We start from the raw sequence: 144179 nt of genomic DNA on the forward strand, positions 1-144179 counted from the left end.
GGCCATATATACTTATTTTAATTGACTTACGCTATGGTCACACTGGGTAAATATTTGACAGAAATCAGAAAAGAAGTCGCCACAGCCAAACCAGAAAACATATTTAGTTCATATTGGATATATAACAACATGGTAGGGTTATTTTCCAAAAATCGTATCCAGATATTTGGAAAATGGTTCTGGAAAAATGTTTGACACTCATTTTGGTCAAATATTTGCCTAGTGTGACCATAGCCTTAGTCTTCCGAGTTTGATCAAAAAGTTCATTGTGTCAATTATTTCTGTACCCACCACAATAGAATGATGACGGGGGTATAATAAGTTTGTCGTTCCGTTTGCAACACATCGAAATATCGATTTCCGACTATATAAAGTATATATATTCTTGATCAGGGAGAAATTCTAAGACGATATAAGCATGTCCGTCTGTCTGTCTGTTGTAATCACGCTACAGCCTTTAATAATGGCGCTATCGTCCTGAAATTTGCCACAGATTCGCCTTTTGTTTGCAGGCAGGTCAAGGTCGAAGATGGACTATATCAGTCCAAGCTTTGATATAGTCCCCATATAAACCGACCTCCCGATTTGGCGTCTTGAGCTTATAAAAATTGTAGTTTTTACCCAATTTGCCTGAAATTGGAAATCTAGAGGTATTCTAGGAAAATAAAGAGATGTGCCGAAAATGGTGATTATTGGACCATTTTTCGATATAGTCCCCATATAGACCGATCTCCCGATTTTACTTCTTGGGCTTCTATAATCCGCAGTTTTTATCCAATTTGCCTGAAATTGGAAATCTAGAGGTATTTTAGGACCATAAAGGGGTGTGCCGAATATATTGAGTATCTGTACAGTTTTTGATATAGCTCCCTTATAAACCGGCCCTCCGATTTTGGGTCTAGATTCTAGAACTACAATTAAATGTGCTGAATACTGTGTTTATCCTTACATGTTTTGGTATAGCCCCCTTTACACCGAACTCCCGATTTAACTCCTAGGATTTCTAGAAATTGTAGTTTTTATCCGATTTGCCACAAATTGAAAATATACTGGCATTTTAGACCGATAACAAAGTGTATATGATTTAGTTTTATCGGTCCATTTGGTAAGGCCTCCATATAGAACGATTTCACTTATTGAGGGTATAGAAGGCGCACTGATCATGAAAATTGCTTGAAACTGAATGCAAAATTTCCAGATTTCTCGTAGTCTTTTAAATAATTGAGATGCAAATCCACAGATTTTAGATTTCAAATCAAGGCGTTATTGCATCATTTTCTTGCACACTTACAAGAGATGTTAATGATTCCTCTAAAACTCAAATAAAAAATGGTTCTTATAAATTCAGAATCTAGTCTTCATAGGTAAAATGTTGACATTTTTCTGTGGGAAGCGTACTGCTTGAACTGATCTGCTTGGTAAAATATCTGTCATCAAACCCCCTGAAATTTTCAAAGGAAACCCTAATATTTGGTTCATGGTGGTAGGCATTTAAGATTCGGCCCGGCCGAACTTACTGCTGTATAACTTGTTTTATTTAAACATTTTTATACCCTCCACCATAGGATAGGGGGTATATTAACTTTGTCATTCCGTTTGTAACACATCGAAATATTACTGTAAGACCCCATAAAGTATATATATTCTGGGTCGTGGTGAAATTCTGAGTCGATCTGAGCATGTCCGTCCGTCCGTCTTTTGAAATCACGCTAACTTTCGAACGAAACAAGCTATCGACTTGAAACTTGACACAAGTAGTTGTTATTGATGTAGGTCGGATGGTATTGCAAATGGGTCATATCGGCCCACTTTTACGTATAGCCCCCATATAAACGGACCCCCAAATTAGGCTTTCGATTGCTCTAAGAGACGCATATTTCATCCGATCCGGCTGAAATTTGGTACATGGTGTTAGTATATCGTCTTTAACAACCATGCAAAAATTGGTCCACATCGGTCTATAATTATATATAGCCCCCATATAAATCGATCCCCCGATTTGGCTTGCGGAGCCTCTAAGAGAAGCAAATTTCATCCGATTCGGCTGAAATTTGGTACATGGTGTTAGTATATGGTCTATAACAACTATGCAAAAATTGGTCCACATCGGTCCATAATTATATATAGCCCCCATATAAACCGATCCCCGATTTGGCTTGCGGAACCTCTAAGCGTACATGGTGTTAGTATATGGTCTCTAACAACTATGCACAAATTGGTCCGATCACCATATTTGACCTCCGGAGCCTCTTGGAAGACCAAAATTCATCTGATTCAGTTGATATTTGGTACGTGGTGTTAATATATGGCCTCAAACACCCATCCAAAAATTGGTCGAAACCGGTCCATAATTATATATAGCCCCCATATAAACCGATCCTCCGATTTGACCTCCGGAGCCCCTTGGAAAAGCAAAATTCATCCGATTCGGTTGAAATTTGGTACGTGATGTTAGTATATGGTATCCAACAACCATGCAGGTATTGGATCATATCAGTCCATAATTATATATAACCCCCATATAAACCGATCCCCAGATTTGACCTCCGGTGCCTTTTGGAGAAGCAAAATTCATCCGATCTGATTGAAATTTGGTACGTGGTTTTACTATATGATATTTAACAACCATTCCAAAAGTGGTCCATATCAGTCCATAATCATATATAGCCCCATATAAACCGATCCCGAGATTTGGTTTTGGAACCTCTTGGAGGAGCAAATTTCATAAGTGGGTTTCTTATATACACGCAGAGAAGAAACATGATTGCCACAATCATATTCGAAGAGCAAAATAATATGATAGCAGCAATTTTTGCGGCGACCATGTAACATTTTAACCTGCAACCATGTTGGCTCAGTGAACATGTTTCTAAGAAAAATACAATTGTCCTCATCTAAAATGTTTCCAAAATTTCCATTAAAAGACAATGGTCACGATCTAAAATGTTATGTTATTCGTCAAAAATGTTTTTCTTCTAGTTAAAAGAACATGGTCACAACGTAAAATGTTTTGATTTTTATGAAAAAACTTTTTTCGTCGTCGAAAAAAGGACGCCACTTGAGAAAAGAAAACACAAAATCAACTTTATTTATTTGTTTTTATTTATTTATAAATTAATTCATTGTTTATTTGTATTTATAATGTCGTGCAAGCAAACTTCACATATTTTTACACACTCTAGTTTGGTTCAATTTCAACAATAAGTAATCATTCCATATTTACTTCGTGACCATCAAATGTACAAACGCAGACATCATGTAACTGCAAATAAAAATAAATTATACCATATATCAAAATGCAGAACAAAAACCAGGTATATTTTTTTCAATTACACTTTCCTTGTTTGTATTCACATAAAACCACGTGCCATTTCTGAATAAATAAATTAACACAAAACACAATAATTCCGTATTCTCCGTCCATTCCAAGAAACAATCAACACACGACTGACGCGCAAAATGAAAATCGTGTGTACCTGCTCAATGTTTTTATAAAATTCTTGTCGCTGCAAAAAAATTAAAAAATTAAATGGTCACGAAAACAATGTACATGGTCTTTATGGCCATGTAATGGTTGTAGACATGTCTATACGTAAACTATAAAAATATTTTTTTCTCTGCAAAAAAGTAAAAAAATTGAATGGTCAGATACGTGATTTTCCTGACCATATAATGGTCTCAAATTCTATCATTTAAATAATAGAACATGTTTGCGGCATTTGAGAACCATTTAAATGCTTATTGCCAACACATATTTTTCTCCGCTCGAAAATTATTTTTACAAAGACAAAATACATGGTTTTCGCGACAATTACATACTCTAAATAAGCATTAAATGGATGCGGCAACCATGTCCAAACATGTTTTTTCTGTGCGTGTACAACAAAACTACACCGAAAAAAAAGTTTACTATTTTTTATGAAAAATGAACTAACCCATAGTAAGAATGACCATGATTTGGCGCCAAAGATTTTTTTCATCTAGATAAGTTCATGATTTTCTTATAAATTAGTTCATGTATTGCATCGTATTTTAGTTCATTATTACTATGCTGTGGAAAGAATATACTTAAAATCATTCAAAATATTCCTGCTATCCGGAAAAATGAACACTTTTTTGGGAAACCTGTATTAAGAAATTGGTTTGAAATAAACTGTTTGTCAGTATAATTTTCAAAAAAGTAGAGAAATTGAGGAATCAAAGGTACAACAAGCCTGTATACAACTAAGAAAATTTTCGTACAAAATAAGTCAATTTTCTATAACCACCAGTATTTTATTTCAAAAAATTAATATTATATTACACAAAACTATGACTTATGATATACAATAAAGGAAATATTTTTATTCGTACGTTGGATGCAGGTACTTGTCGGTAGTTAGTAATTGCTTCTTCATAAGAGTAATATTCTATGTTATTAGGACTAAACTAATTAATTTAAATTTCCATGTTTTCTATCCATATGAAAGATATATGCGGCACAAGTAGCTATATTCATTGAATTTCATCGATTTTGGCTAACATTTGTTGGGCGGATTTTTCTTATAAACATCTAAAATTTCAAAGTTATACAAAATATAAGAAACATATTATCAAATTCTATAGTTCATATTGATTTTTAACTTACGGGTTTCAAGAGTATTTCCTAGAGCCAATAAGGATATCAGCTTAGTTAGAATTAAACAGTAAGAATATTCCAAAAAATTACCATTACAAGGCCTGTCTACACTGAAAAAACAGTGAACCCACCAGGAAGAAAACTTTTGATTAATTTTAGAAAATTTTGAATATTTTTAGAAATTTTTAACTAAACAGTATTACAAGCGCTGGCATAGCGCCGATATCACAAAAATAAGTAAATATTTTTCGACAAATTCAAGAAAATTTATTAGACATATATAATTTTTTTCACTTTTTAAAGAAAATTTGGTAGTTTGAAGGAAAAAATTGGAGTTCAAAATTGCAAGAATGTCTTTAGTGACATACGAAGTTCATCATGGACGCTTTTGTAGTAAAATTTACAAATTCGAAGAAATAATGAACTATTTTATGGCAAATACGAATTTAGTAAATCTCTATCCTTAACTTGTGTATAATTTTTTCCTGTATTTTAGTTCATTAAACTAACGTACGCAAAAAATTATTAGAGTAAATTAAACTTTCACCAAATATAATAAGTTCATGAACTAAAATATAGTTAAATTGGCTTTAGTGAAATAGTGAGTTCACTTTTTTTTGAGTGTACCTGCAAGTGAAAATAATTATTTTTAATAAATTGAAATTTGGGTTTTATTAAAAACGGACAAAATACCGTTTATAGAAAAACTTACCACATTGAAAAATCCATCCAGTAGGTACATTATTGGAATCATATCCATGGACTAAATGGACGTTTTTGACATTATTCTCAGAATATATTTGAAATAAAAAATATTATAAAATTATACATAATTTCCACTTGTCAGTATAGCATTTAGTATTGAAGGTGGATATTAAGTTCGAGTTTAGCGGCTAAAATTGCAATTTTCATGATAAGTTTTCTCTAATAATCCATTATAAAAAAATAATCTTTATAAAAAACTTGGTTTGGGCTATTCTCCATCAAGTTATATATACTTTTATATTTTTTTTGGTGATTTATTTTTAATTTAAGCGGCTAAACTCGAACTTAGTACTCACCTGTAGGAATTGCTGTAACATAAAAACAAGTAAGAAAGTCTAAAGTCGGGCGGGGCCGACTATATTATACCCTGCACCACTTTGTAGATCTAAATTTTCGATACCATATCACATCCGTCAAATGTGTTGGGGGCTATATATAAAGGTTTGTCCCAAATACATACATTTAAATATCACTCGATTTGGACAGAATTTGATAGACTTTTACAAATTCTATAGAATCAAAATTTAAGTTGGCTAATGCATTAGGGTGGAACACAATGTTAGTAAAATAATATGGAAAACGTTTAAATCTGAAGCAATTTTAAGGAAACTTCGAAAAAGTTTATTTATGATTTATCGCTCGATATATATGTATTAGAAGTTTAGGAAAATTAGAGTCATTTTTACAACTTTTCGACTAAGCAGTGGCGATTTTACAAGGAAAATGTTGGTATTTTGACCATTTTTGTCGAAATCAGAAAAACATATATATGGGAGCTATATCTAAATCTGAACCGATTTCAACCAAATTTGGCACGCATAGCAACAATGCTAATTCTACTCCCTGTGCAAAATTTCAACTAAATCGGAGTTAAAAATTGGCCTCTGTGGTCATATGAGTGTAAATCGGGCGAAAGCTATATATGGGAGCTATATCTAAATCTGAACTGATTTCAACCAAATTTGGCACGCATAGCAACAATGCTAATTCCCCTTCCTGTGCAAAATTTCAACTAAATCGGAATTAAAAATTGGCCTCTGTGGTCATATAAGTGTAAAGCGGGCGAAAGCTATATAGCTAGGAGCTATATCTAAATCTGAACCGATTTCAACCAAATTTGGCACGCATAGCAACAATGCTAATTCTACTCCCTGTGCAAAATTTCAACTAAATCGGAGTTAAAAATTGACCTCTGTGGTCATATGAGTGTAAATCGGGCGAAAGCTATATATGGGAGCTATATCTAAATCTGAACCGATTTCAACCAAACTTGACACGCATAGCAACAATGCTAATTCTACTCCCTGTGCAAAATTTCAACTAAATCGGAGCAAAAAATTGGCCACTGTGGTCCTATGAGTGTAAATCGGGCGAAAGCTATATATGGGAGCTATATCTAAATCTGAACCGATTTCAACCAAATTTGGCTCGCATAGCTACAATGCTAATTCTACTCCCTGTGCAAAATTTCAACCAAATTGGGGTAAAACTCTGGCTTCTGGGACCGTATTAGTCCATATCGGGCGAAAGATATATATGGGAGCTATATCTAAATCTGAACCGATTTCGATAAAATTTGGCACACTTGACTATAGTACTAATTGTTCTTCTTGTACAAAATTTTAAGCAAATTAGGGTAAAACTCTGGCTTCTGAGGCCATATAAGTCCATATCGGGCGAAATATATATATGGGAGCTATATCTAAATCTGAACCGATTTCTTCCAAAATCAATAGGGATCTATTCTGAGCCAAAACACATACTTGTGCCAAATTTGAAGTCGATTGGACTAAAACTGCGACCTAGACTTTGATTACAAAAATGTGTTCACGGACAGACGGACAGACGGACAGACGGACATCGCTATATCGACTCAGGAGCCCACCCTGAGCATTTTTGCCAAAGACACCATGTGTCTATCTCGTCTCCTTCTGGGTGTTGCAAACATATGCACTAACTTATAATACCCTGTTCCACAGTGTGGAGCAGGGTATAAATATAGATTCAAAAAAATAGTTGCATCTCCAATCTGTGATCCAGATGTAGAATAATTATGGATCATCCAATTACCACTCAAGTTGTATATTTTTTATGTAAATCAATTAAAATCCGCACTAATTTTAAACTATTGAAAAAAATAGTTTAAAAATCCGCACTAATTTTTAACTATAAACAGAAATATACAGTTCCTTAATCTGTTACTTGTTTTTATCAATAAAAAGCGTTTTTGATTTCTCTAACATCACATCATTCACTTCTCAGTTTCTAAAATGTTTCGAAATAAATGTATTGTCATTAATAAACACCATACCGCACGTACAATTTTGCAAAATTAAAACCACGTGTGCACTTCATAAATGCATCAACAGAACTGAATGCGGCAATAAAACTCAAATACACAAATAGTCATAAAGGATGCATACCCATAGATAATAGAAATACATAGATGTCCCATGGGTGTCAAACTAAGTTTGACAGTTCCGAAGATTAAGAATAAACGAAGAAAATCAAGAGAATTGAGAGATTTTTGGTACTCTTTTTAACACAACAGGGTGTTCTATAATAAAAAACTCCTCATAAAAAAATTAATTGTGAATGGACAACGACATAGATAATAGAAATACATAGATGTCCCACTCTTCTCTTTAAAAAAAATGTGTCAGTTCCAAAAATTAATTTTCTGACATTTCGTTTTGTTTTTTTCGTTAAGAGAGATTCTTTTGTATTCGTTGTCCATTCACAATTAATTTTTTTATGAGGAGTTTTTTATTATAGAACACCCTGTTGTGTTAAAAAGAGTACCAAAAATCTCTCAATTCTCTTGATTTTCTTCGTTTATTCTTAATCTTCGGAACTGTCAAACTTAGTTTGACACCCATGGGACATCTATGTATTTCTATTATCTATGGACAACGAATACAAAAGAATCTCTCTTAACGAAAAAAACAAAACGAAATGTCAGAAAATTAATTTTTGGAACTGACACATTTTTTTTAAAGAGAAGATTGGGACATCTATGTATTTCTATTATCTATGCATACCTGCCGCAAAGAAAAACAACTCCACACACACACACGATCCCTTTCTGATCTCGCTATTGCAAGAAAACAACTCCCACCACAAAAGATACCAACAACACACAAGGAACATTACATTGTCTCTAAAATCAAAACAACCAACAACAGCATAAATGACGCAATAACAAACGCCAACAATCAAACGAGATATACACAAAATGTCTCTAAAAACTCCAAGGCCGTAGCCAGGATTTTAATTCGGGGGGGTTCAACTTTAAAAAAAATATTCATATAATCTCATGTGTAGAAAATTTTATTTATGCATAGGTATGTATACAATATTTTTATACCCACCACCATAGAATGGTGACGGGGGTATAATAAGTTTGTCATTCCGTTTGTAACACATCGAAATATCGATTTCCGACTATATAATGTATATATTCTTGATCAGGGAGAAATTCTAAGACGATATAACGATGTCCGTCTGTCTGTCTGTCTGTTGTAGTCACGCTACAGTCTTCAATAATGAAGCAATCGTACTGAAATTTTGCACAAACTCGTCTTTTGTCTGCAGGCAGGTCAAGTTCGAAGATGGGCTTATCGGTCCAGGTTTTGATATAGTCCCCACATAAACCGACCTCCCGATTTGGGGTCTTGGGCTTATAGAAATCGTAGTTGTTATCCAATTTGCCTTAAATTTGAAACCTAGACGTATTTTATGACCATAAAGAAGTGTGCCAAAAATGTTGATTATCGGTCCATGTTTTGGTATAGCCCCCACATAGACCGATCTCCCGATTTTATTTCTTGGGCTTATAGAAACCGCAGTTTTTATTCAATTTACCTGAAATTGGAAATCTAGAGGTATTGTAGGACCACAAATACGTGTGCCAAAAATTGTGAGTATCGGTCCATGTTTTGGTATGGTCCCCATATAAAACGACCTCCCGATTTGGGGTCTTGGGCTTATAGAAACCTTAGTTTTTATCCTATTTGCCTGAAATTGGAAATCTAGAGGTATTTTCGGGTCATAAAGAGGTGTGCCGAAAACGGTGAGTATCGGTCCATATTTTAGTATAGCCCCCATAAGAACGATCTCCCGATTTAACTCCTTAGGTTTCTAGAAACCGTAGTTTTTATCTGATTTGCCTGAAATTGTAAATATTCTGGTATTTTAGGCTCACAAAAACGTGTATCGGATTAAGTTTTTATCGATCCATTTGGTAATGCCTCCATATTGACCGACTTCACTTCTTGAGGGTGTAGAAGGCGAACTGATCATGAAAATTGCTTGAAACTCAATGTAAAATTTCCAGATTTTACTTCTACAGATTTAAGATTTCAAATCAAGACTTTATTTTATAATTTTCTTGCACACTTACAAGAGATGTTAATGATTCCTCTAAAACTCAAACAAAAATGGTTCTTATAAATCCAGAATCTGATATAGTCCTCATAGGTGAAATCTTTAAATTTATCTTCGGGAATATCCTCAAGTCCTCAAGCCCTCCTGAAATTTCAAAGGAAAGGAAAGTTTTAGAGGAATCATTAACAAGAGATGTTAATGATTCCTCTAAAACTCAAACAAAAATGGTTCTTATAAATCCAGAATCTGATATAGTCCTCATAGGTGAAATCTTTAAATTTATCTTCGGGAATATCCTCAAGTCCTCAAGCCCTCCTGAAATTTCAAAGGAAACCCTAATATTTGGTTCATGGTGGTGGGTATTTAAGATTCGGCCCGGCCGAACTTAGTGCTGTATATACTTGTTATAATATTAAATTGAGCCGACGGACTTTTTGGGCAGCAAATAAATCAATGACTTCTTCAGTCGGCACATTTATTCGACTCTCGCTAGTCGAATTTCTAAGATACGTCTTTAATCTCTTCATTGTTGAAAACGAACGTTCGGATGAGCACGTAGTAACTGCAGGGATGGAAAATGCAGTACTATAGTACTTTTTTCAAACCTTTCTCAGCCCGGTCAGTATCGTAGTACCCCCGGGAATGATTTAGTACCTTTTGTGTAGACATTTTTGAGTCGATATCAGATTTATGGTACAATAGCTTTGACAAAATATTTTAATATTTTGAGAAAGTCTTTATCAACCTTATTTGCTAATAGTCTTTTACAAATATGGCAAAACAGACATGTTCATGTGGGCAGAAAATCTCGATTTTGTAAAAGACATAGTCAAAAACAGGATTTTATTGAACTTCAAGAAAGTTTTAGTCGAAAAAAGAATTCGATTCTATATTATCGAGTTTTTATTTCGGTAGAAATAGTTGTCAACATTTTATTTCTATATAGAATTTTTGCAAAATTTTATTTTTATAGAAAATTTTGTCAAAATTTTATTTCAATTGAAAATTTTGTAAAAATTTTATTTCTATAGGAAATTTTTGCAAAATTTTATTTCTATAGCAAATTTTGTCAAAATTTTATTTTCTTTAAAATGCAGTCTCTTGACAATAATCTTCCAGTGAAATTTTTGTTGAAATTTAGTAAAAAGTACCTTTCCGCTCAAAAAATACATTTTTTGTACTTTCTTAAAAATTGTATTTTCCATCCCTGAGTAACTAGCAAAGTGACCAAAATTTTTAAAAGAATATGCACGTTTGGAAAAATCTCTTTATTGCTTCCATCGCTGAATTAGGCAGGTTCTTTTCGCAGGTTTTGCGCCATTTCATTTACACATGTGTGTTTGGCTGTTTCGTTGTTGTTGCTATGGCCAAACAAAGCGAGTCATGTTCACAAAAAGAACAACAAACACACATAAAAAGCAGAAATGCATTTTCCAAAAATGAAATTTGTGGTGCGAGAACAAAAACAAGTTTTTTTTTTTCGACCGTCGTTTGACGGGCTTTTCAACTAATATTCTATGATTTGTGCAAGTTTTATAGGTAAGCGTTTTTCAAAATAAAACCTCCAGTTTTTCTTCAACATCTTCGATAAGATTTTTCTATGGGGGGGGTTTGATCCCCCTCATCCCCCCCCCCTGAGTACGGCCTTGAAAAACTCCCTCACATGATGCAACGATTTCATTTCTCTCTTCTCACTTAATTTTCCAGTAGCACGTTTATTGATTAGTTGGAATTCTATCTATAAGTTAAGGTAAAATATATACCAAATCTATGAGGAATCTATAAAAAATTATATACACCCGTCAAGGATTATATTAACTACTTTTTATTCTACTTTATCTAAAATTTTCAATGTGAGGAAAAACACTCCAACGTATAATAAAAAGGGAAATAATCTGTAGGTAGCCATCATACGAATCGGTAATGTCGTTAAGTTAATTTTTACTACAAAAATTTTTTTCCATACAAAATTTTTTCTTAGTAAATTGCCCACATTTCGTAGTAAGATTTTTATATTGCCCATGTATTTTTATAATAGAATCAACTATGCATTAACTACTGCGTTGGAAATTTATTTAAGGAAAAATCCTTCCCATTTCGTAGATAGTGAACTAAAAAACATTTACTGAATTTTTATAAGTTTTCCTTTAGCTAAGTTAATTTTCGTTGTGGTTACGAAAAATGAACTATATTACAGTAAATTTGTTGAACTATGTGGAAGTTAAAATGGTCCTTAAAGTTACAAGACGATTTTTTTCTGTGTATGCAATTATTTGGCTCTTGGTGTAATATTCAGAAGCACTGCCAGTCAGGTGAAAATTCCCCTATATAGTTAGCATTATCATACATTATGAACAAAGAAATATTGATTGGGGGTAAATGGTATAAAACCAAAAGCAGATAGACTAATACAGTGTGTTGTGTTTTATTTGGCATCTGGTTCTTCCTTCTAAAACTGCAAATTTAATACAAAATTAAATAATCAGATCCAAGTTATAGTCAAATGAATAATGTAATCGAACTCTCTGATTTGTAATTTGGCATTTTATTGGTTTACGCTTAAAATCTCCAACCCTAATTCGTAATAGATAATTTTTGTGGGGGAATGGATGGCTTGGTATTGCAAAATTTATTTAATTTTGTGGAGCCTAAAGGTATGCTATGAAATGTATCAAAATTCCTATTAAACAGACAAACGCCAATGTACATTTAAGGGTTAAATTATTTTTGATTTTGTTGCTGTCACAAAAAAAAAACAGAAATCAATAAAAGAAATTAAACACAAGTCTCTGATAAACTCATTTCGAAACCTAAACAAAACAACAAATACTATAAATTTGTTAATTTTTTAAATCCACAAAACAAAGGTCTACCCCCCAGACCACGAAATTTGCGAAATTTAACTTTAATTAAGGTCATGAAAATGAGTTGATATTAGTTAAAATCTGCCAAATGTGACAAGATTTTTTTATTTTAATTATTTTTGCTTACTTTAATGGCGTGAACTAAAAGTGAGAAAAAAAATTTTATACAAATGAAGTATACAATTTTTCTAAATATGAAAATAGTTCATATTTTTTTCTAAAATTGTTGAAGTTTTTTTCTAAATTGAGTTCATAAATTTCTCTAACGAGTAAATTTTGCATAAATTGTGATTCAACTTCATATGGCTCTAAAGACATTAAAACAGTTTTTTTATTTTTAATCAATTTTCTTCCATTCGACAAAAATTATTAACTTATTTGTATCATGTTGCAATTAGTAAATATTTTAGTTAAAATTTTCTAAAATAAAACTATATTCGGTTATAAAAAGTAGGTACCTAACTCGGGCAGCACTCAGTAATTAGAGAAAAGTTCACCACTGTAGTATCACAATGGACTAAATAATCTAAGTGAGCCTGAAATATCAGGCTGCCACTGCACCTAACCTAACCTAGGCTAAGACTTATTATGAGGATTTTTTATCTTTGGTTTTGAAATTATTTGTGTTTCTTTTCTTGTAAAATATCCGCACTTTTTTCACATTTTGACCAGAATATGACCTTTTTAGGTACTTTTTTCAAAGAAAAACAAGTAAGGAAAGTCTAAAGTCGAGCGGGGCCGACTATATTATACCCTGCACCACTTAGTAGATCTAAATTTTCGATACCATATCACATTCGTCAAACGTGTTGGGGGCTAATCGATCTGGACAGAATTTGATAGACTTCTACAAAATCTATAGACTCAAAATTTGTGTCGGCTAATGCACTAGGGTGGAACACAATGTTAGTTCAAAAATAAATATGGGAAACATTTAAATCTGAAGCAATTTTAAGGAAACTTCGCAAAAGGTTATTTATGATTTATCGCTCGATATATATGTATTAGAAGTGTAGGAAAATTAGAGTCATTTTTACAACTTTTCGACTAAGCAGTGGCGATTTAACAAGCAAAATGATGGTATTTTGACCATTTTTGTCGAAATCAGAAAAACATATATATGGGAGCTATATCTAAATCTGAACCGATGTCAACCAAATTTGGCACGCATAGCTACAATGCTAATTCTACACCCTATGCAAAATTTCAACTAAATCGGAGTTAAAAATTTGCCTCTGTGGTCATATGAGTGTAAATCGGGCGAAAGCTATATATGGGAGATATATCTAAATCTGAACCGATTTCAACCAAATTTGGCACGCATAGCTACAATGCTAATTCTACTCCCTGTGCAAAATTTCAACTAAATCGGAGTTTAAAATTGGCCTCTGTGGTCATTTGAGTGTAAATCGGGCGAAAGCTATATATGGGAGCTATATCTAAATCTGAACCGATTTCAACCAAATTTGGCACGCATAGCTATAATGCTAATTATACTCCCTGTGCAAAATTTCAACTAAATCGGAGCAAAAAATTGGCCTCTGTGGTCATTTGAGTGTAAATCGGGCGAAAGCTATATATGGGAGCTATATCTAAATCTGAACCGATTTCCACCAAATTTGGCACGCATAGTTACTATGCTAATTCTACTCCCTATGCAAAGTTACAACTAAATCGGAGCAAAAAGTTGGCTTCTGTGGGCAAATGAGTGTAAATCGGGCGAAAGCTATATATGGGAGCTATATCTAAATCTGAACCGATTTGGCTGATATTTTGTTTTTCGAGACTCATAAAATATTCGGATGTTTTTCGAGACTCATAAAATATTCGGATGTACGGAATTTGAGGAAGATCGGTTGATATACACGCCAATTATGACCAGATCGGTGAAAAATATATATGGCAGCTATATCTAAATCTGAACCGATTTTTTCCAAAATCAATAGGGATCGTCTTTGAGCCGAAACAGGACCCTATAGCAAATTTTAGGACAATCGAACTAAAACTGCGAGCTGTACTTTGCACACAAAAATACATCAACAGACAGACAGACGGACAGACAGACAGACCGACAGACGGACATCGCTAAATCGACTCAGAATTTAATTCTAAGACGATCGGTATACTAAACGATGGGTCTCAGACTTTTCCTTCTTGGTGTTACATACAAATGCACAAACTTATTATACCCTGTACCACAGTAGTGGTGAAGGGTATAAAAAGCAGTTTGAAAATTTGTCGAATTTGGTTTGGAAAATTATGGCACGCATAGAGTCAAATTGCGGTCATTTTCAGCACTACGTACCGACAGTGGGAGTGCTGCTATTGCCCTGAAAAGCAGATATGTATTTTTCTGTTGATAGTGATTTGAATAAATGATTGTATACCAAAGAATAGTCCACAGAAATTATGTTTGTATTTGTTTATTTTTATACCCTCCACCATAAGATGGGGGGTATAATAACTTTGTCATTCCGTTTGTAACACATCGAAATATTGCTCTATGTTAAGACCCCATAAAGTATATATATTCTGGGTCGTGGTGAAATTCTGAGTCGATTTAAACATTTCCGTCCGTCCGTCCGTCTGTTGAAATCACGCTAACATCCGAACGAAACAAGCTATTGACGCTCAGATTTGGCTTGTGGAGCCTCTTGGAGGAGCAAAATTCATCCAATCCGGTTGAAATTTGGTACATGGTGTTAGTATGTGGTCTCTAAAACCATGCAAAAATTGGTCCACATCGGTCCATAATTATATATAGCCCCCATATAAACCGATCCGAAGATTTGGCTTGCGGAGCCTCTAAGAGAAGCAAATTTCATCCGTTCTGGCTGAAATTTAGTACATGGTGTATGTATACGGTCTCTAACAACCATGCAAAAATTGGTCCACAACGGTCCATAATTATATGTAGCCACCATTTAAACCGATCCCCAGATTTGACCTCCGGAGCCTCGTGGACGAGCAAAATTGATCCGATTCGGTTGAAATTTGGTACGTGGTGTTAGTATATGGTCTCTAACAACCATGCAAAAATTGGTCCACATCGGTCCATAATTATATATAGCCCCCATATAAACCGATCCCCAGATTTGACCTCCGGAACCTCTTGGAGGATCAAAATTCATCCGATTCGGTTGAAATTTGGTACATTGCGTTAGTATATGGCCGCTAACAACCATGCTAAAATTGGTCCATATCGGTCTATAGTTATATATAGCCTATCCCCAATCACACAAAAATTGATCCATATCGCCAAAAATAATCTACCAAAATTTTATTTCTATAAAAATTTTTGTCAAAGTTTTATTTCTATAGAAAATTTTGTCAAAATTGTATTTCTATTGAATATTTTGTCAAAATTGTATTTCTATAAAACATTTTGTCAAAAATTTATTGCTATTCAAAATTTTGTCAAAATTTTATTTCTATAGAAAATTTCGTCAAAATTTTATTTCTATGTAAAATTTTGTCAAACTGAATTATATACGTATTTAATCGGCCTTTTTTTATACCCACCACCATAGAATGGTGATGGGGTATAATAAGTTTGTCATTCCGTGTGTAACACATCGAAATATCGATTTCCGACTATATAAAGTATATATATATTCTTGATCAGGGAGAAATTCTAAGACGATATAAGCATGTCCGTCTGTCCGCCTGTCTGTCTGTTGAAATCACGCTACAGCCTTCAATAATGGCGCTATCGTCCTGAAATTTGGCACAGATTCGTTTTTTGTTTGCAGGCAAGTCAAGTTCGAAGATGGACTATATCGGTCCAAGTTTTGATATAGTCCCCATATACACCGATTTCCCGATTTGGGGTCTTGGGCTTATAAAACCCGTAGTTTTTATCCAATTTGCCTGAAATTGAAAATCTTGAGGACCATAAAAAGTGTGCCGAAAATGGTGCCCATCGGTCTATGTATTGGTATAGCCTCCATATAGACCGATCTGCCGATTTTGCTTCATGGGCGTCTAGAAACTGTATTTTCTTTCCGATTTGCCTGAAATTGAAAATCTAGAGGTATTTTGGGACCATAAAGAGGTGTGCCGAAAATGGTCAGTATCGGTCCATGTTTTGGTATAGCCCCCATATAGACCGATCTCCCGATTTTGCTTCATGGGCGTCTAGAAACAGTATTTTCTATCCGATTTGCCTGCAATTGAAAATCTGTAGGTATTTTAGGACCATAAAGAGGTGTGTCGAAAATGGTCCGTATTGGTCCATGTTTTGGTATAGGCTCTATATAGACTGATCACCTGATTTTACTTCTTGGGCTTCTAGAATTCGTAGTTTTCACCCAATTCGTCTGAAAGTGGAATTCTAGAGGTATATGAGGAACATTAAGAGGTGGTGAGTATTGGTCCATGTTTTGGTATAGCCTAACTCCCGAATTTAGGACTTGTGGAATCAGGCTGACCACAAATAGGTCAGCCGAATATGGTGTGTGTCGACCCATGTTTTATTATAGCCTCCACATAGACCTATGTCCAGATTTAACTCTTTGGGCTTCTAGAAACCGTAGTTTTTATCCGATTTGCATAAAAATGTAAATACACCCAGAAAAAAGTGCCTTTGAAACTAAAGGAAAAAATTTTCATCAATATAGTTTATCCATTTTATTTCCATTAAGGTAAATTTTTGTGAAAAATAATAAAATTTACTCGTTTCAGTAAAAAAATCCTAAACTGTAAGCAGTTAGGAATAGTTCATTAACTAGAATAAGGCATGGAATTTTACTCATACTATTTTCTTCGCTGGGTATAAGAATTTACTACTGAAAAAGAAAATTTTATTCACCGATAACAAAGCATTCGTAAAAATAAACAAAAACCGAACTAAAACCAAGTTTCCTCAAAATTAGTAAAATTTCTTATAAAGTGATAATTACGACTTCCTTTATAATAGAAAGTTTTTCATACATACGAACAACACTTGGCATAGAAAAATATTTTAGTTCATTCGTACTAAGAAGTATGCAATCCTTTCAAAACTTAAGGAAACACACTTGTTAGAATATAGGAAATTTTCCTAAATTTCTATTGTCTACCTGTAATCGATACCTGTCATCGTAATCGATGTGTTTGCGCGTGGGTGTAATCGATATATTTGCGCGTCGATTGTTTTTTTAGTTGGAATCGCGTTGTTTTGGTATACGGAGAGATTGTTAAAAAATAATATGGTAAAATAATATAATAAATAACAAATAAAATATATAAAATATTTGTTATTTTAAATTAGTGAGAAAAATTTTCTTTTTTTAAATAAATCTATCAATGTTCGTGATAGTGTATAAAGAAAGAAAACACCAGAAGAATAACAACCCTTTCATTTGTCTTCATTTTGGAATCTTCCATTATCAGGTAATATTCAGTGACGCTAACCTTTTGCAACAAAAATGTTTTATGATTTTTTATATTTGTAGGTATTGAAATTGTAAAAGGAGGACAAAATCGTTAGGCAGCAACTTATTAAAAGTGAAAAGTACAAGAAGAAGAAAAAGTGCGTTTTACAGTTGATAATATCACACGGAAATTGGAAATAGTGGATTAATAAACTAATATTTCAAAGAGATTCGATGCTGTTGATTCTTAATAAATATATTCAATATATTAATAAAACGTGTCTTTTATTGAAGATAAAATTGCTTATAGAAATAAATAAAATTGTATTTAAAAACGAAGGTAAGCCGTTCTAATTATGAAGTAAAAGTTTTACCACAAATGTGTAAGATTTGTCCAAATGAATGAAAAAATTTCAATAAAATCATTCCATATATGAATTCAAATTAGTTAAATTTTTTCATTCTGTAGTATAGTGGTATATAAATATAGGAAAATGTTAACTAATATATGGAATGCATTATTCCTAATTTCTACGAAAATCACATCGTTCAAACAAATAAAAATGTCTTTGGCGCTATACGAAGTTCAACTTTCTTCACAATGAGTTCATTTTAACTTAAAGAAGGGGTCACTTTTTTCTGGGTGTATACTGGGATTTTAGACCCTCAAAAATCTGTATTGCATTTATTTTTACCGATCCATTTGGCAAGGCATCGATATAGACCGATTTAACTTCTTGAGGGTACACCCAAAAAAATATATATTTTCCTCCGGAATGAAATTTTAGACAAACGAAATTCCCCTTTCGTATAAAGTATTTTCGTTTAGTCTCTAAAATTTGTGTCAAAAGAAAACTTTGCTTGTCTAAACTTTCGTTCCTCAGAAAAGAAAACACTTCTTTCAGGGTATAGCAGGCAATGCGCCTGCTCATGAAAATTGCTTGAAACTGAAATTAAAATTTCCAGATTTGACTCATCGTATTCATTTAAATAATGACGGAAAAAATCTACAGATTTAAGATTTCAAATCATGGCGTAATTTCATCATATACACGATATGCTTATGATTTCTGTAAAACTCAAACAAAATTGGTTCTCATAAATCCAGAATCTGATCTGGTTTTCATAGGTAGAATCTTTAAATTTGTCTTTGGGAAGCGTACTGAATGAACTGATTTGCTTGGGAGAATATTTGTAATCAAACCCCCTGAAATCTTACCCGCTTCGACGAAGAGTTTTCAAAGTAAACTATTATATTTGATTCATGGTGGTGGGTATTTAAGATTCGGCCCGGACGAACTTACTGCTGTATATACTTGTTTTGTTTAATATATACCCCGTATGGACTAACTTACATTTGGAAGACGGTGTTAAGAAGTTTTAAGATACCTTGTCATCGGCAAGTGTTACCACAACGCAAGTAATTCGATTGTGGATGACAGTCTTTAGTGGAAGTTTCTATGCAATCCATGGTAGAGGGTACATAAGATTCGGCCTGGCCGAACTTACGGCCGTATATACTTGTTGTTGTTTTTTTTTTCTTTCTTTGTTAAGATCATTTCACTTTCGCCCTGTTTGCTCCTTTGAATTGTTTCCTACCCGTTGAAATGATTGCATTTTTTAGGTTGATGCCAGAATTTATAAAATGTTCTCAGTACAGAAAAAATTAATGCAAAGCATTTTTTAGAAAAAAAAAAAACAAGTAAGGAAAGTCTAAAGTCGGGCGGGGCGCCTATATTATACCCTGCACCACTTTGTAGATCTAAATTTTCAATACCATATCACATCCGTCAAATGTGTTGGGGGCTATATATATTAAGCTTTGTCCCAAATACATACATTTAAATATCACTTGACCTGGACAGAATTTGATAGACTTTTACAAAATCTATAGACTCAAAATTTAAGTTGGCTAATGCACTAGGGTGGAACACAATTTTAGTAAAAAAAATATGGGAAACATTTAAATCTGAAGCAATTTTAAGGAAACTTCGCAAAAGTTTATTTATGATTTATCGCTCGATATATATATGTATTAGAAGTTTAGAAAAATTAGAGTCATTTTTACAACTTTTCGACTACACCCAGAAAAAAGTGACCCCTTCTTTAAGTTAAAATGAACTTACTGTGAAGAAAGTTGAACTTCGTATAGCGCCAAAGACATTTTTATTTGTTTGAACGATGTGATTTTCGTAGAAATTAGGTATAATGCATTCCATATATTAGTTAACATTTTCCTATATTTATTTACCACTATGCTACAGAATGAAAAAATTTGACTGATTTGAATTCATATATGGAATGAGTTTATTGAAATTTTTTCATTCATTTGGACAAATCTTACATATTTGTGCACACAGAAAAGAGATCGGTTAACAATCGGTTGTAATAATGAACATTCTAATTATGGAACGAAATATCAACTGTATCAACAAATATTCTGTATTTACAACATGGGTTCTATTCCTAAGACCATCTGGGAGCGGTATCAAAAAAATGTTATTTATGATAATAGACAAATGATTGGGTTAACCAAATGCTTCAACTATGAATAATTTTATTGGAAATTGGTTGATACAACCTACCAAGAAAACATTTTGCAACTTTCATTCAGTACTCATCATAACCATACGGTTGCACAAACCGAATGTTATTGGAAATATTTTTGGTTGTCATTTTCATATTTGTCAACGACAAATTATTCATATTTGTTGTCGAGGAAAAAACAAAAACCTCTTCCTATAAAAGTCAAAAACGAGGCAATGATCAAGATTTGAATGTAAAAGGGGCATAATTTTGGTAACATCTTAAAGGTAAATTTTTATGATCAAATTGCTGTAATTTTCACTGATAATATATTTAATATTTACTCTCCAGACTGGACATTTAATTGCACAAAAGCCTTTACCATGAAAGTTGCAGTTTGAAATCTGATGCGCTGAACATGGTCAGTATGGGTTTTCTTTTTATTGATATCAAAAAGTGTTTTAAAGCGATAATTTAATTAATCTATGTAGGTCCTTGGTCATGAGTAAAATTTATTTCTGTGTGTTGACGACTGTAATACAGTAATGTATTACACCTACAATGGTTTTTGGATACCCAATTCCGCGAGTCAGGTAAAAAATACTGATGGATTCTAAGTTACCAGCGGTTATATCCGCGTTGCCCGTTCATTCGACAATCCTGTAGTAGGCTACATGAGCTTCATCTAAAACCTTCGCGGATACTTAACTGTTTAAAGGAATCGTTTATTTTCATTTATATTAATATATAGATATATAATATTTTCATTTATACTCTATCAATATCTAAATAAAATAAATATTTCTAAATAAAATATAATATTTTTCGGAAAAACATTAATTTGCAATTCGGTTGTGGGTGCTATTTAGGTTGGGTAATGCAACCGAATGAAGAAGGTAGTAACGACCAATTCCATAGGTTAACACAATCAATACCATATTGAGTATTAGTTGCATCTCCCATAATTCGATTGAGTCGACCGAATTTGTCAGATGGCACAACTGCCAACAGATATTTGCTACAACCTCCAAAATGAGGTTGGCAATAAATTCGGTTATCACAACCAATCTGTATTCTCTGTGTGGTAAAACTTTTACTTTATAATTAGAACTGCTTACCTTCGTTTTTAAATACAATTTTATTTATTTATATAAGCAATTTTATCTTCAATAAAAGACATGTTTTATTAATATATTGAATATATTTATTAAGAATCAACAGCATCGACTGGCCTTGAAATATTAGTTTATTATTCCACTATTTCCAATTTCCATGTAATGCCATCAACTGCAAAACGCATTTTTTCTTCTTCTTGTACCTTTCACTTTTAATAAGTTGCTGCGTAACGATTTTGTCCTCCTTTTACAATTTCAATACCTATAAATATAAAAAATCATAAACCATTTTTGTTACAAAAGGTCAGCGTCACTGAATATTACCTGTTAATTGAAGATTCCAAAATGAAGACAAATGAAAGGGTTGTTATTCTGCTGGTGTTTTCTTTCTTTATACACCATCACGAACATTGATAGATTTATTTTCAAAAAAACGAACATTTTTCTCACTAATTTAAAATAATAAATCTTTTATATATTTTATTTGTTACTTATTATATTATTTTACCATATTATTTTTTAACAATCTCTCCGTATACCACAACAACGCGATTCCAACTAAAAAACAACCCACGCGCAAACATATCGATTACACCCACGCGCAAACACATCGATTACGATGACAGGTATCGATTACAGGTAGACAATAGAAATATAGGAAAATTTCCTATATTCTAACAAGTGTGTTTCCTTAAGTTTTGAAAGGATTGCATACTTCTTAGTATGAATGAACTAAAATATTTTTCTATGCCAAGTGTTGTTCGTATGTATGAAAAACTTTCTATTATAAAGGAAGTCGCAATTATCATTTTATAAGAAATTTTACTAATTTTGAGGAAACTTGGTTTTAGTTCGGTTTTTGTTTATTTTTACGAATGCTTTGTTATCGGTGAATAAAATTTTCTTGTTCAGTAGTAAATTCTTATACCCAGCGAAGAAAACAGCATTAGTAAAATTCCATGCCTTATTCTAGTTAATGAACTATTCCTAACTGCTTACAGTTTAGGATTTTTTTTACTGAAACGAGTAAATTTTATTATTTCTCACAAAAATTTACCTTAATGGAAATAAAATGGATAAACTATATTGATGAAGAATTTTTCCTTTAGTTTCGAGGGCACTTTTTTCTGGGTGTAAGCAGTGGCGATTTAACAAGGACAATGTTGGTATTTTGACCATTTTTGTCGAAATCAGAAAAACATATATATATGAGATATATCTAAATCTGAACCGATTTCAATGAAATTTGGCACACATGACTATATTACTAATTGTACTCCTAGTGCAAAATTTCAACCAAATTGGACCAAAACTCTGGCTTCTGGGGCTATATAAGTCCATATCGGGCGAAAAATATATATGGAAGCTATATCTAAATCTGAACCGATTTCAATCAAATTTGGCACACATGGCTATACTACCAATTGTACTCCTTGTGCAAAATTTCAAGCTAATCGGGATAAAACTCTGGCTTCTGGGTCCATATAAGTTCATATCGGGCGAAAAATATATATGGAAGCTATATCTAAATCTGAACCGATTTCAATCAAATTTGGCACGCATGACTATACTACCAATTGTGTTCCTTGTGCAAAATTTCAAGCTAATCGGGATAAAACTCTGGCTTTTGGGTCCATATAAGTCCATATCGGGCGAAAGATATATATGGGAGTTATATCTAAATCTGAATCGATTTCAACCAAATTTGACACGCATAGCTACAATGCTAAATCTACTCCCTGTGCAAAATTGCAAATTGCTCCCTGGCTTTTAGGACCATATTAGTCCATATCGGGCGAAAGATATATATGGGAGCTATATCTAAATCTGAATCGATTTCAATAAAATTTTGCACACTTGACTATACTACTAATTGTACTCCTAGTGCAAAATTTCAACCAAATTCGGCCAAAAATCTGGCTTCTGGGACCATATAAGTCCATATCGGGCGAAAGATATATATGGGAGCTATATCTAAATCTGAACCGATTTCAATCAAATTTTGCACACTTGACTATACGACTAAGTGTTATGTTTGTACAAAATTTCAAGCAAATCGGTATAAAACTCTGGCTGCTGGGTCCATATTAGTGCATATCGGGCGAAAGATATATATGGGAGCTATATCTAAATCTGAACCGATTTCTTCCAAAATCAATAGGGTTCTATTCTGACCCAAATTAGGAACATATGCCAAATTTGAAGGCGATTGGACTTAAATTGCGACCTAGACTTTGATCACAAAAATGTGTTCACAGACAGACGGACATGGTTATATCGACTCAGGGACCCACCCTGAGCATTATTGCCAAAGACACCATGTGTCTATCTCGTCTCCTTCTGGGTGTTACAAACATATGCACTAACTTATAATACCCTGTTCCACAGTGTGGCGCAGGGTATAAACACCATAAGAAAATGTCTTTCACTTTAAAGTATTTTGTGGTTGTATTTTAAACTGACATTTATTTGTATGTGAATAACTTTGTTAAAATATAGCAAAAAAATAAAAAAATATCTTAATGGATGTTAAATTTTCTAGGGCTTATATTTAAATCTAGTTAGCTTCATAAAAATTATATTTGTTTTAAATAAGCCACATCTTTGGCTCAGAATACCAAATATACCAAAATCCTTGAGAAGTTCAAAATCTTTGGATCCTAGTAAACTTTTTAAGTGCATATATGGAGTTTACGAATTGTGAATCGAATTGGGAAATTTCCTCTTCAGAGAACTAGATGTTCGGAAATTAAGCAATGCAAGCACAATAACTCTTTGCTCTTTTTCACTCTAATGAACCACCATCATAGTGTTTGGCAACGCTAAACGCAAAAGCTATTGAACTCAATATCCAAACATAAAAGCCAACCTCGCATTGGTTAGTTTGAGAAAAGACAAGGCAAACAGTTTAAGAGAAACTCCAAAGAATCTCGTAGAAACACAAGCATTCTAGATGGGGCATTAAACCTCAAAGAGTCTAACACACAGACCCAAATACAAATGAACCGTATACTCGTTTAAACAAATACACACTCTTACCTGAAATATCATCATTTGGAGCCAAGTGGACGATGAGTATAATAATGGTTGTTATCCACAATTGAAGCTCAGTAACGATTTGAACACGTGTGAGTGTGATCGTCTGCGCTTATTGCAAAGTGGGGTGTTAAACCAATGTAGTGAGTGTAACGATAGAGAATGAAACGGAAACCACAGAAATTGTTGTGAAATTGAATTTTAAAATATAAATTTAAATAACTAATACGATTTTTGAAGAATATATTTTTTTAAATAAAAAGTTTTATTAGAGCAACTAATGAAAGTGTCAATTTCCAAGTGTTAGTGGACTTACAGTTTTTTACACAACCAAGTTCATTAAAAAATAATGAAAAATAATAAAAATAAAATTTCATTCAAAAATAATGCAAAAGAATAACAATAAAAAATACGCAAAAATAAATAAACATCATTCTTAAATTTTATTGAAGAGTTTATCTATAAGCTCATATACAAAGCCTAGAATAGATTATATTCTATAGTTGGTGATTTCTATATAACGAATTTAAAAAAATTCGTAAACTTAGAGAGAAAATTTTAACACAATATTTTCTATAGAAATAAAATGTTGACAAAATTTTTTATAGAAATAATATGTTGACAAAATTTTCTTTAGAAATAAAATTTTGACAAAATTTTCTGTAGAAATAAAATGTTGACAAAATTTTCTATAGAAATAAAATGTTGACAAAATTTTTTATAGAAATAAAATGTTGACAAAACTTTCTATAGAAATATAATTTTGACAACATTTTCTATAGAAATAAAATTTTGACAAAATTTTTTATGGAAAAAAAAATTGACAAAATTTTCTATAGAAAAGAAATGTTGACAAAATTTTCTATAGAAATAAAATGTTGTCAAAATTTTCAATAGAAATGACATTTTGATCAAATTTTCTTTGGAAATAAAATTTTGACAAAATTTTCTATAGAAATAAAATTTTGACAAAATTTTCTATAGAAATAAAATGTTGAGAAAATCTTCTATAGAAATAAAATGTTGACAAAAGTTTCTATAGAAATAAAATTTTGACAAAATTTTCCATAGAAATAAAATGTTGACAAAATTTTCAATAGAAATGACATTTTGATCAAATTTTCTTTGGAAATAAAATGTTGACAAAATTTTCTATAGAAATAAAATTTTGACAAAATTTTCTATAGAAATAAAATGTTGACAAAATTTTTTATAGAAATAAAATTTTGACAAAATTTTCTATAGAAATAAAATGTTGACAAAATTTTCTATAGAAATAAAATTTTGTCAAAATTTTCTATAGAAATAACATTTTGAACAAATTTTCTATAGAAATAAAATTATGACAAAATTTTCTATAGAAATAAAATTTTGACCAAATTTTCTATAGAAATAAAATTATGACAAAATGTTCTATAGAAATAAAATTTTGACAAAATTTTCTATAGAAATAAAATTTTGACAAAATTTTCTATAGAAATAAAATGTTGACAAAATTTTCTATGGAAATAAAATTTGGACAAAATAAAATAAAATTTTGACAAAATTTTCTATAGAAATAAAATTTTTACCAAATTTTCTATAGAAATAAAATTTTGACAAAATTTTCTATAGAAATAAAATTATGACAAAATTTTCTATAGAAATAAATTTTTGACAAATTTTTCTATAGAAATAAAATTTTGACAAAATTTTCTATAGAAATAAAATTTTGACAAAATTTTCTGTAGAAATAAAATTATGACAAAATTTTCTATAGAAAAAAATGTTGAAAAAATGTTGTGTAGAAATACAATTTTGACAAAATTTTCTATAGAAATAAAATGTTGACAAAATTTTCTATAAAAATAAAAGGTTGACAAAATTGTCTATAGAAATAAAATTTTGAAAAAGTTTTCTATAGAAATGAAATTTTGATAAAATTTTCGTTGGAAATAAAATTTTGACAAAATTTTCTATAAAAATAAAATTTTGCAAAAATTTCCTATAGAAATAAAATTTTGAAAAAATTTTCTATAGAAAGAAAATTTTGACAAAATTTTCTATAGAAGGAACATTTTGACAAAATTTTCTACAGAAATAAAATTTTGACAAGATTTTCTATAGAAATAAAATTTTGACAAATTTTTCTATAGAAATGAAATTTTGTCAAAATTTTCTATAGAAAAAACATTTTGACAAAATTTTCTATAGAAATACAATTTTGACAAAATTTTCTGAAGAAAGAAAATTTTCACAAAATTTTCTATAGAAATGAAATTTTGATCAAATTTTCTTTGGAAATAAAATTTTGACAAAATATTCTATAGAAATAAAATTGTGACAAAATTTTCTATAGAAATAAAATGTTGACAAAATTTTCTATAGAAATAAAATTTTGCACAAATTTTCTATAAAAATAAAATTTTGACAAAATTTTCTATAGAAATAAAATTTTGACAAAATTTTGTATAGATATAAACTTTTTACAAAATTTTCTATAGAAATAAAATTTTGATAAAATTTTCTATAGAAATAAAATTTTGACAAAATTTTCTATTGAAATAAAATTTTGACACATCTACAATTCAAGTGATATATATGAAAACAAACAATAGTCGCTAATAGGAGGCGTCATAATATATAATATTACAAATGCTGAAATAATAATGAAACATTTCTTACAAAAGAAATTTGTTTCATACTAACCACAAAAACTTTTACCAAAAATTCCAAATTAAAATATTTTTTTAAATTTGGTAGATTTTTGGTAACATTTGCTTAAAATTTTGATAGATTATTTTGAAATTATTTTAAATCGGCTATAGAAATTTTCGTTCACTTTTTTTGGAGGGTAATGGGATCTTATTTTTGTTTGTTTTATAAATAAATCAATTTGTTTTTAGTTACTTGGCATAGTGGGTATCTCTTTTAGTTCAATATTCTCAAAACACAACTTGACAAGTATAGTATAAAAAGTATGTTCTAATAACTATGATCGTAAAGTCTCTACGTATGTCAAGAAACAATCACAAATACACATACGCACAAATACAAATGGAACCTACTCTCGTATGCTCACTCATATCAGAAATATCGTTGAGAGCTAATGGGTTACGAGTATAATAATGGTTGGTATCCTCAAATGGAGCTCAGTTACGATTTAGACACGTGAATCTGCAAAATTTTAAATCGCTACCATCATTCATTTATGGAATATAGTGATTGACATTCTCATTAGCATACATACATATGATTATTTTCTGCATATACAAATTTTATAATCGAGATAATGTATAAATTTTAATAAGTTTTACATCTCATAGAGCAGACCATGAATTTTTAATATTCCACGTTTGATGTGAAAATTTAAAAAACGGCATCTAAAAGAACTTCACACTCTATTTGCAGGTAAATCGCATAAATATACAATCGGGATATTATTGATATAAAAGTACATATAGTTTCATGGTTTTAAAAACCAAATGTTAGAAAAATCGGATTGCAACACTGAAAAAACAGTGAACCCACCAGGAAGAAAAATGTTGGTGAATTTTAGAAAATTTAGATTATTTTTAGAAAATTTTAACTACACAAAAGTACAAATGCCGATATTACAAAAATACTAAGAAAATATTTTTCGACAAATTCAAGAAAATGTATCAGACGTAATTAATTTTTTTTCCACCTGTTAAAGAAAATTTTGTAGTTTGAATTTTCTTTAGTGCCATACACACAAAAAACATTCACGAAAATGTTTCCAATTAAACATTTCAATTAAAAATTAATTGGATCAATTAATTTTGTGATTGAATCAGAAAAAAAAATTTTGTGTGTACGAATGGGCGCATTTGTAGTAAAATTTTTAAAGAAATAATGAACAATTTGGTGAGAAGTACGAATTTAGTAAATCTTTATGCTTCATTTGTTATATACATTTTTCCCGTTTTTAAGTTCATTTAAATAACTTACGTAAAAAATTATTAGAGTAAAGGAAACTTTCTCCAAACATAATAATTCCACGAACTAATAAAATAAAGTTATATTGTCTGTAGTGAAATAGAGGGTTCGCTTTGTTTTGAGTGTGAATGAAAAAAAGTTACATAAAATCATTCCATATATGAATTCATTCAAAAATGTAACTAATATACAGAATGCATTAATCCTTATTTCTACCAAAATCACATCGTTCATACAACTAAATATGTCTTTGGCGCTATACGAAGATCAACTTTCTTCAAAATTAGTTTATTTTAATTTAATGATGGGATCACTTTTTTCTAATGGTAGAGCGACATGCCGAATAATGGCTTAATGGTTTATATCTGCCGACATGAGACTACGGATGCAACAGTTGGTAGATTTCTTCCAAAATTGGAAGATTTTTTTTACCGTTTGGTAGATTGATTTCCTCACCACCTAAAAGGTACTTCACAAACTTTCTATACACTAAAAAAAATATTGACCTAATATGGCAGATTATGCAATTTAAATTTTAGGACTCAAAAATTTACGCAATGCTAAGGACAAAATTCTTTAAAACAATGACATTTTAATTAAAAGAAAGTTTATAATCCTTGCTTCAAAAATTTTTTTCATTAAATTTAGCACACAAATCTTTAAATTTTGCGTCTCTCTGCTAAAGTTGTAAATCTTTGAAGTAAGGCAAATTTTCCTTAAAATAAAGAAAAACATTTTAAGAAATCGTCTTTAACTCAACTGGCATATTGAATTTTTAAATTTAAGATAAAAATGCTTCAAATATAGGCTAAGACTTATTTTAAGGATTTGCATCTTTGGTTTAAAGTTTTTTAGAATTAAGAAAACTGTTTTTACTTTGAAGTACCTGGCATAATTTGAATTTTGAAATTGGAATGTGTTTGTACATAAATACCTTAACAGGTTGGCTGATAAGTCCCCGGTCTAACAAAGAAAAACACATTTTTATTTGTCAAAATTCGTTTTTATTATTCAACATAGCTCCCTTCAAGAGCGATACAACGATTATAACGACCTTCCAATTTTTTGATACCATTTTGGTAGTACTCCTTTGGTTTTGCCTCAAAATAGGCCTCAGTTTCGGCGATCACCTCTTCATTGCAGCCAAATTTTTTCCCTGCGAGCATCCTTTTGAGGTCTGAGAACAAGAAAAAGTCGCTGGGGGCCAGATCTGGAGAATACTTCGAAGCCCAATTCATGAATTTTTGCCATCGTTCTCAATAACTTGTGGCACGGTGCGTTGTCTTGGTGGAACAACACCTTTTTCTTCTTCATATGGGGTCGGTTTGCCGCGATTTCGACCTTCAAACGCTCCAATAACGCCATATAATAGTAACTATTGATGGTTTTTCCCTTCTCAAGATAATCGATAAAAATTATTACATGCGCATCCCAAAAAACAGAGGCCATTACTTCGTTAGCGGACTTTTGAGTCTTTCCACGCTTCGGAGACGGTTCACCGGTCGCTGTCCACTCAGCCGACTGTCGATTGGACTCAGGAGTGTAGTGATGGAGCCATGTTTCATCCATTGTCACATATCGACGGAAAAACTCGGGTGTATTACGAGTTAACAGCTGCAAACACCGCTCAGAATCATCAACACGCTGTTGTTTTCGCGCGACACCCATTTTGCACAGAGCTTCCGCATATCCAAATATTGATGAATGATGTGACCAACACGTTCCTTTGATATCTTTAAGACCTCTGCTATCTCGATTAACTTCATTTTACGGTCTTTCAAAATCATTTTGTGGATTTTTTTGATGCTTTCGTCGGTAACCTTCTCTTTCGGGCGTCCACTGCGTTCACCGTCCTCCGTGCTCATTTCACCACGCTTGAATTTTGCATACCAATCAATTATTGTTGATTTCCCTGGGGCAGAGTCCGGAAACTTATTATCAAGCCAAGTTTTTGCTTCCACCGTATTTTTTCCCTTCAGAAACCAGTATTTTATCAAAACATGAAATTCCTTTTTTCATTTTTTCACAATAACAAAAGTTGCTTCACAAAAGATGCTCTATCACAAACTAATTGACTTACAGACGTCAAATTTTGACACGAATCATTTGAAGGTTGGTACTATATAAAAATAATATGCATTTAATACTAGCGACGCCATCTATGTGTCAGAACGGGGACTTATCAGCCAACCTGTTAATATTAATAAAGAAAAGAAAATAAAAACTCGATGAAGGAGATCACTGTCCAATTTTAATTTATTTGATCCTAGATTTAAAGCCAGGGAGGTTACGGACCTCTTTATTTTAAAGAAGCCGCATCTTTGGCTCGGAATCAATACCAAAATCTTTAAGGGAAGGTCAAAATCTTTGGATCCAAGTAAACTTTTTTTTTGAGTGTAGAGATAAAATTTTGTCTAGGAATAAAATTTTGACAAAATTTTCTATAAAAATAAAATTTTGACAAAATTTTCTATAGGAATAAAATTTTGAGAAAATTTTCTATAGAAATAAAGTTTTTAGGAAATTTTCTATAGGAATAAAGTTTTGAGAAAATTTTCTATAGGAATAAAATTTTGACAAAATTTTCTTTACAAATAAAATTTGGAGAACATTTTCTATAGGAATAAAGTTTTGAGAAAAATTTCTATAGGAATAAAATTTTGAGAAAATGTTCTATAGAAATAAAGTTTGGCAAAATTTTTTATAGGAATTAAGTTTGGCAAAATTCTTTATAGTAATAAAATTTTGACAAAATTTTTCTATAGGAATACAATTTTGAGAAATTTTTTTACAGGAATAACATTTTGAGAAAATTTTCTATAGAGAAATACAATTTTGAGAAAATGTTCTATTATAGAAATAAAATTTTGGGAAAATTTTCTATAGAAATAAAATTTTGACAAAAATTTCTATAGGAATACAATTTTGAGAAAATTTTTTACAGGAATAACATTTTGAGAAAATTTGGAATAAAATTTTGAGACATTTTTCTATATGAGCACAAATTTGAAAAAATTTTCTATAGAAATAAAATTTCGACAAAATTATCTTTACACAAGAGAAGGAATATAATCACCTCAAACATATATGTTATTTTTGGGTGATGACCATGTAACATGGTTGTCGCAACCATGTTATTTTCTCGAAAATTATATATCTGATTTCGGCAAGCAGGTTATGTTTTACGAGAAAACAACATTTTTGTGACAAACATGTTACATGGTCACCATACAAAAATAACATTTTGCTCTTAAAACATGTTTGAGGTGATCATATTCCTTCTGCGTGTAGAAATAAAATTTTGACCAAATTTTCTATAGGAATAAAATTTCACAGGAATAAAATTTTGACAAAAAATTTTATAGGCATAAAATTTTGACAAAATTTAATATAGGAATAAAATTTTGAGAAAAAATTTCTTTAGGAATAAAATTTTGTATAGAAATAAAATTTTTACAAAATTTAGTCAATGTTTAGTCAATGTATGTTTTTAAGTTGAAATAAAAAACAACAACAATGCTTAAAGAACAAAACCAACAATAACAAAACAAAAAGAATGGAAAAAGAAGAGGAAGCACGCTCAAAATAAACCCAGCCAACTGAATTCAAATGGATGATTTGACAGTGCCATAGGAAAAGAGATATGTTTGTTTTGAATTTATTTCGGCATAAGCCGGCTATCAATGTAAAGCCTTTTTTCGGAGGGTTCAAGTGTGGTTTATTGTTGGGTTTAATGAACTGCCTGAATTTATTCTGATAATTGGTTGATGAGGAATGTGGTAATTCCGAAACGTGCGTCCATCCAACCATCTTGCAGTCTATAGGGCTTTGCCCAAATAAATTTGACAAACATTATTTTCCTCTGTTGGTTAAGCTACACTTGTAATTTAGTCAATGTATGGTTTTAAGCTGCAATAAAAAACAACAACAAAATTTTCTATTGAAATAAAATTTTGGAAAAATTTTTTTAAGAACAAACAAACAAATTTTCGATATGACTACAATCTTGACAAAAAATTGTGTAGGAATAAAGTTTTGACAAAATTATCTATAGAAGTAAAATGTTGACAAAATTTTCTATAGAAAGAGAATTTTGACAAAATTTTCTATAGAAATACAATTTTGAGAAAATTTTCAATAGAAATAAATTTTTGAAAAAATTTCCGATAGGAATAAAATTTTGAGAAAATTTTCTATAAGAACAAAAATTTTGAGAAAATTTTCTTTAGGAATAAGATTTTGGCAACATTTTCTAGAGGAACAAAATTTTGAAAAAATATTCTATAGAAATCAATTTTTGAAAAAAAATTCGATAGAAATGAAATTATATAAAATTTTCTGTAGAAAAAATATTTTGACAAAATTTTCTATATGGATAAAACTTTGAGAAAATTTTTTATAGGAATAATATTTTGAGAAAATTTTCTATATGAATACAATTTTGACAAAATTTTCTATATCAATACAATTTTGACAAAATTTTCTATAGAAATAAAACTTTGACAAATTTTCTATAGGAATAAAATTTTGTAGAACATTTTCTACAGGAATAAAATTTTGACAACCTGAATCCATTTAACTTAACCTAAAGTTGATTATGTGGGGATTGTCTTTGTTACCTGTTGCTATCTATCACAACGTGATCAATTTGATATTTAGTCATTTAATGAAAGGACAGCTACATGGCCTTGAGCTTATAATTAAATCGACGATCGATGAAAAGTATTTGCCTCAGAACACGGACGTTTTATGAATATTACTAACAAAAAATTAATTTGCATTATAGCACATTCTATACGAAATGTTTTAAGACGATCACTTTAAGAACGATTCACTTAGTTTGTCATCAGTAAAACATAGTTTTTTTCCCCTATTCAGCAGCCACTAAAGAACAAAGAAATGTTTAATTGTAGTTTTGTTTTAGAAAAAAAAAAGCAATCAATAACTATTCTAGGTGCTGAATGTATTGGCTTAAGTGCAACATTAAAAATTCTAAATTACCGGAACACATTGCTGTGACTATTTTTGGTTTGTTATTTCACCGAACCGATGGTGATGAGGCAAATGTCAAGAAAACAATTGGCAAGTTTGCAATAAATAATATTTTCGGAACGTTTAGGGTAGACTACTGCGCAGGCGCAACCATCATTAATGACTCATTCACCACTTGAAACATAGGCACGGTGTGTGGGGGGTGTGAGGGGAGATGTTATGTTGGCCCATTGTTGTGAACATTTTTACAGTTTCTTTTTCATTTAGCAAAAGCGTTTTTTGTCCATACTATTGAAAGTGTTCGCTTCTGATAGAGGGGATATGTTTTTTTTTTGCTAGGTAAATAAATTTTCTTATACTTGACACTAGTTACCTGTTTTATGTTTTTTTATTTTTTCTTTTGTTTTATAGCTCTTTTTATTTTCAATTTATATTTATTTGTTTAGCTCGGTTTCTCTGCTTGGAACTTAACCTGTTCTTTTGCCCAGATTTGAGTTGTTGTGGTTTATTTTATAAGGTTTTATTTATTGTTGATGAAAAAAAACTTTGGTAATTTAACGGTTTCGATGGGTACTTTTTTAATTTATATGAATGACTTACTGGCCAACCGGCATGCTGAATATGACCCGCGATTTTGTAATCCAAACACGTTTCTTTTCTCATGAATGAATCTACTCGCTAAGCCACCTTTAACGTCCGCATTGACATTTGGATTCGAAATTAAAGTTTGATCAAACCATCTCCCATGGAAAAAGGTTATATATTTTATTTTGGAAGTTTGATTTGTCATTGTTGTAAATTTACATGTTTACCATGGTTTTGGCTACACGCAAAAAAAAACTAAATCGGGTGTCATAACATTGTTTTTATACCTGCCACCATAGGATGGGGCACAATTAGTTGTTATTGATATAGGTCGGATGGTATTGCAAATGGGCTATATCGGACTACGTTAACGTATAGCCCCCATGTGAACCGACACCCAAATTTGGCTTGCGGACATGGTTGCCACTAGAGTCAAAAATAATCTACCAAATTTTGAAGAAAATTTTAACAAACAACTAGCAAACCAAATAGTCTTGTTTTACAAAATTTTATTTCTATAGTAAATTTTGTCAAAATTTTCTTCCTATAGAAAATTTTGTCAAATTTTTTCCTATAGAAAAATTTTCTCAAAAATTTCTTCCTATAGAAAATTTTTGGTAAAATTTTTTTCTTATTGTATTTCTATAGAAAATTTTGTCAAAAATTATTTGACCAAATTTTTAAGAGAATTTTACCAAACCAAAAAGTCTTGTTTTACACAATTTTATTTCTATAGAAAATTTTGTCAAAATTTTATTTCAATATAAAATTTTAGTTCTATTGAAAATTGTGTCAACAATTTATTGCTATAGAAAATTTCGTCAACATTTTATTCCTATAGAAAATGTTGTCAACATTTTGTCATTTCTGTAGAAAATTTTATCAAAATTTTACTTCTATAGAAAATTTTGTAAAAATTTTATTTCTATCGAAAATTTTGTAAAAATTTTATTTCTATAGAGAATTTTGTTACAATTTTATTTTTATAGAAAATTTTGTCAAAATTTTGTCAAAATTTTATTTCTATAGAAAATTTTGTCATAATTCTATTGATAGAGAAAATTTTGTTAAAATTTTAGTTCTACAGAAAATTTTGTCAAAATTTTATTTCTATAGAAAATTTTATCAAAATTTTATTTCTATAGAAAATTTTGTCAAAATTTTATTTCTATAGAAAATTTTGTCAAAATTTTATTTCTATAGAAAACTTTGTCAAAATTTTATTTCTATAGAAAATTTTGTCATAATTCTATTGCTAGAGAAAATTTTGTCAAAATTTTATTTCTATAGAAAATTTGTCAAATGTCATTTCTATAGAAAATTATGTCAAGATTTTATTTCTATAGAAAATTTGTCAACATTTTATTTCTATAGAAACTATCGTCAACATTTTATTTCTATAGAAAATTTTAGTTCTATTGAAAATTTTGTCTAAATTTAATTTCTATAGAAAATTTTATCAAAATCTTATTTCTATAGAAAATTTTGTCAAACTTTCATTTCTATAGAAAAATTTTGTCAAAATTTTATTTCTATAGAAAATGTTGTCAAGATTTTATTTCTATAGAAAATTTTGTCAAAATTTCATTTCTATAGAAAATTTTGTCAAAACTTTATTTCTATAGAAAATTTTGTCAAAATTTTATTTCTATAGAAAATTTTGTCAAAATTTTATTTCTATAGAAAATTTTGTCAAAATTTTATTTCTATAGAAAATTTTGTGATACTTCTATTTTATTTCTATAGAAAATTTGTCAAATTTCATTTCTATAGAAAATTATGTCAAAATTTTATTTCTATAGAAATTTTTGTCATAATTTTATCGCTATAGAAAATTTTGTCATAATTTTATTTCTATAGAAAATTTGCCAAATTTCATTTGTATAGAAAATGATGTCAAAATTTTATTTCTATAGAAAATTTTGTTAACATTTTATTGCTATAGAAAATTTTAGTTCTATTTAGAATTTTGTCTAAATTTTATTTCTATTGAAAATATTTTTCAACGTTTTATTTCTATAGTAAATTTTGTCAAAATTTGATCCGATCCTAATTCAACAGCGTTCGTTCTTGTTCCAAAAATAAACTCTGTGTCAAATTTCATTAAAATCGGCTAATAATTGCTACCGGAATCCTGCGAACAACAAACACATGGACGGACACCAAGTGCTAGATCGACTCAGGAGGTGATTCTGAGGAAAGAATTATTTTTTCGAGTGTCCATCATCAAAGCAAACATTATGAACTTTCTTTAATTTAATTTTCTTTATTTTAGAATACTTTTGCCTGTAACGCTTCAAATATTTTTTTCCGCGTTTCATTTTATGGCAAATGTAATAGAAAGAAGTCATTAAAAGTTTACTGACTCTTCAAAAGAAATAATTTGAATTTTTATTGTAAATGAATAAGTAAAGACATAGGCTTATAATACAAAAGTTCTACGCTGTAAAAACCCACACGGACAATTTGTTACAATTACAATAAGGAAACACACTGAAAAAAAATTTTGTTATGAGGCCAAAGATATGAGTACGTGATTGGCTTAGCATAGAAGACACATATCTCTGACATAAAATGTTGTTTCCGTTTTCGTTTTGTCCTTATAATTAAGTGATTTAATTTAAAAATGGGTATACTACCATGAAAGAAAATAATTCTTACAAATTCTTCAAAATTAATGAAATTGTCTTTAAATTTGTAGTCTTATTACATCTTGACAACAAAGCAAAAAAAGAATAGGAGATGTTTTTCAACACTTTATTTTAATAAATTTTTTTCCACTTAACACATAGCATAATTTCTACTTGAATCTGGAGTCTGAACTTGGAAATTTAAGTTGAGGTTAACACGTTTATTTGGCCTCACGACAATATAACTTTTTCTTTGGGTATATAGCACGGTTGCCAAAATTTTAGTTGTATTGAAAATTTTGTCTACATTTTATTTCTATTAAAAATTTTATTTCTATAGAAAATTTTGTCAAAATTTTATTTCTGTGGAAAAATGTTGTCAAAATTTTATTTCTACAGAAAATTTTTTCGAAATTTTATTTCTATGGAAAATTTTGTCAAAATTTTATTTCTATAGAAAATTTGGTCGAAATTTTATTTCTATGGAAAATTTTGTCAAAATTTAATTTATATAGAAAATTTTGTCAAAATTTTATTTCTATAGGAAATTTTGTCAAAATTTTATTTCTATAGAAAACTGTTGTCAAAATTTTATTTCTACAGAAAATTTTGTCGAAATTTAATTTCTACACCCAAAGAAATTTGTTAGTAGGGACAGCAGAAAAGTCTGCTAAAACAGCAGAAAGTCTGCTGAAAAAGGGACAGCAGTCACTGTTTGCTGAAATAGCAAACATTTCCTGCTATTTTTGAAGCTCGATTACACTAAAACAGGTTTTATTTTGGCTAAAACAAATAAAAATCTCAACTTAGGAGATATCTTAACATAATTAACACAATATTTTATGAATATCTATAGTATTTGACCAAAAATTTGAATATTTATCGAATTGAGGCATAACAGCAAACAAAATGTTTGCTGATCGTATTTAGGAGCTTGTAAGTATATTACAGTGCAAAAATATACCAAAAACTACTTTTGGTTCTTAAATAGGCTTTGGGGAAAATTTTATAACCTATGTAATCAATTTGGCCGAATGAGGCTTCTGGATTATGAAAGTAAATAAATAAATGAAATGAAATTGTTGTTCATTACGCCCTGAAGTACAAAAATATAACAGCAGACATCGATTGCTGTTTTTAGCAAAATTTTATTTTTATAGAAAATTTTGTCAAAATTTAATTTATATAGAAAATTTTGTCAAAATTTTATTTCTATAGAAAATTTTGTCGAATTTTTTTTTTCTATGGAAAATTTTGTCAAAATTTAATTTATATAGAAAATTTTGTCAAAATTTTATTTCTATAAAAAATTTTGCCAAAATTTTATTTCTATACAATTTTTTGTCAAAATTTTATTTCTATAGAAAATTTTTTCAAAATTTTATTTCTATAGAAAATGTTGTCAAGATTTTATTTCTATAGAAAATTTTGTCAAAATTTCATTTCTATAGAAAATTTTGTCAACATTTTATTTCTATAGACAATTTGGTCAACATTTTATTTCTACAGAAAATTTTGTCAACATTTTATTTCTATAGAATATTTTGTCAAAATTTTACTTTTATAGAAAATTTTATCAAAATTTAATTTCTGTCGAAATTTTTGTCGCAATTTTATTTCCACAGAAAATTTTGTCAACATTTTATTTCTATAGAAAATTTTGTCAAACTTTTATTTCTATAGAAAATTTTGTCAAAATTTTATTGCTATAGAATATTTCGTCAACATTTTATTTCTATAGCAAATTTTGTCAACATTTTATTATTTAATTTATATAGAAAATTTTGCCAAAATTTAATTTATATAGAAAATTTGGTCAAAATTTTATTTCTATAGAAAATTTTGTCTACATTTGTTATCTATAGAAAATTTTGTAAAAATTGTATTTCTATAGAAAATTTTGTCAAAATTTTATTTCGTTTTGTTTTGTTATTGTTTGTTTTGTTCTTTAATCATTGTTGTTGTTTTTGATTTCAGCTTAAAACCATGCATTGACTAAACTACAAGTGTAGCTTAACCAACAGAGGAAAAGAATGTTTGTCAAAGTTATTTAGGCAAAGCCCTATAGACAGCAAGATGGTTGGATGGACACACGTTTCGGAATTACCACATTCCTCATCAGCATCCTCTACTTGCAGCAAAATTATCACAATAAATTCAGGCAGTTCATTAAACCCAACAATGAACCACACTTGAACATTCCAAAAAAAGGTTTTACATAATAGCCGGCTTATGCCGAAATAAATTCGTACAAACATATCTCTTTTCCATTAAACCCAGCCAACTGCACTCAAATCGATGATTTGACGGTGGCAAAGGAAAAGACATATGTTTGTACGAATTTATTCCGGCATAAGCCGGCTTTCAATGTAAAACCTTTTTTCGGACGGTTCAAGTGTGGTTCATTGTTGGGTTTAATGAACTGCCTGAATTTATTCTGATAATTGATTGATAATTTTGCTGCAACTAGAGGATGCTGATGAGGAATGTGGTAATTCCGAAATGTGCGTCCATCCAACCATCCTGCAGTCTATAGGGCTTTGCCCAATTAAATTTGACAAACATTCTTTTCCTCTGTTGGTTAAACTACACTTGTAGTTTAGTCAATGTATGGTTTTAAGCTCAAATCAAAAACAACAACAAAAGTTGTATTTTTATAGATAATTTTATTTCTATAGAAAATTTTGTCAAAAATTTATTTCTATAGAAAATTTTGTCGAAATTTTATTTCTATAGAAAATTTTGTCCAAATTTTATTGCTATAGAAAATGTTGTCAAAATTTTATTTCCGTAGAAATTTTTGTCAAAATTTATTTCTATAGGAAATTTTGTAAACAATTTTAATTTTTTAGAAAAGGTGGTCAAAATTCTACAGGCAAAGAAAAAAAACGTTTGGAAAACGTGTACCGAAAACGTTTTTCTTTTGTTAGAGTTTTTTGAATTGCTTCGAAAAGTATACACTTTTATCACCAAAAAAAAATCGTTTGTTACAAAATTTTTATTTTTTCAATAAAAAACAGTTATTTTTGAACCAACAACCTAGTTCATTTCGTTTATATCAAACACTGTTCTTTTCTGACTTTAGGTCTTTAATAAGACACATTTTACAGTTCATAGTAAAAATTTAATATAGTAGAATGTAATGTTGAACATTTTTTCGAAATCTTCCGACCATATCTGGAATATATGTAAAAAAAAAACTTTGGTCGAAGCAGTGATCGAACCCACGACCCTTGGCATGCAAGTCGGACGTAGCAACCACTGCCCCACTGTGCCCAACTAAATGTATTTTTCTGATAAATAAACTTTGTTTAATCGGCTCGTGGGCGCCGCAAGCTATGCTATATAAATATAACTTATATGGGTAATTGTCTATTGATGACTATAACGGCTACATTGCTCAGTGGATAGTGGATGTTGGCTTACAAATTGCATGGTCCGCGGTTCGATTCCCCGTCCAGGCGAAAGGTAAAAGAAAAATTTAAAAATTTATAAAATCGTATAACTTCTTCTACATTGTTTGTGTTACAGAAAAAGGTGTTAAGAACTAAAAAACTTCGTGGAAGTGAGAAAGATGCGAGGGAAAATGCAATTAGCCAGAAAAAAATTTTTTGAGTTAGTCTTTATGAAATTGTTTTTACATCCTGGAAGAGAATAAACGTTTATCAGAAAAAGTATATACTTTTCTTCCAAATACACTTCCTTTGAACGAAAAGCAAATGAGAAACGAACTTTGTTTGTCTAAAATTTCGTTTGGGAGGAAAGAATTATTTTTTTGCGTGTATATCTAGAGAAAAGTTGGCCAAAATTATATTTCTAAAGAAAATTGATGTACATCTTTGTTTGGAGAGCTATATTTTGCAAAATCAACCAAAACATCAAGAATTCTACCAATCTACCCAACAGTAAAAAATCTACCATTTTTGGTAGAATTTTACCAACTGTGGCAACCGTGGTATATAGTCCTTAGTGTCAACACATTTTCAATAGAGAAATGTATACTGGTTAACCATATAGATAAAAAAGGCAATGAATAATTAATCATTGTCTTTGACATTTATTGCACCTTCATAGTAAAATTTAAAAGATTTTCCCTTATATGTTAGGCAAGACAAATCGAGAGAACTTATAAAACGGTCCATTTACATTGTGGCTGGTAATATTTCATCAGTAAATTTACAAAAGCTAATTAAAAAGTCAAGCAAACACTCACAACAAAGACTCTAAATGACTTTTTTATTTTCAGCCCAAGATTATTGCATATATGACTGCAGTGATTCCCCATAATTTGGTTACCATTTTTTTTTTTGGGTTAAAAAATACCAATATTATATAGTATTGGGTATGTCATCACCATCGTCTTTCGCACCATCATCATCAGCATCATTATCATACAATTATACATTGGATAATCATATTTTCCTTTCTTGGTTGTAAAGATTGGAGGGTAAAGTAAATAAAAGTTGACACAGTGGGTTGTAGTTCTTTAAACTTTAAAAACAATTGCTTTTGTCGGTTTTGATAGAAATGGAGGGATGTGTAAAGGTATTTTATACATAAGTGTGATTTAGCTTGGGAAAAAGGTGTTACATACAACTGGTATAACATTTAAGGTGTTACCACAATGTTGCCTAACCTCCCTATGTTTGAAAACGAACAAAAATGTAAAACCCTTATCAAAAAAAAGGAAATGCACTCAAAAAAAAGCTTACTTGGATCCAAAGATTTTGACTTTCCCTTAAAGATTTTGATATTGATTATGAGCCAAAGATGCGGCTTTTTTAAAATAAAAGAATTTTTTGCGACCTATCTGGCTTTAAATCTAGGACCAATAAAATTAAAATTAGGATACAGATCTCATTTATCAAATTTTTCATTTTCTGTTCGCGGGTTTTTAATAAAGGTACTCACGTACAAACAAATTTAACTTTAAAAAACCAATTTATAACGGATACTTGAAAGTAAAAAACGTTTTCTTAATTCCAAAAAAACTTTAAACCAAAGACGCTAAATGCTCAAAATAAGTATTAGCCTATATTTGAAGTGTTTTTATCTTAAATTTAAAGTTTCAATATTTCAGTTAATTTAATGACAATTTCTTTACTTCAAAAATGTGTTTTTTACTTTAACGAAAATTATCCTTAGTTCAAAGACATGGGTCGTTAACGGAGGGGCGCAAATTTACAAAATTTGTGTCCTAAATTTATTGAAAACAAATTTTGAAGCAAAGATTATAAACTTTATTTTAATTAAAATTTCATTATTTTAAAGAAATTTGTCCTTAATATTTTGTAAATTTCGCATACTAAAATTGAGGTTGCGTAATCTTCAATATCACGTAAATATTTTTTTCACTGTGGTTTGTAAACAAAAGAAAGTTCGCGAAAAATTTTCGATCGTTGTTAAAAACTATTTAAACTCGAATTTGTTGACGCGGCACTAAATAATTGAAATGCTTCTTCTAGTTAAATTAATCAGCTGACTGCAAAGCACCGATAATACACGAGTCATACATCTTCAACAACTGTTTCAATGTGCAACTATCTCCGTAGACTACCTATAATGCTAAATGAGTTACACTTTTGGCCTTGCAATGAGCTACACGAAATTTTATCTCTATAGAAAGTTTTGTAAAAATTTTACTTTTATAGAAAATTTTGTCAAAATTTTATTTCTAAAGAAAATTTTGTCAACATTTTATGTCTGTAGAAAATTTTATCAAAATTTATTTCTATGGAACATTTTGTTAAAATATTATTTCTATAGAAAATTTTGTCAAATTTTAAATATATATAGAAAATTATTAAATTAAATTATATATAGAAAATTTTTAAAAATTTCATTTCTATAAAAAATTTTGTCAAAATTTTAGTTCTATAAAAAGTTTTGTCAAAATTTTATTTCCATAGAAAGTTTTGTCAAAATTTTATTTCTATAGAAAATTTTGTCAAAATTTTATTTTATTTCTATAGCAAAATTTTGTCATTTTATTATTTTATTTCTATAGCAAATTTTTTTCAAAATGTTATTTCTATAGAAAATTTGTCAAAATTTTATTTCTACAGAAAATTTTGTCAAAATTTTATTTCTACAGATTTTTTCCAAAATTTTTTTTTTATTTCTATACACAAATTTCTCAAAATTTTATTTCTACAGCAAAATTTTATTCCTATAGAAAATTTTGTCAAAATTTTATTTCTATAGAAAATTTTGTCAAAAGGTTCAATAATTATTTCTATACAAAATTTTATAAAAAAATTATTTTATTTTGAGAGCAAAATTTTGTGATTTTATTATTTTATTTCTATAGCAAAATTTTATTTCTATAGAAAATTTTGTCAAAATGTTATTTCTATAGAAAATTTGTCAAAATTTTATTTCTACAGAAAATTTTGTCAAAATTTTATTTCTACAGATTTTTTCCAAAATTTTTTTTATTTCTATACACAAATTTCTCAAAATTTTATTTCTATAGCAAAATTTTATTCCTATAGAAAATTTTGTCAAAATTTTATTTCTATAGAAAATTTTGTCAAAAGGTTCAATAATTATTTCTATACAAAATTTTATAAAAAATTTATTTTATTTTGAGAGCAAAATTTTGTGATTTTATTATTTTATTTCTATAGCAAAATTTTATTTCTATAGAAAATTTTGTCAAAATATTATTTTTATAGAAAATTTTGTCAAAATGTTTTTTTTATAGATTTTTTTTTTCAAAATTTTATTTTATTTCTATAGAAAATTTTTTTCAAAATTTTTTGATTTTATTTAATTTTTATAGCAAAATTTTGTCATTTTATTTCTATAGCAAAATTTTAGTTTTATAGAAAATTTTGTCAAAATCTTATTTCTACAGAAAATTTTGTCAAAATTTTATTTCTATAGAATTTTTTTTTTCAAAATTTTATTTTCTTTCTAAAGAAAATTTTGTCCAAATTTTATTTCAATAGACATTTTTTTACAAATTGTATTTCTATAAAAATTGTTTTCAAAATTTTAATTTTATTTCTATAGAAAATTTTATTTTATTTTTATAGAAAAATTTTTTTCATTTATTATTTTTTTTCTATAGCATAATTTTATCAAAATTTTATTTCTATAGAAAATGTTGTCCAAATTTTATTTCTATAGAAAATTTTGTCCAAATTTTATTTCTGTACAAAATTTTGTCAAAATCTTAGTTCCATAAAAAGCTTTGCCAAAAGGTTCAATAATTATTTCTATAGGAAATTTTATAAAAATTTTATTTTATTTTCATTAATTCTGTCAAGTTATTATTTTATTTCTATAGCAAAATTTTATTTCTATAGAAAATTTTGTCAAAATATTATTTCTATAGAAAATTTTGTCAAAATGTTATTTTTTCATAATTGTATTTTATTTCTATAGAAAATTTTTTTCAAAATTTTATTATTTTATTTCTATAGCATAATTTTATCAAAATTTTATTTCTATAGAAAATTTTGTCAAAATTTTATTTCTATTGAAAATTTTGTCAAAATTTTTGTCTAAATTTTATTTCTATTGGAAATTTTGTCAAAATTCTATTTCTATAAGACATTTTGTCAATATTTTATTTCTAAAGAAAATTTTATAAAAATTTTATTTCTATGGAAAATATTTTCAAAATTTTATTTATATAAAAAAGTTTGTGAAAATTTTGTCAAAATATTATTTCTAATGAGAATTTTGTCAACATTTTCTATATATAGAAAATTTTGTCAAAACTTCCTATATATAGAAAATTTTGTCAAAACTTTCTATATATAGAAAATGTTAAATGTTGTTTCTGTTGAAAATATTATTTCTATAGAAAATTTTGTCAAAATTTTATTTCATATTTGTTGTTTTGATCTGAGCTTAAAAACCATTATGTTGACTAAACTACAGGAGTAGCTTAACCAAGAGAGGAAAAGAATGTTTGTCAAATTTATTTGGGCAAAGCCCTATCGTCTGCAAGATGGTTGGATGGACGCACGTTTCGGAATTACCACATTCCTCAGAACTATCAACCAATTATCAGAACAAATTCGGGTAGTTCATCAAAGCCAAAGTGTACCACATTTGAACCTTCCGAAAAAAAGGTTTATGATAGTCGGCGTTTGCGAAATAAATCTTTGTACAAACATTTCTCTTTTCCTTTGCCAATTTCAAATCATCGATTTGAGTGCGGTTTGGTTAGGTTAGGTTAGGTGGCAGCCTGATGTATCAGGATCACTTAGAATATTCAGTGCATTGTGATACCGCATTGGTGAACTTCTCTCTTATCACTGAGTGCTGCCCGATTCCATGTTAAGCTCAATGATAAGGGACCTCCTTTTTATAGCCGAGTCCGAACGGCGTTCCACATTGCAGTGAAACCACTTAGAGAAGCTTTGAAACCCTCAGAAATGTCACCAGCATTGATGAGGTGGGATAATCTACCGCTGAAAAACTTTTTGGTCTTCGGTCGAAGCAGGAATCGAACCCACCACCTTGTGTATGCAAGGCGGGCATGCTAACCATTGCACCACGGTGGCTCCCCTTGAGTGCAGTTAGCTGTGCTTCCTCTTACTTCATTCGTATTGTTTTGTTATTGTTGGTCTGTACTTCAATCATGCTGCAAGTAGAGGATGCTGATGAGGAATGTGATAATTCCGAAATTTTTCAATAGAAAACTTTATCAAAAGATTATTTCTATAGAATATTTTGACAAAATTTTATTTCTATGGAAAATTGAAGTGACTCCTGGTTGGAGATGTATATTTTGCAAAAATTTCCAAAACATCCAGACTTCTACCAATCTACCAAACAATACAAAATCTACCGGTTTGGTACAAAATCTATCGGTTTTGGTTTCGAATTGAAGTATAGAGTCATCAGGTATCACATCCAGCCAGGCGGACAAAATCCGTTTGACATAAATTTACCACAAACAAACTGGATATTACAGACTTTATTGAAAGCCATAATTAATTCCACGAATTTCAGAATTGGAATCACCGTATACTGTGCGTCATTCAATATCTGGAATATGTTTGTCAATTCAACGTTTTGCTGTGGTTAAAGAATCCATTATTGTCAATATTTGCTGACATCTTTTGGTATAACGTTGTTGACTGACGAATGGATTATTATGGGTTAATTAAAATTCCTTCAGCAATTAATTGTGGTTAGATTCAATAAAAACTTTGCAGCAAAGCCAAGGTGTAAAGATTATTTTTTATTTAAACAAATACTATTCACGTATTCGAAATAATATAAAACATAAAAAATGTTCTTAATGACATTAGAATTGGACATAGCTAAAAATATAGATTATAAAAAAAATCACACCTGCAACGGAAGTTCATAAAAATTTTATGATCTTTTATTGTGGGCTTTTCAAAATATTTTTTTTTGAAAATGTATCAGATTATCGCTAAGATTACGTGATTCCCAACTAACCACGTTTTTTAGTAGGAGTTTTGTCATTCGTATTTGTCTCATTGTTCTATATATTTTAATATATGAAAAATCCCCATTTTTATTAATTTTCGTCATAAATGGTCTTTCGAATGTTTTGCATAATTAATCGTTCTTGAAGGCTTTTGTATGTGAAGAATGCGAAATTAATCAATTCTATTATAACCAGAAAAAAATCTTTAAAATAGATTTATAAGTAGAATTAATCGAAGAAAACGCGATACTTTCAAATGTGTTACACCCACAGTAACACAGTACCATAGAATAAAATTATGTTAAACAGCCTGTTTCAAACCCAGTCCCAGAGATTCTGCTTTTCTCTAAACTAATTTGGTATTGATTCCAAGCTACACTGAAAAAACAGTGAACCCACCAGGAAGAAAACTTTCGGTTAATTTTAGAAAATTTTGAATATTTGTAGAAAATTTTAACTAAACAGTATTACAAACGTTGGCATCACGCCGATGTCATAAAAATAAGTAAATACTTTTCGACAAATTCAAGAAAATTTATTGGACATAACTAAGTTTTTTCAAAAATTTTGTAGTTTGAAGGAAAAACTTGGAGTTCAAAATTGCAAGAATGTCTTTAGTGACATACGAAGTTCATGATGGACGCATTTTTGGTAAAATTTACAAATTTAAAGAAATTCTGAACTATTTTGTGGAAGACACGAATTTAGTTAATCTTTATGCTTCATTTGAGTATATTTTTTTCCTTGGTATTAGTTAATTTAACTAACGTACACAAAAAATTATTAGAGTAAAGGAAACTTCCTCCAAACATAATAATTCCATGAACTAAAATAAAGTTAAATTGGCTTTAGTGAAATAGAGAGTTCACTTTTTTTTGAGTGTAAAAAGCGAGAAATTACACAAAATTTGATACAAATTTTAATTTAAACACTTTTGTCTTTGTTTTCGTCTTCAAATACAAATTCGCCTACAAGTATAAATTATGTCATTGTTCAAGTAAAAAGATTCTTTGAAATAAAACCATGAAAGTCTCGTTCTCTTGAAGACACAAAAAATTAACTAATTCCCAGATGATTTCATTAATCTTGAAAAAATTGTTGAGATTCATTAAAACCAAGTAATGCTCATTTCAAAGTCGAATCGCCTAAGGACAAACTCCTCCAATAAAAAGTTTATCAACTTTTGGTCAAGTGTAAAAGCGTTGTATCAGCGAGATGGATTATCTTCTTGGCTACGCAAAAATGGCTTTCGTATTTTAAGGACATGTTATCTTTGTGTTTAACAGGTTGGCTGATAAGTCCCCGGTCTAACAAAGAAAAACACATTTTTTGTCAAAATTCGTTTTTATTATTCAACAAAGTTCCCTTCAAGAGCGATACAACGATTCTAACGACCTTCCAATTTTTTGATACCATTTTGGTAGTACTCCTTCGGTCATTCAAAATCATTTTGTGAATTTTGATGTTTTCGTCGGTAACCACCTCTTTCGGTCGTCCACTGCGTTCACCGTTCTCCGTGCTCATTTCACCATGATTGAATTTTGCATACCAATCAATTATTGTTGATTTCCCTGGGGCAGAGTCCGGAAACACATTATCAAGCCAAGTTTTTGCTTCCACCGTATTTTTTTCCCTTCAGAAAACAGTATTTTATCAAAACACGAAATTCCTTTTTTTCATTTTTTTTTATAATAACAAAAGTTGCTTCACAAAATACGCTCTATATCACAAACTAATTTACTTACGTCAAATTTTGACAGGAATCATTTGAAGGTTGGTACTATATAAAAATAATATGCATTTAATAATAGCGACGCCATCTATGTGTCAGACCGGGGACTTATCAGCCAACCTGTTATGACAAATTTTTTCAGTGTACATTAAAAATATTAAAAATATTTTATTTGGATTCAAAGATTTTGATCTTCCCTTAAGGATTTTGGTGTTTATAGTTTGAAATCTAGGTTAGGTATAATGGCAGCCCGATATTTTAGGCTCACTTAGACTACGGCAGCCCGATATTTCAGGCTCACTTAGACTATTCAGTCCGTTGTGATACCACAGTGTGATCTTCCCCTAAGGATTTTGCTGTTTATAGTTGGCTAGATGTCAAAAAACAAATGCCATATAAAATTAAAATTAGAATTTCATTATCACTTCGCGATATATTGAGAAAGCTACACCAAAAAAAAACTTTCCTCCAGAACGAAATTTTACAAATGAAATTCGCCTTTGTTCTAAAGCATTTTCTTTGAGACCAAATAAATTCAAATCTCAGACCAGCAATGGTACGATTGTCTCCACTCTTGTTTATTTGCTATTAAAGAAAAATCTTTAGCGTCAAAAGAAAACTTTGTATAAACTTTCGTTCCTCAGAAAATAAAACTCCTCTTTCAGTGTATAAAATAAATGTCAGTTTAAAAATCCAACTAATAAAAGATTCTTCAAAATAGAAAATATTTTCTTATTAAACAAAGTCTATATTTGTAGATTTTTATAACCTTCCCCATAGGACAGCACACTCTCTGTCCGGGGGTTATACTATCTTTATTCTTCCATTTGCAACTTATCGAAATATTGGTCTTAGACCCCACATACACACAAAAAATTTTTTCTCTGATTCAATCACCAAATTAATTGATCCAATTAATTTTTTAATTGAAATGTCTTCAATCACGAAAATGATAGTATCAATCACAGTTTTAATTGGGCATAGAAAAAATTCTTGATTAAAAAATTAATTGATTTTTTCAGCAAAATTCAATTAATTTTTTAATTGATTCAATTAAAAATTTAATTGATGTTGATTGCAAAACGCAATTAATTTATTAATTAAAAAGGGTAACTATCTTTAATTACTTAGTTAGATTGGCTTAGAGTTTTTATTTGGATTAACAAATGATTGTTTGAAATACATTTTTAATTAAAAAAGTAAAAAAAAATCAGCACTTTTTTTAAGTTAATTGTATCAATTAATTTTTTAATTAAACATTTTAAAAATTTCAATCATTGACTTAATTAACTTAATGTTTCTATCATGATTAAAAAGTTAATTGTATCAATTAATTTATTAATTGAAAAAATTTTCAACTTCAATTAACTTTTTAATTGGAAATATTTTGGTGATATTTTTTTCTGTGTATATTCCGGTTCGTGATGGAATTTTGTGCACGGAAAATTTTGACAAAATTTTCTATAGAAATAAAATTTTGACAAAATTTTCTATAGAAATAAAATTTTGACAAAATTTTCTATGGAAATAAATTTTTGACAAAATTTTCTATGGAAATAAAATTATGACAAAATTTTCCATAGAAATAAAATTTTGACAAAATTTTCTATAGAAATAAAATTATGACAAAATTTTCTATAGAAATAAAATTTTGACAAAATTTTCTATAGAAATAAAATTTTGACAAAATTTTCTATAGAAATAAAATTTTGACAAAATTTTCCATAGAAATAAAATTTTGATAAAATTTTCTATAGAAATAAAATTTTGACAAACTTTTTGTATAGCAATAAAATGTTAACAAAATTGTCTAAAGAAATAAAATGTTAACAAAATTGTCTATAGAAATAAAATTTTGACAAAATTTTCTATAGCAATAAAATTTTGACAAAATTTTCTATAGAAATAAATTTTTGACAAAATTTTCTATGGAAATAAAATTTTGAGAAAATTTTCTATGGAAATAAAATTATGACAAAATTTTCTATGGAAATAAAATGTTGAGAAAATTTTCTATGGAAATAAAATTTTGAGAAAATTTTCTACAGAAATAAAATTTTGACACAATTTTCTATAGAACTAAAATGTTGACAAAATTTTCTATAGAAATAAAATTTTAACAAAATTTTCTATAGAAATAAAATTTTAGCAAAATTTTCTATAAAATTTTGACAAAATTTTCTATAGAACTAAAATGTTGACCAAATTTTCTATGGATATCAAATGTTGACAAAATTTTCTATGGATATAAAATTTTGACAAAATATTCTATAGAAATAAAATTTTGACAAAATTTTCTATAGAAATAAAATTTTGACAAAATTTTCTATAGAAATAAAATTTTGACAAAATTTTCTATAGAAATAAAATTTTGACAAAATTTTCTATAGAAATAAAATTTTGACAAAATTTTCTATCGAAAAAAAATTTTGACAAAATTTTCTATAGAAATAAAGTTATGACAAATTTTCTATAGAAATAAAATTTTGACAAATTTTTTTATAGAAATAATATTTTGACAGAATTTTCTATGGAAATAAAATTTGACCAAAAAAAAATAAAATTTTGACAAAATTTTCTATGGAAATAAATTTTTGACAACATTTTCTATAGAAATCAAATTTTCTATAGAAATAAAATTTTGACAAAATTTTCTATAGGAATAAAATTATGACAAAATTTTCTATAGAAATAAAATTTTGACAAAATTTTCTATAGAAATAAAATGTTGACAAAATTTTCTATACAAATAAAATTATGACAAAATTTTCTATAGAAATAAAATTTTGACAAAATTTTCTAAAAACTAAAACGTTGACAAAATTTTCTATAGAAATAAAATTTTGACAAAATTTTCTATAGAAATAACATTTTGACAAAATTTTCTATAGAAATAAATTTTCGACAAAATGTTCTATAGAAATAAAATTTTGACAAAATTGTCTATAGAAATAAAATTTTGACAAAATTTTCTATAGAAATAAAATTTTGACAAAATTGTCTATAGAAATAAAATTTTGACAAAATTTTCTATAGAAATAAAATTTTGACAAAATTTTCTATGGAAATAAAATGTTGAGAAAATTTTCTATAGAAATAACATTTTGACAAAATTTTCTATAGAAATAAAATTTTGACAAAATTTTCTATAGAAATAAAATTTTGACAAAATTTTCTATAGAAATAAAATTTTGACAAAATTTTCTATAGAAATAAAATTTTGACAAATTTTTCTATAGAAATACAATTTTGACAAAATTTTCTATAGAAATACAATTTTGACAAAATCTTCTATAGAAATAAAATGTTGACAAATTTTTCTATGGAAATGAAATTTTGACAAAATTTTCTATAGAAATAAAATTTTAACAAAATTTTCTGTTGGTTAAGCTACACTTGTAGTTTAGTCAATGTATGGTTTTAAGCTGCAATAAAAAACAACAACAATGCTTAAAGAGCAAAACCAACAATAACAAAACAAAACGAATGGAAAAAGAAGAGGAGGCACGCTCAAAATAAACCCAGTCAACTGAATTCAAATCGATGATTTGACAGTGGCATAGAAAAAGAGATATGTTTGTTTCGAATTTATTTCGGCATAAGCCGGCTATCAATGTAAAACCTTTTTTCGGAAGGTTCAAGTGTGGTTCATTGTTGGGTTTAATGAACTGCCTGAATTTATTCTGATAATTGGTTGATAGTTTTGCTGCAAGTAGAGGATGCTGATGAGGAATGTGGTAATTCCGAAACGTGCGTCCATCCAACCATCTTGCAGTCTATAGGGCTTTGCCCAAATAAATTTGACAAACATTCTTTTTCTCTGTTGGTTAAGCAACACTTGTAGTTTAGTCAATGTATGGTTTTAAGCTGCAATAAAAAACAACAACAATGCTGAAATAAAATGTTGACAAAATTTTCTATAGAAATAAAATTTTGACAAAATTTTCTATAGAAATAAAATTTTGACAAAATTTTCCACAGAACGTTTTACACACGAGCGCTATTTGTGTTGTTTACAGTAACCTAAAATATTCATCGCACCCAAAAAGAGGAATTAAATCCAAAACATTTTCGTGCGATTAGTTTTTACATCGATGCAATGGACCTTAACCCGCTAATGCCCAATTCCGCCTTTAGGCGGGCTTCAATAAATAAGGAAGCTTTTAGTAAAACACACCTTAAGAGAACAAAAATGGGTAAAATAAAAGGAAAACTTAGTTAAAACTGTTCAAGAGGCTTTGCAGCAGATACTGAATTTTACCTTATAACATTTTCTTGTTTAGTTTTCTTGTTTCTGTATCGTTATCATTAAATATTTAATCAGCTGGCCAAAAATTTTGGGCATTAGAGGGTTAATTACATTTTTTCTAAAATTAACCTTCCTATTGATTTCACTATTTTTGATTATGTATTGATTTCACTATTTTTGAACCTGAAGAACGAAAGAAAAAATAACTTTTCATTTAAAATATGATGTTTTTCGTGTATTTTATGTAAAAGTTTTTTATAACTCATTTATTACATAAAACATTTCATAAATATTACGAATGAATACGTAGTCATTCAAAGCCAGTATTATGAAATTTGTCCGTACAATTTAGGAATTCCCTCAATGTGAACTTGTTTGTGAATATTATTCATAAAATAAATGAATTATGTTTTTTTTTTTAATCATTTTCTTTATAACCAACTGGAAGTCTTTCTTTTTGTGTAACCAACATGAAGTTGTTTTCCATATAACCAACCAGTTTGTACTGTTATGCTATACAACCGATCTTTTCTGAACTATGCTAGAACTTTTTTGTGATCATTCACGTTTTGCAAATATAACGCAGCAATCAAGTTTCCATTTCAATCTTCCGCAAATGAACTACATTGGCCTTGACCATCAAATGTCGGTTGGATCACTTCGTACTCGTATTTATACTTGGTGCTTGCGTGGCCACATTCTAGTGGTTAATCCCATAGACGACAGTAAGTCTACAATGGAGCTTAATATCAGTACTTTTACTTTTTTATTCATTTACTACAAGTGAAGTTTAAACTGGTTTTTGGAATATGTAAACCGATTAATAACATTCTACGAATTCTGTTCTCCAGTAGCACTTTGAGTAAGATCGATGATAGGTAGAACTTAGTTTTTTTTTTAATTGAATAAGCACGAAATGCTTTAAGCCGACTATAAAACTCATTGGCTCCGATACTTGATTTATATGTACTAAACGCCTCTTAGTGGTTAAACAATATAGAGTATTTTTATTTCAAATAAAATAAATCTAATAAACTTGGGCATGTGATAACTTGCACAATGGGTTGAAGAATAAGAAGGCAGTGAAACTAAGTTGGACTAAATTTTTATATCCACCACCATTAGATGGATGGATGGATAAAGGGTGATACGGTCAAAATTTGGTCAATATAAACTTGACGTATTTCTTTCAATTTTGCATTTTAAAAACCTGAACACCCCTCATTTTGAAGGTGTGTGTGTGTAGAATGTTGCTCCTATTTTGATTTTGGAATTCACTCTTCAGTTGTCAAAATGCCGTCCAAGCAAGAAGAGCAGCGTATCAAAATTTTGCTCGCGCATCGCGAAAATCCGAACTACTCGCACGCAAAGCTGGCAAAATCGCTACAAGTTGCCAAATCAACCGTTACAAATGTAATTAAAGTGTTTGGGGAACGTTTGTCGACAGCCAGGAAGTCTGGATCGGGGGGAAATCGAAAACCGGAAGCCGCTGAGACGACAAAGAGAGTTGCCGGTAGTTTCAAGCGAAACCCTAACCTCTCTCTCCGAGATGCCGCAAATAAGCTGGGTGTATCGTCTACAACCGTGCATCGAGCCAAAAAACGAGCCGGACCATCGACTTACAAAAAGGTAGTGACTCCAAATCGCGATGATAAACAAAATACGACGGCCAAAGCGCGATCCCGGAGGCTGTACACGACGATGCTGACGAAGTTTGACTGCGTGGTAATGGACGACGAAACCTACGTCAAAGCCGAGTACAAGCAGCTTCCGGGACAGGAGTTTTATACGGCAAAAGGAAGGGGAAAGGTAGCAGATATTTTCAAGCACATAAAACTGTCAAAGTTCGCAAAGAAATATCTGGTTTGGCAAGCCATCTGAACCTGTAGCTTGAAAAGCAGCATTTTCATAGCTTCCGGGATTGTCAACCAAGAAATTTACGTGAAAGAGTGTTTGAATAAACGTCTGCTGCCTTTCCTGAAGAAACACGGTTGTTCCTTACGGTTTTGGCCGGATTTGGCATCTTGCCATTACGGTAAAAAGGTCATGGAGTGGTACGCCGCCAACAACGTGCAGGTGGTTCCCAAGGACAAGAACCCTCCCAACACGACAGAGCTCCGCCCAATTGAGAAATACTGGGCTATTGTCAAGCGGAACCTAAAGAAGACCAAAAAAACTGCTAAGAACGAGCAGCAGTTCAAGGCAAATTGGCTTTCTGCGGCGAAGAAGGTGGACAAGGTGGCTGTACAAAATCTGATGGCAGGTGTCAAGCGTGAGGCCCGGCAATTCGGATTTGGAAAAGCGAAAGCCTAACGGAATATTTTTCCTGAATTTTTTACTAATTGAACTTGAAAAAGAAATTTAATTCAATTTTTTAAATAAACGATTTCACCGATTTACACGCGTTTTCCCTTGACTAAATTTTGACCGTATCACCCTTTAAATGTGTAGGTTCGATTCGTAGGTTTAATCCCCATTACGACCAAAAACCAATGCTGACAACCTTTCCAATTGGTTTAAAGCTTCTATACACGCCGTTCGGACTCCGCTATTAAAACCAAGTCCCTCGCCATTGAGCTAGTGGTGGAATCGGGCAATATCCATTAATAACTAGAAAAAAAAATCCTTGTAATTTTATAAGAGTTCGCATGAAAATTATTTCATCTAAAGGTAAAATAATAATAAATAAAAATACAATAAATAATTATTTTTATACCCACCACCATAGACGGGGGTATAATCACGTCTTCAATAATGAGGCAATCGTGGAGAAATTTTGCACAAACTCGTCTTTTTTCTGCAGACAGGTCAAGTTCGAAGATGGGCTATAACGGTCCAGGTTTTGATATAGTCCCCATATAAACCGACTTTTTCCAAACAAAAATGGTTCTTATAAGTATGTTACAGAATCTGATATTGTCTTCATAGGTAAAAATCTTTAAATTTATCTTTGGGAAGTGTACTCGTTGAACTGCTCTGCTTGATCTGTCATCAAACCCCCTGAAATTTCAAAGGAAACTATAATATTTGATTAATGGTGGTGGTATTTAAAATTCGGCCCGGCCAAAATTACTACTGTAACATATATACTTGTTTTATTTACAAGATTTACAATCATATAAAATTATGAAAATAAATACAGTAGAATTCGGTTATAGCGACCGCCAAGGGACCGAAATTATACGTCGTTATAACCGAACGTCGTTGTATCCAAATAAGTGTACACAATATTTTTAAGTTTTTTTTTTTATCATGTATATTTATATTTATTGAGATTGCAAATAGTTTAGAATTGTGGTTTGTTTTCTATTTACAAGAATTTCTTTAAATAATTTACTTTCAATAATTTCAACGGAACTATATAAACTCTCTGATATATCAGAACCCCCAAATCGTAAATACTGTTTTAATGTGTGCACTGCACTCAAGGTTTCTGTCCTAGTTGGAATTTTGATTGGCTCATCTTCGTCATCTTGTTCATTATCGCTGTGAGTTTCATCATTTTCTTTTGTGTTCTCCACTATTTCTCTCAATGATGGCTCTTCTAATGTCACGACGTTGTCATCGACATTTACGAACTTATCCCAGTCCTGGTTTGAACTCTAACTCATCCCAAACTGGTTTGAATATTTCTTCTTTGTCATTTGCACCTCTGTTTGGGATAGTCGAAAACAAATTCTGTGATTCCCTGCAGTATATGTTTCTTTATGTAGTATTGCCTGACGACAAAAAATGGAATGAAAAAAATAAAAATTAGTACACAGAACTTACATCGTCGTTATAAACGAATGTCCATTCCAAAGCAGACGTGCAAATTGGTCGTTAAAAGCAGATGGTTGCTAAAACCGGAGACGTTCTAAGCGAATGCTTGCGCATGTACAAACTATTAAGAACCAAACTTGCTTTGAAAATCCGTCGTTATAAGCGGACGGTCGTTATAACCGAGGTCGCTATAAATGAATTCTTCTGTATTAAAAAAAAATTTAGATGCTAACAACAAAGATTTTCACCTAATTAAAATACAATAAATAATTGATTGCCACTATTGAATTGAGACTTGCGACCACAATCATAAAATTTTTTTGTTAAACCAACTTAAACAAGTATATACGGCCGTAAGTTCGGCCAGGCCGAAGCTTATGTACCCTCCATCATGGATTGCGTAGAAACTTCATCTAAACACTGCCATCTACAATCGAATTACTTAAGTTGCGGTAACGCTTGCCGATGGCAAGGTATCTTAAAACCTCCTAAAACCATCTTCTAAATTGTATGTAAGTCCATACGTGGTATATATTAAATCAAAAAAGATCAATCCAATACGTATATAATTCAGTTTGACAAAGTAGACATAAAATTTTGACAAAATTTTCTACAGAAATAAAATTTTAACAAAATTTTCTATAGAAATAAAATTTTCACAAAATTTTCTATAGAAATAAAAATGTTGACAAAATTTTCGACAAAATTTTCTACAGAAAAAAATTTTAACAAAATTTTCTATAGAAATAAAATTTTCACAAAATTTTCTATAGAAATAAAAATGTTGACAAAATTTTCTATAGAAAGAAAATTTTGACAAAAATTTCTACAGAAATACAATTTTGACAAAATTTTCTATAGAAATAAAATTTTGGTAGATTATTTTGGCTCTAGTGGCAACCATGATTATGAACCGATATCGACCAATTTTTGTGTGATTGGACCAATTTTGGTATGGTTGTTAGCGACCATATACTAACACCACGTGCCTAATTTGAACCGGATCGGATGAATTTTGCTCCTCCAAGAGGCTCCGGAGGTCAAATCTGGAGAATGTTTTATATGGGGGCTATATATAATTATGGACCGATATGTTCCAAATTACAACCGGATTGGATGAAAATTGCTTCTCTTGGAGACTTCGCACGCCAAATCTGGGGATCGGTTTATATGGGGGCTATATATAATTATGAACCGATGTGGACCAATTTTTGCATGGTTGTTAGAGACCATATACCAATATCATGTACGAAATTTCAGGCGGATCGGATGAAATTTGCTTCTCTTTGAGGCTCCGCAACCCAAATCTGGGGATCGGTTTATATGGGCGCCATATATAATTATGGACCGATGTGGACCAATTTTTGCACGGTTGTTAGATACCATATACCAATACCTTGTACCAAATTTCAGCCGGATCGGATGCAATTTGCTCCTCTTTGAGGCTTCGCAAGCCAAATCTGGAGATCGGTTTATATGGGGTCTATAAATAATTATGGACCGATGTGGACCAATTTTTGCATGGTTGTTAGATACCATATACCAACATCATGTACCAAATTTCAGCCGGATCGGATGAAATTTGCTTCTCTTTGAGGTTCCGCAAGCCAAATGTGGGAATCGGTTTATATGGGGGCTATATATAATTATGGACCGATGTGGACCAATTTTGGATTGGAGTTTGAGGCCATATATTAACACCATGTACCAAATTTCAGCCGGATCGGATGAAATATGCTTCTCTTAGATGCTCCACAAGCCAAATCTTGGGATCGGTTTATATGGGGGCTATATAATTAAGGACCGATATGGACCAATTTTTGCATGGTTATTAGACACCATATACCAACATCATGTACCAAATTTCAGCCGGATCGGATGAAATTTTCTTCCCTTTGAGGCTCCGCAAGCCAAATCTGGGGATCGGTTTATATGGGGGCTATATATAATTATGGACCGATGTGAACCAATTTTTGCATGGTTGTTAGAGACCATATAGAAAAACCATGTACCAAATTTCAGCCGGATCGGATGAAATTTGTTTCTCTTTTAGGCTCCGCAAGCCAAATCTGGAGATCGGTTTATATGGGGGCTATATATAATTATGGACCGATGTGGATTTTTTGCATGGTTGTTAGAGACCATATACCAACGCTATGTACCAAATTTCAACTGGATCGGATGAAATATGCTTCTGTTAGAGGCTCCACAAGCCAAATCTGAGGGTCCCTTTATATGGGGGCTATACGTAAAAGTGAACCGATATGGCCCATTTTTAATACCATCCGACCTACATCGATAACAACTACTTGTGCCAAGTTTCAAGTCGATAGCTTGTTGCGTTCGGAAGTTAGCGTGATTTCAACAGACGGACGGACATACTCAGATCGACTCAGAATTTCACCACGACCCAGAATATATATACTTTATGGGGTCTTATAGCAATATTTCAATGTGTTACAAACGGAATGACAAAGTTAATATACCCCCATCCTATGATGGAGGGTATAAAAAGAAACGTAATTATTCCCTGCGCCACACTGTGGAACAGGGTATTATAAGTTAGTGCATATGTTTGCAACACCCAGAAGGAGATGAGATAGACACATGGTGTCTTTGGCAAAAATGCTCAGGGTATGTGTTTTGGCTCAGAATAGAACCCTATTGATTTTGGAAGAAGTCGGATCAGATTTAGATATAGCTCCCATATATATCTTTCGCCCGATATGGACTAATACGGTCCCAGAAGCCAGAGTTTTACCCCAATTTGGTTGAAATTTTGCAATAGGAGTACAATTAGTAGTGTTGTCCAGTGTGCCAAATTTTATTGAAATCGGTTCAGATTTAGATATAGCTCCCATATATATCTTTCGCCCGATTTACACTCATATGACCACAGAGGCCAATTTTTTGCTCCGATTTAGTTGAAATTTTGCACAGGGAGTAGAATTAGCATTGTAGCTATGCGTGCCCAATTTGGTTGAAATCGGTTCAGATTTAGATAAATCTCCCATATATAGCTTTCGCCCGATTTACACTCATATGACCACAGAGGTCAATTTTTAACTCCGATTTAGTTGAAATTTTGCACAAGGAGTAGAATTGGCATTATAGCTATGCGTGCCAAATTTGTTTGAAATCGGTTCAGATTTAGATATAGCTCTCATATATATATGTTTTTTCTGATTTCGACAAAAATGGTCAAAATACCAACATTTTCCTTGTAAAATCGCCACTGCTTAGTCGAACAGTTGTAAAAATGACTCTAATACATATAAAGGGTGATTTGTTAAGAGCTTGATAACTTTTTTTTTAAAAAAAACGCATAAAATTTGCAAAATCTCATCGGTTCTTTATTTGAAACGTTAGATTGGTCCATGACATTTACTTTTTGAAGATAATTTCATTTAAATGTTGACCGCGGCTGCGTCTTAGGTGGTCCATTCGGAAAGTCCAATTTTGGGCAACTTTTTCGAGCATTTCGGCCGGAATAGCCCGAATTTCTTCGGAAATGTTGTCTTCCAAAGCTGGAATAGTTGCTGGCTTATTTCTGTAGACTTTAGACTTGACGTAGCCCCACAAAAAATTGTCTAAAGGCGTCAAATCGCATGATCTTGGTGGCCAACTTACCGGTCCATTTCTTGAGATGAATTGTTCTCCGAAGTTTTCCCTCAAAATGGCCATAGAATCGCGAGCTGTGTGGCATGTAGCGCCATCTTGTTGAAACCACATGTCAACCAAGTTCATTTCTTCCATTTTTGGCAACAAAAAGTTTGTTAGCATCGAACGATAGCGATCGCCATTCACCGTAACGTTGCGTCCAACAGCATCTTTGAAAAAATACGGTCCAATGATTCCACCAGCGTACAAACCACACCAAACAGTGCATTTTTCGGGATGCATGGGCAGTTCTTGAACGGCTTCTGGTTGCTCTTCACTCCAAATGCGGCAATTTTGCTTATTTACGTAGCCATTCAACCAGAAATGAGCCTCATCGCTGAACAAAATTTGTCGATAAAAAAGCGGATTTTCTGCCAACTTTTCTAGGGCCCATTCACTGAAAATTCGACGTTGTGGCAGATCGTTCGGCTTCAGTTCTTGCACGAGCTGTATTTTATACGGTTTTACACCAAGATCTTTGCGTAAAATCTTCCATGTGGTCGAATAACACAAACCCAATTGCTGCGAACGGCGACGAATCGACATTTCACGGTCTTCAGCAACACTCTCAGAAACAGACGCAATATTCTCTTCTGTACGCACTGTACGCATTCGTGTGGTTGGTTTAATGTCCAATAAAGTAAACTGAGTGCGAAACTTGGTCACAATCGCATTAATTGTTTGCTCACTTGGTCGATTATGTAGACCATAAATCGGACGTAAAGCGCGAAACACATTTCGAACCGAACACTGATTTTGGTAATAAAATTCAATGATTTGCAAGCGTTGCTCGTTAGTAAGTCTATTCATGATGAAATGTCAAAGCATACTGAGCATCTTTCTCTTTGACACCATGTCTGAAATCCCACGTGATCTGTCAAATACTAATGCATGAAAATCCTAACCTCAAAAGAATCACCCTTTATATCGAGCGATAAATCATAAATAAACTTTTGCGAAGTTTCCTTAAAATTGCTTCTGATTTAAATGTTTCCCATATTTTTTTACGAACATTGTGTTCCACCCTAGTGCATTAGCCGACTTAATTTTTGAGTCTATAGATTTTGTAGAAGTCTATCAAATTCTGTCCAGATCGAGTGATATTTAAATATATGTATTTGGGACAAACCTTTATATATAGCCCCAACACATTTGACGGATGCGATATGGTATCGGCCCCGCCCGACCACTTTGTGGTGCAGGGTATAATATAGTCGGTCCCGCCCGACTTTAGACTTTCCTTACTTGTTGAAATTGTCGCAAAAATAAATTTATCTGTGATTGATATTATCATTTTTGTGATTGTAACGATTCCAATTAAAAAATAATTGAACCAAGTAGGTTAGGTTAGGTTAAAGTGGCAGCCCGATTAAATTTTGAGGCTCACTTAGACTATTCAGTCCATTGTGATACCACATTTAACTAAAAGTACCTATTACATATGGGCACTTCTAGTCTTAACCACTGAACCTTCTCTATTATTTACTTTTGTGGAACCAACCAGATTGCTCCAAAAACATTAACAAACTGCTTAAGTTAACGTTTTCCATGTCAGCCAGTAATCTAAAGCTATATGCTCCTAAAATTCGCTTACGCCTTACACAAAAAGCAGGACACTCACACAAGAGGTGTTTAATTGATTCCTTTTCCTCCACGTCATGACAGCTTATACAATAGTCATTATACTTCGCACCTATAGTTTTTGCAAATTCGCCTATCAGGCAGCGACCCGTTATAGCAGATATTAGGAGTGCTATCTGACGCCTTGAGAACACTAGCATATCTAGTGTGCGGTTTAAGTTTAAATGGGGCCATATTTGCTTGGTGTCGTTACAACCCTTGCAATTTTCCCATCGAATATTGGCCATCATAACAGCCTTCTCACGCAGTAAGAGCTTGCAGGTGGCCAGAGGCATACCAACAGATTCTAGTTCCCCTGGAATATGTAAGGTAGTTCCTAGCCTTGCTAACACATCTGCTTCACAGTTCCCCGGTATGTTCCTATGACCAGGCACCCATATTAGGTGAATATTGTACTGCTCAGCCATCTCGTTGAGAGATTTGCTGCAGTCTATGGCCGTTTTTGAGTTAAGGAACACAGAGTCCAAGGATTTTATTGCAGGTTGACTGTCTGAGTATATATTAATGCCAATATTTGTTGGAACATTACTTCTCAGCCAATTCACCACCTCTCTTATTGCCAATATTTCAGCCTGAAAAACACTACAGTGATTAGGTAATCTTTTCGCTATTCGAATTTCCAGATCTTTAGAATATACTCCGAACCCCACTTGTCCATTCAATTTGGAGCCATCAGTATAGAAATCTATATATCTTTTATTCCCCGGGGTCTGTGTACACCACGCCTCACTGTTGGGAATTAGAGTTTCAAACTTTTTGTCGAAAAGTGGTTTTGCCAGGGTGTAATCCACTACGTTAGGCACATCTGGCATTACTTTGAGGACCGAACTATGACCGTACATTTTTTCCGACCATAGCGATAGCTCGCGCAACCGCACAGCCGTTGTTGCAGCTGACTGTTTGGCCAAAATGTCTAAAGGCAATAGATGTAGCATGACATTAAGGGAGTCTGTTCCTGTCTTACTAAATGCGCCTGAGATACATAAGCTCGCCATACGCTGAACTTTATCTAAACAAGTCGGTTTCTGAAGTGCCGGCCACCAGACTACAACACCATATAGCATTATAGGTCTAACCACTGCCGTGTATAGCCAATGCACAATTTTTGGTCTTAGTCCCCACTTTTTCCCTATTGCCTTTTTGCACGAGTACAAAGCTACCGTGGCTTTTCTCGCCCTCTCTTCAATATTAAGCCTAAAATTCAGCTTCCTGTCCAAAATAACGCCAAGGTATTTTGCACACTCACCAAAGGAAATTTCAGTACCCCCTAAGGAAATGGGCCTAACCGTGGGAGTTTTGCGATCTTTGCAGTACATGACTATTTCTGTCTTTGCTGGATTTACACCAAGACCATTATCTTTCGCCCATTTCTCAGTCATCCGGAGAGCTCTCTGTATAATATCTCTGATTGTGGATGGGAATTTTCCCCTGACTGCTAGCGCCACATCATCTGCGTATGCCACTACTTTTATCCTTTCTTTTTCTAGAGAAAACAAAAGGTTGTTTATAGCAACATTCCAAAGAAGAGGTGATAGAACTCCTCCTTGGGGTGTGCCTCTGTTCACATACCTTTGTATGTTTGCTTGCCCTAGTGTGGCTGAAATACGTCTCTTCATTAGAAGTTCGTCTAACAGCCTAAGTATACCTGGATCAACATTCAGAGTTTTCAGTCCATTTAATATCGAGCTCGGATGGACATTATTGAACGCCCCTTCGATGTCTAGAAACGCCACGATTGTGTATTCTTTGACAGATAGTGAGCTTTCAATAAAGCTGACCAGTTCATGCAATGCGGTCTCGGTAGACCTGCCCTTCGAGTATGCATGCTGTCGTTTCGAGAGCAAACCTGAATCCACGCTAGTTCTAAGATACATGTCTATCATCCTCTCCAGGGTCTTAAGTAGGAATGAGGATAAGCTGATTGGTCGGAAATCCTTCGCACTCGAGTGAGAGGCTTTTCCTGCTTTAGGTATGAAGACGACTTTTGTTTCCCTCCACTTTTCTGGAATATATGCTAAGTTTACACATTGTTTATATATCACCGTCAACCAGGGGATAATTCTTTCAGCCACTGCCTGTAACTCCGCCGGAGTAATTCCATCAGGTCCGGGGGATTTGAATGGTCCAAAGCTATTTAAAGCCCATTTTATTCTAGATTCCGACACAATTTCCTCGATAGGAAATGATCGCTGAGCCTCTGTTACACCGCCGGAACATGGTTCAACCGTCTGATTTCCAGGGAAGTGTGTGTCCAAAAGTACCTCCAACGTCTCCTCACTGGACGTTGTCCAATTTCCCTCCGATGTTTTAATGAAACCTGGAGCGGTGTTAGTGGACGCTAGTACCTTCCGTAGTCTGGAAGCCTCTGACGTATTCTCAATACTGCTACAGTAATCATCCCAAGAGTTTTGTTGAGACCTTCTCAGTTCTCGTTTATATTCTCTCAGATTCATCTTGTAAGTGTCCCAATCCTCCGGAGCTCTTGTGGACTTTGCTTTGTTAAAGAGCTTCCTGCAGGATTTCCTCATATTACTTAACTCCGTAGTCCACCATGGCGGCCGATTTTTTCCCCTTGGCTTTCCTCTAGGGCATGCAGCTTTCAGTGAAATGTTGAAGGCCTTAGTAATCCGCTCCACTGCGTGTTCGATATCTTGCACAGTGCTCATATTTGTATCCGGCACTTCCGGTATCATCAAATTGAACGATTCCCTATACCTATTCCAATCAGTTTTCCTAACATTTGGCGGAAATATGGTCTTTGAAGTACGAACAGCCAATCTGAAACTGATGTAGCGATGATCTGAGAAGCTATGTTCCCTCAAAACTTGCCACTCAGATATCTTATCATTCAGTTCCGGAGAGGTCAACGTTACGTCCAAAACCTCTTGTCTGTTCCTGGTGACGAAGGTTGGTGCATCTCCCTTATTGCAAACTACCAGGTTAGTACGCAAAATAAACTCTATTAGCGACTCTCCCCTTGCATTAGTATCACTACTTCCCCAAATACTATGATGTGCATTTGCATCGCATCCCATAATGAGTTTTGTCTTTGTTTTTAGTGACTCATCAACTAAGGTCTTAACGGCACAGGGTGGCATATCCCTATCATGTCCCATGTAGACCGAAGATACCCAATATTTGCATGTGGATATCTCTAGACTGGCTACGACAGTGTCTGCATTGCTCAATGAAGGAAGCAGAAACAAGTTTAGTTCGTTTTTAGCAATTATGCTCGATTTTATCGTTACCGGTATTATGCAAAAGTTTGAAACCCGGAGTGCTTAATTCACAGATCTTGTTCTTATATATGTATGGTTCTTGAATAAGAACAATATCTATGTCTCCTTTCATCAGGAGAACTTTTAAGGCAGCACAAGCGGCCTTACAATGGTGAAGATTTATCTGGAGGAACCGTAGAACCATCCAAATTTTCAACCACCGTCACATCAGCCGCTTCAATTGAGTCATCAAGGGCTTCCTCTTCACAGATCTCGGTGACTCTCGCAACAATCCGCGGTTCAGCTTTGGTGAGGCTTGAGCCTGTAGAAACTTCCCGCATATGATTTTCGCCATAGTCTGCAGGTTTTATGTCTCCTTCGGCTTCGCTAGGAGACTTTTTCACTGCTGACTCTACCGGAGGCTTGTCCGTTTCGGTATCCTTTGGCTGATCGCTTTTGTATACCAAGTAATTTCGTGTTTAAAAAACAAATCTGTTCGATTTTTTTCCTTACACAATATACGGATAGTACTCCGCAGACATTATTCAAATTCAACTGTAAATTGATTTTAGAAACGAATATTTCTATTAGTAATTATATGCTTTAAATTTCATAAAACAAGCTATTTGTGCGACCATATTGGTATTGTATATGTTAGTTATTATTCATAGTAAAATAGTTGAAAATGATATTTATTCTAAATAGATCTAGTTTTTAAGATGCAGATTTTTACACGAAAATCGAAATATATGATCTGTATAGGGAAGTAAAGTTCATTAACTTTTCCACCCAACAACAACAAATCAGCATTGAATTATTTAGCAATCAATTTACGACACGTGAGCTGCTGTCATTCATAATATAAAAATGTTAAATAAATGTAGAAAACAAAAAACTATTCACAGTTTATTATTATTTTTTTTAACCAGGAAAATGTATACATACGTGATTTGTTGTAATGAAAACACAAACATTTGTAAAAACAGCAAATATTTAAATAGAAAAGATATCGCTTTTATTTTATTTTACTAACTGAAATATATAGAAATTTGTTTGAAATCGTGAAGTTGATAATAATTTATACAGCAATACAGTGACTTTATATCATCCCACTTTCTTGGGAGTGATTTTAAGTAAGTTTAGAGAATTGTGATATGTTCTGCAGAATCAAACTTATTGAGAAAATATTCACTAAACTTATTGCATACCACATACTAAATATGACATATCTTCATTATCTTCTTTATATGGATCCGGAAGGAAGGAAAAAAAAAAATTTTGAAAATTTTTGCATGATCATTAGAGACCATATACTAACACCACCCAGTCAGAAAAAAACCATCGGAAAAGCGTTGTAAAAGCGTTGTGAACGGTTGATACACGGTGGGAAAAAGCGTTGTTACAACCCCAAAATGATAACATCATTCCACGGTGTATCGATTGTATTTAACAAGCGTCATGAAAACAATATTTTATACGCTTTTCCGATGGTTTAACGAACGCTTTGACAACCCCAAAATGATAACATCGTTATACGGTGTATCGATTGTTTTTACAACCATTAAAAAGCACTGAAAAACAACATTTCATTTCCAATTGTTTCTAGAATGCTTTAGGAGGGTTAGAATTATAATTTTACAGTACCTTAAAACCGCTATTGAAACAAAACAAAATTAGTGTTTTACACTTTACAAAGGAACATCAGAAAACTTAACAATTAACAATTACCCCCATTTTCATAAAGCTCCGTTAGTGTTCCTTTAACTAACCAACTTTTGAACCGTATTATGGACGAAATTGTCATCTTGCATATATATTCCATAGCCAGTTAAGATATTTGCAATTTACTTTCTGTTAATTGGCAGTTAAAGCCTAACGGAGCTACATGAAAATGGCCGTTAATAGGAAAAATACATAACTAAGATTAAGATTGACATTTATAATTGGTAAAAAATTATTTTAATATGGTCAAAAATCGCTAAAGTGAAAACTAAATCAGTAAAAAAGACATAAAAGTATACATATTTGTTGCAGATTTCTTTATATCTTGATGGGGAATAGCCCAAAGCAAATTTTCATAAAGTTTGTATTCCTTAAAATGAATTATTAAAGAAAAGTAATCGTGAAAAATTTGTGATTTTAGGGGCTAGTCATATGTCTTTATTATTTCCTATAGGTAATAATTCAAAATTCACTCTTGGAAATGTTTTAAGGTACATTAAAAAGAGAATCCTCTACGACACTAAAATGAACTTAACAAAGGGAAAAGGTTATACACAAATGTGCGTATTTCACACAAAACACTTCAGAATTTCTTAAGATTTGTACATTTTACCCCAAATGCACCAAAATAACATTCTTGCAATACTGAACTCCAATTTTTTCCTTCAAACAATGAAATTTTCTTTAAAGGTGGGTATTAAGTTCGAGTTTAGGCGATAAAAACGTCATTTTTTCACGATTACTTTTCTTTAATAATCCATTTTAAGGAATACAAACTTTGTGAAAATTTGCTTTGGGCTTTTCCCCATCAAGTTATAATAAAATTTGCAACAAATATGTATGATTTTGTGCATTTTTCTTACTGATTTAGTTTTCACTTTAGAGATTTAGGCGGCTAAACTCGAAGTTAATATTCACCTTAACATGTGAAAAAAAAAGTAATTATGTCTAACAAAATTTCTTCAATTAGTCGATAAATAAGTACTTATATTTGGGGTTTGGCGTGATGTAAGCGTTTAGTTTAAACTTTCTACTCATTTGTAAAATTACCCAAATTGTTGTTCCTAGTGGTTTCACTGTTAATGTACATATTCACTTTATATGATAAAGGAACATTATCCTATTATAAATCAATTCCTATCAACAATTATACCTCCATTACTCAATAAAAACCATTGGACATTGATGGAACATGCATTTTCAACGATAATTTTATGGAAAATTTACTATTCAAAAACCGTCAATTAATTTGTTTAGCAAGCGTTGTTTCAACGTTGGGTTCCAACGCTGTTACAACGCTCAATATTTATAACCATCGTAAATTTCTGACTGGGCATGTACCAAATTTCAGCCGGATCGGATGAAATTTGTTTCTCTTAGATGCTCCGCAAGCCAAATCTGGTGATCGGTTTATATGGGGGCTATATATAATTATGGACCGATGTGGACCAATTGATGCATGGTCATTAGAGACCATATACTAACACCATGAACCATATTTCAGCCGGATCGGATGAAATTTGCGTCTCTTAGAGGCCCCGCAAGCCAAATCGGGGGATCGGTTTATATGGGGGCTATATATAATTATGAACCGATGTGGACCAATTTTTGCATGGTTGTTAGAGATCATATGCTAACACAATGAACCAAATTTCAGCCGGATGGGATGAAATTTGCTTCTCTTAGAGGCTGCGCAAGCCAAATCGGGAGATCGGTTTGTATGGGGGCTATACGTAAAAGTGGACCGATATGGCAGCCCGATGTATCAGGCTCACTTAGACTATTCAGTCCATTGTGATACCACAGTGGTGAACTTCTCTCTTATCACTGAGTGCTGCCCGATTCCATGTTAAGCTCAATGACAAGGGACCTCCTTTTTATAGCCGAGTCCGAACGGCGTTCCACATTCCAGTGAAACCACTTAGAGAAGCTTTGAAACCCTCAGAAATGTCACCAGCTTTACTGAGGTGGGATAATCCACCGCTGAAAAACTTTTTGTTGTTCGGTCGTAGCAGGAATCGAACCGACGACCTTGTGTATGCAAGGCGGGCATGCTAACCATTGCACCACGGTGGCGGAGCCGACTATATTATACACTGAAAAAAATATTGTCATTAGGCCACAGATTTCATGTCCTTAAAATACGAATGCAAGTTTTGCTAAGAATAGAAGAAGCATTTTTCTGATATAAAGTTTTTTTTCCTTGTCCAAAAGTTTATAAACTTTTCAATGAAGTCGTTTTGTCCTTAAAATTAAATGATTCGACTTAAAAATGGGTATCATAACATGAAAGAATCTTTTTATACCCACCACCATAGAATGGTGACGGGGGTATAATAAGTTTGTCATTCCGTTTGTAACGCATCGAAATATCGATTTCCGACTATATAAAGTATATATATTCTTGATCAGGGAGAAATTCTAAGACGATATAACGATGTCCGTCTGTCCGTCTGTCTGTCTGTCTGTCTGTCTGTTGTAATCACGCTACAGTCTTCAATAATGAAGCACTCGTGCTGAAATTTTGCACAAACACGTATTTTGTCTGTAGGCAGGTCAAGTTCGAAGATAGGCTATATCGGTCCAGGTTTTGATATAGTCCCCATATAAACCGACCTCCCGATTTGGGGTTTTGGGCTTATAGAAATCGTAGTTTTTATCCAATTTGCATGCAATTTGAAATCTAGAGGTATTTTATGCCCGTAAAGAGGTGTGCCAAAAATGGTGAGTATCGGTCCATGTTTTGGTATAGCCCCCATATAGACCGATCTCCCGATTTTACTTCTTGGGCTTATAGAAACCGCAGTTTTTATTCAATTTACCTGAAATTGGAAATCAAGAGGTATTGTAGAACCACAAATACGTGTGCCAAAAATTGTGAGTATCGGTCCATGTTTTGGTATGGTCCCCATATAAAACGACCTCCCGATTTGGGGTCTTGGGCTTATAGAAACCGTAGTTTTTATCAAATTTGTCTGAAATTGGAAACCTAGAGGTATGTTAGGGCCATAAAGAGGTGTGCCGAAAATGGTGAGTATCGGTCCATATTTTGGTATAGCCCCCATATAGACCGATTTCCCGATTTTACTTCTTGGGCTTCTAGAATCCGAAGTTTTTATTCAATTTACCTGAAATTGGAAATCTAGAGGTATTGTAGAACCACAAATACGTGTGCCAAAAATTGTGAGTATCGGTCCATGTTTTGGTATGGTCCCCATATAAAACGACCTCCCGATTTGGGGTCTTGGGCTTATAGAAACCGTAGTTTTTATCAAATTTGTCTGAAATTGGAAACCTAGAGGTATGTTAGGGCCATAAAGAGGTGTGCCGAAAATGGTGAGTATCGGTCCATATTTTGGTATAGCCCCCATATAGACCGATTTCCCGATTTTACTTCTTGGGCTTCTAGAATCCGAAGTTTTTATTCAATTTACCTGAAATTGGAAATCTAGAGGTATTGTAGGACCACAAATACGTGTGCCAAAAATTGTGAGTATCGGTCCATGTTTTGGTATGGTCCCCATATAAAACGACCTCCCGATTTGGGTCTTGGGTTTATAGAAACCGTACTTTTTATCCAATTTGTTTGAAATTGGAAATCTAGAGGTATTTTAGGACCATAAAGAGGTGTGCCAAAAATGGTGAGTATCGGTCCATATTTTGGTATATCCCCCATATAGACCGATTTCCCGATTTTACTTCTTGGGCTTCTAGAAACCGTAGTTTTTATCTGATTTGCCTGAAATTGTAAATATTCTGGTATTTTAGGCTCACAAAAACGTGCATCGGATTAAGTTTTTATCGGTCCATTTGGTAATGCCTCCATATAGACCGACTTCACTTCTTGAGGGTGTAGAAGGCGCACTGATCATGAAAATTGCTTGAAACTCAATGTAAAATTTCCAGAGTTTACTTCTACAGATTTAAGATTTCAAATCAAGACGTTATTTTATAATTTTCTTGCACACTTACAAGAGATGTTAATGATTCCTCTAAAACTCAAACAAAAATGGTTCTTATAAATCCATCCATGAAATCTTTAAATTTATCTTCGGGAAGTGTCCTCAAGTCCTCAAGCCCTCCTGAAATTTCAAAGGAAACCCTAATATTTGGTTCATGGTGGTGGGTATTTAAGATTCGGCCCGGCCGAACTTAGTGCTGTATATACTTGTTTTGGTCTAAGGTCAACTTGACTTTAATAATTCAGAAAAATTCTTTAAAATAAATGCAATTGTCTTTTTGCATCTTGACTACAAAGCAAAAACGTCTTCAAAAATAGGAGATGTTTTTGAACACTTTCGTTTAAAGACGTTTTTACTTGAAACATAGCATAGTTTCTACTGGAAGTCGTGCCTGAATTTGGAAATTGAAGTTGTCGTTAACACGTTTTTAAAGGACTTTGATAGCATATGAAAAAAAAAAAAATAAAAAATCGGAAAATTAAAATTTGTTTCCTAGAATCAAGTACACAAAACCCAAATTTAAAAGAGAGTTGTGTCTTAAAAGAATACTTGCTTGAATTCTCCGCTTCTTTGACTCGGAATCAATACCAAAATCATTAGAGTAAAGACAAAATCTTTGGAACCGGGCATGTTTTTTTTAAGTGTAAATCTGAACCGATTTCAGACATTGACGACGATCGGTTAGTAAAAAAAGTGCAACGTGACCCCATTTGTCGAAATCGGGCGATACATATATATGGGAGCTATATGTAAATTTGATCCAGTTTCTTACAAATTCCATAGCGTTTGTCCTTGTGCCCAAAAATCACCCTGTACCAAATTTCATCAAAATCGGTTAATAAATGCGACCGGAATCCTGTGAACAACAAATACATGGATCGATGGACGAACGGACACCAAGCGCTAGATCGACCCAGGAGGTGATTCTGTATAGCTAGGTACAAATTTTATGGGGTCTAAAATCAATATTTCTTGTAGGCACATTTTTTGGTTGAGGCTATAAAAAAGGATGCAGATTTAATTTTAATTTTTTTTTTATTTTGCGTAGAAAAAGGAAAAAATCGAAATATCATGATTTGTCGACTTGGCCTTTTAGAGCTTATACACTCAAAAAAAAAAAGTTTTCTTGGATCCAAAGATTTTGATGTTAGTGGCAGCCCGATTAAGATTCAGGCTCACTTAGACTATTCAGTCCATTGTGATAAATAAATAATAAATAAATAAAGACCTTCCCTTAAGGATTTTGGTATTCATTCCGAGCCAAAGATGCGGGTTCTTTAAAATAAGGAAATTTTTTTGCGACCTCTTTGGCTTTAAATCTACACCCTCACAAAAAATCGCTTCTGTAACATATACTCCCAAACATATTTTGCTTGAAGCATATACATTTTTGGGTATTGCCCAAACATTTATATGTTTGATCTCTTCCAATATATAATATGTTTGAAAGCATATTGGTCTAAACAATATATGTTTGGGTAGTCTAAGTTCCAAACATTTTGTATTTTTGCATCCAAATTCAATAATGTTGTCTTCCAAAAAACAATATGTTATTATGTGAACATATAATATGTTTGGAAGCATTTTGCACCCAAAAATATTATATGCTTAAAAAAATTCTCCCGAACAATATTGTGCTCAAAATTTTATTTATTTATATATTTACAATCATAATGAATTATGAAAATAAACAGGTAATATAGGTGCTAACAACATAGGTTTTCGACCTGAATGCTCAAAATTTTGTTTCTGCCTAATTGTATATTCCCTCACATCTTTCTCACTTCCACGAGATTTTTTAGTTCTTAGCACCTTTTTCTGTAATACAAACATTGTAGAAGAAATTATTCAATTTTATGATTTTTTTATTTTAATTTTACCTTTTGCCGGACGGGGATTCGAACAGCGGACCACACAGTTGGTAAGGATCAAAGAAGTAGCTGATCAATTGCCCAAGGGAAAATAAAATGTTAATTTTGTAATAACAAGCAACAACCACCAACTTAATTCAATATCGCTCCCTGTTAAATAGCGCTCCAAGCTACTAAACACATATATGTTTATAGGCTATTTCTAAATTAATATATGTTTGCATCCAAGCATATTATATTTACAAACATTTTATGTCCCAAACATAATATGTTCTAACATATTAAGATATGTGCCAAACATGTTATGCTAGTTTATGAACATTATATGCTTGCACTCAAAAATATTGTGTTTAAAAATTTGTGTTCCAAACATATAATGTTTATAGCCAAACATATGAAAAACAGTCTTTTTCATCCGTATAGGATCTATAAAATTAAAATTAGGATACAGATCTCATTTATCGAATTTTCATTGTCTTTTCGAGGTTTATTAATAAAGGTACTCACGTACAAACAAATGTCAGCTTAAAAATCCAAATTATAACGGATACTTCAACTTAAAAAATATTTTCTTAATTCCAAAAAAAAAAAACTTCAACCAAAGATGCTAAATCCTCAAAATAAGTCTTAGCTTATATTTGAATCGTTTTTATCTTAAATCTAAAGATTCAATATTTCAGTTAATTTAAGGACGATTTTTTAAAATCAAAAATGTGTTTCTTTACTTTAAGGAAAATTTGCCTTAGTTTAAAAACATGCAACTTTAACGAAGGGACGCAAATTTTCAAAATATGTGTGCTAAATTTAATGAAAAATTTTTTTGAAGCAAAGATTATAAACTTTCTTTTAATTAAAAGTTCATTATTTTAAAGAAATATGTACTTAATAGTGTGTAAATTGCGCATGCTAAAATTGAAGTTGCGTAATCTTTAATATCACGTAAATATTTTTTTCAGTATAGATTATGAATAAATAGTGAATTGAATTGAATAAAAACAAACACAAGACCATGTAATTAAACCATTTATTTAAATTTTTTATTTGTTTAACAATGCATTCAATACCTAATTGCAATTAATTTTTTTTCTTCAATATCTAATCTAGTTTCACTCCACTTATGTCAAAATTTCAAAAACCCCAATTAAAATGGTCAATAAAATCCAAAATAATTCAAAAAGATTTTCATCTTGTTGTAAATGTATTTTGTGAAATTTTTAGTGGTATTTTGTTGTCATAATGCGTCCAAGCCAAATATTAACAAAAAAAATTCTAATTTTACCAAGTATCCAGATTAGAGATGATAGCGAGGTCATATAAAACAAACAAAGGTGGTTTTTATGAATTTCATTTCCCCATAGGAAGAATGGAACAATAATGGAGGTGCAAACACTTTTTTATGATCGCCTTAATAACTCGTTATAATTACGACTGTTATTGATAAGAGGCTGTCATTCACCTTTTATTGAAATGCAAATATGTATTTCAAATGTTCTTCTAACTTGCATAGATGTCTTATTTCAACATTTTTGGGGATAAGTATTTCATTATGGGGCCATATATGTTGAAGGTTAAAACCTTCATAGGGGATAACACTATTATGAAAGTCAATATAAATGTCGCCTTCTAAATTCCTTATGTTCAAACTTCGAATAATATGGTTCAAGTTCCAACTGAGATATCCATTGACCTCATATGAAAGATGTGCCTAACGTAGTGGATTACACTTTGGCGAAACCACTTTTCGACAAAAAGTTTGAAACTCTAATTCCCAACAGTGAGGCATGGTTGGAGCACACAGACCCCAGGGAATAAACGTCATATAGATTTCTACACTGATGGCTTCAAATTGGATGGACAAGTGGGTTTCGGAGTATATTCTAAAGACCTGGAACTTCGAATAGCGAAAAGATTATCTAATCACTGTACACCCAGAAAAAAGTGCCTTCGAAACTAAAGGAAAAAATTTTCATCAATATAGTTTATCCATTTTATTTCCATTAAGGTAAATTTTTGTGAAAAATAATAAAATTTACTCGTTTCAGTAAAAAAATCCTAAACTGTAAGCAGTTAGGAATAGTTCATTAACTATAATAAGGCATGGAATTTTACTCATACTATTTTCTTCGCTGGGTATAAGAATTTACTACTGAAAAAGAAAATTTTATTCACCGATAACAAAGCATTCGTAAAAATAAACAAAAACCGAACTAAAACCAAGTTTCCTCAAAATTAGTAAAATTTCTTATAAAATGATAATTGCGACTTCCTTTATAATAGAAAGTTTTTCATACATACGAACAACACTTGGCATAGAAAAATATTTTAGTTCATTCGTACTAAGAAGTATGCAATCCTTTCAAAACTTAAGGAAACACACTTGTTAGAATATAGGAAATTTTCCTACATTTCTATTGTCTACCTGTAATCGATTCCTGTCATCGTAATCGATGTGTTTGCGCGTGGGTGTAATCGATATATTTGCGCGTCGGTTGTTTTTTTAGTTGGAATCGCGTTGTTTTGGTATACGGAGAGATTGTTAAAAAATAATATGGTAAAATAATATAATAAATAACAAATAAAATATATAAAATATTTGTTATTTTAAATTAGTGAGAAAAATTTTCGTTTTTTTAAATAAATCTATCAATGTTCGTGATAGTGTATAAAGAAAGAAAACACCAGCAGAATAACAACCCTTTCATTTGTCTTCATTTTGGAATCTTCAATTATCAGGTAATATTCAGTGACGCTAACCTTTTGCAACAAAAATGTTTTATGATTTTTTATATTTGTAGGTATTGAAATTGTAAAAGGAGGACAAAATCGTTAGGCAGCAACTTATTAAAAGTGAAAAGTACAAGAAGAAGAAAAAGTGCCCTTTTTAGTTGATAATATCACACGGAAATTGGAAATAGTGGAATAATAAACTAATATTTCAAAGAGATTCGATGCTGTTGATTCTTAATAAATATATTCAATATATTAATAAAACATGTCTTTTATTGAAGATAAAATTGCTTATAGAAATAAATAAAATTGTATTTAAAAACGAAGGTAAGCAGTTCTAATTATGAAGTAAAAGTTTTACCACAAATGTGTAAGATTTGTCGAAATGAATGAAAAAATGTCAATAAAATCATTCCATATATGAATTCAAATTAGTTAAATTTTTTCATTCTGTAGTATAGTGGTATATAAATATAGGAAAATGTTAACTAATATATGGAATGCATTATTCCTAATTTCTACGAAAATCACATCGTTCAAACAAATAAAAATGTCTTTGGCGCTATACGAAGTTCAACTTTCTTCACAATAAGTTCATTTTAACTTAAAGAAGGGGTCACTTTTTTCTGGGTGTAGTGTTTTTCACGCTGAAATATTAGCAATCACAGAAAAAAATGTCACGAAAATTTTTCCGATTAAAATTTTAATTGAGTTTTAAAAAGTATTCAATTAAAAATTTAATTGATTCAACAAATTTTCTAATTGAAACAAAAATCAATCACAAAAATTAATAGCATCAATTAACTTTTTAATTGGATCAATTAACTTTTTAATTGACTTTTAATTAATTTTTTAATTGATACTATCATTTCTACACACAAAAAAAATTTTCTGATTCAATCACGAAATTAACTGATCCAATTAATTTTTTAATTGAAACGTCTTCAATCACGAAAATGATAGTATCAATCACAGTTTTAATTGGGCATAGAAAAAATTCTTGATTAAAAAATTAATTGATGTCATTAGCAATTTTCAATTAATTTTTTAATTGATTCAATTAAAAATTTAATTGATTTTAAATGCAAACCCCAATTAATTATTTATTTAAAAAGGTAACTATTTTCAATTACTTTCTGAATTGGCTTAGAGTTTTTATTTGGATTAAGAAATGTTCATCACTTTTTTAACTGACTTAGTCTTCCAAATTTGATTAAAACGTTAATTGTATCAATTAATTTTTTAATTAAAAATTTTAAAATTTTCAATCATTGACTTAATTAACTTAATGTTTCTATCTTGATTAAAAAGTTAATTGTATCAATTAATTTATTAATTGAAAAAACATTCAACTTGAATTAACTTTTTAATTGGAAATATTTTGGTATTATTCTTTTGTGTGTATGATTGAAGATATTTCAATTAAAAACTTAATTGGATCAATTCATTTCGTGATTGAATCAGAAAAAACAAGTATATACGGCCGTAAGTTCGGCCAGGCCGAATCTTATGTACCCTCCACCATGGATTTCGTAGAAACTTCTACAATCGAATTACTTGGGTTGTGGTATCTTAAAACTTCTTAACATCGTTTTCTAAATTTTGAGTTAGCCCATACGTGGTATATATTAGACAAAAAAGTTATGTATAGGTAAGTCTACAAATAATTACGAATCGACATGGACTTTTTGCACGGTACGTAGAGAGCCAGAATTGAAATAGGGGGGTCGCTTATATGGGGACTATATACAATTATGAACTTGATTGTGTGATTGGGGATCGATTTATCTGAGGGCCATATATAACTATAGACCGATATGGACCTAGTTAGGCATGGTTGTTAACGACCATATACTAGCACAATGTACCAAATTTCAACTCACTCAGATGAAATTTGCTCCTCCAAAACCAAATCTCGGGATCGGTTATATGGAGCTATGTATGATTATGGACTGATATGGACCACTTTTGGCATGGTTGTTAAATATCATATACTACCACCACGTACCAAATTTCAAGCAGATCGGATGAATTTTGCTTTCCAAAAGGCACCGGAGGTCAAATCTGGGGGTCGGTTTATATGGGAACTATATATAATTATGGACTGATAGGAACCAATTCCTGCATGGTTGTTGAATACCATATACTAACATCACGTACCAAATTTCAACCGAATGGGAAGAATTTTGCTCTTCCAAGGGGCTCTAGAGTTCAAATCTGGGGATCGGTTTATATGGGGCCTATATATAATTATGGACCGATATCGACTAATTTTTGCTTGGGAGTTTGAGACCATATATTAACACCACGTACCAAATTTCAACTGAATCAGATGAATTTTGCTCTTCCAAGAGGCTCCGGAAGTCAAATCTGGTGATCGGTTTATATGGTGGCTATATATAATTATGGATCGATGTGGACCAATTTCTGCATGGTTGTTAGAGACCATATACTAACACCATGTACCAAATTTCAGCCGGATCGGATGAAATTTGCTTCTCTTAGCGGCATCGCAAGCCAAATCGGGGGATCGGTTTATATGGGGGCTATATATAACCGATGTGGACCAATTTTTGCATGGTTGTTAGAGACCATATACTAACATCATGTACCAAATTTCAGCCGGATCGGATGAAATTTGCTTCTCTTAGAGGCCTCGCAAGCCAAATCGGGGGATCGGTTTATTTGGGGGCTATATATAATTATGGACCGATGTGGACCAATTTTTGCATGGTTGTTAGAGACCATGTACCAAATTTCAGCCGGATCGGATGAAATTTGCTTCTCTTAGAGGCCTCGCAAGCCAAAACGGGGGATCGGTTTATATGGGGGCTATATATAATTATGGACCAATGTGGACCAATTTTTGCATGGTTGTTAGAGACCATATACTAACTAGAGGTGTGCACGTGAGTAATATTTTACTCACGCTCACGCACACTCACGACTGAAAAATCATACTCACGCACACTCACGCACCAACTTTTTTGGTAGGACTCACGCTCACGCACACTCACGAAAAGAAAATTTGTACTCACGCACACTCACGCACGAAAACGTCGAAAAATACCGTGACTCACGAAAAATATCGTGATTCACGAAAAATATCGTGACTCACGAATAATTTTATGATTAATTTACCTTACCGAAGTGTCTGAAAACATGAGCATTATTAAAATCGAGAGTGTTATTAAACTCTTAACATCCCAGGTGTCACTAAAATTGTTATTGAATTTAACTCTTAAGCGTTTTATGTTGTTGAGCAGAAATATTTTCGTGAGTGTAATTCGTTACTCACGCACACTCACGAAGATATTATTTTCGTGACTCACGCTCACGCACGACATGTTGGTTTGTTAATCACGCTCACGCACACTCACGCTGTTGTCATGAGCGTGACTCACGACTCACGCACGAATCACGAAAATTTTCGTGAGTCACGACAATTTCGTGTCACGTGCACATCTCTAATACTAACACCATGTCCCAAATTTCCGCCAGATCGGATGAAATTTGCTTCTCTTAGAGGCCTCGCAAGCCAAATCGGGGGATCGGTTTATATGGGGGCTATATATAATTATGGACCGATGTGGACCAAGTTTTGCATGGTTGTTAGAGATCATATACTAACACCATGTACCAAATTTCAGCCGAATCGGATGAAATTTGCTTCTCTTAGAGGCCTCGCAAGCCAAATTTGGGGGTCCGTTTATATGGGGGCTATACGTAAAAGTGGACCGATATCGCCCAATTGCAATACCATCCGACCTACATCAATAACAACTACTTGTGCCAAGTTTCAAGTCGATAGCTTGTTTCGTTCGGAAGTTAGCGTGATTTCAACAGACGGACGGACGGACGGACATGCTCAGATCGACTCAGAATTTCACCACTACCCAGAATATATATACTTTATGGGGTCTTAGAGCAATATTTCGATGTGTTACAAACGGAATGACAAAGTTAATATACCCCGCATCCTATGGTGGAGGGTATAAAAAAAATAATAATAATTTCGATTGTTCGAAATATTTCAAATAAATTGATATGGGCATTAAAATGAATCGATCCAGCCCATCTGCTAGTCTAACATTCTAGGAAACATAAAAAGATAGATAGATCGGAGTCGAGCAAAATGTTTACGACTCCGACTCCGGCTCCAGCAAAATCTTCAGACTCCGACTCCGGCTCCACAGCCCTGTGTTTCAAGTCGATAGCTTGTTTCGTTCGAAAGTTAGCGTGATTTCAACAGACGGACGGACGGACATGCTTAGATCGACTCAGAATTTCACCACGACCCAGAATATATATACTTTATGGGGTCTTAGGGCAATATTTCGATGTGTTACAAACGGAATGACAAAGTTAATATACCCCCCATCATATGGTGGAGGTTATAATTAATTGATCCAATTAAAAAAATACTACCAGTTTTTGTGGATTGATTTTTGTTTTAATTAAAAAGTTTGTTGAAACAATTAAACTTTTAATTGAATATTTTTTTCAAATTAATTAATTGGAAAATTGTTCGTGATATTTATTTTCTGTGCACTAATGCTGTGATATGATAATTTTTTTCAAATGTTGTTTTTTCTTTTCTTTTTTTTCAGTTTGCGCTTTAAACCAATATGACAACACCCCATGAAAATCCGGCATTTATTGGAGATGAAGACTGTAAAGATTTGGATAGAGCAAATGAAATGACAATAAATTCAAATAGTGAGGTATGTATGTTTACGTATTTCTCTCTAGCTATAATGATAAACAAATAAATTTTAATTTTCAAAAGAAAACAAAATAATAAACGTGATAATATTTCATTCTCAATTCCAACAAAACAAAATTCCTCAATCCTCGTCATGATTTTCCTACATTTATATCACTACAGCCACCTCCTAAAGATAAACCTGCCGCAAAGGAACGTGAACAATGGGGTAAAGGTATCGAGTTTCTTATGTCCTGCATTGCCATGTCAGTGGGTTTGGGAAATGTCTGGAGATTTCCTTTTACAGCCTTGGATAATGGTGGAGGAGCATTTCTGATACCCTATCTAGTGGTTCTATTTTTGATAGGCAAACCCATCTACTATTTGGAAATGATCATAGGACAATTCTCAAGTCGAGGTTCGGTGAAAGTTTTTGATTTGTGTCCAGCAATGAGAGGTGAGTTATATTTCCATGATTTTTTGTTAGCATTTTATTTGTATGTTTTTTATTTTGGTAAACATTTTTCATTATTATTATTTTTTTCATTTTACCATTTTACCCATTATCTGTTTTCATTTGTGGCACAGGCGTTGGCATTGGTCAAGTCATCTCAATATCTATGGTCACCACCTATTATGTGGCCATTATGGGTATGACAATGCGTTATCTCTTCGATTCATTTAGATCACCACTGCCCTGGTCCGAGTGCAATGATTCTTGGAATGCAGTTTGTGTTGCATCCGTAGAGAAGAATACGGCCAATGTTCTATACAATTCCGCCAATAGTTTTAGTATACGATTGAATTCATCCCATCCGATTTCGATGGCCAATATCACTGCCAATAATTCTTTGCAAAGTTTAAAACCTATTTCATCGGCGGAATTGTATTTTATGTAAGTTTTACTTGTGTTTTTGATAAAAAATGCCCTAACATTTAATGGGTTTTGGGGTTTTTCTTTGCATGCTTTTTTTACTAAAATTAAACAATTAAAACTGTTCTAAAATCAATTTCGCCATCATCTTCAAACCTTGAAGATATATGTTATTTAAATAAAGCATTCTAACACATGAAAAAAACTTAATGCTGGACGCTAAGGACGCTTTTAAAATGCATGTAGCTTTTAATCCCCAAATGCAAAAAAGTTTAAGTAAATTGTAAACGTACAAAAATGTCATAGGTTAGGTAGGTGGCAGTCCCATGTATCAGGCTCACTTAGACTATTCAGACCATTGTGATACCTTATTGGTGAACTTCTCTCTTATCACTGAGTGCTGCCCGATTCCATGTTAAGCTCAATGACAAGGGACCTCCTTTTTATAGCCGAGTCCGACATTGCAGTGAAACCACTTAGAGAAGCTTTGAAACCCTCAGAAATGTCACCAGCATTAGTGAGGTGGGAAAATCCATCGCTGGAAAAGTAGTGAAAATGTTTTTTTTTGTGGATACGGAAGTTGTGCAAAATTTCTTCGAAAATTTCAAACTTTTATCACCAAAAAAGTTTGTTTGTTTCAAAATTTTTATTTTTGCAATATTTTTTTTAACCAAAAACACAGTCCATTTCGTTTATATCAAGTACTGTTTTTTTTCTGACTTTAAGACCCCAGCAAAAAATTTTGAAGTTCTTCTTAAAAGCGCTTCCAAAAATGCTCTCCCAAAGATGTTCTTTATTTAAACTACACAAGAAGTCCTTTTAATTAAACTTTTTATAACTCGATCCTTACACTGAAAAAACAGTGAACCCACCAGGAAGAAAAATTTCGGATAATTTTAGAAAATGTTGAATATTTTTAGAAATTTTAACTAAACAGTATAACAAACGATGACATCACGCCGATGTCATAAAAATAAGTAAATATTTTTCGACAAATTCAAGAAAATTTATTAGACATAATTAAGTTTTTTCACTTGTTAAAGAAAATTTTGTAGTTTGAAGGAAAAAATTGGAGTTCAAAATTGCAAGAATGTCTTTAGTGACGTACGAAGTTCATGATGAACGCATTTGTAGTAAAATTTACAAATTTAAAGAAATATTGAACTATTTTGTGGAAGAAACGAAATTAGTTAATCTTTATCCTTCATTTGTGTATATTTTTATCCTCGGTTTTAGTTAATTTAACTAACGTACACAAAAAATTATTAGAGTAGAGAAAACTCTCTCCAAACATAATAATTCCATGAACTAAACGAAAGTTAAATTGGCTTTAGTGAAATAGAGAGTTCACTTTTTTTTTGAGTGTATACCCTACACCATAGGAGGGTTTGTAACACATCGAAATATTGCTCTAAGACCCCATAAAGTATATATATTCTGGGTCGTGATGAAATTCTGAGTCGATCTGAGCATGTCCGTCCGTCCGTCCGTCCGTCCGCCCGTCCGTCTGTTGAAATCCAACTTCCGAACGAAACAAGCTATCGACTTGAAACTTGGCACAAATAGTTGTTATTGATATAGATCGGAAGGTATTGCAAATGGGCCATATCGGTCCACTTTTACGTATAGCTCCCATATAAACGGACCCCCAAATTTGGCTTGCAGACCCTCTAAGAGAAGCAAATTTCATCCGATCCGGCTGAAATTTGGTACATGGTGTTGGTATATGGTCTCTAACAACCATGCAAAAATTGGTCCACATCGGTCCTTAATTATATATAGCCCCCATATAAACCGATCCCCAGATTTTGCTTGCGAAGCCTCAAAGAGAAGCAAATTTCATCCGATCCGGCTGAAATTTGGTACATGGTGGTGGTATATGGTCTCTAACAACCATGCAAAAATTGGTCCACATCGGTCCTTAATTATATATAGCCCCCATATAAACGGACCCCCAAATTTGGCTTGCAGACCCTCTAAGAGAAGCAAATTTCATCCGATCCGGCTGAAATTTGGTACGTGGTGTAAGTATATGGTCTCTAACAACTATGCAAAAATTGGTCCACATCGGTCCTTAATTATATATAGCCCCCCATATAAACCGATCCCCAGATTTGGCTTGCGAAGACTGAAAGAGAAGCTAATTTCATCCGATCCGGCTGAAATTTGGTACATGGTGTTGGTATATGGTCTCTAACAACCATGCGAAAATTGGTCCATATCGATCCATAATTATATATAACCCCCATATAAACCCATCCCCAGATTTGGCTTGCGGAGCCTCAAAGAGAAGCAAATTTCATCCGATCTGGCTGAAATGTGGTACATGGTGTTGGTATATGGTCTCTAACAACCATGCAAAAATTGGTCCACATCGGTCCATAATTATATATAAACCGATCCCCAGATTTGGCTTGCAGACCCTCTACGAGAAGCAAATTTCATCCGATCCGGCTTAAATTTGGTACATGATGTTGGTATATGGTTTCTAATAACCATTCAAAAATTGGTCCACATCGGTCCATAATTATATATATCCCCCATATAAACCGTTCTCCAGATTTGACCTCCGGAGCCTCTTGGAGGAGCAAAATTCATCCGATCCGGTTCAAATTTGGAACGTGGTGTTAGTATATGGCCGCTAACAACCATACCAAAATTGGTTCATATCGGTCTATAGTTATATATAGCCGATCTCCAATCACACAAAAATTGATCCATATCGGTTCATAATCATGGTTGCCTCTCGAGCCAAAAATAATCTACCAAAATTTTATTTTTATAGAAAACATTGTCAAAATGTTATTTCTATAGAAAATTTTGTTAAAATTTTATTCGATTCTAATCATGGTTGCTACTCGAGCCAAAAATAATCTACCAAAATTTTATTTTTATAGAAAATTTTGTCAAAATTTTATTTCTATAGGAAATTTTGTTAAAATTTTATTTCTATAGAAAATTTTTGCTAAAATTTTATTTCTATAGAAATTTTGTCAAATTTTTATTTCTATAGAAATTTTGTCAAATTTTTATTTCTATAGAAAATTTTGTCAAAATTTTACTTCTATAGAAAATTTGGTTAAAATTTTATTTCTATAGAAAATTTTGTTAAAATTTTATTTCTGTAGAAAATTTGGTCAAAATTTTTTTTCTATAGAAAATTTTGTCAAAATTTTATTTCTATAAATTTTTTTTTTTTTTTTAAATTTTATTTCTATAGAAAATTTTGTTAAATTTTTATTTCTATAGAAAATTTTGTCAAACTGAATTATATACGTATTTGATCGGCCTTTTTATACCCTGCGCCATACTGTGGAACAGGGTATTATAAGTTAGGGCATATGTTTGCAACACCCAGAAGGAGACTAGATAGACACATGGTGTCTTTGGCAAAAATGCTCAGGGTGGGCTCCTGAGTCGATTTAGCCATGTCCGTCTGTCCGTGAACACATTTTTGTAATCAAAGTCTAGGTCGCAGTTTTAGTCCAATCGACTTCAAACAACTTTGGCTCAGAATGGAACCCTATTGATTTTGGAAGAAATCGGCTCAGATTTAGATATACCTCCCATATATATATTTCGCCCGATATGGACTTATATAGCCCCAGAAGCCAGAGTTTTACCTTAATTTGCTTAAAATTTTGCACAAGGAGAACAATTAGTACTATAGTCAAGTGTGCCAAATTTTATTGGAATCGCTTCAAATTTAGATATAGCTCCCATATATATCTTTCGCCCGATATGGACTAATACTAATAAAATTTTGCACGAGGAGTACAATTAGTAGTGTAGTCAAGTGTGCCAAATTTTATTGAAATCGGTTCAGATTTAGATATAGCTCCCATATATAACTTTCGCCCGATTTAAACTCATATGTCCACAGAGGCCAATTTTTTGCTGCGATTTAGGTGACATTTTGCACATTGTAGCTATGCGTGCCAAATTTGATTGAAATCGGTTCAGATTTATATATAGCTCCCATATATAGTTTTCGCCCGATTAACACTCATATGACCACAGAGGCCAATTTTTAACTCCGATTTAGTTGAAATTGTGCATAGGGAGTAGAATTAGCATTGTAGCTATGCGTGCCAAATTTTGTTGAAATCGGTTCAGATTTAGATATAACACCCATATATATATTTTTCTGATTTCGACAAAAATGGTCAAAATACCAACATTTTTCTTGTAAAATCGCCACTGCTGAGTCGAAAAGTTGTAAAAATGACTCTGATTTTCCTAACTTCTAATACATATATATCGAGCGATAAATCATAAATAAACTTTTGCGAAGTTTCCTTAAAATTGCTTCAGATTTAAGTGTTTCCCATATTTTTTACTAACATTGTGTTCCACCCTAGTGCATTAGCCGACTTAAATTTTGAGTCTATAGATTTTGTAGAAGTCTATCAAATTCTGTCCAGATGGAGTGATATTTAACATAAATGTATGTATTTTGGATAAACCTTTATATATAGCCCCCAACACATTTGACGGATGTGATATGGTATCGGAAATTTAGATCTACAAAGTGGTGCAGGGTATAATATAGTCGGCCCCGCCCGACTTTAGACTTTCCTTACTTGTTTTTACTAACATTGTGTTCCACCCTAGTGCATTAGCCGACTTAAATTTTGAGTCTATAGATTTTGTAGAAGTCTATCAATTCTGTCCAGATCGGGTGATATTTAAATGTATGTAATTGGGACAAACCTTTATATATAGCCCCCAACACATTTGACGGATGTGATATGGTATCGGAAATTTAGATCTACAAAGTGGTGCAGGGTATAATATAGTCGGCCCCGCCCGACTTTAGACTTTCCTTACTTGTTTATAACTCGAATTTTTCATATTATTAATGGGTATTTTTTTTTATACCCACCACCATAGAATGGTGATGGGGGTAACATATAATAAGTTTTTCATTTCGTGTGTAACACATCGAAATATCGATTTCGACTATATAAAGTATATATATTCTTGATCAGGGAGAAGTTCTAAGACGATATAAGCATGTCTGTATGTCTGTCTGTTGTAGTCACGCTACAGCCTTCAATAATGGCGCTATCGTACTGAAATTTGGCACAGATTCGTTTTTTATTTGCAGGCAGGTCAAGTTCGAAGATGGGCTATATCTGTCCAAGTTTTGATATAGTCCCCATATAAACCGATTTCCCGATTTGGGGTATTGGGCTTATAAAAACCGTAGTTTTTATCCAATTTGCCTGAAATTGAAAATCTAGAGGTACTTGAGGACCATAAAAAGGTGTGCCGAAAATGGTGCCCATCGGTCAATGTTTTGGTATAACCTCCATATAGACCGATCTCCTGATTTTGCTTCTTGGGCGTCTAGAAACTGTATTTTCTATCTGATTTGCCTGAAATTGAAAATCTAGAGATATTTTAGGACCATAAATAGGTGTGTCGAAAATGGTCCGTATCGGTTCATCTTTTGGTATAGCCCCCCATATAGGCCTATCTCTTCATTTTGCTTCTTGGGCTTCTAGAAATTGTATTTACTATGCGATTTGGCTGACATTGGAAATCTAGAGGTATTTTGGTATTTGAAATCTAGACCGATCTCCCGATTTTTATTCTTGGGCTTCTAGAATCCGTAGTTTTTATCCAATTTGCCGGAAAATAGAGATATAGACGTATCTTAGGACCATAAAGAGGTGTGTCGAAAATGGTCCGTATCGGTCCAAAACACTTAATTCGGATCACACCTTACGAAGTGATGCAAATTCAGTCCAACGGCTGTTGAAATGATGGTCCTATGATAAGCCCATGTTAAATTCATCGTTTCTGCCACGACCATTTGTATGCAAGGCGGGCATGCTAACGATTGCTCCACAATGGCCCTCTAAGGGTATGTTTCTGTTAGATAAAGTTTCTTTATATCGGCTCGTGAGCCCCTAAAACTATGCTATATATGAAACATAGCACACCCAGAAAAAAGTGCCTTCGAAACTAAAGGAAAAAATTTTCATCAATATAGTTTATCCATTTTATTTCCATTAAGGTAAATTTTTGTGAAAAATAATAAAATTTACTCGTTTCAGTAAAAAAATCCTAAACTGTAAGCAGTTAGGAATAGTTCATTAACTAGAATAAGGCATGGAATTTTACTCATACTATTTTCTTCGCTGGGTATAAGAATTTACTACTGAAAAAGAAAATTTTATTCACCGATAACAAAGCATTCGTAAAAATAAACAAAAACCGAACTAAAACCAAGTTTCCTCAAAATTAGTAAAATTTCTTATAAAATGATAATTGCGACTTCCTTTATAATAGAAAGTTTTTCATACATACGAACAACACTTGGCATAGAAAAATATTTTAGTTCATTCGTACTAAGAAGTATGCAATCCTTTCAAAACTTAAGGAAACACACTTGTTAGAATATAGGAAATTTTTTCTATTGTCTACCTGTAATCGATACCTGTCATCGTAATCGATGTGTTTGCGCGTGGGTGTAATCGATATATTTGCGCGTTGGTTGTTTTTTTAGTTGGAATCGCGTTGTTTCGGAGAGATTGTTAAAAAATAATATGGTAAAATAATATAATAAATAACAAATAAAATATATAAAATATTTGTTATTTTAAATTAGTGAGAAAATTTTTCGTTTTTTTAAATAAATCTATCAATGTTCGTGATAGTGTATAAAGAAAGAAAACACCAGCAGAATAACAACCCTTTCATTTGTCTTCATTTTTGAATCTTCAATTATCAGGTAATATTCAGTGACGCTAACCTTTTGCAACAAAAATGTTTTATGATTTTTTATATTTGTACACGCTCACAAAAAATCGCTTCTGTAACATATACTCCCAAACATATTTTGCTTCAAGCATATATATTTTTGGGTATTGCCCAACCATTTATATGTTTGATCTCTTCCAATATATAATATGTTTGAAAGCATATTGGTCTAAACAATATATGTTTGGGTAGTCTAAGTTCCAAACATTTTGTATTTTTGCATCCAAATTCAATAATGTTGTCTTTCAAAAAACAATATGTTATTATGTGTACATATAATAGTTTGGAAGCATTTTGCACCCAAAAATATTATATGCCTAAAAAAAATTCTCCCAAACAATATTGTGCTCAAAATTTTATTTATTTATTTATATATTTACAATCATAATGAATTATAAAAATAAACAGGTAATATAGGTGCTAACAACATAGGTTTTCGACCTGAATGCTCAAAATTTTGTTTCTGCCCAATTGTATATTCCCCCACATCTTTCTCACTTCCACGAGATTTTTTAGTTCTTAGCACCTTTTTCTGTAATACAAACATTGTAGAAGAAATTATTCAATTTTATGATTTTTTATACCCTCCATCATAGGATGGGGGTATATTAACTTTGTCATTCCGTTTGTAACACATCGAAATATTGCTCTAAGACCCCATAAAGTATATATATTCTGGGTCGTGGTGAAATTCTGAGTCGATCTAAGCATGTCCGTCCGTCCGTCCGTCCGTCCGTCTGTTGAAATCACGCTAACTTCGGAACGAAACAAGCTATCGACTTGAAACTTGGCACAAGTAGTTGTTATCGATGTAGGTCGGATGGTATTGAAAATGGGCCATATCGGTCCACTTTTACGTATAGCCCCCATATAAAGGGGCCCTCAGATTTGGCTTGTGGATCCTCTAAAAGAAGCATATTTCATCCGATCCGGCTGAAATTTGGAATATGGTGTTGCTATATGGTCTCTAACAACCATGCAAAAATTGGTCCACATCGGTCCATAATTATATATAGCCCCCATATAAACCGATCCCCAGATTTGGTTTGTGGAGCCTCTAAAAGAAGCATATTTCATCCGATCCGGCTGAAATTTGGTATATGGTGTTGCTATATGGTCTCTAACAACCATGCAAAAATTGGTCCACATCGGTCCATAATTATATATAGCCCCCATATAAACCGATCCCCAGATTTGGTTTGTGGAGCCTCTAAAAGAAGCATATTTCATCCGATCCGGCTGAAATTTGGTATATGGTGTTGGTATATGGTCTCTAACAACCATGCAAAAATTGGTTCACATCGGTCCATAATTATATATAGCCCCCATATAAACCGATCCCCAGATTTGGCTTGCGGAGCCTAAAAGAGAAGCACATTTCATCCGATCCGGCTGAAATTTGGTACATGGTGTTGGTATATGGTCTCTAACAACCATGCAAAAATTCGTTCCCATCGGTCCATAATTATATATAGCCCCCATATAAACCGATCCCCAGATTTGGCTTGCGGAGCCTCAAAGAGAAGAAAATTTCATCCGATCCGGCTGAAATTTGGTGCATGATGTTGGTATATGGTCTCTAACAACCATGCAAAAATTGGTCCATATCGGTCCTTAATTATATATAGCCCCCATATAAACCGATCCCCAGATTTGACTAGTGGAGCCTCTAAGAGAAGTATATTTCATCCGATCCGGCTGAAATTTGGTACATGGTGTTGGTATATGGTCTCTAATAATCATGCAAAAATTGGTCCACATTGGTCCATTATTATATATAGCCCCCATATAAACCGATCCCCATGTTTTGGCTTGAGGAGCCTCAAAGAGAAGCAAATTTCATCCGATCCGGCTGAAATTTGGTACATGATGTTGGTATATGGTCTCTAACAACCGTGCAAAAATTGGTCCACATCGGTCCATAATTATATATAGCGCCCATATGAACCGATCCCCAGATTTGGGTTGCGGAGCCTCAAAGAGAAGCAAATTTTATCCGATCCGCCTGAAATTTGGTACATGATATTGGTATATGGTCTCTAACAACCGTGCAAAAATTGGTCCACATGGGTTCATAATTATATATAGCCCCCATATAAACCGATCCCCAGATTTGGCTTGCGAAGTCTCCAAGAGAAGCAAATTTCATCCAATCCGGTTGTAATTTGGAACATGGTCCATATCGGTCCATAATTATATATAGCCCCCATATAAAACGTTCTCCAAATTTGACCTCCGGAGCCTCTTGGAGGAGCAAAATTCATCCGATCCGGTTCAAAGTAGGAACGTGGTGTTAGTATATGGTCGCTAACAACCATACCAAAATTGGTCCAATCACACAAAAATTGGTCCTTATCGGTTCATAATCATGGTTGCCACTCGAGGCAAAAATAATCTACCAAAATTTTATTTCTATAGAAAATGTTGTCAAAATTTTATTTCTAGAGAAAATTTTGTTAAAATTTTATTCGGTTCAAAATAAAATTTTCATCATTGTCAAAATTTTATTTCTATAGAAAATTTTGTCAAAATTTTATTTCTATAGAAAATTTTGTTCAAATTTTATTCGGTTCATAATCATAGTTGCCACTCGAGCCAAAAATAATCGACCACAATTTTATTTCTGTAGAAAATTTTGTCAAAAGTTTATTTCTATAGAAAATTTTGTTAACATTTTATTTCTGTAGAAATTTTTGTCAAAATTTTCTTTCTATAGAAAATTTTGTCAAAATTTTTATTTCTATAGAAAATTTTGTGAAAATTTTATTTCCATAGAAAATTTTTTAATATTTTCTTTCTGTAGAAAATTTTGTCAAAATTTTATGTCTACTTTGTCAAACTGAATTATATACGTATTGGATCGATCTTTTTTGATTTAATATATACCACGTATGGACATACAATTTAGAAGATGGTGTTAGGAGGTTTTAAGATACCTTGCCATCGGCAAGCGTTACCGCAACTTAAGTAATTCGATTGTGGATGGCAGTGTTTAGAAGAAGTTTCTACGCAATCCATGATGGAGGGTACATAAGCTTCGGCCTGGCCGAACTTACGGCCGTATATACTTGTTTTATTTTAATTTTACTTTTTGCCGGACGGGGATTCGAACAGCGGACCACACAGTTTGTAAGGATCAAAGAAGTAGCTGATCAATTGCCCAAGGAAAAATAAAATGTTAATTTTGTAATAACAAGCAACAACCACCAATTTAATTCAATATCGCTCCCTGTTAAATAGCGCTCCAAGCTACTAAACACATATATGTTTATAGGCTATTTCTAAATTAATATATGTTTGCATCCAAGCATATTATATTTACAAACATTTTATGTCCCAAACATAATATGTTCTAACATATTAACATATATGTCCCAAACATGTTATGCTAGTTTATGAACATTATATGCTTGCACTCAAAAATATTGTGTTTAAAAATTTTTGTTCCAAACATATAATGTTTATAGCCAAACATATGAAAAACAGTCTTTTTCATCCGTGTAGGTATTGAAATTGTAAAAGGAGGACAAAATCGTTAGGCAGCAACTTATTAAAAGTGAAAAGTACAAGAAGAAGAAAAAGTGCGTTTTACAGTTGATAATATCACACGGAAATTGGAAATAGTGGAATAATAAACTAATATTTCAAAGAGATTCGATGCTGTTGATTCTTAATAAATATATTCAATATATTAATAAAACATGTCTTTTATTGAAGATAAAATTGCTTATAGAAATAAATAAAATTGTATTTAAAAACGAAGGTAAGCAGTTCTAATTATGAAGTAAAAGTTTTACCACAAATGTGTAAGATTTGTCGAAATGAATGAAAAAATTTCAATAAAATCATTCCATATATGAACTCAAATTACTTAAATTTTTTCATTCTGTAGGTATATAAATATAGGAAAATGTTAACTAATATATGGAATGCATTATTCCTAATTTCTACGAAAATCACATCGTTCAAACAAATAAAAATGTCTTTGGCGCTATACGAAGTTCAACTTTCTTCACAATGAGTTCATTTTAACTTAAAGAAGGGGTCACTTTTTTCTGGGTGCATACTTACACAGTACAAACAATTTTTTGTTTGTACAAATTTTCGAAAATACATATGCTTGAAGCAGAATATGTTTGGGAGTATATAGTTACAAAGGCGATTTTTTGTGAAGTTGTAGAAACAAAATTTTCTTTGAAATAAAATTTTAACAATATTTTCTATGGAAATAAAATTTTGACAAAATTTTCTATAGAAATAAAATTTTGTCAAGATTTTATATAACATACATTTTATGAACTAAACGTGAGTATAAAATTCAATGACCGTACACATAAGTTGAATACGAACTAAAGCAAAAGAAAACTTTCGTACGATTCCCAAAAATTGTAAGAATAAACTTCTGTGTTGTTGAATTGGTCATGATTTGGCTCCAATGATTTTGTTCTTTACTTTCAGTTCATTTTTTCGTCAATGAGAGGGTGGAATTTCGTGCGTTGTAGTTAAATAGTAACATACACCAAGGCATTAAATTTTCCTAGTTTTAACAACGCTTTGTGAAAATCTCAAATGTGTATAGAACAATTTAGTTCAATTTTCCCACGAGGTAGTTCATTCTTGCTATACAGTTTACTTTTTTTCTGTGAGGAATATGCAATTAGCAAGAATTTGTTTATAAATTCTTTTTGTTTATCACAAAAAGTATATAATTTTCTTCCAAACAAACTTCCTTATAGCGCATAGCATATGGGAAACGATATTTGTTTATCTAAAATTTCGTTTGGGAGGAAAGAATTATTTTTTCGCGTGTAGTTATTATTTGGTATATAAGAAGTTTGCCTTGCAAGCTATCTACTTCGACCTTCAAACTCTGTTATAAAAATATTTTTACACTATTCTGAAAATTACAAAAAAATATAAACAAAATAATTCAATCAAACACGCAACATGAGGCTATTTAAGCGATTAATAAACAACTTCTTCTAAAGTTCTATTAACAAAAAAATCCCAAAGATATTAATTGTGCAGTAAATTGATATTGTTTTTAATCAACCAAACCTGTGGTTGGCTTCTCCTCCAGTCCACAGTAGTTTATTAAATTTATGTCAATTTTCACACTTTAGTGCAACATTTCAAGTTCATTGCTCAAAGGGGGGCAAACTATGCGTTCAACGACCGTTTCACTTTAAGGTTCTATTTTCGAATACTACGGAACGGGTGTTCAATTGTCAAGTAAATATTAGTTCAATTAAAAAAATGCATGTATTTGTACTATTAAAATTATAACACGTTTATTGGAAGCGTTTAACAAACAGGGTACTCCTCTGTTAGTCTGGTTAACAAGTACGTGTTCATCAAAATGTACAGAATCTGTCTCGATTTTTTTTTTCAATATTGTAGTAATGATTTATTTTCTTCGCCTATGCAATATCAATATTTACTATGTATAGTAAATGGTCCAGAATCACAAGAAATTAAATTGAATTGTTTTAATTTTCAAATTAAATAACAGAATGTTGAAAGTTCTTCTTTGGATTGAGTCAGCAAATACTAACTGTACTGTGGCAAATGAGACGATACATTTATGTTTTAAAGAAATCTATAAAAATAAAATTTTAAATAAAATTTTGACAAATTTGTCTATAGAATAAAATTTTGACAAAATTTTCTATAAAAATAAAATTAAAAAAAAATTCTATAAAAATAAAATTTTGAAAAAATTTTCCATAAAACTAAAATTAAAAAAAAAATATTCTATAAAAATAAAATTTTGAAAAAAAAAATTCTATAGAAATAAAATTTTGAAAACATTTTTTTATAGAAATAAAATTTTGACAAAATTTTCTATAGAAAAAAAATTTTGACAAAATTGTGTGTAAGGATAAAATTTTGACAAAATTTTCTATAGAAATAAAATTTTGACAAGATTTTCTATAGAAATAAAATTTTGACAAAATTTTCTATAGAAATAAAATTTTGACAATATTTTCTATAGAAATAAAATTTTTATTGTTGTTTTTGATCTCAGCTTAAAGCCATGCATTGACTAAACTACAAGTGTAGCTTAACAAACAGAGGGAGGTTCAAGTGTATTTCACGTTGGGTTGAGTGAATTACCCGAATTTATTCTGATAATTGGTTGATAGTTTTGCTGCAAGTAGAGGATGCTGATGAGGAATGTGGTAATTCCGAAACAGCTGTACATCCAACCATCTTGCAGTCTATAGGGCTTTGCCCAAATAAATTTGACAAGCATATTTTTCCTCTGTTGGTTAAGCTACACTTGTAGTTTAGTCAATGCATGGTTTTAAGCTGAAATCAAAAAAACAACAATAATGAAATAAAATTTTACAAAATTTTCTATAGAAATAAAATTTTGACAAAATTTTCTATAGAAATAAAATTTTGAAAAAAATTTTGTATAGGAATAAAATTTTGACAAAATTTTCTATAAAAATAAAATTTTGACTAAATTTTCTATAGAATTAAAATTTTGAGTCAGTCTATAGGGATTTGGCCAAATAAATTTGACAAGCATACTTTTCCTCTGTTGGTTAAGCTACACTTGTAGTTTAGTCAATGCATGGCTTTAAGCTGAGATCAGAAACAACAATAACGATTGAAGAGAAGCCAACAATAACAAACAAAACGAATGAAATAAAATTTTGACAAAATTTTCTATAGAAATAAAATTTTGACAAAAATTTTCTATAGAAATAAAATTTTGACAAATTTTTCTATAGAAGTAAAATTTTGACTATATTTTCTATAGAAATAAAATGTTGACAAAATTTCATATGGAAATTACATTTTGACAAAATTTCCTATGGAAATAAAATTTTGACAAAATTTTCTATAGAAGTAAAATTTTGACAAAATTTTCTATAGAAATAAAATTTTAATAAAATCTTCTATAGAAATAACATTTTGACAAAATTTCCTGCAGAAATAAAGATTTGACAAAATTTTCTATAGAAATAAAATTTTGACAAAATTTTCTATTGAAATAAAATTTTGACAAAATTTTCTATAGAAATAAAACTTTGACAAAATTTTCTATTGAAATAAAATTTTGACAAAATTTTCTATAGAAATAAAATTTTGACAAAATTTTCTATAGAAATAAAATTTTCTATAGAAGTAAATTTTTGACAAAATTTTCTATAGAAATAACATTTTGACAAAATTTTCTATAGAAATAAAATTTTGACAAAATTTTCTATAGAAATAATATTTTGACAAAATTTTCTATAGAAAAAAAATTAGACAAAATTTTCTATAGAAAAAAAAATTTGGCAAAATTTTTTATAGAAGAAATAGAATTTTAACAAAATTTTCTATAGAAATAAAATTTTGACTAAATTTTCTATAGAAATAAAATTTTAACAAAATTTTCTATATAAATAAAATTTGGACAAAATTGTGTATAAAAGAAATTGAACAAAATTTTCTATAGAAATAAAACTTTGACAACATTTTCTATAGAAATAAAATTTTGACAAAATTTTCTATACATATAAAATTTTGACAAAATTTTCTCGATCCCACGGCGGCGGGTTCTGTGTACCGGATCGACCCGATGGACCCCATCCATTGGCCAGCGGCTGCCACATCAGTGTACGTGTTGTTTCGTCCGTCTTTTTGTGTTGGAGAAGGTGCATCCCGGGGAGCCTTCTCCGTTTGCTGTTGGTCCGAGCCGGGATAGAGGAGAACCCCGGACCATGGTATTGTTCAGTCTGCCGAAACGTGATCCACCACCGTTCGGTTTCGGTCAGGTGTAACCGGTGCTTGGAGTGGGTGCACTTCCGGAACTGCTCCGGCTTAATATCGCTGCGGGAGTATAGTCATACTGACTACGTGGCAGGATGCTGTGACAACGATAGCAGCAGAGGGTCGTCTGACTATGCGACTCCCCCGACATCTCCCGTACAACAATATACTCCGCCGCAGCATCTCACACCCAATATTGTTGTTTCAGTTCCGGATAGTGCATCGTTTTTGCAATTTAATTGCAACGGGCTCCGGGGTAAGATTAGCGAGATCGTGGACTTTATGAATCGGAAAAGGATAAGGGTCGCGGCGATCCAGGAAACAAAGCTGAATTCCACCTGCAGCCTACGCCATTGTGATGGATACAATGTGCTTCGAAAGGATCGCACGAGAAGTGGAGGTGGTGGCCTGGCTTTCATATTACACCGTTCCGTGCAGTATAGACATATCCCGCTTGTGCCAGACACTAGTGACCCGTATATGGAATGTATGGGGGTAGCAGTCAAGTCTGGGGCTGCCGAGTTAGAGCTATACAATGTGTATATACCGCCGGTTGGTAGCTGTGCTCCAGGTTATAGCCCAAACATTGAGTGGCTGTTGTGCGGGCATAACCGATTGGTTCTAGGAGACTTTAATGCCTACCATGAACTTTGGCATTCTCTCCTAGGTAATGACCAGAGAGGCAAAGCTTTGGCAGAGCAGATAGATGACCACATTTTGCACGGTGAACGAAGAGGCCCTCACGAGGATTATGGGTGACTGCAGCAGTTCGCCAGATTTATCTTTAGCGTCGCCTGGTCTGATAAATGACGTCTCCTGGCAACCCGTCATTTCATTGGGATCGGACCACCTCCCCATAATTCTCACCATCAAACGACCCTCCGATTTCATAACCTCTGAACGCCGGACGTAAATTGTGGTCAACAGTGAGAGCCCTCTCGAACCCCGCTACAAGGGATGATGGGATTTCAGTCACCTTTGGCGACGTGACTGTGACTGATCCGAAGAGATGCGCCAAATACTTCAACCGACAGTTTGTCGAGCATCTCGAGAGTGATAGAGCGAAAAGGAGAGCCACACGTCGTATACGTGGTCTCCGAGCCGACGACACACCACAATTTACTGCAGCCGAAGTTACCAGTGTCATCAACAGCGCGAAACCATCCAAGGCGCTGGGCCCCGACGGAATTTCAATGCTAATGTTGAAGCATCTGGGAATACTGGGAGTTGAGTACCTGACCAGACTCCTCAATTTGTCCTTAGAATCACTCATTATACCCGATGTCTGGAAGATGGGAAGGGTGATTCCACTACTGAAACCAGGCAAAGATTCGAGTAAAGGTGAATCGTACAGACCGATATCCCTTCTCTCGCCAGTAGCCAAGACACTTGAGGCACTACTCCTCTCTAGCCTTGTGGAGAATTTTCCAGCTGCCCACCATCAACATGGATTCCGTAAGGTACACAGTACGACGACAGCCTTACATGCCATTTCGACACATATCAATAAGGGACTTAATCAGCCCAGGCCGTGTCATAGGACGGTCCTCGTGGCGCTTGACCTATCGAAAGCATTCGATACGGTCAACCATGCCAAATTATTTGAGGACATCGAGAATACGTCCCTACCGGCAGGAGTGAAACGTTGGGTGCTGAATTATATGTGTGGACGCCAGTCGTACGTGGAATTCAGGGACAAAAAGTCAAAACCCCGTAGAGTTAAACAGGGAGTTCCCCAGGGTGGGGTGATATCTCCGGCACTGTTTAACCTCTACCTGTCCTCGATTCCACGCCCACCTGACGGCGTCGAGATTGTATCATATGCGGATGACTGTACAATCTTGGCATCTGGGCCCAATGTTGATGACATCTGCGATCGTTTAAATGTCTACTTAGCTAATCTTACCAGTTATTTCACTGCGAGAAACTTGAGGATATCCCTCAGCCACACTATTCACTACATGGACGGCAGAAGTGCGCAGGCAGTTGAATATTAGTGTCGTTGGGGTCACATTCGACAGCCTTTTCAGGTCGTCTGCCCAAGCCACTGCAATTTGTAATAAGCTCCGTGGTAGAAACAAGGTCCTCAAGTCACTTGCCGGCAGTACTTGGGGTGCGGACAAAGAAACCTTGTTAGCTACCTATAAGGCAATTGGCCGCTCAGTGGTAAACTATGCAGCGCCAGTGTGGACACCGCAGACTAGTGATACGCAGTGGAATAACATACAAACCTGTCAGAACGCTGCCCTTAGAACTGCGACTGGGTGTCTCCGCAGCACACCCCTGGATCACCTTTATGTGGAGACAAAGATCATCCCTGTGCGAAGACACAACTACATGTTGTCAAAGCAGTATCTCCTGGGTTGTTATCGCAGTAATCATCCAAACCACCATCTCATGGATGCACAACCACCACCCAGGAACGTAAGGGTTGATATACATAATCTAGAGCGCGAGATCCAGCGCTACAAAAGAGAACCTCTAGATCAAGCAGCGTACCAGGCAGGTTTGAACAGGATTCATGAGGATACTGTTGCTGAAGCGGTGAGAAGCTACAAGGTTAATCCTGTTCTCGGAGTCCGTCCACTGTCCATAGTAGTTTTAGCGCAGCTAAGATCAGGCAAGTGCAACCGCCTCAATTCCTATTTATCAGTGATTGATAGCAGCGTAGCTGACGTATGTCCAATTTGCAACCAAGGGCCACGCGACACACGTCATCTTTTCTCTTGCCCAGCTAAACCAACCCGACTTACCGCCAGGTCACTCTGGACGCACCCCACCTTAGTCGCAGAGTTCCTTGATCTGGCCACAAGCTGAAGTACCAAAGCGTATAACATAACAAGTATATACAGCACTAAGTTCGGCCGGGCCGAATCTTAAATACCCACCACCATGAACCAAATATTAGGGTTTCCTTTGGAATTTCAGGAGGGCTTGAGGACACTGCCCGAAGATAAATTTAAAGATTTCACCTATGAGGACTATATCAGATTCTGGATTTATAAGAACCATTTTTGTTTGAGTTTTAGAGGAATCATTAACATCTCTTGTAAGTGTGCAAGAAAATTATAAAATAACGTCTTAATTTGAAATCTTAAATCTGTGGAAGTAAAATCTGGAAATTTTACATTGAGTTTCAAGCAATTTTCATGATCAGTGCGCCTTCTACACCGTCAAGAAGTGAAGTCGGTCTGTATGGAGGCATTATCAAATGGACCGATAAAAACTTAATCCGATACACGTTTTTGTGAGCCTAAAATATCAGAATATTTACAAATTCAGGCAAATCAGATAAAAACTACGGTTTCTAGAAACCCAAGGAGTTAAATCGGGAGATCGTTCTTATGGGGGCTATACTAAAATACGGGCCGATACTCACTGTTTTCGGCATACTCACTGACCCGAAAATACCTCTAGATTTCCAATTTCAGGCAAATAGGATAAAAACTTCGGATTCTAGAAGCCCAAGAAGTAAAATCGGGAAATCGGTCTATATGGGGGCTATACCAAAATATGGACCGATACTCACCATTTTCGGCACACCTCTTTATGGTCCTAAAATACCTTTAGATATCCAATTTCAGACAAATTGGATAGAAACTAGGGTTTCTATAAGCCCAAGACCCAAAATCGGGAGGTCGTTTTATATGGGGGCTATACCAAAAAAATGGCCGATACTCACAATTTTTGGCACACCTCTTTATGGTCATAAAATACCTCTAGATTTCAAATTTCAGGCAAATTGAATAAAAACTACGATTTCTATAAGCCCAAGACCCCAAATCGGGAGGTCGTTTTATATGGGGACCATACCAAAACATGAACCGATACTCACAATTTTTGGCACACGTATTTGTGGTCCTACAATACCTCTAGATTTCCAATTTCAAGTAAATTGAATAAAAACTGCGGTTTCTATAAGCCCAAGAAGTAAAATCGGGAGATCGGTCCATATGGTGGTTATACCAAAACAGGGACCGATACTCACCATTTTTGGCACACCTCTTTATGGTCATAAAATACCTATAGATTTCAAATTTCAGGCAAATTGGATAAAAACTACGATTTCTATAAGCCCAAGACCCCAAATCGGGAGGTCGGTTTATATGGGGACTATATCAAAACGTGGACCGATATAGCCCATCTTCGAACTTAACCTGCCTGCAGACAAAAGACGAGTTTGTGCAAAATTTCAGCAGGATTGCTTCATTATTGAAGACTGTAGCGTGATTACAACAGACAGACAGACAGACAGACAGACAGACAGACAGACGGACAGACGGACATCGTTATATCGTCTTAGAATTTCTCCCTGATCAAGAATATATATACTTTATATAGTCGGAAATCGATATTTCGATGTGTTACAAACGGAATGACAAACTTATTATACCCCCATCACCATTCTATGGTGGTGGGTATAAAAATGGATGAAATCACAATAAACTGTTACAACAACAACAACAACAAAATTTTCTATAGAAATAAAATTTTGACAAAATTTTCTATAGAAATAAATTTTCTATCGAAATAAAATGTTGACTAAATCTTTTATAGAAGAGATAGAATTTAAACAAAATTTTGACAAAATTTTCTATAGAAAGAAAATTTTGACAAAATATTCTATAGACATAAACTTTGACAAAATTTTCTATAGAAATAGAAATAGAAAAAAAGTTGACAAAATTTTCTATTGAAATAAAATATTGACAAAATTTTCTATAGAAATAAAATGTTGACAAAATTTTCCATAGAAATAAAATTTTGAAAAAATTTCCTATAGAAATAAAATTTTGACGAAATTTTCTATAGAAATAAAATTTTGACAAAATTTTCTATAGAAATAAAATTTTGACAAAATTTCATATAGAAAGAAAATTTTAACAAAATTTTCTATAGGAATAAAATTTTGACAAAAATTTCCTTTCGCTCCCTTAAATAAATTTCACTTTTATTATTAATTAAAATTGCTTCAAGACAAATAAAGCCTGTTAACAACAATCGTAAAGTTTGTTTTAGTTTTATAACAAAAGAAAACTTGTATAAAAAAATTATGTTTAATTTAATTTTTTACCTTTAAGTAATACGCTTTTTTCTCTCGCTCTTGCTTCATAACATCCATCATGCTAAATCTAACAAATTTCTGTAATTTTCACATACAATAACAACGATATTTCAAAGAATCCGGATTTTGAAAATGTGTGAAAATTACAGATTTCTAAAAATTATCGCTTTTCTCATTGCTATTAACACATTATTAACATCTATTTAAAGGTATTGGATATGGTCAAGCTTTTATGGTATTTTTATTGGGCACATATTATGAGTCGATATGTGCCATTATTGGCTTCTATTTGACACAATCATTTCAAAATCCTCTACCCTGGGCCAACTGTCGGCCTGAATGGGGAGATAATTGCATGGATTCGGCACCACGTGCAGAAATTGGTAATGGCAATTTGGTTGAGGGTATTATTGGAGCATTAACCATGAAACCAAAATCGAATGATATCCTGGATGAGGAACTAATCAGCTCAAATAATCGTACAAGATCAAGTTCAGAATTGTATTTTGTGTAAGATTAGAGTTTTCGTTTTTTTTGACGAGAAAAATTTTGCAAATTTATTTTCTTCTTCTCTCTAATCCCTGAAGCAAAGAAGTTTTACGTGAAAAGGATAATATCAATGATGGAATTGGTTTACCCAATTGGGAACTTGTCTTGGGTTTATTTGTCTCCTGGATGTTTGTATTTGCCATTATCATTAGAGGAGTGAAAAGTTCGGGCAAAGCTTCCTATTTCCTGGCCATATTTCCTTACGTAATAATGGCTGTGCTATTGGTACGAGCTGTAACATTGCCAGGATCTTTGGATGGCATTATCTACTTTATTAAACCGGATTGGAGCAAAATTCTAGATCCCAAGGTAAGTGACAAATTAAAAAAAATATATAATAAAAAACAAAAGTTGATGTGGTATACCAAACTAAATTATACAGAATGTTTAGACAGAACCACAGAAAAATAGTTTGTGTCAAATTTGAATTTGAAGATCAATTACTCAATAGGGTTGCCCATCCAAACAAATTAGAAGTTGTTCCATGAATATTTCTTTTAAAACGCATCCCGAGATCTCCAATCGATTTTTTTCACTCCCGATGCAATCCTTTTGGGCAAATATTAGAAAGTATGCAATTAGGCTATTTTAAGCGAAAATTTAAGTTTTTGGATAATTTCCAAAATTTCCAAAAAAATAGAAAATCAATAAAGAAGTAAAAAAACTATATTTCATCTCCGCTGGGATTTGCATCTGTGCCGTATTTGGTCGGGGAGGGGACCTCCCCATTGCCCCACTTTTTATACCCACCACCATAGAATGGTGACGGGGGTATAATAGTTTGTCATTCCGTTTGTAACACATCGAAATATGGATTTCCGACTATATAAAGTATATATATATTCTTGATCAGGGAGAAATTCTAAGACGATATAATTATGTCCGTCTGTCTGGCTGTCTGTCTGTCTGTCTGTCTGTTGTAATCACGCTACAGTCTCCAATAATGAAGCAATCGTGCAGAAATTTTGCACAAACTCGTCTTTGGTCTGCAGGCAGGTCAAGTTCGAGGATGGGCTATATCGGTCCAGGTTTTGATATAGTCCCCATATAAACCGACCTCCCGATTTGGGGTCTTGGGCTTATAGAAATCGTAGTTTTTATCCAATTTGTCTGAAATTTGAAATCTAGAGGTATTTTATGACCATAAAGAGGTGTGCCAAAAATGGTGAGTATCGGTCCATGTTTTGGTATAGCCCCCATATAGACCGATCTCCCGATTTTACTTCTTGGGCTTATAGAAACCGCAGTTTTTATTCAATTTACCTGAAATTGGAAATCTAGAGGTATTGTAGGACCACAAATACGTGTGCCAAAAATTTTGAGTATCGGTCCATATTTTGGTATTGCCCCCATATAGACCGATCTCCCGATTTTACTTCTTGGGCTTATAGAAACCGCAGTTTTTATTCAATTTGTCTGTTTGTTAGTTTTTATCCAATTTGTCTGAAATTGGAAACCTAGAGGTATTTTAGGACCATAAAGAGGTGTGCCAAAAATGGTGAGTACATGTCCAGGTTTTGGTATATAGACCGATCTCCCGATTTTACTTCTTGGGCTTGTAGAAACCGCAGTTTTTATTCAATTTACCTGAAATTGAAAATCTAGAGGTATTGTAGGACCACAAATACGTGTGCCAAAAATTGTGAGTATCGGTCCATGTTTTGGTATGGTCTCCATATAAAACGACCTCCCGATTTGGGGTCTTGGGCTTATAGAAACCGTAGTTTTTATCCAATTTGCCTGAAATTGGAAGTCTAGAGGGATTTTAGGACCATAAAGAGGTGTGCCGAAAATGGTGAGTATCGGTCCATATTTTGGTATAGCCCCCATATAGACCGATTTCCCGATTTTACTTCTTGGGCTTCTAGAATCCGAAGTTTTTATCCTATTTGCCTGAAATTGGAAATCTAGAAGTATTTTCGGGTCATAAAGAGGTGTGCTGAAAACGGTGAGTATCGGTCCATATTTTAGTATAGCCGCCATAAGAACGATCTCCCCATTTAACTCCTTGGGTTTCTAGAAACCGTAGTTTTTATCTGATTTGCCTGAAATTGTAAATATTCTGGTATTTTAGGCTTACAAAAACGTGTATTGGATTAAGTTTTTATCGGTCCATTTGGTAATGCCTCCATATAGACCGACTTCACTTCATGAGGGTGTAGAAGGCGCACTGATCATGAAAATTGCTTGAAACTCAATGTAAAATTTCCAGATTTTACTTCTACAGATTTAAGATTTCAAATCAAGACATTATTTTATAATTTTCTTGCACATTTACAAGAGATGTTAATGATTCCTCTAAACTCAAACAAAAATGGTTCTTATAAATCCAGAATCTGATATAGTCCTCATAGGTGAAATCTTTAAATTTATCTTCGGGAAGTGTCCTCAAGCCCTCCTGAAATTTCAAAGGAAACCCTAATATTTGGTTCATGGTGGTGGGTATTTAAGATTCGGGCCGGCCGAACTTAGTGCTGTATATACTTGTTTTAAAGTACAGTGAAGAAACTAAAATTCTCTGATTTAAGATTTACAGAGAACATGCGGCGAGGTTATGATTTTTTAATATTTGGACGGGGAGGGGACCACACCTTGCCCGACATTTTTCACATTGCACCAAAATTATTCGATTTGCTTGAAATTTTCAAGAAATGTTGAAGGGGGCGTCTAGACAAAGATCCGCAACAACATTTTCGATATTTGGTCACTTTGGTTGAGACAAAAAAACTAAATTACTACAACTTACTGGAAATTTACGGAGAACCTGGTGGAAGTTATGAAATTTTTATGGGGTACCTCATTTTTGGTCGGGAAAACGAGCACAGGAGAGACTTTTTCCTTAAGTACATACAGTAAGAAAATAAAACTATTCTAATTTACTTGAAATTTACAGATGACGTGGGGGAAGGTTATGAAATTAATATAGGGTACCATATAAATAGTCTTCCGCAGACCCTTGGAAGAGCAAATTTCATCCTATCCGATTAAAATTTGGCGCGTGATGTCAGTATATTCCCTCCATATAAACCGATCCCCACATTTGACCTCCGAAGCCTCTTGGAGGAGCAAAATTCATCCGAAGCGGTTGAAATTTGGTACGTGGTGTACGTATAAAGTCTCTAACAACCATGCAAAAAAAGGTCCATATCAGTACATACTTATATATATCCCCCATATAAACCGATCCCAAGATTTGACCTCCGGAGCCTCTTGGAGGAGCAAAATTCATCCAATGCGGTTGAAATTTGGTACGTGGGGTACGTATATAGTGTCTAATAACCGTGCAAAAATTGGTCCAATCGGTCCATAATTATATATAGCCCCCATATAAACCGATCTCCAGATTTGACCTCCGGAGCCTCTTGGAGGAGCAAACTTCATCCGATCCGGTTGAAATTTGGTATGTGGGATACGTACATAGTCTCTAATAACTATGCAAAAATTGGTCCATAATTATATATAGCCCCCATATAAACCGATCCCAAGATTTGACTTCCGGAGCCTCTTGGAGGAGCAAAATTCATCCAATGCGGTTGAAGTTTGGTACGTGGTGTACGTATAAAGTATCCAACAAACATGCAAACAATGGTCCATATCGGTGCATAATTATATATGGCCCCCATATAAACCGATCCCCAGATTTGACCTCCGGAGCCTCTTGGAGGAGCAAACTTCATCCGATCCGGTTGAAATTTGGTACGTGGGGTACGTATATAGTGTCTAATAACCATGCAAAAATTGCTCCATATCGGTCCATAATTATATATAGCCCCCATATAAACCGATCCCCAGATTTTTTCTTGGAGGAGCAAGTATATGGTCTTTAACAACCATGCCAAAATTGGCCCATATCGGTCCATAATCATTTATAGCCCCCATATAAACGTATCCCCACATTTGGTTTCGGAGCCTCTTGGAGTAAATTTCATCCGATTGGGCACATTGTACTAGTATATGGCCGCTAACCACCATGCCTAACTAGGTCCATATATAGACCTCAGATAAACCGATCCCCAATCATACAAAAATTGGTCCATATCGATTCATAATTGTATATAGCCCCCATATAAATCGACCCCCATATTTCAATTCTGACTCTCTAAGTACCGCCCAAATTTCATACCGATTCGTAACTATTTGTGGACTTCCCTATATATAGCTGTCAAGAACTGAATTATATACGTATTTAATCTGCTTTTTTTTATTTTTTGTCTAATATATACCACGTATGGACTAACAATTTAGAAGACGATGTCAAGAAAAATTATGATACCTTGCCATCGGTAAGTATTACCACTACCCAAGTAATACGATTGTGGATGACAGTCTTTCGTAGAAGTTTCTACGCAATCCATGGTGGAGGGTACATAAGATTCGGCCATACATAAGATCTGGACAGAATTTGATAGACTTCTACAATATCTATAGACTCAAAATTTAAGTCGGCTAATGCACTGAGGGTGGAACACAATGTTAGTAAAAAAATATGGGAAACATTTAAATCTGAAGCAATTTTAAGGAAACTTCGCAAAAGTTTATTTATGATTTATCGCTCGATATATATGTATTAGAAGTTTAGGAAAATTAGAGTCATTTTTACAACTTTTCGACAATGCAGTGGCGATTTAACAAGGAAAATGTTTGTATTTTGACCATTTTTGTCGAAATCAGAAAAACATATATATGGGACCTATATCTAAATCTGAACCGATTTCAACCAAATGGCACGCATAGCTACAATGCTAAATCTACTCCCTGTGCAAAATTCCAACCAAATTGGGCCAAAACTCTGGCTATTAGAACCATATTAGTCCATATCGGGCGACAGATATATATGGGAGCTATATCTAAATCTGAACCGATTTCAATCAAATTTTGCAAACTTAACTGCACTACTAATTGTACTCCTAGTGCAAAATTTCAAACAAATTGGGCCAAAACTCTGGCTTTTAGGACCATATTAGTCCATATCGGGCGAAAGATATATATGGGAGCTATATCTAAATCTGAACCGATTTCAATCAAATTTTGCACACTTGACTATACGACTAAGTGTTATGTTTGTACAAAATTTCAAGCAAATCGGTATGAAACTCTGGCTGCTGGGTCCATATTAGTGCATATCGGTCGAAAGATATATATGGGAGCTATATCTAAATCTGAACCGATTTCTTCCAAAATCAATAGGGTTCTATTCTGACCCAAATTAGGAACATGTGCCAAATTTGAAGACGATTGGACTTAAATTGCGACCTAGACTTTGATCACAAAAATGTGTTCACAGACAGACGAACGGACAGACGGACGGACAGACGGACATGGTTATATCGACTCAGGAACCCACCCTGAGCATTATTGCTCAAAACACCATGTGTCTATCTCGCCTCCTTCTGGATGTTACAAACATATGCACTAACTTATAATACCCTGTTCCACAGTGTGGCGCAGGGTATAAAAATATGGGAAACATTTAAATCTTAAGCAATTTTAAGGAAACTTCGCAAAAGTTTATTAATGATTTATCGCTCGATATATATGTATTAGAAGTTTAGGAAAATTAGAGTCATTTTTACAACTTTTCGACTAAGCAGTGGCGATTTTACAAGGAAAATGTTGATAGTTTGACCATTTTTGTCGAAATCGGAATAACATATATATGGGAGCTATATCTAAATCTGAACCGATTTCAACCAAATTTGGTACACATAGCAACAATGCTAATTCTACTCCCTGTGCAAAATTTCAACTAAATCGGAGTTAAAAATTGGCCTCTGTGGTCATATGAGTGTAAATCGGGCGAAAGCTATATATGGGAGATATATCTAAATCTGAACCGATTTCAACCAAATTTGGCAGGCATAGCTACAATGCTAATTTTACTACCTGTGCTAAATTTCAATTAAATCGGAGCAAAAAATTGGCCTCTGTGGTCATATTTGTGTAAATCGGCCTAAAGCTATATATGGGAGCTATATATAAATCTGAACCGATTTCAACCAAATTTGGCACGCATAGCTACAATGCTAACTCTACTCCCTGTGCAAAAGTTCAATTAAATCGGAGTAAAAGATTGGCCACTGTGGCCATATGAGTGTAAATCGGGGGAACGATATATATGGGAGCTATATCTAAATATGAACCGATTTCAATAAAATTTGGCACACTTGACTACACTACTAATTGTACTCCTAGTGCAAAATTTCAACCAAATTGGGGTAAAACTCTTGCTTCTGGGACCGCATTAGTCCATATCGGGCGAAAGATATATATGGGAGATATATCTAAATCTGAACCGATTTCAATAAAATTTGGCACAATTGACTATAGTACTAATTGTTCTTCTTGTGCAAAATGTTAAGCAAATTAGGGTAAAACTCTGGCTTCTGGGGCCAAATATGTCCATATCGGGCGAAATATATATATGGTAGCTCTATCTAAATCTGAACCGATTTCTTCCAAAATCAATAGGGTTCTATTCTGAGCCAAAGCACATACTTGTGCCAATTTTGAAGTCGATTGGACTAAAACTGACGGACATGGCTATATCGACTCAGGAGCCCACCCTGAGCATTTGTGCCAAAGACACCATGTGTCTATCTCGTCTCCTTCTGGGTGTTGCAAACATATGCACTAACTTATAATACGCTGTTGTTCCACAGTGTGGCGCAGGGTATAATGAATTGATCCAATCAATTTAATTGTGATTGATTTTTGTTTCAATTAAACAAATTTTTGAACCAATTACATTTTTAATTGAAATTTTTCGGAATTCAAATAAAATTTTAATTTAAAAAATGTTGGTGATATTTTTTTGTGTGCAGATAAGCCTCGTTTTTATAATCAACACCATGGAAAGGTGATTCTAAGACGATGTAACCATGTCTGTCCCTTCGTCTGTCCGTCTATTGGAATCACGCAAAAGTCTTCAATAATGACGCAGTCGTGCTGAAATTTGTCACAGATTATTTTTTGTGTATCTTTTAGGTGTCTAAATTTTTATATAGCCCCCATATAAACCGACGCCCCGACTTGGGGTCTTGAACATCCGCAATTTTTGGTCCGGTTTGCTGGAAATTAAAAATTTAGAGGTATTATGGGCCCATAAATAAGTGTACAAAATATGGTGTAAATCGATCCATGTTTTGGTATAGCCCCCATATAGACCGAAAAAAATTTAGAGGACACATAAATAAGTCTGCAGATTATGGTATAAATCGGATCCGATCTCCAGAGTTGACCGTGGTGCAATGGTTAGCTTGCCCGCCTTGCATACACAAGGTCGTGGGTTCGATTGCTGCTTCGATCGAACACCAAAAAGTTTTTCAGCGGTGAATTATCCCACCTCAGTAATGCTGGTGACATTTCTGAGGGTTTCAAAGCTTCTCTAAGTGGTTTCACTGCAATGTGGAACGCCGTTCGGACTCGGCTATAAAAAGGAGGTCCGTTGTCATTGCGCTTAACATGGAATCGGGCATCACTTAGTGATAAGAGAGAAGTTCACCAATGTGGTATGACAATGGACTGAATAGTCTAAGTGAGCCTGATACATCGGGCTGCCACCTAACCTAACCTAACCTAACCAGAGTTGACTTCTAGTGCTTCCAGAAATCGCAATTTTTATATACAAATTGTAAATCTAAAGGTATTATGTATCCTCAAATAGGTGTGTCGAATATAGTGCATATCGGTTAATGGTTTGGTATAGCCCCCATATAGACCGATATCCCGATTTGACTAATTGGGCTTCTTTAAATCGCAATTTTTCTATGAGTTGCCTGAAATTCAAAATCTAGAGGTATTTTGGGTCCATAAATACCTGTGCAAAATATGGTTTGAATCGATCCATATTTTGGTCTAGCTGCCGTATAAGCCAATCTTCAGATTTGACTCCTTGGGCTTCTCGACATCGTAGTTTTTATCCAATTAACTTGAAATTTGAAATCTAGTGGTATTATGGGTCCACAAATAAGTGTACTGAATATAGTGTGTATCAATAGGGTCTACAAAATAGGGGTGCCGAATATAGTGTGTTTTAGGCCAGGTTTTGGTATCGCCCCCATATAGACCGTTCCAGCAATTTGACTTCTTGAGCTTCGGGAAACCGCAAAATTTTTATCCGATTTGGTTGAAATTGAAAATCAAAACCCTCCGAAATTCTATATATTTTCACGTAACTCGCTACGACGAATAGTTTTGAAAGGATGATTCATGGTGGTGAGTATTTAAGATTCGGCCCAGTCGAACCAGTTTTATTTAACATAGACTCCATATGGGCTAACTTTAGAAGACAATTTTAACAAGTATATACGGCCGTAAGTTCGGCCAGGCCGAAACTTATGTACCCTCCACCATGGATTGCGTGGAAACTTCTACTGAAGACTGTCATCCACAATCGAATTACTTGGGTTGCGGTAACACTTGCCGATGGCAAGGTATCTTAAAACTTCCTAACACCGTAATATATACCACATAGTCCATACGTGGTATATATTAAACTAAAAAGGCCGATTAAATACGTATATAATTAAGTTTAAAGTTTCTATAGAAATAAAATTTTGACAAAATTAAATTTTGATAACATTTTCTATAGAAGTAAAATTTGGAAAAAATTTTCTATAGAAATAAAATTTGGAAAAAATTTCTATAGAAATAAAATTTTGACAAAATTTTCTATAGAAAAAAAAATTTGACAAAATTTTCTGTAGAAATAAAATTTTGACAAAATTTTCTATAGAAATAAAATTTTGACAAAATTTTCTATAGAAATAAAATTTTGACAAAATTTTCTATAAAAATAAAATTTTGACAAATTTTTCTATAGAAATAACATTTTGACAATGTTTTCTATAAAAATAAAATTTTGGTACATTATTTTTGGCTCGAGTGGCAACCATGATTATGAACCGATATGGACCAATTTTTGTGTGATTGGGGATCGGCTATATATAACTATAGACCAATAACTAATGGACCAATTATGACATGGTTATAAGCGGCCTTATACTACCACCACGTTGCAAATTTCAACCGCATCGGATGAATTTTGCTCCTCCAAGAGGCTCCGGAGATCAAATCTGGGGAACGGTTTATATGGGGGCTACATATAATTATGGACCGATATGGACCAATTCTTGCGTGTTTGTTAGAGACCACATTCTAACACCATGTTCCAAATTTCAACCGGATCGGATGAATTTAGCTCCTCCAAGAGGCTCCGGAGGCCAAATATGGGGATCGATTTATATGGGGGCTATATATAATTATGGACCGATATGGACCAATTCTTGCATGGTTGTTAGAGACCATATACTAACACCACGTACCAAATTTCAACCGGATCGGATGAATTTTGCTCCTCTAAAAGGCTCAGGAGGTCAAATCTGGGGATCGGCTTATATGGGGGCTATATATAATTATGGACCGATATGGACCACTTTTGGCATGGTTGTTAGAGACAATATACTAACACCACGTACCAAATTTCAATCGGATCGGATAACTTTTGCTTCTCTAAGAGGCTCCGGAGGTCAAATCTGGGGATCGGTTTATATGGGGGCTATATATAATTATGGGCCGATGTGAACCAATTTTTGCATGGTTGTTAGAGACCCTATACTAACACCATGTACCAAAATTCAGCCGGATCGGATGAAATTTGGTTCTCTTAGAGGCTTCGCAAGCCAAATCGGGGGATCGGTTTATATGGGGGCTATATATAATTATGGGCCGATATGGACCAATTTTTGCATGGTTGTTAGAGACCATATACTAACACCATGTACCAAATTTCAGCCAGATCGTATGAAATTTGCTTCTCTTAGAGCAATCGCAAGCCAAATTTGGGGGTCCGTTTATATTGGGGCTATACGTAAAAGTGGACCGATATGGCCCATTTGCAATACCATCCGACCTACATCAATAACAACTACTTGTGCCAAGTTTCAAGTCGATAGCTTGTTTCGTTCGGAAGTTAGCGTGATTTCAACAGACGGACGGACGGACATGCTCAGATCGACTCAGAATTTCACCACGACCCAGTATATAAAGGGTGATACGGTCAAGATTTGGTCAAGGGAAAACGCGTGTAAATCGGTGAAATCGTTTATTTAAAAAATCAAATTAAATTTCTTTTTCCAGTTCAATTAGTATAAAATTCAGGAAAAATATTCAGTAAGGCTTTCGCTTTTCCAAATCCGAATTGCCGGGCCTCACGCTTGACACCTGCCATCAGATTTTGTACAGCCACCTTGTTCACCTTCTACGCCGCAGAAAGCCAGATTGCCTTGAACTGCTGCTCGTCCTTAGCAGTGTTTTTGGTCTTCTTTAGGTTCCGCTTGACAATAGCCCAGTATTTCTCAATTGGGCGGAGCTCTGGCGTGTTGGGAGGGTTCTTGTCCTTGGGAACCACCTGCACGTTGTTGGCGGCGTACCACTCCATGGCCTTTTTACCGTAATGGCAAAATGCCAAATCCGGCCAAAACTGTACGGAACAACCGTGTTTCTTCAGGAAAGGCAGCAGACGTTTATTCAAACACTCTTTCACGTAAATTTCTTGGTTGACAGTCCCGGAAGCTATGAAAATGCTGCTTTTCAAGCCACAGGTACAGATGGCTTGCCAAACCAGATATTTCTTTGCGAACTTTGACAGTTTTATGTGCTTGAAAATATCTGCTACCTTTCCCCTTCCTTTTGCCGTATAAAACTCCTGTCCCGGAAGCTGCTTGTAGTCGGCTCTGTCGTAGGTTTCGTCGTCCATTACCACGCAGTCAAACTTCGTCAGCATCGTCGTGTACAGCCTCCGGGATCGCACTTTGGCCGTCGTATTTTGTTTATCATCGCGATTTGGAGTCACTACCTTCTTGTAAGTCGATAGTCCGGCTCGTTTTTTGGCTCGATGCACGGTTGTAGACGATACACCCAGCTTATTTGCGGCATCTCGGAGAGAGAGGTTAGGGTTTCGCTTGAAACTACCGGCAACTCTCTTTGTCGTCTCAGCGGCTTCCGGTTTTCGATTTCCCCCCGATCCAGACTTCCTGGCTGTCGACAAACGTTCCCCAAATACTTTAATTACATTTGTAACGGTTGATTTGGCAACTTTTAGCGATTTTGCCAGCTTTGCGTGCGAGTAGCTCGGATTTTCGCGATGCGCGAGCAAAAGTTTGATACGCTGCTCTTCTTGCTTGGACGCCATTTTGACAACTGAATAGTGAATTCCAAAATCAAAATAGGAGCAACATTCTACACACACACACACCTTCAAAATGAGGGGTGTTCAGGCTTTTTAAATGCAAAATTGAAAGAAATACGTCAAGTTTATATTGACCAAATTTTGACCGTATCACCCTTTATATACTTTATGGGGTCTTAGAGCAATATTTCGAGGTGTTACAAACGGAATGACAAAGTTAATGTACCCCTCATCCTATGGTGGAGGGTATAGAAATAGTTCGATTGTGGATGACAGTCTTTGGCAGAAGTTTGCTCGTGGTGGAGGGTACGTAAGATTCGGATTGGCCGAACTTTCGGCAGTATATACATTTTTCATTAGCAGAGTTTCTTGAGTGTATGACTAGATGTTATAATTTTTCTTCTATCTTTCTAGGTCTGGTATGCAGCAGTAACCCAATGTTTCTATTCGCTCTCTGTATGCTTTGGCAATATCATCATGTATTCATCGTACAATAAATTTGGTCACAATGTCCATCGAGATGCAACCATTGTCACAGGATTGGATACTTGTACATCTTTGTTGGCTGGTTTTACTATATTCGGAATATTGGGACATTTGGCCCATGAAATTGGTACCGATGACATTGGCAGTGTGGTAAAAGGTGGAGCTGGCCTAGCTTTTATCTCATATCCTGATGCAATTGCCAAATTCCAAAAATTGCCACAAATCTTTTCGGTGCTATTCTTCTTGATGTTGTTTGTATTGGGTATTGGCTCGAATATAGCAATGACTTCATGTACGGTTACAGCGATCCGTGATAATTTTCCCAAAGTCAAACAATGGCAATGTGCTCTGGGTATAGCTGTTGTTAGTTTCTGTATAGGATTGGCCTATGTGACACCAGTAAGTGGAACTGAACCTTGAGCATAACTTTAATTAAAAGGCTTAATTTTATGTTTTCTCCCCCATTTTTCTTCTTCTAGGGCGGTCAATTCATTTTAACATTAGTGGATTATTTTGGAGCTTCCATGATTGCTTTAGTATTGGGTATTGCTGAATTATATGTCTTGGGTTGGGTCTATGGTGTGGATCGTCTCTGCAAAGATGCTGAATTTATGATGGGTCGTAAAGTTGGTCTCTATTGGCGTTTTTGTTGGAGCATTGTAACACCTTTGATTATGACAGCTATATTGATTTATTTCCTATCTACTTACACACCTTTGACCTACAATAATGTCGCATATCCATCATGGGCCTATGGTAAGACAATCGTAATGTACACAAAATATACGGGGCTTACCGAAATATCTCCTTTTCATTTTAGCCATTGGTTGGACCATTACCTGTTTTGGAGTTCTACAGATACCCATATGGATCATAGTGGCTACCATTCGGGCTCCCGGATCAACATTGTCTGTCAAATTGAGAAATGCCTTCAAACCGAAATACGATTGGGGACCCATGGATCCTCTACTGCGGGAACAATACAACAAAGAACTTGCCAATGAAGCAATAAATAATCAAAATTTAGGATTCATTGGCCACATTAGAAAAAATATTTTTGGTTAAGTTCCATCTAAGTGAAAATTAAAACAAAAAGTATTATTTACAATTTTAATATATTTTTGAGTTTACCTATTTTGTGCAAAAAAAGAGTGAAGAGACATACCACTCCGAAAAAAAACACAAACAAAACTTGCCAAATGTACTTAGCTGAAATGAGAATAATATTTACAATGATTTTTTAATAAACTTAAGTTTAAATGTACCTACTTGTATATAAGTCTAGAATGATATAAGTTGTAAAAAACTCTTTTTCTACTTAAAACATTTTAAAATAAACTAAGCTGCATTCTTTTACACGACTACAAAAAATTTTAACTATAAATAATGGCACAAGGTATAAAAAGTCTACATTTTATTTCTCATAGAAAATATTGTTTCATAGAAAAATGTTATCAAAAATTGTCATAATTTTATTTCTAAAGAAAATTTTGTCAAAATTTATCTATATACTACATCTTTATCAAAATTTTATATATATATAGAAAATTTTGTCAAAATTTGATTTCCATAGAAAATTTTGTAAAAAATTTAATTTCTAAAGAAAATTTTGTCAAAATTTTGTTTGTATAGAAAATTTTGTCAAAATTTTATTTCTATCGAACATTTTGTCAAAATTTTATTTCCAGAGAAATGTTTGCCAAAATTTTAGGTTTTCTATAAAAAATTTTGTCAACATTTGATTTCTGTAGTAAATTTTATCAAAATTTTATTTCTGTAGTAAATTTTGACAAAATTTTATTTCTACAGAAAATTTTGTCAAAATTTTATTTCCATAGAAAATATTGTCAAAATTTTATTTCTATAGAAAATATTGTCAAAATTTTATTTCTATAGAAATTTTTGTCAAATTTTTATTTCTTTAGACAATTTTGTCAAAATTTTATTTCTATAGAAAATTTATTCAAAATTTTATTTCTATAGAAAATTTAGTCAAAATTTTATATCTATAGAAAATTTTGTCAAAATTTTATTTCTATATAAATTTTGTCAAAATTTTATTTCCACAGAAAATTTTTTCAAAATTTTATTTCTATAGATTTTTTTTTTTTAAATTTTATTTCTATAGAAAATTTTTTCAAAATTTTATTTCTATAGAAAATTTTTTCAAAACTTTATTTCTATAGAAAATTTTTTTAAATTTTTATTTCTATATAAAATTTTTTCAAAATTTTATTTCTATAGAAATTATTATCAAAATTTTATTTCTATAGATAATTTGGTCAAAATTTTATTTCTATAAAAAATTTTTTCAAAATTTTATTTCTATAGAAAATTTTGTCAAAATTTTATTTTTATAGAAAATTTTGTCAAAATTTTATTTCTATAGAAAATTTTGTCAAAATTTTATTTCTATAGAAAATTTTGTCAACATTTTATTTCTATAGAAAATTTTGTCAAATTTTATTTCTATAGAAAATTTTGTCAAAATTTTATTTCTATAGACAATTTTGTCAAAATTTTATTTCTATAGAAAATTTTGTCAAAATTTTATTTCTAAATAAAATTTTATCAAAATTTTATTTCTGTAAAAATTTTGTCAAAATTTTATTCTATAAAAAATTTTGTCAAAATTTTATTTCTATAGAAAATTTTGTTTCTATAGAAAAATTTGTCATAATTTTATTTCTATAGAAAATGTTTCAAAATTTTATATCTGTAGTAAATTTTGTAAAATTTTATTTCTATAGAAAATTTTATTTGTGTAGAAAATTTTGTCAAAATTTTATTTCTATAGAAAATTTTGTCAAAATTTTATTTCTATAGAAAATTTTGTCAAAATTTTATTTCCATAGAAAATTTTGTCAAAATTTTATTTCTATAGAAAATTTTGTCAAAATTGTATTTCTATAGAAAATGTTGTCAAAATTGTATTTCTATAGAAAATTTTGTCAAAATTTTATTTCTACAGAAAATTTTTTCAAAATTTTATTTCTATAGATTTTTTTTTTTTAATTTTATTTCTACAGAAAATTTTTTCAAAATTTTATTTCTATGGAAAATTTTTTCAAAACTTTATTTCTATAGCAATTTTTTTTTAAATTTTATTTCTATATAAAATTTTGTCAAAATTTTATTTCTATAGAAAATTTTGTCAAAATTTTGTTTCTATAGAAAAATTTGTCATAATTTTATTTCTATAGAAAATTGTTTCAAAATTTTATATCTGTAGTAAATTTTGTCAAAATTTTATTTCTATAGAAAATTTTGTCAAAATTTTATTTCTATAGAAAATTTTGTCAACATTTTATTTCTATAGAAAATTTTGTCAACATTTTATTTCTACAGAAAATTTTGTCAAAATTTTATTTCTATAGAAAATTTTGTCAACATTTTATTTCTATAGAAAATTTTGTCAAAATTTTATTTCTATAAAAAATTTTGTCAAAATTTTATTTCTATAAAAAATTTTGTCAAAATTTTATTTCTTTAGAAAATTTTGTCAAAATTTTATTTCTATAGAAAATTTTGTCAAAATTTTATTTCTTTAGAAAATTTTGTCAAAATTTTATTTCTATAGAAAATTTTTCAAAATATAGAAAATTTTGTCAAAATTTTATTTCTATAGAAAATTTTGTCAAAATTGTATTTCTATAGAAAATTTTGTCAAAATTGTATTTCTATAGAAAATTTTGTCAAAATTTTATTTCTACAAAAAATTTTTTCAAAATTTTATTTCTATAGATTTTTTTTTTAATTTTATTTCTACAGAAAATTTTTTCAAAATTTTATTTCTATGGAAAATTTTTCAAAACTTTATTTCTATACCAATTTTTTTTTAAATTTTATTTCTATATAAAATTTTGTCAAAATTTTATTTCTATATAAAATTTTGTCAAAATTTTATTTCTATAGAAAATTTTGTCAAAATTTTGTTTCTATAGAAAAATTTGTCATAATTTTATTTCTATAGAAAATTGTTTCAAAATTTTATATCTGTAGTAAATTTTGTCAAAATTTTATTTCTATAGAAAATTTTGTCAAAATTTTATTTCTATAGAAAATTTGTTGTGTTTAAATTAAGGTTTATTGAACGACTCTTCATGTTACACTGATAAATGTGTTAGCACTAATATGTTAAGCAGAGTTGTAAATCTATGTACAAGCAGTGGTACGTTAAGAAGTACAGGAGAAATAAAGTGTTGCATACATAATTTTTCATTCATTCTCAACACTCTCCCTGAATGAAGAATTTCCTTATTTTAAGTTTAAATTTCTCATGTACCCTTTACAAAATGTATTCATAAATTAAATTCCAATTTGAATTACAAATGCAAAGTATTATGATTTCAATTAAATTTATGATTTGTTAGTAAAGTCCAAATTTTTAAGGGGTAACAGCCTTAGTGAAGACGTCAGCGATCATCTCCTTGGTACAAAGATATTCAATAACGACTTCCTTTTCATCTAGTTTCTGGCGGATAAATTTGGCTTTAATATCCACATGTTTGGTTCTTGGAGAATAGTTGTTGTTTAGGGCTACCTGGATAGCTCCTTTATTATCACAAAACAGCTTCATGGTTTTGCTATTTAGAGGGTTGAGTTCAGCTTCTAAACGTTTAAGCCAAACTGACTCTTGTATTGCAGAAGTCACTGACATGAATTCGGCTTCCGTCGAAGACAATGCCACTGTCTTTTGCTTTTTCGTTGACCATGATATGGCACCGGATTGATAAATGAATATATAGCCGGTTGTAGAGTGACGATCGTCCATATCTCCGGCCCAATCAGCATCGCAATAGCCTTTGATCTCATCATCTCTCAGCTTCTTGAAAACAATTCCTTTATCAGTCGTGCCTTTCAGGTATCGAAATATTCTTTTTACAGCTTCCCAATGCGGCTTTCCAGGATTGGAACCAAATCGACTTAATAAATTGACCGCATAGCAAATGTCTGGACGTGAAACTTGGGCAGCAAATAACAAACAACCTATGGCTTGCATGTAAGGGATTTTAGACATTTCGTTTTTCTCTTCACCATATTTTGGAGACATATTTGATGTTAATTTTTGATTACAATCTGTAGGTGTCGAAACAGGGTTACAGTTCGCCATACCAAAACGAGTTAAAACATTCGATATATATTGTGACTGGTCGATTTTTATTGAGTTGTCTTCTCTAGTTATTTTCATCCCAAGTACAGATGAGACTTCCCCAATATCTTTCATTTTGAACTTGCTCGCCAGTTTTGCTTTTGTTGATTTAATCGTATCCAAATTATTACAAAAAATCAAAACATCGTCGACATAGATTGCGATGTATAGCATCTCGCTATCTGTGATTTTAAAATAAATACATTGGTCTACGTCGCCTCTGGTAAGTCCCATTTTTAATAGCTCATTATTGATCGTGTCGTTCCAAACTTTTCCCGACTGCTTCAACCCATAAATCGACTTTTTGAGTTTACACACTCTTTGAGAGCCATCATTAAACAATTCGGGTTGGATCATAAAAACATTTTCTTTAAGGGTTCCATTTAAATAGGCACTTACCGCATCCATTTGGTGTATTTGTAAATCATGTTTCACGGCCAATGCTATCAAATACCTCAGTGATGTATACCGAACAACTGGTGCGAAGGTTTCCGAATAATCTATCCCTTCTCTTTGCGAAAAACCTTTCGCTACCAATCTTGCCTTTCGTTGAATAACATTGCCATCGCTGTCTCTTTTTGTTCTAAATACCCATTTAGAATCTATAGCTTTTTCACCAGGTGGTAAGTTTGTAAGGGTCCAAGTTTGGTTTGCTCGTAACGATTCAATTTCTTCTTTCATGCTGGCCTTCCATTCAGTTGAATAATTCGACGAAATTGCTTCTTCAACGCTCACTGGATCATTCGAAACCTAGTCCATTGCACAAAAACTATGTCCATGTTGACTCCTATTGGCAATACGATTAGAACGACGAATATTTGTATCAGCTGTAATATTTCTCGCCTGATACCTATTTGGAGTCCATTCTGCACCATTATCTTCTTCAGCTTGAGGTGGATCGGGTGGCCAGCCAACCGATTCACTGTACTCAGAATCGCTTTCAGCATTATTCTCTTCATTTTGGTTATCATCTGTTATTGGATCGGCATTTGAAGTCAATTCATCATTGGCAACATTCTCCCCTGAATTGACTGCATCTTCCAAGTGCACCAGATCGGTGTAGTAAAAGTCTTTCTTACTGTCGAAATTCATTTTGCTGTTTTCTAAAAACACTACGTCACGACTGATTATGATGTCTTCGTTTTCTGGATTAAATAGCCTGTAGGCTTTGCTCTCACTACTATAGCCCATCATAATGCATTCTGTTGACTTTTGATCTAACTTACTTCGTTTTTCTTTTGGCTTATGTACAAGAGCAGGACATCCAAAAACCCGTAAATACTTCAAAATCGGTCGTCTACCAGAATAAATTTCCTCCGGACTGCGTTCTTCGTTCATACATGGAATTCTGTTGATTAAATAACAAGCTGTGTTGGCAGCTTCGGCCCAAAATCTGTGATCCAGCCCACTGTCGATTAGCATACATCGAACTCGTTCCATCAATGTACGGTTTAGCCTTTCGGCAACGCCGTTTTGCTCGGGGGAATATGGACATGTTTTTTGGTGTATAATGCCGCTATTTTTTAAATGTACTTGAAATTTTCCATTTACATATTCACCACCGTTGTCTGTCCGTAGAATTTTTATTTTTGCAGAACACTGATTTTCTACCATTCTCTGGAACGAAACGAATGTATCAAAAACATCTGATTTTCTTTTTATGGGATAAACGAAAATTTTTCTCGAGAAATCATCAACAAAAGTAACGAAAAATCGTGCTCCCGAAAAAGATGTTACATTGAAGGGGCCAACGACATCAGAATGTACCAACTCCAGTAATTTTCTGGCTCTTGTACCGTCTTCTCTTATTGTTTTTCTTGTTTGTTTACCTTTGATACAAACTACACATGGGCTCTCATTTCTTGTACAGGTATTTATACCAAACGATTTCTTCACAAGATCCAAATTCCTGTCACAAATATGGCCCATTCTTCTATGCCAAAGATCAAAATCTTTCTTTACCAACAAAACTTTTTTGTCTTTAACACGAGCTTCACAGTTTATTTGGTACAAACCATTGCATAGATTAGCTGAAGTAATAAGTTTTTTGTTTTGATCATAAATTTTGCAGCTGTCACCTTCAAATATCACTCTCTTGCCGTCGCTTGTCATCTGTCTAACAGAGAGAAGATTGGCGCGTAAGTTGGGTACATACTCGACATTTTTGACTGTTATAATTTTCTCTCCCATAATAGTTACGTCGACGTCGCCGGCACATTCAACGTCAAGCTCATTTTTGTCAGCAACGACAACCTTTTTATTCTCAACTGCGCGGGTGTTGTACAGAAACTTTTTGCTGCTCACCATATGGTTGGTAGCGCCGCTGTCAACATACCAATGCAAAATATTTTTTTCGTTATCTGTATCACCGCATGTTGCAACTGTGTTTGTATAAGCATGAAGAAGTTGACTAGATGCAATAAGAGTAGATGATGTTTCTTTTTTTTCAAATTTCTTATTCGATTTACCGTTTCCATTGTTTTTGTTGTTGTGACAATTCCTTTGAATATGTCCAAATTCTTTGCAACCATAGCATTGTACCAATTTTTTCTTCTTTTGGGCTTTCTTTGTGTAAAATGCTGCCTCTTTTTCACTGCTTTGATGGTCAAATTTGGCGTCCTGAAGGAGGAGATTTTTAACCATATCCACTGTCAATTTTTCTTTAGATCCCTCGACGGCCATAACAAGTGGTTTAAACTCATCCGACAGTCCGGCCAACATTAAAGAGGCTGTTAATTCCTCATCTATATTGAGACCAGCATTTTTCACTTTCAAAGCAATAATCACCAACTCATTGACATACTCCTGCACAGAACTGTAATTTTGAAGCTTCATATTTACTAGTTGCTTTAGCAACTCCACTTTTCTTGTAAGTCCTGTGTCCTCGTAGGTGTTCATTAAAGCGTCCCATGCTTCTTTTGCCGATTTTGCTGTAGCAATATGTCCGTAGTTGCTTGGATCCACCATCAGCGTTATTTCTGCCAGAGCCCGCTCATCCAAACCCACATCCGCGTCAACGCTTGCACCTGAAGTCACCACCTTCCAGCAGCCTTTAATGATCAGCAACGATTTTGCCTGTCTCTTCCAAGCATCGAAATTCTCGCGCCCTCTTAAGCGCTCCAGCGAAAATCCTTGAGGAAGATTTGCCATCTTGCCCGATCTATTTTTTTAAATACTTTACATAAACGGTTTGAAAAACGCGTGTCATGCGGCCCATAACCTGTTGTGTTTAAATTAAGGTTTATTGAACGACTCTTCAAGTTACACTGATAAATGTGTTAGCACTAATATGTTAAGCAGAGTTGTAAATCTATGTACAAGCAGTGGTACGTTAAGAAGTACAGGAGAAATAAAGTGTTGCATACATCATTTTTCATTCATTCTCAACAAAATTTTGTCAAAATTTTATTTCTATAGAAAATTTTGTCAACATTTTATTTCTACAGAAAATTTTGTCAAAATTTTATTTCTATAGAAAATTTTGTCAACATTTTATTTCTATAGAAAATTTTGTCAAAATTTTATTTCTATAAAAAATTTTGTCAAAATTTTATTTCTATAAAAAATTTTGTCAAAATTTTATTTCTTTAGAAAATTTTGTCAAAATTTTATTTCTATAGAAAATTTTGTCAAAATTTTATTTCTTTAGAAAATTTTGTCAAAATTTTATTTCTATAGAAAATTTTTCAAAATATAGAAAATTTTGTCAAAATTTTATTTCTATAGAAAATTTTGTGAAAATTTTATTTCTATAGAAAATTTTGTCAAAATTTTATTTCTATAGAACATTTTTCAAAATTTTATTTCTATTGAACATTTTTTCAAAATGTTATTTCTATAGAAAATTTTGTCAAAATTTTATTTCTATAGAAAATTTTGTTAAAAATTTTATTTCTATAAAAATTTTTTTCAAAATTTTATTTCTATAGAAAATTTTGTCATAATTTTATTTCTATAGACCATTTTATTTTTATAGAAAATTTTGTCAAAATTTTATTTCCAGAGAAATGTTTGCCAAAATTTTAGGTTTTCTATAAAAAATTTTGTCAAAATTTTATTTGTGTAGTAAATTTTGTTAAAATTGTATTTCTATAAAAAAATGTTGTCAAAATTTTATTTCTATAGAAAATTTTTTCAAAATTTTATTTCTATAGAAAATTTTTTCAAAAATTTATTTCTATAGAAAATTTTGTCAAAATTTTATTTCAATAGAAAATTTTGTAAAAATTTTATTTCTATAGAAAATTTAGTCAAAATTTTATTTCTATAGAAAATGTTGTCACAATTTTATTTCTATAGAAAATTTTGTCAAAATTTTATTTCTATAGAAAATTTTGCCAAAATTTTAGGTATTCTTTAGAACATTTTGCCAAAATTTTATTCAATAGAAAATTTTGTTAAAATTTTATTCTATGGAAAATTGAGTCAAAATTTTATTTCTATTGAAAATTTTGTCAAAATTTTATTTCTATAGAAAATTTTGTCAAAATTTTATTTCAATAGAAAATTTTGTCAAAATTTTATTTCTGTAGTAAATTTTGTTAAAATTTTATTATTTTTCCATAGAAAAATAATAAAATTTTATTTCCATAGAAAATTTTGTTAAAATTTTATTTCTATAGAAAATTTTGTTAAAATTTTATTTAAAATTTATTTATTTTAGAATTTTATTCTATAGAATATTGTTTCAAAATTTTATATCTGTAGTAAATTTTGTAAGATTTTATTTCTATAAAAAATTTTGTAATAAGATTTATTCTACAATGCGGACAATTGTCTTTTATTATTATTTTTAAGCCTACAAAGTCAATAATTGAATTTTTATTGAAATGTAATACAAGTTTAAAACTAAATATTCTCTTCTACATTGTCTTTCAATTTGTATAACCTCAACATAGGATGGTAATAAGGTTATAACAAGTTTGCCGTACAAGAGTAACCACCACGTAACGATCTATGTTGGCTAGAACACAAATTACACAAATTTAACAACGGACACCGAATGCTTTGTTTGCAGATATTTTTCTGTTTAACGTGTTGATATCCCACATAAACAAGTCAAATTCAATTTTTGAAATTTTAACAAATAAAATTTTAATAAAAAATATATAGAATATTTAAATACACTAAAAATAAGATTCAGTAAAAAAGATTCGATAACGTTTAATGATATTCATTTTAAAGCCATCTAATTGTTACTTCTGAATAAAAATCTATTTGCAAAATAAAATTTACATAGGAATGTGTTCCATTTAATTGGAGTATATAGCTCCCACAATAAATTACTTAATGAATTTTCCAGCTGCTTCATCTAAAATGCAAATAAGATCGCCATTTGTTGGTTTAACCTGACCGGCCGGCAGAGGTTCTTTATCAACAAAAACTTTCTGTAAAATTTCGAAATACAAAAGTAACATTTAACAATTTGACAGGTTCAATATTTACAATCCTACCTTAACCATATCCGCTTTGCCTTCACCACACATGGCAAATATACAACAAGAGGCATTATTGATTAATGGTAAAGTCATTGTGATTCTTTTCGGTGGTGGTTTAGGCGAATCCTCAATAGCTGCTATAAGTTTATGATTTTCCTGTAGCAATGCATGGCCTGGAAACAACGAACATGTATGGCCATCTGGACCCATACCCAAAAGAAGCAAATCGAAACGGGGCACAACAGCTTTTTCCATATTAAATTCTTTCAATATCTTTCTTTCATAATCTGCAGCGCATTCTTCCACACTGCCACTAAGATCAATCCATATAAACTGTTTCTCCTTCAATGTAGTTTTTGGCAATAGTTTCCGTTTGTAAACACCATATGTGGAATCATCATCAGATTCTTGAACGAAACGTTCGTCACAAAAGAAAAATTGCCATTTGCTTAAATCCGAAGATTTGATAGACTGCAAGGCCGAGCTTAGATAATTAACCAATGATCCACCTGTAAATGATATTGCATGAGTTACTATTAAACAAATTTTAATATTGGAAATAAAACGAGTAATAGTGATACTTTTTTATGTTGACTGAAGCTCATATACCAAATGGCCGAATAGGAGAAATTTATTCAACATATTCTGAGAAATAATCTGAAATGAACTGATTTCCATAAAAACCCGCATGGTAATTTGGTAGCTTCGAACGGTATAAGATTCACTAAAGCATCATAAAATTAATATGGGTTCCTCCGAAACAGCATTGCCACATAGATTTTTCTTTTTTTTACCAAAATCGGACCAAAATTTCCATCAGTGGACCAAATATCCAATTTTAAAGAAAAAATACACTTAAAAGTAATTGGACCACTAAATGATCCCATGGTTCTTTTATTATAAAAATAAAAACAAATGAGTAAAATAGAAAGTCAGGCGGGGCCGACTATATCATACCCTAAACCAACTCTACTGAATTAGTAAATATAAGCATTTGTGGGGTATCATTGAAATATGGCATTATGGTCAAAAATAGAGTTATGAGGACCTAATTTCGGAAAATTGAGGAATACATAAATGTGTGGGAGCTAAATCTATATCTAAATCTGAACCGATTTCAATGAAATTTTTCCGACTTAAGGGGTACTATCAAGAACTACACTGCCCAGCAAAAACTAGGTAACCACATCTCATTACAATTTACATTACCAGGAGTAAAGCTGTCATTACACATTGCATTACATTGCGGTGAGTTATAATGACTAACTTGTAATGACAATAATAAATACTTCTCCGTAATTTTCGAATTGATATTCTCAAAATGTATTGCATTTGGCTGTTAATGACTTATGCCCTGTTCCTGTATATCGAACGAAAACCAGTTCGAAAGAAAGGCAGTCACTCGAATTCGAATGAATTTGGTTTTTTTTTATTTTTGAAAGTTCGATTCGTTTGTATGAGAATACATTGATTATTAAAAATGAGTATTTTTAAATTTTTGGCCTGAGAATTCATTGAAATGTTAACAATGCTTTTACTTTCTTGACACTTATTGTATATGTTCGTTTATTACTCGACAACAAAATATGAAGTGACTTGCCTTTCGAAATAAAAGAACAAAAATCAATTTTCTTTCGTTTGGAATACGAAAGAAAGCTTTCGTTCGATATACAGGAACAGGCCATTAATAAAATAGAATAAATGATGGTACCATTAAGTATAATTATTCACATAATTGAGCATTTAAAAAAACTCAAAAAGAGTATGTTATGTAACGGCAATTCTGAAGATTTTTCCGGTGAGGAATATTCTTCACGAATATTTCGAATAATTGTGTTTTAAATTAATGACGTTACCATACTATGTTTTAAATAAATGTTTTATTATACCTCATTCACATTACACTTTCAAAATCGACCACTAGATTTCAACTGTCATTTGCCTTATAAAAGGGATATATAAAATCCACTTTTAGTAGGTTTCGAACATAATGTGAATCTAACTCCCTTAAACGACATTTATTTCTAATTTAATTGTGAAATTAATTTTCCTGTAATCTTATTTAGATGATTTGTTACATTTTTGTTTATTTCTACAATATTCGTTTCTATTCAAGTAATGTTCATATTAAAGCATTACTCGTCATATTTTGATCCATTGTAATCGGCTAGAGAAGTCAATATTTTCGAGATTTGGTTGCCTGAGACAATAAGTGGTTATTTTGCAAACTTTGGTATATCTACGAATAAGTGATTACATATTAGATATTATGCTTTAAAAGCACTAATTATTTCATGGCCAAAGGTATGCCTGGGGAGAAGTACTTGCCTCCTAGGACATGCGTATGTAAATGTAATCCGGAGCGATGCCAATTAATAAGTGGTTATTCATTTTTAAACAGGCTTACCTACAAGATTACCGGGTAATGAGAATTTTTGCTGGGTGTGTTAAATTTTACAACGGTTGAGTTAAATTTTTATCGGTTAGTAAATAAGCGTTATATGACCTCATTTGTCGATATCGGGTGATACATATATATGGGAGATATATCTAAATTTAAACCGATTTTTTTTTCTAAATTCAATAGCGATTGTGCAAAAAGAACACCAAGGGCTAGAGACTCTGGTGGTGATTCTGAGTCGATCGGTATATAAAACCAATATTTCTGTTAGGCACATTTTTGGGCAGATCAAACTTACTATACCCTGACCACTATGAGGTTTAGGGTATAAATACCAGATAGGATTAATATGAATGAATAAGCAGGAGAAATCAGAATATTAAAATTATTTTTTGAAAACGTCGATGTTTCGACCTCCCGATTTTATATCGGTCGGTCTTCATGAGGCCAAACCGAATGGCCTCATGAAGACCTACTACCCATTTAACACATTGAGTGCCATGGTTCCATGTTTTTGTGCGACACCTCATCCTTCCTGGTGTGCCATGTTATAAGAAAACGTGCATCAGGCATTGTTTGCCCTTAGATATTGCCGTTTCTGTCTGACTCTGCAAGGTTTTTGTGTTTTTATGTGTTCCTAGTACCCTAATGCCCTAAATTTTGGTCCAAGTTTAATAGAGATATCTTAATTTTTGCGGTTTTTATGATAAAAACTCCGAGCTTCTTCTTCGTTTTAATTTTTAAAATTGATTAGAATTCGTTGGATATTTCGGAAGAATTTTTTATATTTATACAAAAATATTAAAATTAGGATATGATAATAAATGCAATTTACATTCAGCTTTTAGAAAGCAGTCAATAATGCATAATTGGGGAGTGTTGGGGCATTGCGGATAGTAGGTAGTTGTTCTTTTGATATCCTTTCTTGCTTTCTTTCAAATAAAAATAGCACAAAATAAATATAAAAGCAGATATAATAACAAGTATATACGGCCGTAACTTCGGCCAGGCCGAAGCTTATATACCCTCCACCATGGATTGCGTAGAAACTTCTACTCAAAACTGTCACCCGCAATCGAATTACTTCGGTTGCGGTAACACTTGCCGATAGCAAGGTATCTTAAAACTTCCTAACACCGTCTTCTAAATTGCCAGGTATTCCATACCGTACTGGTATATGTTGAACTAAAAAAGGCCGATTAAATACGTATATAATTAACTTTGACAATTTTTTTTATAGAAATAAAGTTTTGACAAAAATTTCTATAGAAATAAAATTTTGACAAAATAAAATTTTGACATTTTCTATAGAAGTAACATTTGGACAAAATTTTCTATAGAAATAAAATTTTGACAAAATTTTCTATAGAAATAAAATTTTGACATTTTCTATAGAAGTAAAATTTGGACAAAATTTTCTATAGAAATAAAATTTTGACAAAATTTTCTATAGAAATACAATTTTGGCAAAATTTTTTATAGAAATAAAATTTTGACAAAATTTTCTATAGAAATAAAATTTTCTTTCGTGTTTTGTTTTTTATTGTGGGTTTGTACTTCAATCATATTTGTTGTTTTGATCTCAGCTTTAAAACCATTGTGTTGACTAACAATGAAAAACAAAACATGAATGAAGTAAGAGGAAGCACGCTCAAAGTAAACCCAGCTAACTGCACTCAAATCGATGATTTGATGGTAGCAAAGGAAAAGAGAAATGTTTGTATGAATTTATTTCGGCATAAGCCGGCTATCATAAACCTTTTTTCGGAAGGTTCAAGTGTGGTTCACTTTGTGTTTGGTGAACTACCAGAATTTGTTCTGATAATTGGTTGATAGCTTTGAGGAATGTAGTAATTCCGAAACGTGCGTCCATCCAACCATCTTGCAGTCTATAGGGCTTTGCCCAAATAAATTTGACAAACATTATTTTCCTCTGTTGGTTAAGCTACTCTTGTATTTTAGCCAACACAATGGTTTTAAAGCTGAGATCAAAACAACAAATATGAAATAAAATTTTGACAAAATGTTCTATAGAAATAAAATTTTGACAAAATTTTCTATAGAACAAAAATTTTTACAAAATTTTCTATAGAAAGAAAATTTTGGTAGATTATTTTTGGCTCGAGTGACAACCATGATTATGAACCGATATGGACCAATTTTTGTGTGATTGGGGATCGGCTATATATAACTATAGACCGATATGGACCAATTTTGGCATGGTTATTAGCGGACATATACTAACACCACGTTCCCAATCCCACGGCGGCGGGTTCTACGCACCGGATTGACCCGATGGATACCAGCCATCGGCCAGCGGCTGCCACCTCAGTGTACGTGTTGTCTCGTCCGTTTTTTCGTGTTGGAGAAGGTGCATCCCGGGGAGCCTTCTCCGCCTGCTTTTGGTCCGAGCCGGGATAGAGGAAAACCCCGGACCATGGTACTGTGCCGTCTGCCGAAATCGAATTCACCATCGCTCGGTTTCGGTGAGGTGTAACCGGTGCATGGAATGGGTGCACTTCCGGAACTGCTCCGGCCTAACATCGCTGCGGGAGTATAGTCAAACTGACTTCGTGGCAGGATGCTGTGCCAATGACAGCAGCAGTGGGTCATCTGATTATGTGACCCCACCGACTTCTCCCGCACAACAATATTCTCCGCCGCAGCATCTTACACCGAATATTGTTGTACCAGTTCCGGAGAGTGCATCATTTTTGCAATTTAATTGCAACGGGCTCCGTGGTAAGATTAGTGAGATCGTAGACTTTATGAATCGGAAAAGGATAAGGGTCGCGGCGATCCAGGAAACAAAGCTGAATCCCACCTGCAGCCTACGACATTGTGATGGGTACAATGTCCTACGGAAGGATCGCACAAGAAATGGAGGTGGTGGCCTGGCTTTCATATTACACCGTTCCGTGCAGTATAGACCTATCACGCTTGTGCTAGACACTAATGACCCGTACATGGAATGTATGGGGGTAGCAGTTAAGTGTGGGGCTGCCGAGATAGAGCTATACAATGTGTACATACCGCCGGTTGGTAGCTGTGCTCCTGGTTATAGCCCAAACATTGAGTGGATGTTGAGCGGGCATAACCGATTGGTTCTAGGAGATTTTAATGCCCACCATGAACTTTGGCATTCTCTCCTGATATCCCTTCTTTCGCCAGTAGCCAAGACACTTGAGGCACTACTCCTCCCCAGCCTTGTGGAGAATTTTCCAGCTGCCCACCATCAACATGGATTCCGTAAGGCGCATAGTACGACAACAGCCTTACATGCCATTTCGACACATATTAATAAGGGACTTAACCAGCTCAGGCCGTGTCACAGGACGGTCCTCGTGGCGCTTGACCTATCGAAAGCATTCGATACGGTCAACCATGCCACATTATTTGAGGACATCGAGAATACGTCCCTACCGGCAGGAGCGAAGCGTTGGGTGCTGAATTATATGTGTGGACGCCAGTCGTACGTGGAATTCAGGGACAGAAAGTCAAGACCGCGTAGAGTTAAACAGGGAGTTCCCCAAGGTGGGGTGATATCTCCGGCACTGTTTAACCTCTACATGTCCTCGATTCCACCCCCTCCTGACGGCGTCGAGATTGTATCATATGCGGATGACTGTACAATCTTGGCATCTGGGCCCAATGTTGATGACATTTGCGATCGGTTGAACGTCTACATAGCTAATCTTACCAGTTATTTCACTGCGATAAACTTGAGGATATCCCCCACCAAATCCTCAGCCACACTATTTACTACATGGACGGCAGAAGTGCGCAGGCAGTTGAATATCAGAGTCGATGGAGTAATAATTCCGACCACAAATTACCCCAAGATTCTTGGGGTCACATTCGACAGCCTTTTTAGGTCATCTGCCCATGCCACTGCAATTTGTAATAAGCTCCGTGGTAGAAACAAGGTCCTTAAGTCACTAGCCGGCAGTACTTGGGGTGCGGACAAAGAAACCTTGCTAACTACTTATAAGGCAATTGGCCGGTCAGTGGTAAACTATGCAGCGCCAGTGTGGACACCGCAGACCAGTGATACGCAGTGGAATAACATACAAACCTGCCAGAACGCTGCTCTTAGAACTGCGACTGGGTGTCTCCGCAGCACACCCCTGGATCACCTTTATGTGGAGACAAAGATCATCCCTGTGCGAAGACACAACTACATGTTGTCAAAGCAGTATCTCCTGGGTTGTTATCGCAGTAATCATCCAAACCACCATCTTATGGATACACAACCACCACCCAGGAACGTAAGGGTTGATATACATAATCTAGAGCGCGAGATCCAGCGCTATAAAAGAGAGCCTCTAGATCAAGCAGCGTACCAGGCAGGTTTGAACAGGATTCATGAGGATACTGTAGCTGAAGCGGTGAGAAGCTACAAGGTTAATCCTGTTCTTGGAGTCCGACCACCGCCCATAGCACCGGAGGAAAGAGACCTCCCACGGCAGACTAGGGTAGTTTTGGCCCAATTAAGATCAGGCAAGTGCAGCCGCCTCAATTCCTACTTATCGGTGATTGATAGCAGCGTAGCTGACGTTTGTCCAATTTGCAACCAAGGGCCACACGACACGCGTCATCTTTTCTCTTGCCCAGCCAAACCAACCCGACTTACCACCAGATCACTCTGGACACACCCCATCTTAGTCGCAGAGTTCCTTGATCTGCCAACAAGCTGATGTACCACGCGTATAACATGAAATGGATGAGATCACAATAAACTGTTACAACAACAACAACAACACCACGTTCCAAATTTCAACCGGATCGAATGAATTTTGCTTCTCCAAGAGGCTCCGGAGATCAAATCTGGGGAACGGTTTATATCGGGGCTGTATATAATTATGGACCGATATGGACCAATTTTTGCATGGTTGTTAGAGACCATATACCTACACCACGTACCAAATTTCAGGCGGATCGGATGAAATTTGCTTCTCTTAGAGGCTCCGCAATCCAAATCTGGGGATCGGTTTATATGGGAGCTATATATAATTATGGACCGATGTGTACCAATTTCTGCATGTCTGTTAGAGGCCATATACCTACACCACGTACCAAATTTCAGGCGGATCGGATGAAATTTGCTTCTCTTAGAGGCTCCGCAAGCCAAATCTGGGGATCGGTTTATATGGGGGCTATATATAATTATGGACCGATGTGGACCAATTTCTACATGTTTGTTAGGAGCCATATACATACACTACGTACCAAATTTCAGGCGGATCGGATGAAATTTGCTTCTCTTAGAGGCTCCGCAAGCCAAATTTGGGGATGGGTTTATACGGGGGCTATATATAATTATGGACCGATTTGGACCAATTTTTGCATGTTTGTTAAAGACCATATACTAGCACTATGTACCAAATTTCAGCCGGATCGGATAAAATTTGCTTCTCTTAGAGGCTCCGCAAGCCAAATCTGGGGATCGGTTTATATGGGGGCTATATATAATTATGGATCGATTTGGACCAATTTTTGCATGGTTGTGAGAGACCATGTACCAAATTTCAACCGGATCGGATGAATTTTCCTCCTCCAAGAGGGTCCGCAAGCCAAATCTGAGCGTCGGTTTATATGGGGGCTCTACGTAAAAGTGGACCGATATGGCCCATCCGACCTACGTCAATAACAACTACTTGTGCCAAGTTTCAAGTCGATAGCTTTTTTCGTTCGGAAGTTAGCGTGATTTCAACAGACGGACGGACGGACATGCTTAGATCGACTCAGAATTTCACCACGACCCAGAATATATATACTTTATGGGGTCTTAGAGCAATATTTTGATGTGTTACAAACGGAATGACAAAGTTAATATACTATGGTGGAGGGTATAAAAAATTACAATAAATGTAAAGAACAATGTTTAAAAAAAAATTTTCGTACGACAGCGAGTTTTACGATTGCAATTCCGTCGTGCAGTGCCACGTCGTACGGAAATGTTCGACATAATAACGTTATAAAATCCAAAATAAACCACAAAATCATCCGGGATTGGCGTAGAACTGAATATTTTCTATTTTTACACCAGTTTAGAGCAAAATATGTGCCTGGCACGCGGGGAAGGTTTTCGTCAAAACCCCTTGGCACTCAATGTGTTAATTTCTTGAGAGAAATATCTGATTTGCTGTAGTGTTGATTTGGAACCACACATTTATGTGTCAATTGTGGTTTATACCTATCAATTTTCTGATATAGCTCTATCTCCCGATCGAGAGAAATTTAAAATCCTTTACAACTTAAACATACAAGGTTCATAAAGATCCAGAAATCCCATAAATTTAACTTAGATAATACGGTTGTAAAATAAAATACTGTAAAAGCCTTTTGGACCGATGTTAATAAGCAACCAATGAATCGAGAATTTAAACATTGCAGTCCAATGAGTGCAGTCCCTACTATCTTAAACTTAATAACAACGGTCCTACTTTTTATAGTAGGGATTACTGAGAGAATATGAGTTTAATCCCAGAATTCGAAAAGAGAACAGTATATTTTAGTGTGCTTAAGTCATTAGTTAATCCTTTCTTTCTACTTTGTGAACATTTCTATAAGCGCAGAACTTTAAAGACGTTGAAGGAGTAGGCACTAAACAAGCCTAGCTAAGGATAAGATAACTGCTACATATAGTCGCCCTCCAAGCTTTTGCAATAATTTGATATTCGTGTGTCTAATATAGTACCGGATTAAATATTTATTTAATTGGAAACATATATTCTCCAAAACCTTTTGGCTATGGCCAATTTGGGAACCCCTGGGCCGAAAATTTACTACCACCTGTAGATAATCCATATCCAACATACCTGATAGACCTATACGAAAGACACCTCTGGTTTTTAATGCTTCCTCAGAACGTTGTTCTATTTGTTCTTTTAATTTCTCAATCACTTCGGCTTCGTTTTTTACAACAATAAATTCCATATTTGCAATATTTTACTTTTACTGACGATGACGTTTCAATACCGGCAAAATATTTAGTGCAATTTTTTGGCTTACCAGTGTTGCCAATACAAATGTTTACATAAAAACATTTTGCAGGTATAGACACTTGTGCTACAACAAAGTTGCTTCGCTTTTATTTACGACATAAACGTGTATGATGAAATTAGGAAGGACATTCCGAATTCATCCCGAAATCCAGGGATTTACGGAAAGGAATTAATCCTAAATCCGAGATTTTTTATCTCTGACTTTTTCGTGGTCCCAAAAATATAATCCCAATTTGGGGCTTTTTATTTTTTTTTCTGTTATTAACAAATTGGTGTCTTCATTCACGGTAAACGATCTGGGATCCTAAGGTTTATAAACTCAAATCCTAATGACATTTATAGATGAGATATAGTAAAGTAAGTTGTACTCTGCCAACATTTATTGAATTGGATATCTCTTCTGAGAAACCTTTCCACGTCGAAACTAGTCGTATACGATATCCAAAAGTTGTACCCAAGGCCAGAGAATGAAGCCGACCCATTTTTGTCGGCGGCGGCTAACACTAAATGTTTGCCTCCGGCGGCGGCGGCTTGACGGCTAAAGGTAGGTACTATGTTCGGTTTCCGAAGCGAAATCCCATACAAAACCAAAAATGCGAAAAACTACCGAAATATTTTTTCATTTGTGGTACTTTGTTTTTTTTTCGAGTCGAAAAACTGGCATAAAGTGCATAGTCCCTAATTAGGTCGGCTTTAAATCCTTCCATATGTTGAGATTAGTTAGTTTCAAAACATGGCGCCATTTGTAATGTGAATTAAGAAATAATTGATTTATTCAAATGATTTGTGTTAAATTAGAATACAAAAGTGGTTCGCGTTGTTATTTAAAAATGCAATTAGATTGACGAAATAAAAATAACGGAGTGCTATATGTATATAACATATATAACAGCATCTGGTTCTGTAGCCGTTTCTGCCACAGTAGCATCTGCCCTCACATCCCTGACACCCACAATTGCAGCCACTACATCAGCTACAGTGAACAACTCCAACATAGCACCCTCAACACTGCCACGACCACAGTGGCTGTGACCGCAAATATTGTATTGCAACAACCAAATACAACGGCCGCCCAAGTAGTGAGTGGTCCCATTGGGGTGGCAGCAAATACTACTCCAACATTAGCCACTATTACTAATTCTTCAAATGCAATATCGACTGTTGCTGCCGTTAGTAATACAAATGCAATACTAATGCAATGGTGGTTTCACAATCATCCACAATAGTATCACCAGCAGCTGGATCGAATGTTGTTGTTCCCACCGCTACAATGGCTTTAGCAGGAGCTACCGTGGGACTTAAGTCTGGTCCAGATATTACAATGACATTGCACCGTATAAATACGGCAGAGAATGAAGTTGATGTGGAGGAATGTTTACCAGGTGATGTTGTTAAATTGGATTTTGCTGGCGAAGAAGTGGCCGGGTGAAATTTTACCCCTAAGGAATGTCTTCTAGGAGTTTCCAATCGGCGACCGGTGCCCTTTGGAAACTCCGCCTATTACAACAGTACCATCATCGCTTCAGCCATCAGCAACAATAGCATTCCATCAGCGTCATATTGTAGAGATACAACCAGGCCACCATTTATCATCATCCCCTGCTAATTTAGAATTGACTAATGTTATGCTACATAATGTTTGCACAGAACACGAAGAAGTAGAAGAAGCTAATTGTCATAATACTGCAGATGTAATCGATGAAGATTTCTTTTTTAAAATATGCTTAAAAACGATTTCGTCTTATCTCTGTAAACCCAGTGCTTCTACATTCAACACCCATTTTTTACAAAGAAATGAATTGTATTTTTTTTATTATTTTACCGCTCCTCGTAATTGCTCCCTTTTCTATTTGTTAAGCGAGCTCGTTTTTTGTGTGTAAAGGCCGGTACTCTGTTCGGTTTTCGCGTTGAAACTCCTTACAAAATTAAAAAATGCGAAAAACTAGCGAAATTTTTCCATTTGTGGTACTTTGTTTTTTTCGAGTTGAAAAACTGACGTTTATAGCATGGCGCCATTTGCAATGTGAATTTAGAAATAATTTATTTATGAAAACTATTTGTGTGGGTTTATAACACAAACACGGATTATATTTTTGTTCCGAAACTATACAAAGGATCAAAGGAGCAGCAGATCAATTGCCCAAGGAAAATAACATGTTAATTTTGTAATAACAAACAGCAACCACCAACTTAATTCAATATCGCTCCCTGTAAATTAGCGCTCCAAGTTACCTAAATAAACACCGCTTTCTATGTGCGAAATAATGGTTTCTATAAAATTTTTTCGCGAGAATGAACATAGTACCGGCCTTAAGAGGCGTAAATGAATGAGAACTGAACAAAAGAAATGTTAATGCAATTTTAATTTTTAATGGAAACAACATGAAAGCTAAATATGAGAAATGATAATTAAAAATTTTTAAATATAACAATATTAATGAAAGAAAGCTGATAATCCAGAAAAGAAAACATTGTGTTCTAGGGTCTTTAATTGGTGTATAAATGTACAAATTAATAAAAAATCATAATAAAATTATAATCGAACTTGTTTTATTTTTATATTCCGGGGTATAAGTAATTGGGTGGTCTTATACGTTTTATACTTTTTAATATAAAATTAGTAAATTTTTCTGAACAAAGTTATATCCAAAATAAATGTTTATAGCAAATAATTAAATAATTTTTATTTAAATAGCAAAATAATTTTCTTGTATTCATCATTTGTCCAAAATGATTGCGATAGGCTGGAATGAAACGATTTAATTTCGTTGTGGCTTTTAAATTTCAGTTAGCGGCATTCTTGCATTATATCAATTCAAAACACTGGTTGAATTTCATAACGTGACTGAAATAGTTATTGGAACTTATACATTGGGAGAGTATAACATCCTTCAGTAAACCAGCCAATTGCTTCTCAATGTATTAATTTCAGTCAACGAAGAGTCTGGTATAGAACACTAACATCCCTTTGTGACGAAATATAAGTCGGGAACAGTGACTTTGGCTTAGGGACTACCCTTGAACTTGAGTTATGGGCTTAAGTTGGTTGTTCCCCCCGATGTAACAACATTGGCAAATGCAATGGCGTTATTATCCTTTGTGGGAACCGTGGTGGTGGCCACTGGATTTGAAATTGCTAGTGAGGCGGCAACAGCATGGTATTGCAATGCGATTGTGTAGATATTGTGGACACCAACGAATTAAGTTTGTTGATGAATGAGTCCATTGCTGCGCATGATGTAAAAGTTAGCATAACACCGGAATTATATGTTTTTTTGATGTGCGTTACAAATTGACGGTATCCATTTGGAAAAGCTGAAGAAGACAATGTACCACATGTTGTAAAAGCTGTTGCAGAATGTGGTAAGACACCAGGAGTAGAGCGGCTGGAGCTTTATTCTTAACAATTATTAGTGTCCAGTGCTGTATGAGATTTTTTTGCAAAACAATCCAAAAACTGGTAGAAAAACACTTTTCAAAACAATTATCATGAATGCGTGTATGTAAACAATCAGCTGCTGCGTATGTATAAGTAAAAATAGTATGACATTTGGCGATGTTGTCAATTAAATTGCGGAAAAATAAACGCGGAATAGCTCCAAAATAGCTGTTTTCTTCGTTCGAAATGTATTGTCAACACTCTCATTTTTCAACGCGAAAGAATGGTTAAGTGAAGTTTTTTTCGTGCCAACAAACATAGTACCCACCTTAAGCCGATAAAAAATTGTCTGTTCGGCGGCGCAAAATTATCTATTATAAAATCAATTTGAAGTTTTCCCAATTGTAATGTGATTAGTTGTACAACCAATCTTACAATCAAATTTACATTTCATTCAAATTTTTTGAGCTAAATTTTTGTAAAACTATTATAGCAACTTGATACTAATTGATTAAAAGTGGAAAGTTCAAAATTTTGGCAAAAACTATAACAAATATTATTAAATTTTTCTGATATAAATCAATATTTTAGATTAATTGGCGGCTAAATTTGAGTCGAGATGAGTCGACATATTCGGCGGCGGCGTCGACTGCTAAAAACGGGTCGGCGACGGCTAAAATCGGCGGCGCGACTCGGCGGCTTCATTCTCTGCCCAAGGCATATTAATTAAAGGTAAAGTCACGAGCAAACGTGTGTACACCCCATGATATTTAGAAAGTCAAACTAAAATGGCAGGTCACTTAAGTTGACATTTTTTGTATGTCTAGTGTTGTTGTATTGTAATATTTATGTACACAAAGAATGTAAACAAACCTACTAAACGTAAACAAAGCCTTTGACAAGATGAATGTCGATATTAGTCACCTGATTGTATGACTTTACCTCTTTAATATGCCTTGAGTTGTACCAAGACAAGTTACTATCAGAGAACGAAGCCGCCGAGTCGCGCCGCCGATTTCAGACGCCGCCGACCATTTTTTGCCAGTCGACGCCGCCGTCGAATATGTCGATTCATCTCGACTCAAATTTAGCCGCCAATTAATCAAAAATGTCGATTTAAATCAGAAAAATTTACATATAATTGTCTTATTTTTTCCAAAATTTTTAACACAACCAATCATATTTAAGCTGCTATAATAATTTAGCAAAAATTTAGCTCAGAAAATTTGAACGAAAAGTAAGTTTGTTTGTAAGATAGGTTGTACAACTAATCTCTTTACCATTCGATTAACTTCAAATTGATTTTATAATGGATAATTGCCCGCCGCCGAGTGAACAAATTTATATCGGCTCAGCCGTCAAGCCGCCGCCGCCGGAGGCAAAAATTTAGTGTCCGCCGCCGCCGCCAAAAATGGGTCGGCTTCATTCTCTGGTTACTATACAAAGACATCTCTGCCAACATTTTTTGAATTTGACGGCACTACTGAGAATCCCCACCACGTCGATAATAATCGTATACGACATCAAAAACTCGCCGGAAAAGCGCCGTCACTATTGAGAAGTTGACCACGCCAAGTTACTACAAAAAAGTTTCTCATCAGTGTAATTATTATGTGCCTTTTTGGATCAATTTAGAACGACGCCAATAAGAGCCCCTTCAAACTATCAGAAAAAGTTCACTTTAAGGTAGTTGTAAAAGAATCATTGAGGTCAAGTAAAACACGATTGTGTAGATGTTTATTAATTTGATTAAAAATGTATAAATTCTTATAAATATAACATTTTTCCATTTATCTCATCACATTTAACCTAAATTTTTCATTAATAAAAGAACAATGTTGATCTACACGTAGCAAGTTATACACCCAAAAAAAGTGAACCCACCGTGGAAGAAAATGTAGGTTTATTTTAGAAAATTTTAACTAAAATAGTTTTCTAATTGCAACATGTTATAAATAAGTTAGTACTTTTTGTCAAACTGAAGGATTTTTTTTTTAAATAATTAATTTTTTTTCTGTTGTTTAAGAAAATTTCATATGTTGAAAGAAAAAATTGGGTTCAAAAATTGTTAAAATGTCTTTAGCGCTGTACGAAGTTCAAGACAGGTATAATTTTAGTAAAATTTACTCATTTTAGAGCCTATCAATTTAGGCAAACTTAGGAAAATATGAACTATTTTATTTTGTAGTAAAATTGTGCACTATATTTGTATACAACTTTTTTTCTTATTTTTAGTTCACGCCATTCAAGTTAGCAAAAACTTATTCAAATAAGGAACATTTACTCATATTGTGCAAAATTTAACTAAAACCAACTAATGTTCATGAACTAATACGGCGTTCTCACCAAACATGTTTTGGGGTTTGAAATGTTTTCCCTTTATAAGCACTTCAAAACGAGTCGTTTTCGCCATACTATAAAACAAGTTCAAAACACAAGTTTTCCTCCAAAACACGTCAATTTTAGAATGTGAATCCACCTAATTTGGAATATACCCCGAATAACATACCCTATTCAAAATATATGTCAAAATATTAAGATAAGTTTCATAGAAAAAAAGGAATAACCAAAGGCTTTTAAGAACATGGACATGTGAAAATAACATAAAATTTTTTTCCCCTTTGCGCTCGCGGTAATTATGTGGACAAACGTTGCATATATGTGAATTTCGAATAAATGTGAATTTCTAGTTGCCATGGTAACTGTCAAACTAAAACATCTCAACCCGGTGTGAACGGTGAAATGTTTTGGAAAAACGAAAGAGGAAAACGAGTCGGTGGGAACATAGCATAACATAAAGTTCAGTTTTTTTCTGGATGCATGTTGCAGCATCTATCAGCTGTTTGTTTATTCTCGATGGAGGCAGCGTGTCTGGAAAAATATCTGAAAAAACAATCACTTTATTCCATTTGGAAATCCGAAAATTGTTCACCATATACCTTTCACCATTTTAAGCGTAATAACTATATTTTCAGCACTTTATTTTCGTTTTTATTTAAATAAATTATAATAAGCTAGTTGCGCTTGCCGTTTCCCAAAATATAAAATGGCTCTTCTAACAGTAGTGATGGCAAAATACTTTCATGTAGATTTTGAACTTTTGAATATGCTTCCCCCCATCGCAGTTGGCGATTGCTGTAGAGTCACTTACGAGTCTGTGGTAGCGATGAGGATGAAATGGAACTTTGAAATGCTGGCAGGGATTAAACCAATTTAGTTTAATTCAATTTTGTTAACAAAAAACAATAAAAGAACATAAGAGCAATTTTAAATTGCTATCATACTTAACGAACACTTAGTCCAAGTCAACATTGTGAAGAAAAGAAAAACAACAAGTATATACGGCCAGGCCGAAGCTTATGTACCCTCCATCATGGATTGCGTAGAAACTTCTTCTAAACACTGCATTCCACAATCGAATTACTTAAGTTGCGGTAACGCTTGCCAATGGCAAGGTATCTTAACACCTCCTAACACCATCTTCTAAATTGTATGTAAGTCCATACGTGGTATATAATATATTAAATCAAAAAAGATCGATCCAATACGTATATAATTCAGTTTGACAAAGTAGACATAAAATTTTGACAACATTTTCTACAGAAATAAAATTATATCAAAATTTTCTATAGAAATAAAATTTACACAAAATTTTCTATAGAAATAAAAATTTTCACAAAATTTTCTATAGAAAGAAAATTTTGACAAGAATTTCTAGAGCAATAAAATTTTAACAAAATTTTCTATAGAAATATTTTAACAAAATTTTCTATAGAAATAAAATCTTGGTAGATTATTTTTTGGCTCGAGTGGCAACCTGATTATGAACCGAATAAAATTTGAACAAAATTTTCTATAGAAATAAAATTTTGACAAAATTTTCTATAAAAATAAAATTTTAGCAATGATGAAAATTTTATTATGAACGGAATAAAATTTTAACAAAATTTTCTCTAGAAATAGAATTTTGACAAAATTTTCTATAGAAATAAAATTTTGGTAGATTATTTTTGGCTCTAGTGGCAACCATGATTATAAACCGATATGGACCAATTTTTGTGTGATTGGACCAATTTTGGTATGGTCCTTAGCGACCATATACTAACACTACGTTCCTAATTTGAACCGGATCGGATGAATTTTGCTCCTCCAAGAGGCTCCGGAGGTCAAATCTGGAGAACGTTTTATATGGGGCCTATATATAATTATGGACCGTTATGGACCAATTCTGGCACGGTTGTTAATGATCATATACTAACACCATGTTCCAAATTACAACCGGATTGGATGAAATTTGCTTCTCTTGGAGACTTCGCAAGCCAAATCAGGGGATCGGTTTATATGGGGGGCTATATATAATTATGGACCGATGTGGACCAATTTTTGCATGATTGTTAGAGACCATATACCAACACCATGTACCAAATTTCAGCCGGATCGGATGAAATATGCTTCTCTTAGAGGCTCCACAAGCCAAATCTGGGGATCGGTTTATATGGGGGCTATATATAATTAAAGACCGATATGGACCAATTTTTGCATGGTTGTTAGAGACCATATACCAACATCCCTGCCAGCATTTCAAAGTTCCATTTCATCCTCATCGCTACCACAGACTCGTAAATGTCACCACAACCATCGCGAACTGTGATGGGGGCAGCATATCAAAAAGTACAAAATGTACATGAAAGTATTTTGCCATCACTACTGTTAGAAGAGCCATTTTATTTTTTGTGAAACGCCAAGCGCAACCAGCTTGTTATATTTTATTTAAATAAAAACGAAAATAAAGTTCTGAAAACATAGATATTACGCTTAAAATTGTGAAAGGTATATGGTGAACAATTTTTGACTTTCCAAATGGAATAAAGTGATAGTTTTTCAAATATTTTTCCAGACACGCTGCCTCCATTGGGAATAAAAGTATTGGCTGATAGACGCTACAACATTTAACTTACAACTTGTAACTCAACATCAATCTCGTATTAATGCATAAAAATGTGTTAAATGTGATGTGGCAGTCGTATAAATGTTATATTTATGAGAATTTATAAATGTTTCATAAAATTAATAAACATCTAAACAATCGTGTTTTACTTGACCACAATGATTCTTTTACAACTATCTTAAAATGCACTTGGTCTGTTTGTTTGGAGGGGCTCTTATTGGCGTCCTTCTAAATGTATCCATAAGGGCTCCTAATAGTTGCACTCATGCGATACTTTTTTGTAGTAACTTGGCGTGGTACAACTTCTCAATAGTGACGGCGCTTTTCCGAGGAGTTTTGGATATCGTATACGACTGTTTTCGACGTAGTGGGGATTCTCAGAAGCGCCCCCAAATTCAAAAAATGTTGGCAGGGATCATGTACCAAATTTCAGCCGGATCGGATGACATTTTCTTCCCTTTGTGGCTCCGCAAGCCAAATCTGGGGATCGGTTTATATGGGGGCTATATATAATTATGGACCGATGTGGACCAATTTTTGCATGGTTGTTAGAGACCATGTACCAAATTTCAGCCGGATCGGATGAAATTTGCTTCTCTTTTAGGCTCCGCAAGCCAAATCTGGGGATCGGTTTATATGGGGGTTATATATAATTATGGACCGATGTGGACCAATTTTTGCATGGTTGTTCGAGACCATATACCAACACCATATACCAAATTTCAGCCGGATCGGATGAAATATGCTTCTGTTAGAGGCTCCACAATCAAAATCTGAGGGTCCCTTTATATGGGGGCTATACGTAAAAGTGGACCGATATGGCCCATTTTCATTACCATCCGACCTACAACTACTTGTGCCAAGTTTCAAGTCGATAGCTTGTTTCGTTCGGAAGTTAGCGTGATTTCAACAGACGGACGGACGGACATGCTTAGATCGACTCAGAATTTCACCACGACCCAGAATATATATACTTTATGGGGTCTTAGAGCAATATTTCGATGTGTTACAAACGGAATGACAAAGTTAATATACCCCCATCCTATGATGGAGGGTATAAAAATATGATGACAAAAATAAATAAAAAATCAATTTCATATCGCTTGTGATAATCCTTTTGTTCTTCGATTTAAGTAAAATTATCACGGCATCCAAATTTGAAACGCGATCTTGTCATATTTTCGACGGATCTTTAAGTATTGCTTTTTATTTTATGTGGCACGAACCATTTCACATGAACTCATTATTTAAAGGAACTTATCGTTTATTTCAATTTTTTATGAAATTGTGATGTTTAGTATACCTCATGTATAATAAATTCTTACTCAAGGTGTACTATAAAGACCGGTATGCACCTCTAGCGAAATTTTCGGTAGCAAACATTTATTTAAGTCTACAACAAAAAAAAAGGGCTGTGTACACAAATTTTAAACCAGCTAATCGCTTTTAAAAATTGTTAATATATGTTCCAAATATTCCTCAAATAAATTGTTTATTATTTACAGACCTTTTAAAACTTTTACGCACACAATGATTGTAATAAATTAAATGTTTGCTGCCAAAATATGCTTTTGACAACCCTGTAAATAGCAATGCATTTCTTATGGGAATGAAATTTTTCGCTAGAGGTACATACCGGCCTTAAATGTTTATTAACTAAATTTATCGGGTATGAAATCTAAGGGCCGTTTAAACTGAGTGAAGGCTTTAAGTTATTAACAGCCTGTTTCTGTATGTCGAACGAGCTCAGTCGATCGACCGAAATCGACACAAACAGCTGAATTTATAACCAGAAATCAGCTGTTTCTATGCATTCCAGTCGATCGATAGAGCTCGATCGACATACAGAAACAGGCTGTAATAAACAATCATTAAAATCCACAATTTTAACGTATTTGAAATAGTTTTTCGGGATCCCGAAAAATCCCGGGATTCAAAATAAAAAATACCGGGATTTGAGATTATTCCCGTCCCGAAAATCGCGGTATTTCGAGACGGTATTTATCCCTGGTGACAGCCCTAGCTGATGCGCTTTACAGACTATCAGTTATTCCGGACGGAATGTCGGTGTTTATAAAGAATCTTACAGTGTGTCGGATCGATACGACTTGTCGGCGATGACTAAATAATCGGTAAATGTGTTATCGATCCCATAAACATGCAGCAGTATCGATTATGCTTTCGGACTTAACTTATAATGTGCACAATATATGAGATATGTTCGACACGAGCACTGTCGTCCGGAATAACTGATAGTTTGTAAAGCGCATGATATACAATGAAATAAGCAGTGTGGACAGCGCCATCTGTACTTAAATGATTACAGTATGTAAGTTTTGTTTGCTTGTTAAACTGAAAATACCGCCATCTCAACTTAGAAATGTTTTAGTACTTTATATTGTAACGGCGCCATCTATACATAAGGTATTTGATATAAAATACAACAGCGCCATCTTCACTAAGTAGTGCAAGTGATATGCATAATTTTACAATTGTAACAGCGCCATCTATACATAAGATCTGTGATATTGAAATATAACAGCGCCCTCTTCAGTAATTAGTACAAGTTAGATGTATAATTTTACAATTGGATATTGCCATCTATACTTTAGAGTTAAAGAGGGCTAGTTTTTTTATTGTACAGTGTCATCTATACTTCAATTTTACACATTGCGTTGCCATAGTCAAAAATACCAAATAAATGTAATTTTACATGTATGTATTCCGAAAAATTGCTTAAATTTGCGAGGGATGTTCGGAATTGCATATTACTATATAAAACCAATAAAGACCAATGCTTAGGTTAGGTTAGGTCAGGTTAAGGTAGTAGCTATTATAGACTATTCTGGACTCTGATTATACCCTTCACCACTGCTGTGGTACAGGGTATAATAAGTTTGTGCATTTGTATGTAACGCCAAGAAATAATAGTCATAGACCCATCTTTTAGTATACCGATCGGCTTAGAATTAAATTCTGAGTCGGTTTAGCGATGTCCGTCTGTCTGTCTGTCCGTCTGTCCGTCCGTCTGTCTGTATATGTAATTTTGTGCACAAAGTACAGCTCGCAATTTAAGTCCGATCGTCCTCAATTTTGGCATGGGGTCTTTCTTCGGGTCAAAGACAATCGCTATTGATTTTGGAAAAAATCGGTTCAGATTTAGATATAGCTGCCATATATATTTATCACCGATTTGATCATAATTCACGTATTTATGAACCGATCTTCTTCAAATTTTGTACATCTGAATGTTTTGTCGGTCACGTAAAACCTGCAAAACATCAGCTAAATCGGTTCAGATTTAGATATAGCTCCCATATATATCTTTCGTCCGATTTGCACTTATATGGCTTCAAAAGACAGAATTTTACCCTGATTTGCTTCAAATTTAGCACATAGAATACGTTTAATAATATTGTTAACTGTGCCAAATTTGGTTGAAATCGGTTCAGATTTAGATATAGCTCCCATATATACCTTTCGTCCGATTTTGACTTATATGGCCTCAAAAGCCAGAATTTTACCCTAATTTGCTTCAAATTTAGCACAAGGAGTACATTTAATAATATTGTTAACTGTGCCAAATTTGGTTAAAATCGGTTCAGATTTAGATATAGCTCCCATATATATCTTTCGACCGATTTGAACTTATATGGCCTCAAAAGCCAGAA

General features: G+C 33.0%; 2 protein-coding genes across 3 annotated transcripts; one reads left to right on the top strand and one right to left on the bottom strand.

Moving 5' to 3' along the window:
• The first annotated feature begins 24744 nt into the window (after positions 1–24744).
• LOC142238811 (sodium-dependent nutrient amino acid transporter 1) lies at positions 24745–113509 on the top strand. Of its 2 annotated transcripts, none has more exons than XM_075310530.1 (8): positions 24745–24807; positions 79386–79499; positions 79664–79937; positions 80069–80375; positions 100548–100818; positions 112112–112582; positions 112663–112939; positions 113004–113509. In XM_075310530.1, exons 2-8 carry the CDS (start codon positions 79404–79406, stop codon positions 113246–113248), a joined length of 1941 nt encoding a protein of 646 aa, XP_075166645.1. In that variant the 5' UTR covers positions 24745–24807; positions 79386–79403; the 3' UTR covers positions 113249–113509. The 2 variants fall into 2 exon arrangements, with proteins under 2 accessions (XP_075166645.1, XP_075166646.1); XM_075310531.1 differs by lacking the exon at positions 80069–80375 and adding an exon at positions 100170–100470.
• Positions 113510–122403: 8894 nt separating this feature from the next.
• On the bottom strand, positions 122404–132183 carry Pgls (6-phosphogluconolactonase). Its single transcript, XM_075311928.1, has 3 exons — positions 131996–132183; positions 122789–123282; positions 122404–122722 (listed from the first exon to the last, which is right to left on the bottom strand). Exons 1-3 carry the CDS (start codon positions 132111–132113, stop codon positions 122618–122620), a joined length of 717 nt encoding a protein of 238 aa, XP_075168043.1. The 5' UTR covers positions 132114–132183; the 3' UTR covers positions 122404–122617.
• Positions 132184–144179: the final 11996 nt, after the last annotated feature.

Source organism: Haematobia irritans, chromosome 5, assembly GCF_050003625.1.
Source record: "Haematobia irritans isolate KBUSLIRL chromosome 5, ASM5000362v1, whole genome shotgun sequence".
NCBI lineage: Eukaryota > Metazoa > Arthropoda > Insecta > Diptera > Muscidae > Haematobia > Haematobia irritans.

Excerpts from the sequence above, each read along its gene's own strand:
- LOC142238811 (XM_075310530.1), top strand. The coding sequence starts at position 79,404 with ATGACAACACCCCATGAAAATCCGGCATTTATTGGAGATGAAGACTGT. Across the intron at positions 79,938-80,068 it reads TTTGTGTCCAGCAATGAGAG|GCGTTGGCATTGGTCAAGTC; the intron begins GTGAGTTATATT and ends TTTGTGGCACAG. Across the intron at positions 80,376-100,547 it reads TCGGCGGAATTGTATTTTAT|CAAAGAAGTTTTACGTGAAA; the intron begins GTAAGTTTTACT and ends TAATCCCTGAAG.
- Pgls (XM_075311928.1), bottom strand. The coding sequence starts at position 132,113 with ATGGAATTTATTGTTGTAAAAAACGAAGCCGAAGTGATTGAGAAATTA. Across the intron at positions 123,283-131,995 it reads CTTTCGTATAGGTCTATCAG|GTGGATCATTGGTTAATTAT; the intron begins GTATGTTGGATA and ends TATCATTTACAG. Across the intron at positions 122,723-122,788 it reads GCAAAGCGGATATGGTTAAG|AAAGTTTTTGTTGATAAAGA; the intron begins GTAGGATTGTAA and ends GAAATTTTACAG.